The following is a 117609-nucleotide window of genomic DNA, read 5'->3' as shown; positions in this document are numbered from 1 at the left end:
AAAAGTTTTGATAAACGGTTAATTTTGGCGTCAGAACTGCAGAGTTGAGCTACGCTGTTTTTCTGTTTGTGCACCGACCAAACAGTTGGATTTAATTGTTCTCTCTTCCTTGCGTCATCATGACATGGCAAGAAAGTGCCAAATAACAGTTATTAAGGGATATTCCATGAGTATTCAGTGTGTGTGTGTGTGTGTGTGTGTGTGTGTGTGTGTGTGTGTGTGTGTGTGTGTTATTGACATCAGACTGTGGTGGAGCTTCTGTGACTGTCTCGCTGGGGTCATGGAGTCATAAATGCACCTATGAAGTCATGAACACAGATATCTAAAGTTAAAAGTCAGACTGTCAGATGGTGATGTGTCAATGTGTGTGTGTGTGTGTGTTTTGAAACATGAATGATTAAAGTTGTCATCTACCTTTTAATTTGTAAGGTATGTTCTTTGTGTGTGTGTGTTGGTACCGTGCATGTACTACACATGTGCTGGTGTGGTGTAGAAGTGTGTGTGTATGTGTGTGTTTATTTTCCATTAAATCCAATGTCACAGTATTGTTTATGGCAGCTAAATAATCCCCATCGCTTCCACAGCTCCATCAGTATATCAGTCTCATATGCAAATAGAACCTTGTGTTTATATCTGTGTGTGTGTGTGTGTGTGTGTGTGTGTATACAGGGTTAAGCAACTGTAAACAGAGGAAAAGTGTCAGTCAGTGTGTGTGTGTGTCTGCATCTGCCTGTGTGTGTCCTTAACATGTGCATGGTCCTTAAAAAATTTACATATTTTGAAAGAAAAAAAGATGTTGTTCCTTAATGAGAGAGGGCATATGCATCTCATTAGGAAATTATTAGCATAATTACCCAGCATCCTTTGTGATTATGACACGCACACGTGGGTGTGTGTATAAATGTGCGTGCGTGTGTGTGTGTGTTTGTATTGTTGACAGGGAGATCATTTTTCTCAGCCTTTTTATTGTCATCAACAGTCCACCCCCACCTTCTCCGTATGTCTTACCTTTCTCTCACTCACTTTCTCTCACTAATTCCTCTTTTCTTTATTTTCTCTCTTTAACTGTAAAATAACCAACGGTAACAATAAGGAATCATCTTCAAATCCATAGAGGTCTGTTAAACATGTCAAACAGTGTAACGTGCATGTCTTTTCTGTTTCTTACTCGTCTCAACAGCTGATCAGGCAGAAAACAATACGACTCTCCCCTCCAGCCCTCACGATAAGTGCAGTCACCACTTCTGGTTTCCCAGCCAGAGGTTTCAGACTGTCGCAACACCCTGCACTGAGAGTAAACACTGTGGTCATTTGTGTGTATGTGTGGAGAATAACAGCATTCCTGTATGAAAAGCCATTATTGCAGCCCAGTCTAATGCCAGGCCATGGAAACACTGTGTGGGGTGTATACATGCTCATACATATGCGTGCACACACACACACACACAGGCGCCTTTCATATGCATTGGCCCATTATATTTCTCAAATCAAATACTATTTTGGAAAACGCCTTTTTAAAAGTTTGACAAGTGAAAGTCATAGCAGGTTGCCCAGTCGATTTTTGAGGGATTTTCTAAATCTTTTTCTCCATTTCCCACGAGACCCTGTGCAACATGAAATGAAACATCAAACTTAAAAATGAGACCTGTGTTCATCAATCTGTCGTCAGTCTTCAGTTTCAGCAGCAGAGAGAAATAAGCACATTTCTTCCACTCAAACCGTCACAGCCAGCAGACCAGCAACAACATGCAGGATTGTATTTATTTACAATGACAATAAAGGAATCTGATCTGATCTGATCTGATCTGATAATGATATTCAAATGCCCACTCCAGAGCAAAAAGTGAATGATAAATTCCATATAGATGTAAGATTTGTTAAATCCTTCATTATAGAATTATAATTTAGACCAAATATACAAGTTAAATATATAAATGATTTCATTGTTGTGAGCTCTACCCTTCACAGGGAAAAAGAGCTCATCCAAAGTGCTGATATAGGATTAACTTGTTTTTCATGTGATGTAACTCCAGTTTGAAAATCTGGCCTGCTGGTGCTGCAGCCTAATTTTCCCATTTGCTCTGGCAGAAGAGCATATCTCTTGGAAAAGTCTAAACCAGTAATTGTGGAAGTGACCTCATAACTATATGGTGAATTGTGCGGCAGCTTGTTTCTATTTCTGAGCTGCCATTTATTGTCTTCTAGATGGTCACCTCAGACCCAGCAGGCTCAGATATGTCTCTCATTAAGGGGCAATACTTCACAACAGAAATGACAGAAATGACAGAAAAGAGAGAAATACGTGGAAAAGAACATGGTGTACATACAGGTCAGTAATACTGTCAGCTTAGACCCAGCATGCCACTGGAGGTCACGTCATTTTAGCACAGTGACTTGCTAATGTTGCTATTTCAAGTTATACAGTCAATTTAGCACTATAAAACTGCAACTGTTACCCTTGCAGTGTTGGGTAAGTGAAGTTCTGAATGTAATATATTACTACAATTGCCTTCATTTGAGGTTAATAAGTCTCTGCAATGTTACTGTCTGTGCAGAGTAATGCATTACATTACTCGTTGCACTACTTTTATGTTACTTCAACAAATTGAGTCCAACATTGAATCCCATCGAACAGGCGGGTGTGGGAAATGTGGCCTAGGCTCAAGGAAGACCGCTTGCCCAGCGGCTTCTTATTAAGGCAGAATACCCGTGTAAGGGGAGGCCGGTAATGCCTCCTGTTGCACTGGGCTCCGGTCTTCTTGGGGTCTCTGTGAATGCAGCCCTCCAGGCAGGGTACACTGACCACATAATGTTCAAGGACTGTTGGCAAGCATCCTTTGCAATATTACACTTCCACTATAATTAATGAAACTGGCTACACCAGGCATGAGAACAATGGTACATATGCTACTCAGAGATCCACTCTACTAACACACCAGACATCTGTTAATATTTTTTTACGCAAGGTGTACGTGGCCCCTTAGCACTCAAATGAGTCATAAAGTGTCTTTTTTCCATTCAGGATATGACTTAACGATTGATCAAATTGGGCACAGAGCACAGTGGTGCAGTGGTTGGCACTGTTGCCTCACAGCTCCTGGGTTCAGCAGGTTTGTGGTTTGAACCTTGAACCTTTGCATGTTCTCCCGTTCTTGCGTCGGTTTTCTCCAGGTACTCCGGCTTCCTTGGAAAACATGCAGGTTTGGTTAATTGGTGACTCTAAATTTCCCAGAGGTGTGAATGGTTGTCTGTCTGTGTGCCGCCCCCCCCCCCCCCCCCGCAACCCTTAGGGATAAGCAGTACAGACAATGGATAGATGGATTACTAAACTGCTTATTGGTAGTTTGGTTTGAGAGTTTCTAATATTTTTTGTATATTTTTCTTGCATCCTTTGATAACAGCTGACACAAGAGCTTGAAATAGCAGACTGAAAGGTTACACAGTGCTGTGCTGCGTCAAAGCCACAGTCCCAAAATGAAGCTCATCGTTTTGTTCCGCCTATGACCTACAGCCGGTGCACTGCAGGTGAAGCCAACAAAAAGAGACATTCTGAGTGGACTGATTCTGGTCTGGCATCATGACTTGAAATAGTGGTCTCAGTTGAAAAAGCAATTATCCAAAGAGTGCTGCAGAGGGACTAACGATTAGCCAATCAGCACCATAGACGGGACCAGCGCTGTTGGGGTTAGGGATAGACGGCATGTCTTCTCAATCCTTTGCTTTTACTTCACACCGCTCCACTCTTAAACCCAGTATGTTGGCATGGCTACATGTCAGTGTTGACCTAAAATTCTGTTAGATTCAGGCAGATACGGTTTTTCTACTGACTGGGTAGGGAAAATCGAATCCCCCTCCACCACAGAAATAGGTTAGAGTGGAGGGTATTTCAAACTAAAGATGGAAGCCTGTTTTCAGGCTAGGATGGATTGTCATTGTTCGGACTTCGGTGATCTCCTCACTTTTCCTCTAGTGCTTCCATGAGGATGACATTTTTGGTTAAAAGTGAAATAACTAACTGGCCCATGGAATGGATTAATGAAGTTTGTAATAACTTCTGTGAGCTCCACACCTTTCCACTAGCATCACCCACAGGCCGTAGTGGTCTGGCCATGTGGAAACACAGTTAAGATGGAACATGTTTTTAAAATGCACCTGTATTAGAGTTGGATGGAAAACATCTAGGTGTGGACAGCAGACAAGCCACTTTGTTCACAGCCTTGCTCACTACTAACAGCGAGCAAGGCTGTCCCTCATATCCTTCTTTCCTTCCTCCTTTATCAATATATCAGCCACCCTTACTCTCTTTTTATATCACTTTCAGAGGCAGTGTGTGCACATTAAATATTCAGATAGTCAGACGGTCTTGTGCAACAGCGTGGCAACCTCTCCACTAAGAGAGGCAGAGACAGGAAGGAGGGTCATTTCTCTCTGCCACCCCGGGGAGGGGAGTTTCCGGAAGAGCCTGAAGGGCAGGAGAACCCCTCTCTCCCCATGGTTATCACTGAGCGCGTAGGGGGTCGTCACAGGGTGAACTGTGTGCTCTGAATGTCAAAATGCTGTGGAAGTGTGGAAGTGAGTGGAGAGGAAGACAGAAAAGGCCACATGCAGAAAAGAGAGGAGGAGGAGATGTAGCTTAAGTGTTAGAGGAAATCCTCAAATTAGGTTAAGCTCATTTTCCTTTTTTCTGTGTGGGTGTGTGTGAGTTTATTCTGAATCTGATTTGATTGGTTTATAAAATAATGGTAACAGCAGACACACACACAGATGTTGTTTGCCCTGTTGATTTTGCAACACTCCTCCTCCACCTCCTACCAGCTCTCAGTGTTCAACCCTCAGTGTTTCTATGTGTTCTGTGTAAATTCAGTCTTGAAGGGGCTTGAAGTCTAGAGCAGAAAAACCGGCATGACAGTGAGAAAAGAAAAGAGATATGTCTCTCCCTCGCTTTTGTGTAAGTGCACAATGCAGAGGCAGCTCCTTTGAAAACAGCTATTAACATCTCTTAATTATCACCTTAACTTCTCAAAAACAGCTCTTTTCTTTAGCAGAGATGGCTGCCTAACTGTACGTGTCAAAAGCAGTTCTATTATACCTTTGCACAGTGTAGGCAGGCACCATCGTAATGTATCACAGAGAGCTCAGACTATAGCTGTTTTATGGTGGGAAACCAATATTTTAACTTCACAATGGCTGTTTAAGAGTCAACTTGAACACTCCCCCACTTTGCAATCCTGCAAATATCCACAACCACCCACTCCCACAATGTCAGTCCTGACAACCAAGATGGATGGAAAGTAAAACCATCTCACTCTAAAGCAAAAGTAACAAAAAGAAACTCTGTCAGTGTTATGGTAGCAGAGGAGGAGAAACAGAGAAGAGTAAAAGTAGGTGAAAGCTGTGTGCATATGTGAGCGTGTGTGAGTGTGTGAGTGTGTGTGTGTGTGTGTGTAAAACAACATTCCATTCATTCCTGAAGCACTAAACCAGCAGCACCAGAGCACCAGTTACAGCCACACACACACACACACACAGAGCTGAGTCTCTTTATTACGGTGGTTGTTGTAGTCGAAGCTAGTCTCTGTAGTATCAATGGTTTGTGGTGCACAGAACAGTAGAGGAGGGAGTTGCAGGTATAAGTCGGTCAGACAAGTTTTAATTTTGTCTAAGTCTGACCTGAAGAAAAAGGAAATAAGGATAGTGTGATTGTGTTTCACTCCTCTGTCCCTGTCCAAACCGTTGGACCATGACTCAACACTGATTGTCATACTGGGGTTTGCAGGATTCCAGCGTTATCAATCAATTGATAACGCTGGAATTGCTGTGAACTGTTTTGTGTTTGCTAATGCAAACACAAGGAATTGTGTTGTGCTACTGGCCAATGTTAGAATGCTCACAAGCTTACACTCTTTAACATCAGCATGTTAGCTTGCTGGTATTAGCACTGAGCTCAAAGCACAACTATGTCCAAGCAGGCTGCAGCCTCACGGAGCCTCTCGTGTCTTGTTCTGACATAATCTGTCATGATCCGCTTCTATTTCCCCCAAGACTCTAAGAGATTTAAGGACTAAGTTATTTCTGGTCTCACTTCCCACTTCATTATTTCCTGTTTTATTTTTTAGTATTATTCTCGTATTGCTGCTGTTAGTCTTTGTGTTTTTCTGCCCTTGTGATTGTTTGCACCTGTTCTTTGTTAGCCTCGCTTGTTTTCACTCCCCTCACCAGTCTTTCTCTACTTATAGCTGTTCAAATCCTTTGGTCCACATCAGTTTGTCTTAGTTCTTGGGAGGTTTCTTACTTTGTGTTTTGTGCCTGTGTTTTTTGAACCTGTACCTGGAATAATACCTTTGCCTGCCTGCTAGTAAGGTTGTTGTTTTTTTTTTAGATAAAAATCTCTGAAGATTTATGTCAGTCTGTGTTTAAGTCCTTTCCCTGTTCTTGGCTGCCAAAGCCAGTACACAGTACAAACTGACTGAAATATAGACCCAGAAGAAGCCTTTTCTTGGACTGTTGCAAATCTCATTGCCTCTCACCCACACCAACGAACTCCACGCTTGAAAAAAATATCTGCTCAAAAGCAGGATTTCTAAGAGAAACTGTGGATGAGTCATTTCGTTCCCCACCTGAATGTCATTGGTGAAAAGCTCAACCATCAACTGAAACTGCAAACCAGCTCAGTTGACTCCCCTGCATCTTAACATGCACCCCAGCCGGCTTCTCAGTCTGTTCACAACCAGCCTACATTCCATTCATTGATCGGACTCAGGTTTTTGAGTCTGCAGCCCACCTGTCCTGATCTGGTTACAGCCCCAAACCTGTTTCTAGAAACCTACCTGGCCCTGGGAGTTCATCAAAGTGTCCATCAGCACCCCAGACTTAGAAAAGTGTGTGTAAACATCTTGCCAGGTTGTTCTAGAGCCCGTCCTGTTCTCGCTGGGCTACAGCAACCTCCAGACCTACTTCGCTCTTTTGTTCAGCTGGTCCTCAGCGTGCTGGCCACCAACTCAAGCATCGCCTCTGTGGTTCCAAGCACTCTGACTGCCCTCTTGAGCACCACCTCCCTGGTTCTCAGCACTCAGGACACCCCCCAGAGGTTTCCTGCTCGTTTCTGCCCTGCCCTCAGGACATCCGCCCAAGGTCTTTAGCTTCTCTTGTGCCCTGCCCCCCTGGCCTTCCGCCTGGGGCAGTCCTTCTCAAATAGTGGGGCGCGGTGCGATGCCAGGGGGGGCGCGTGTGACCCCGGGGAACATGTTTCTTTTTGCTGTGGCAGTGGCGCTCTCATTGTCAGAGTGTGCGCAGGGAGTATTAGCTCTATGTGTAGGGTTTTGTTGTTGAGCATGCGTACACACAGCAGAGCGGTAGAAATGAAGTGCAGTGAACAAACCCTCAAGAGACACCATGGAAAAAATGTTAACAGGGATGAAAAGAAAGGCGGAGAGAGACGGAGATAATGAGACAAACGAAAGTCTCCCGAAAGCTAAGACGAGGAAATATGACGAAGCATATGTAGCGCTTGGCTTCACTGTGACTACGGTGGGAGACAGTGTGTTTACTGTGTCTAAAAATGTTGGCAGCGGACAGCATGAAGCCAAATAAATTAAGGCGTCACTTAAAGACATTACACCCTAATCACGCTGATAAGCCGATCTATATTTCTTTCTTTTTTCTTTTTGTTGTTTTCTTTAATGTTAATAACGATACAACGTTATGCAGAGGTGTACTTATAACAATTTTATAGACAAATGATACTATTTATAGTCGCGGCGGAGAATGGGGGGGCACGAAATGTTTTCTTCTTCCTGGGGGGGGGGTAACAGAAAATAACTGAGAAGCACTGGCCTGAGGTCTCTGGCTCTGCTCATTTCCAGCCCCCAGGCTGTCCGCCTGAGGTCCCAGACTTCCAGGACATTTACCCCTGTAGCTTCAAGTTCTATTGCACACTCCGCACTTGAGACATTATTAATATTGTGTGTTACATAGTGTTTTAAGAGGTGAGGGAATTATTTGATAACTGTTTCAACTGTAAGTGCAAAATGTGCGAAGAGCTAATTAACATTAACTCCAAAATTAAACCTTTATTGCATTTGCATTTGGTCTGTACTATTGTTCACATTTTCAACTAATGCTAGCAGCTGGCTCATTTATTAACCAAACACCTGGCAGCTGGCAGGTCACGACTGGTAATCAGAAAATTATCAGGAACTTATATACTTATAAATATCGCTGTTTAAAGCTCTGAATGTGGTCCTCCAGGATTCAGGGCTGAGAAGGAGCTCGTCCCACCAGTCTGTGAAGCTAACGTTAGCTTCAGCTGCAACAGTGCAGAGCTGTATAATATATAATGTATAATATAATATCTGATGCTGCTCATGTGGGGATTCTTGAATCCTTAATGTTGAATCCCTGAATCGTTGGGTCTCTCTCTAATTAAAGAGTTTGGCCTAGACCTGCTCTTTATGGAAAGAGTCTTGAGATAACGCTGTTGTGAATTGGCGCTATATAAATAAAGATTGATTGATTGATTGATTGACTGTATAAGAAGGGATCATCACAGTTTTAACTGCTATTAAGGTAAGTTACCAGCTTTTTTCAGCATTATGAGCAGACAACTATGCATCTTTTAACAATAATCTGCAGGGTTATCATACCAATTTGTCTGACATACCAATATGTGGTTCTGGAGTGTGATGGCCCCTGCTTAATCTGTTTGTGTGCTGTATAAATTACTGTGTTTTCCCTTGTTTTTTTGTGGTGCCACAATAAATTGCAGCATTCACCCAGACCTGGAGCACCTGGGCCAAGTGCTGAGCAGGAGAAAAGCTTCTCATGTCGCTCGTCCTCCTCTCCTGCCAGCACCAGCACCTTTTTGTTCTGTTTAGTTTTGGCTTTTTCCTATCCACAACACTGCATCCTCCATCCTGAACACCACTGATGCACTGACAAACACACCTCGCTCCTGCCATCATTTTTCACTTCAGTTGCTTTTGTTACAATAAATACTTTTCCCATTTCTGTCATGGCCTGGTCATGACAGGAGGAAATGTCCTTTGATGTGTGTAAGAGATAAGTTAGTGTATTTGTCACAACACAAACATAAGAATCACTGGTGGAATTAAGTGTTGAATCTGTAGTACACTGGAAGTACGGGGGAAAAAAGCACCAGTCAGTGATGTGAGCCAATATTTTGTCCAGTGCCAGTGGAGACATTTGGTTACTCAGCCCAGAACAAGTCGACCAAAGGCTTTCCTCCATCTACAAAGCAGAGAGAACAGCAAGATGCTCCAAGAAAATCCCCATTGCTTCAGGTCTGGCAGATGGGGTGAGATGAAATGGTCAAAAACAGTGTAGTAATAATTTTGATTATTCTGTCCATGCCATTTTCATATCACTATTAATTACTGTGAGCTCTGTTTTCACCAGTTTATTGTTTCTGCTGTTGTGGGTTTTGCATGAAGCGCTTAGTGATCAGTGTCCTGGAATGTTCCTGTATCTCCTGGTAACTTCTGTTGTGCTTTAACAAGTGGTAATGTTCAATTTGGCTATCAGAAATAATTAATAATTATCAAAGATAATTAATAATTATTAAAATAAATGAACTTTGATTAAAGTCCACCTCGATTGGGGCACCACCTCGAAAAACGAGGAAAAGACAGCCGTTCTAATTGATTTAGTCTCATAAAAATACTAAACTATCAATTTGGAATTATGTTTTATAATTAATTTAATAATTACTACCAAAATTACCACATTGATAGCTAGCTGAAGGATTTTTGGAGTTCTTGACAGTGTAGAGGTTGGCAGTGTCCACAATTGTACAACATTAACGGAGACAGCAAGTATTAAAACATTTATTAAAACAGAGCAAAATTCAGGGACATCATTTGTTATGCATTAAGGACTTGTACTTTGGTTGTAAGTACGGCTGAAGCAGAGTAGGTGTTAAAGACATCTGCTGTTGCAGAAACAAAATCAATCAAACAATCTAACTAAATCTCTATGACTAAACTAAAATAATATGAGTGTAAGAGTGTGTGTGTGTGTGTGTGTGTGTGTGTGATAAGGCTGAGGAATGTGAGATGGGTCCCACAAAGGTGGGGGAGAGAGACCAAATGGTGATGGCCAGACCCCCTGGGGTGTGGGTCAGAGGCAGACAAAGGAAAGCTAAGTGCTGTTAGCTTAGCTTTGTCCCTCAGTGGCCTGTTATAGACTGTGTGTGTGAGAGAGATGAAGGTGCAGGTTAAGACAGGATGGTTAGTTTGTAGGCTAACATCAACTAAACTTAATGGATGCACAGTAATCTGCAACACATCACAATAATCAAACTCAAGGAACATTAAAGCAAGTCAATACATTAACAAGGGTAAACCATGTATGCAGTAATGCTATGCTAATTATGCCCAGTTAGAGTTTGTTACCAGTCCTTAAAAGGGGAGACGAAGTGTCCTTGAGGGTGCTGCTTTCTCAGCTTGTTGCTGGAGGAAAGGTGTGGTTCGTGTCCGTGCTGTGGTTGCAGGCTGGAGGAATCCGGTCGCTCCTTTGCTCCTGTTAGTTAGCAGCTCTGTGCTAACTTGCTGGTGTGCTCCTGTTGTTGGTTCTGGTTATCAGCTGGCAGACTCTGGGTCGTGCCTGCTGGCGCTGATCTGCTTACTTCAGGCAGGACCTTGTGTCGCTACCATGAAGGAGGTGGCTGCTCTGGACAGACCACACTGAGGCAGAGCTTAGCTGAGTTGAGCTGGTCTCTCCTCTTCAGGAAAGATCAGGAGAGCTGGTCTCTCCTCTGCAGGAGGAGAGGGAGCAGGAAAGACCTGGTCTCTCCACTTCAGGAGAGACGATGAGAAAGAGCTGGTCTCTCCACTTCAGGAGAGACGATGAGAAAGAGAGAGTTCAGTGGGGGTGAACTGGTTTTGTGGGCCTGCGGTCGTAAAATCATGTGTCCCCTCCGGCCAATGGTGACTGTGGAGCTGGGCGCGGGGGTGATTTCACACCTATCTGTGAAACTGGGGGGCATTGGGGAAAGGAGCCCAATAGTTTTACAGACAAAGAAACATGCGGTCTTCACTGTATAGTGAAGCCCAACACTTCTTACTTCATACTCTAAACCCTGTGCTCCTCAACAATTTGCTCTGGGAAGGTACAAATGTAAAACTTTCTCCAAAAATGCTAAATGGCTTTAATCGGCAAAAGAGATCCACAAAGAGACATTAATATGAAAATTAGTTTTGGGTGTTAACATTTCACCTGGCTACTGTAAAACGTTTATAGCTTGGTTGTTTTAGCATTGGTTTATGTATCAGCTGTTGCAAAATGTAGCAAAGTGCAATGGAACACACGTACTAAAATGACATAAGCATTTTCAGAATCCTCTACTAAACTTCAGTTGCCTTACATATGACGTAAGTTAACATTGTGAAATAGTCACAGTTTAGTTTAGCCAAAACTACTTGGTTGGATTCAGGAAAATATCATGGATTGTGTTAAAAATAAGTGAATCATTGCACATGCATAATTTAATTTACCTCTTATGTCACTTGAAATAAGATTGTAAATTAAGTTGACTGTTGATTTCACACAGGACATGAGAATACTGTTTCAGCCATCATTTCTCTGTGACCACCTCCTTAAGTGGCCTTCGTCATTCTTTATACTTGTATAAGGTTATATAGGTCACCTGACCTGCTTTGGTCCCTTCATAATTACTAAAGCCACTAGTTAATTCGTAGGGCCAGATTAACCATAGTGCCTGCAGATATAACTGCAATCCACACACAAGTTCGGTCTGTATGTCATTTTACTGTCAGTACACCGTCATCTCTCATCTGTGCTCTCTTTGGCTCTGTGACATATCTTGCACATCCACTGCACAGAGGATTGTTGGTCAGAACAGCCAAAAAGTATGTTGGATTCCATACTGCTAAATGCAACTGGATGTAGTAGGACAGGGGTGCCCACATTTTACGGCTTGCGAGCTACTTGTGAAATGACCAGGTCAAAATGATCTACCTACATTAAAAATGCTTAACATACATTTATTTATATATACTGAGTATACTTTATATATACAATATATGTTGGTGTACACTGCATAACTGCATCTAATGTAACCCTTGGTATTACACAACATAGGTGACAAACAGTGATGTAACCATCAATATTGCCTATCACTATCCCTTCTTTAGTAGATATAGATTGGAAGGCTAACTAGGTCACTTCGCTCGCTGGAGTTTTGCAGTAGCTAGTGCATTTGACCACGCATGTCCCTGCCCGTGACCTGTAGCAGAGAGGAGAATCTCAACAAGCTTCAAAACATTATGAGGGAATATAAATTTGAGTGCATACACAGCATCTGTAGTGCGTCCAAAGTGTGGACTGCAACAAACTGGCAGTGGAAACTTCATCAAAAAGCACTGTAAATTGTAGTAAGTTGACTTTAGGTAAAAAAAAGATTAAAGAAAATTGATTGCCTCAAAAGTAAAGTAGATCAGTTTAAGCACCATAGCACCAAGACCAGTGTAAATAAATAAGTGTGTGTGATCTAACACTAGACTTGTCGATTAAAAGTTGGTAACGGTAAAGTACCAGTGAAATTGTTTCAGAAAACGAACAAACTAAAAAAAGCAAACATAGGGAGAGATGCCGCTCCACTGCCTTCCTGCGCACAGAAGAGGTAGATACCCTGGTGCTTTGTTGTTGGACTTCTGTGCTAGCTGTGGATTGGCCATAACAATCACCATTTTCAAGCATAGGGTGATTCATAAATGTACATGGTACCAGAACACCTTAAGCCAAAGATCTATGATCAACTTTGTTGTCATATCATCGGATCTGTAGCCATATGTCTTGGACACTTGCATGAAGAGGGGAGCAGAGCTGCCAACTGATCAACCAAATGTGTAGTGAGGGTGAAATGGGAACATCTGGTGGATGTGTCCAGGAGGTCTTTCACATCTAGAAGAATTTCTGATGCATCCCAGGGGATGTTGAGGACATGGAATCGTAATGGGCTGTCTTCAAAGCCTCCATTGCAGAGGCAGCTGCAACTGCTAGGAGCTATGTCCAGAGGGTCATTGGTACGAGGCAACCAAAGAACCCGCTGGTGGATGCCGGTGGTGAGGGAGGCCAGGCTCCTTTTTCAGGCCTGGCTGACCCGGGCTCTCCTGAAGTAGCAGACCAGTATCGGAAAGCCAGAATGTTTGCAGCTTCAGTGGTTGCTTAAAGCAAAAAACGACCTCCATACTGATCGTGACCTCAGGGAAGTTCTGGCAAACCCATCGGCTGCTCAGAAAGGGAAAGCAGAGCTTTGCTCAGGCTGTGTTCTGCAGGGGAGGAGAACACTTTAAGGAACTTCTGAACCCGGCCAACATGTTCTCTGTGGAGGAGGCAAAGTCTGAAGACTCGGGGGGGCGGCATCACCCATATCCCTGGCTCTGCGGTAGCAAGGCGCCAGGGGTGGATGGGATTCGCCCTGACATTCTGAAGACATTGCACACTGGGCTGTCTTGGTTGACATGCCTCTTCAGTGTCACGTGGAGGTCGGGAACAGCTCCAGTGGAATGGCAGACCAGAGTAGTGGTCTTCATTTTCAAAAAAGGGGACTGGAGGGTGTGCTCCAGTTATGGGTTATCACACTGCTCAGCCTCCCTGGGAAAGTTTACTCCAGGGGTGCTGGAAATGACCTGCTGGAAAGGACCACGGGGCCTCACCTGGGAATGCCTAGCGATTCCCCAGGAGGAGATGGAAAGCATTGCTTGAGAGAAGGATGTCTCGTGCGCCCTGCTTGAGCTGTTGCCACTGTGACCTGACCCCTGATAAGTGGAAGAAAATGGATGGATGGATGGATGGATGGTACTAAAAGCCACAGAAGGGTTAGGATACAATTGAACTTATAGTCGTAAACAAATAGCCTCAATGTATGCAGGAAAGCCTCACCAGGAAGTTTTCTTCACTTGGTTTAAATTAGTAATACGCAGAGATTAGATTAAAGGCACTAGATTATAAGTAAAGTGATCAATCACTTTTTACAGTGAGAAAAGATTTGTGCACTCTAGGTAAGTGTACAAATACTGACTGCTATCTTTGTCATGTAATTTTGATCACCAGTGCTCTGGCATGAATCACCACATTAATAATCTTCTAACACTGAAACAGGAAAAAGTGTTTGTGTGTGTACAATATGTGTGTGTGTGTTTACAGTGTTTGTGTGAGTGTATGTACAGTATGTTTGTGTATGTACAGTGTGTGTGTGTGTGTGTGTGCGTGCGTGCGTGCGTGTGTTTACAGTATTTGTGTGAGTGTGTGTACAGTATGTTTGTGCATGTATAGTGTGTGTGTGTGTGTGTGTGTGTGTGTGTGTATGTGTAGTATGTGTGCATGCCCATGTAAGTAGGTGCACAGTATGTATGGGGGTGAATTACTGTGTTTGTGCATACACAAATGTGTGTTGGTGGGATGGTAGGAAAGAAACAGGGGGCACACATGGCCTGAACAGTCGGGGATGAGACTCAGACATGGCAGATAAAAATAAAACAGGAAAGAGAGAGAGAGAGAGAGTGCAGAGATGGGCACAAATATATCAAAAAGTATCTTGCTAGAAATTACAAATACTTCCTCATCAAATGTGTCCAAATAAAATGCTAAATATTGATATAAGAAAATGTATACATTTAAAATACAAGTAAGTTGAAAAATATGTTATTAGGGTTAGTTGAATTTGTAATCTGGAAGATTTTCAGTTAAATATAAATGTCTGTTAATTCACTATCTATCACCAAATAAGTTAACACAGTGGTGACTGAGCCTATGGCCCTCTGATTAAAGTTCTTCCATCTCAGTATTATTTGGTATTATGAACTGAGTGCCGAGTCAACGTTCCCAGGAAAAGTCACAAGCATCGGTGCTTCTGCCTACCCACTCTGACATCACTCTGTCAGTGATGATGCTGTTTGGATCTACGTGAGAATGAGGTCCAAAAGCACACCTGCAATAACCCCTTATCGCCATAAATGCCGCCAAAGAGAACGAAATGGAGATCCTACAGATTGCTACTTTAAGTTATTTAATTCAGTTATAAAGTGTCAGGTTGCAGTATAACAGTCAATGAAAGGCTACGTGTTGAAGAGAAAGATAAAAAAGAGTTGGTCCAGACTGCTAGTTACCAGCTACAAGCCAGGCTTAAGCCCTTCTAAAATGAACTACCCACAAGGCCAGTTTGGCATGCCCCGTTTTCAACTGGACATTGTGACTTTAAATTCTTGTTTGCAACATTACAACATTCATGTAATAATGTTGGATTATTTCAACACATTGCCCCAATAAGTCGTTAAAGACTCTCCAGCTGGTCCAGAACATGTTTTTCATGTGGGGATTCTTGAAGTTTGAATTTTGAATTCTTGAATCAGTTGGATCTCACTCTTAATTAAAGAGTTTGGTCTAGACTAAATGGTAAATGGTCTGTATTTGTATAGTTCCTTTCTAGTCCCTTCCACTACTCAAAGTGCTTTTACATCACATCCTCATTCACCCATTCACACATCATTCATAGAGGAGGAATCTAAGCTGGAGGAGACTGTTCTTTCACACACATTCACACACTGAAGCTCCTTCAGGAGCAAGTTGAGGTTCAGTGTTGTGACCATGTCAAACACTTTGACATGCTGACTCACAGGAGCCGGGGATCAATCCATGGTGCAGAGTCTAATTCATTGAGACTTGACTCTAACACAGCAAATATAGATAGATAGATAGATAGATAGATAGATAGATAGATAGATAGATAGATAGATAGATAGATAGATAGATTTAGTCTTCAGCCAATCACAGAGCCGACCTTCTTCATGAGTTTGTTCAGTCTGTTGGTGTCGCTCTGATGCTGCTCCCCCAACAGATCACAGCACAGTACAGGGCGCTGGCTACAACAGACTGGTAGATCTCCAGCATCTTGCTGCACACATTGAAGGATCTGAGCTTCCTCAGGAAGTAGAGGCGACTCATCCCCTTCTTGTACACAGCGTCAGTGTTGGTCCTCCAGTTCAGTCCATTGTCAATGTGGACGCCCAGGTACTTGTACTCCTCCACGGTGGCAATGTTCTCTCCCAGGATGTTCAGGGGCTGTGTAGCTGTCTTCTTCTTCCTGAAGTCGATCACCATCTCCCTGGTCTTGGCCACATTAAGATGCAGGTGATTCCGACCAGACCACTCTACAAAATCACCAACCAGAGCCCTGTACTCCTCCTGTCCACCTCTTATACACCCTACAACTGCCGAGTCATCAGAAAACTTCTGTAAGTGACATGACTCGGAGTTGTATTTAAAATCTGAGGTGTACAAGGTGAACAGAACAGGAGACAGCACAGTTCCCTGTGGAGCTCCTATACCAGGGTTAGGGTATAGTCGGTGATTCAGGAGATGGTGGGAGCGTCCACACTCATCACCTGCAGCTTCTCCCTCAGCAGGAAGGGCTGGATGGTGTTGAATGCACTGGAGAAATCAAAGAATGTGATTCTCACAGTGCACCCAACACCATCCAGATGTGAGAGAGCTCTCTGCAGGAGGTAGACGATAGCATCATCCACACCAAGATAAGGCTGGTAGGCGAACTGCAGAGGGTCCAGTGATGGTCTCACCTGCGGTCTCAGATGGGCCAGGACCAGCCTCTCCAGCACCTTCATCACATGAGAGGTGAGGGCAACTGGTCGGTAGTCATTTGGGTCCGATGGAGATGATTTCTTGGGCACGAGAACCAGGCAGGAGGTCTTCCAAAGCGTTGGCACTTTCTCCTGGTCCAAGCTCAGGTTGAAGAGGCGACACAGGACTGGAGACAGCTGGCTAGCGCAGGTCCTGAGGATCCTGGGGTTGATGCCGTCTGGGCCCGCAGCCTTACAAAGGTGGAGTCTCTCCAGCTGCCTTGTAACCTGGTCGGTGGTCACAGCAATCCGGGGGAGGGCAATTGTCTGTGAAGGGGGGGTTGGGTCTGTGGGGCTCACTGGGGGGGATTGCAGGGGGGAAGGGGGGGCATCATGGGAAGTGAGGGTGAGGAGAGGGGGGCAGCAGGAGACTGTGAACTAAACCTGTTGAAGAAACAGTTCAGCTCGTTTGCCCTCTCCACGCTGCCAGCTGGTGCTCTGTCCTTCAACTTGAAGCCGGTGATCTCCTTCATACCAGCCCACACCTCCTTGTTCTGCTGGAGCTTGGCCTCCAGCTTCCTCCTGTAGGAGTCCCTGCACTCCCTATAAACAAACACTATTTTGAATGTACCATTATCATCCAAGGAGGCTGAGGAAGACACACTGAGCAAAAGAGAGGGACAGAGAGGGGCCATCGCTAACTGTTAAGCTAAAGTAACTACTAACAGATCTGGATAGCTTGTATGGTATTAATCACTAAAAGAAGGACAGAGCTTTGAGTTTGGCTTGATGTGCATCGCTGTCTTGGTTTCATGGTTGTGGCCATCTTGATTTTTTGACAAGGTAGTCCCACCCTAAAGCACACCCTGGTTTCTCATCATTTTTACTCTAAATGGGACTGTCATTTACTAAATGAACATTATGCTGTATTGGACAAAACTTGAAACTAGTGACTGAGACCATAAGCTCATTAGGAAAGTGATTACTGAGGTAATAAATCAAATGAGATGTAGGCTCATTTTCTCATAGGCCTCCATGTAAATATTTATGAAAATCTGTCATTTCAAAAGAATTATTTCATTAATAGAATTACCTCTATTTTTAACACTTTAACACATCTCTGGTCAGTGTTTTCAAACCTAAAGTGGCAAAATTGCCTGGGGATGCAGTTCCCCTAAATGTCACTTACTGATATAGCCATGTAGTTAATGCTAGTTGTTAATGCACCCAATACCTTGAGTTGTACACCATGGTGCTCGCTATTAACAAAGCATTCGCTAAAGCTAGCTAGCATAGCTCCTACTATGGAAAATGCATGTTTATTTAGAGAGAGGGGCGATTGTACCAATGGTATGATGTGACTGCAGCCTTGGAAAGCTCATTCAGGGAGGCGGCTGAGAGGGTGGTTGGAAAAAGAGTTGCAGTGATGAGAGTTTGTAATGAAGCAGTATTATTCTATTATTTAGTGTTTGGATTCTATTATATTTATGTAACTTTTTGCTTTGGCAACATGTTTAACTAAAACCCCATGCCAATAAGACCCAGAGAATATAAATATGAAATACTGGCAAGAGAGAGAGAGTATGCTGTATATAATGTTTATATAGAATTAACTAATCAATAGTATATGTTCATAACGTTGTATACTGTTTGATGCTACTGAGACAATATTGTTACCAAAAGAGAATGGACCTCTACTGCAACATCACATTGAAATAAACTACATGAGTTTATGGTGAACTAGCTTCGCAGTGTTCATTTGTGTGCGTGTCAATGTGACTGAATATGTGTCAGTGTGTCCGTGCACGCCTAAGATCGTTCTTTGGTGGCGACTTGGTGGTCGGGAAGAGGAATGTCATGAATGGTTGCTTAATATTAGCAGCAGTCATCAGTCACGTTTGGTGCACTGAATGTCATATTTTCATGGAAGTTGAGAGGAAGGTGTGAATCACACAGTTGTTTCAAAGAACAAGCAAGACCTTATACAAGTCTGCGCATCTGAAATTTGAAATTTGAATTTTTTTTTATGTTTTGCACATCACTGCATCACTGTGGTGAGGTGTGGTGGTGTGCTACTTTTATTTCTAACATTCAGCTGCCAACAACAGGTGCGATTTTCTGAACATTTTAAGCAATCAGCTAATCAGCTGAAACAACCCAGTCTTACTGAAGTTCATGAAACATTCACCATATTCTAATCTGTGTCCTTAACAATGTCCCTGACAGCTCAACAATACGACGGACTATCGTTAAGGCCATCAATTTGAATTATTTCCTCCTAAATTCAAAAATGTTGTTTGGAGCTCTCCGCAGTCAGTTGACTTCATTCCATTTCGAATTGCTGTCGGTCGGCCATAAGTTGAATCCAAACAACTCTGTATCTTTTGAGAAAAGGCTTTTCATAGCCTGTGACTGTAAAATGTGAAGTTGCTCACTTAATTTTAGAGGATTTATGAAGATTTTTGAAATTAGTGTGTGTGTGTGTGTGTGTGTGTGTGTGTGTGTGTGCGCACGCACATCAAATTTTGTGGCCATATACACAGGATGAAGATGGGGTTATAAAACTGGATTTAACACTTCCCATCCTGCATTTAATCCCTGCAAAAAGGTGTTGGCCTGGAGAATGACATAGATCAGTATGAAGATTCTATCTGGCTCATGCTGTGTAATTCTAATCTTTGAACCTTGACCTCAGTGCATGTTTAAGGCTTATAATTCAGCATCATAAGGAGTTACACACATGGGGCCAACTGTCATAGAGAGCACTTTTTAAAAACTTGCAACTTGCAATTTGACACAAATGAGCATCACAGTTGTAGTTCTGAGTTCAGGGTTGCAAATAGGGTCAAAAGATATATATACTCAATACATCATATATCTAGTATACCCAAAATAGTAACTACACTACATCAAGATGATCTATGTTAAGAAAAATGAAATGTGTTGGTTTATGATATTTAAGTTTGAGGGTGGTTGGGTTGGGTTGCAAAAAGATCCATCTATAGAACATATTGAATATGTAGTACAGTCTATTACTAATAACACTGCATCTAGATGATCTATGTAAGAAAAAATAAACTTGTTGGCTTATGTCAGATATTTAAGATAGTATTCTAGAAAATCTGGTTTGTGTGTGGCTGTTCTCACAGTTTACAAAGTAGGGTTGTAAAAAGATATATCTATTGAATCTATCAAATATCTAGTACAGCCGAATTAGTAATAAAACTGCATCTAGATGATCTATGGTGTGAAACATTTTATTTCTCACCATATCTAGAACAGCCAAATTAGTAATGGTGTGTATTTATATAGCGCCTCTCTTGTCACTTTGACTACTCAAACCACTTTTCCATCACATCCTCATTCACCCATTCACACCTTGTTCATCCAGGAGGACTCTAAACTGGAAGAGACTGTTCTTTCACACACATTCACACTCTGAAGCTGCTTCAGGAGCAAGTTGGGGTTCAGTGTCTTTCCCTTAGAGGAGCCAGGGGGTCAAACCGCCAACCTTCCAATTGATGGACGAGCCACTCTATCTCTGATATCCCCGCCCCTGTGTAATAACAATCCATGTAGATGATCTTTGATTTCATTCAGTAATGTAAATGATATAATAGTATTGTAGTAATAATGAAAGTTTATTAAATATATTAAATTGGTGACTGTTAATTGCTAGTGGGTGTGAGTGCTTGTCTGCCTCTATGTGGTGGCCCTGTGACCAGTCTGCTGGGATTAGCATCTGTGTGTCTTTATGTTAAACCTGGTGCACTAGTTATTTTCTAACAAGCTAGTTGGCCCATTTCCACCAGAAGTCATCAAATAATTGATTGTCTCGGGTTGCTAATGTGGTGTAAAGGAGATGTAGCACACAGGTGGGAGCAGCCCGGTCCCCTCCGGGATTCACTGGGGATCCAGTCCGGGTCTTCAGGGTGTCCTTCGGCGGGCTGCTCACAGCCTCTCACTGGTCTCCTCTCGGCTCCTGTCCTGATATCACTCCGCTGGCATGGTGGAGAAGCGGACCTGATTATTGTGATGGTGGCAGGCAAGCAGGCGGTCGCCTCAGAGGTACACACTTCCGCCACTGCTTCCCATATCCGCGTTTTGCGCCGTCTGGGCTTCTCGAGTCGCTTCACAACTGGACTACCGAGGGCGCCTGTGCTCTTTCCCCTCAACTTAGCAACATCTTCACCGGGATTTATTTCAGACCAAGTCCATATGAGATGCAAGACCACTGGGAAACTCCAGAGCCCGTTCGGTTCAGGCAGCAAAACTTTTTCTCAAAGGACAAAACGGTGAAACGGCCGGACTGTTGCCGCTGCCGCCGCCGCTGCTCCGCGGGACGGTGTGTGTGTGTATGACCGAGCTAACGTTCACACCTTCGCTGTAACGTTGTTGTTTAGTCCGGCGGAGGGCTGTTAGCAGCGTGGCAGCGGTGATTGCTGGGCTCAGGCCGAGGTCTCCGTCCGGCTGCTGTTTTTGTGTCTTCGGTAGCGGTTTGTTTGGAACCCGGTCAGCCTCCACAGTGTGACTGCTGGGCTTGCAGCCCTTTAAATCTTCACGGTCTCTGTTTGCTACTGTCGGTCAAACCTCCCGTCCGCTGCCCGGCTGCTCGGGACCCTTCACCGGGGAGGACAGAGAGGGAGCGGACGCTAGGTGGTGGAGGTGGAAGAGGCCGGAGGAGGTGGCGGTGGCGGCGGCGGCGGTGGCGGTGAGCTTGACGGGGACAAAAGTTCTTCCAAAATAGCAGCCGCTCGGCCCAGTGATGGGGGACTTCGCCTCCCCCGCTGCCGGACCCAACGGCAGTATCTGCATCAACAACAGCATGAACCCGGCTGCCGGGAGCGTGGTGCCCGCCGGGGCGGTGGGCATACCTAAGCACAGCACGGTGGTGGAGAGGCTGAGGCAGCGGATAGAGGGCTGCCGGAGACACCACGTCAACTGCGAGAACAGGTACCAGCAAGCTCACGCCGAGCAACTGGAGATAGAGCGGAGGGAGACGGTCAGTCTGTACCAGCGGAGTCTGGAGCAGCGGGCCAAGAAGTCGGCCGGCGGCGGCGGCAGCAGCAAGCAGCCGCAGAGCAAGCAGCCAGACCCGGACTCTGCCTCCTCCACGGAACAGAGGAATAACACACTCATAGCGGTAAGGATGAGCTCTCAATCACAGGCTAGACTGGCCCGAGACCCCACCTCACCTACACCAACACAGCACACACCCCACATACGCTCTTTGACCCCCCGTGAAACTACACTGCTACTACTACAACCACAAGCAGCACGACTGCTTGTTCACCACTGTGAGAACTTGTTGAGAACACGTTCACTGAGCGATGGCAACTGCTTTGGAAACACACACTTAACTTTTTCAAACCAGAGTGCCAACTATAGGTTTTGTTGACAGTGAAGCCAGCCCCTAGCAGGAGAAGCAGGCTGGGGGGCTCCACTGCTGCAGGATCTGGAGCTGACAAGCCTGACAGCTGATATTTGATCTTAGAGGAGGGCTGAAAGTTTGGAAGCCACTGCTAATTGTCAAGTTAAGGTTTTCATCTCACAAACTTCTTAACTGATTTCTGGAGGCTGGCTGTTTGCATAAAAACAACTTCTCCTTTCTTGTTCTTTGCGTTTGAGTGAAAATCATTCTGCAAGACGGACAGCGTCACTGTTGCAATAGTGCTTCCTTGCTTTCAGCAGTGGCAGTTTATGCTCCTCCAGCCTGTTCTGTGACCTTTGTAACAGACTCAAAATCAACAGCCAGTGCTGCAAAAACCTAATCACAGCTCCCTCCTCACTAATGTGCATGCCATCAGATTGAAAGTTGACTTCGGATGCCTGCAGCAGTAGTAAGTGGGTTGTGAATGAATGTCCTAAAGTTACTAACAGTATAGGACATATGCTGTTCGTAACTTCAGGAGATTCATTCATAATTAACCATGGAACTTCACACAAAGTAATACAATGATCACATGACATTTTATAAAGAGGCTCCATCTTAACCATAAATGGCATGCCCTTGTAGATATAAAACAGCCATGATTAAGGAAATATAAATGCAGTGAGTCAAACTGAATAGATATAAAGTCACAGTGGATTTTATAGGAATGCAACAGTGATTTCTTGTTGATAGGGGGCAGTGGTAACATATGGAGCGTTGTTGAGTTTCTTACGGCTGTCCTTTGAGGATCTTGATTTATTTTTTTTGTTTTATTGACAAGCAGGTCTGCAGATCTTGAACTTTAAATGATCAGATTTTTTACATTTCAAAAAATATGTTCTGATGTCTGGCTCTCGTTGCATGAATGTTGTGTTCCCCATTCACTCCACATCTCCCGCAGGCAAGCTCTGGTTTCCTTTAGAGAAGACCAAAGGATACATGTCGGGAATGTCAACATTGTTGTGGTCCCTTTTATTGCTGCAATGAGCCCAGTTCTTCCTCTTTTGAAATGCGAAATCAGAACGTCTTTAATTTCTGAGACGGCCTCAGTCATTATTTAAGAGCCACACAAGCCTGACCAGCTACAGTCTGTGAGAGCAGCACTGATTTTAATAGTGGAGGACCTCCTAGTGGTCCTTGTGGACATTAAACCGAACCGCCCATTAGATGGCAAGCAATAAATGCTCAGGGAATGCAGGGATGAGTGCTTAAAGACGCAGGCATCCACTCGGCTCCTCTTCCAGCCACTGATGGTGACACCTCAAATGCATACATTCAGTAATTAAATGACAGAGAGCTCGTTGTTAGCACCCTTTATATGTTAGGGAGAAAACTCTGCCATCCCTCCTCTGTTTGTTTTTCCTTAGAAGAACAGAGCTGCAGCTAGATGGCTGTATGTAGTCACTGCAGAAGCTGCATTCTAAGAAAGTCAAGTATGCTGTTAATGTAACTACACATCGCATGCTCAAATACCAACAGGGCCCAAATCTGTAGGGGTTCTGTTGTAGGCTGAAATAATGTTTTGAGAAGGTGTGTTCCAAGGCAGTGTCACCTACACCTAAAAGTACAGGGGCTAATATACTCCTATCACGATTTAGTTGCATATGAAGACTTGGCAATACGAGTCTAAAATGACACAAATGATTCTTTGGCTGTGAAGTATGTGTGCTGTTGGACTGGTTGGTTTCCAGTGTCAATATGGTAATGAAGAATGTCAGGAATGTCTACAGTGTACAAGATGTAAATATATAAAGTATGTGTAAATCAGTGTGTTTCTAAGAGACAGCAGCAGGGCGGTGTTGGACAAATATCCAATTATGGCAGTTTGTAGTTATAAACTGGAAATAATAGACTTGTAGTTCCATGGTCCACACTGACTTGGTGTGATATTCTTGTCATGTGCAGCCCAGTGCACTGTGCTCTGGTCTAATGCTTCTCAGACACACCCACGCCATAGCAGACCAAGCCTGTGATTATGGAAAGTGTGTTTATAGGCTAACTGTTAATGAGAAAGGAAAGAAGACACTGGATCTGTCTTTCCCACCATTTTGTTGCCACCTTTCAAGCACTATAGTAGATGACTAAAAAGACTGACAGCATTAGCTCGAGGTAAAGGTCCCTGGGACGCGATATTCTCAGTAGAATCAATTATAGCCACAAAGTGAGGTTAGAAACAGTCATGGTTGAATATCTTGCTAATATTCACTTTGACAAGATGGACACAGGCCACCTTTCTGCTTTCTCCCAATATTCATGTATCACATTGCACTAACATTGGGATAGTCGAGGATTCATTTATATAACTGCTGTCTTTATACTGTAAACACTCGGAGTTAGTCGTCCACCAGCGACTGAAGTTTGACAGGTGACGTGGTGGTATATGACGTGGTGTCCAACGAAGGGCCCCACTTACAGGCACATTGTAACAGCTGATAATTATAGTTACCTTGTGGACATTGATGGTGTGTTGTTAGCTCCCTGTCCATTACACACACACACACACACACACACACACACACACACCCAAACCTCACACTTATAAAGTGGTCCTCAACAGTGGCTTCCCCATCAACACAAAACTCACACTCAGTCAGTTTTCTGTCACTGTCAGTGGTTATGAATCTAACATAGTCAAGTCATCAATCGCTTTAACGGACCAAATCTACAGCAGGGCAGACATGCACGTGCTCATGTGTGTTTTAAGTACACTTGGTGTGTAAATGGTAATGCATACACCTGTGCAGTCAGCATGTACAGTGCACATGGTCCCAAAGTGTGAGTAGTAGTGATGTTCATGGATATATGCACAGATGTCCACGCAGACCCTTGCAGGCACGGGCAGATAAGTCGTGCAGGCTTTTGTGGCTTCAGGATGTGGACACAGAGAGCAAAGAAGGTGTTATTTATAGTTGTGCGCTAAGGGTTTACAGTGTAGCTTATGCACATAGCAGGCTAACACCATAGCTGACGTGTTCCTGCTCAAAATGTGACGACATGTCAGGGCCATGACAATTACTAGGATACCATGTGGGGACCACAAGAACTGTGCTTGGTCACTTGCTTGCTGCAAGTTTCATTAATGCAGTCCTTTAAAATACGACCGCGTGGTGTTAAATTCAACATTAGTGCACTCATCACTTTTTTTGCACAGGAGAGTGCAGTGCAACAAACAGACCAACGTGAGTTTCAATCGTGACTCTTATGGTTAGTGGTCCAATCTCAGTCATCAGAACTAAGTAACTCGTTCTGTTAGCTGTCATCAGTGTGTGGTGACCGTGGCATTAGAGGCCATTTGGTGTGCTCATTCTCCCAGAATGGCACATGACAACCCACCGGGAACATGTGTGTGTGTGTGTGTGTAAGGTCACTGTATGTGTTGGTGGAGGGAGAATTAGTGATGGCATTAACGGCGTCAACACAACACGGCCCGTCCTCCGGCTGTGCTCCAGTCACGCCTGCTGAGGTCACTGTTGGTGTAGAGGACTGTGTATTCTTCTTGACTTTTTTCTTGACTGTTAAATGTCAGAACAGAATTCTCAGCCTAGAAATAAAAGTTGGAAGTCCATACACTGACACCAGAATCTGCCGTTTTCTATCGCTGAAAAGAGGTCTGCTGTCAAACATTGTGGCTGTATTCAGCATCTTAACATGATGTGACAATGCCTTGGCTATTTATGTGAGGGAGTAGACAAACAACAGATAGATCTGTTGTTTTCACTGTGTCTTTGGAAGAGGGCAGCGGTCTATGTTGAGATCCCGATGCTGTGAAGATCGATCGCGTGACCTCTCGGTTCGGAGAACACACCTGTCACTAAGGGGCCACAGTTTTGCTTAAAACCACATTCTTGACCTGTACTCTCTGACAAAACACCCAGTCAGATCTGATTACCTAATCACCAACCAGTTTACAGCTGTGAGGCCGAGGTGCTCAGTGAGGGGCTCGTTAGTTCAACTGAAACACAGTAGCTCAGGACAGTCTGTCTTCAGCTCTGCTCGCTGCTTGGCATCCACCTCGCTGAGGAATGTCTCACACACGCTCTCTCTCTCTCTCTCACACACACACTCACACACACTCACACACACTCACACACACACACACACACACACACTCACACACTCACACACACACACACACACACACACACACTGTTGTCCTGCTCAACTCTTGGCAGCAGAGGCCAGAGTGTGGGCGGCTGAGTTTTCATGAATCTGAGGCCTTCCCTCGCTGGTCTCTTCCTCCCTCCTCCCTACCACCCTCTTCTCCCAACCTCTGATCAGCACTTCTCTGGTTTCAGCGTTAGCACAGCGCTAATGTAGTGTAGATGGGTCTTGGTGGCTGTAGCATTGTTAATGTCAGCTGGGACTGTTGCCCAGCTGCTATATTTAAACCACTGAGCTGGCATGAGCTGACACTCACCAGTACATGCATACAAACCAAACACGCAGAGCGTGACGCCGACATGGACCCTTTACGTCACAGGCATGCTGTTTTCGAATCACTACGCGCTAATTTTCACTGTTTTTTCATTGACTCTGACTTCTACAATCCCTCCTTTTATTCTTTCACATACACATAATTCATTTTTTTGGCTCTCTGTTTTCCTTCTTCTCACCATGGTCCCTGAATTTTTCTGATTTAAGGGCGGCTGAGACCACATTCCCTTCCACCCACGCTTGTTCACATGTTCAACAGGAATACACACACACACACATTCGGGACAGACCCTTGAATGAGTGAGGGAGCAGTTTCCCTCTGTTTGGGCTGTTGGAGGAACAACAAACATCTGTCCTGTCTAAAGTTTCAGTTCATTAAAGTGAAAGTAAAGATCTTTGGAATAACCACACTTGTAATAAGTAATAGTTAACGATGATCCTTCGACACACTCACCTGCGAAAAAGTCTGAACTTACATAATCCGTGGTGGTCCAACAGGGTTTGACCCTTGGCAGAGGGTCTTGTTCATGTTCAGTCCTCAAATGTTTGCTCAGCTAGTTTAGTGGGCTCTTTCAGTCTTCTCACCTGACAGCTGCGTTGTATTTTCCTGTTAAACACTTAAGTGCCAGTCTGGAATTATTTCAGGGGTTTTAGAGGCATCCATTGGGTTGTTTCAACTCTGTGCTTCATATTTATACGTTTAGTGAAGCCACCATCTTCCACCCCTGTGCACAGAGCAGTGATGTGAGACAGGATGGATGAAGGAGGAGTGAGGTGACATGACGAAGGGTATTCAGACCTGCTCCGACATAGTTCCCCACTTCAGACAACACACCTGCTGAAATGCTACGGAAATGCCACAGAATCAGTTCCACTATTAGCCATGTTCTACTCCTGTCCACTTTCATTCCATGTCAATATATATTCATATGATCTAAACAGTCATTTGTAAATGAACCGTCATTCCCTGTCAGTCTCGGAAGACAGTAGAGAAAGGTAATATTTGGGCAGCGCATGCAGGTAAACTGAGATAATCCTGTTTTCTGTGATGCATGATGGTGAAACGGCTCTGCTGTCATACTGTTGTGCTCTGTGGCTGATGTCGATATGTTACAGTTTTAAAAATCCACTGATGATATATTTTCTGATTTCAACATGTAACATAAACACACATTATGAAGAATACCCCTTAAATGTAGTTATTAGATGCATGGGACATTTAACAATTGAAAAATAACCTCATTATCAGAACCATATTTGATAGACTGTTTGCCATTTCATATGCCAGTACTGATTTGCAATAAACTAAAATTGGCCTTAATATTGGTTTAGATCTATAAAAGATAGTGTAAGATGTAGTCCAGTAACTAAAGTACAAAGCCATCGACTGCCCTGGAAGGACTCATGAGTTGTTTCTGGACGTTGTGTGCTGCTGCTACCTGCTGTCCTTTCGTTTGGGTTGTGTTCTCTAGCTCCTCTGCATACAATAGGCAGCATAGAATTTAAGAAGCATCTGAATGGCAGTTTAGGTTTTTTATCATTGACAGTAACGTGGTGGGATCTCATCTATGTTGCTCTCACCCCTCATGTACTCTCAAACACACACACACACATACACACACACACACACACACACACACTCAGTGGTAAAATATAGATGAGATTGTCATCAGAGATGCTTTGGTCATGTCATCCACTACGTATGTGTGTTAGTGGGCACTTGTGTGTGTGTGAGCTAATGTGCATGTGTCCACTGCATTCCTCAATAAATAATTGTGAAAAATAGACAGAATATATTGTGCATGTAGACATTTGAGGGTTTGTGTCATGGCAAAGAACTATTGTACAGCCAAACAGGTTGACCACCTTCATCCCTTCACTACCTTTGTCTGTATGACTAGTGGGATGAATGGAGGGTAGTGAAGAGTGTGGAATGTATGTATTAATGGATACACACACTTGTGCTGTTTAATGTATGGATGAGGAGAAAGACAACATGAGTACTTCATTACTTCCCACCACTGGCTATACTGATATATACTATATATGTACTATGCTGTAGTTTAATGGGGAAACCAAACATTTTATTATATTATATATTATATTTAATATTTGTGACACGTGACACATTTTCTGCTAAGGCCAAAGCTCTTTTTGTGGTCCATTTTAACAAAACTTCAGCACTTGTCATTGACATGATTTTTTTGTTTTATCTCCCAGTTTTATACACATGGTAAAAGAGCTCTGAGAAAACATCAGCTGCTCTTAAAGGATTCAGCTTCCTGTTGGTACCAGGCAACAGTCCAGTGACCTTCCTGTTACCGGTTTGTCTGTTTTAAGTCAGGCTCAATCAGGATCCATTCAAAAAAAAAAAAACAACCTCCCCCTGAAAAATAATTTTCTAGTACACAATCATACCCTCCTTCTCACATTATTTCTACATCCACCCATCACGCAGTCAGCGATCCCTGCCTGCCTTTCATTTTTCCTCTTTGTTATCTTCCCTTCCTACTTTCCTTTCGATTATTCACACTGCGCTCTACCCCTCCACCCCCTTTGCCCCTTGTCTCCGGTGATCCCTGGTTCAGTCTCAGCTAGCAGGCTTAGCGCTCTAAAGCTCTCTCAGCACAGGTCGGTGGCAGGAGAAATCCTGCACTAAGAGGGAATTACCTACCACACAGACTTCAGCAACACACATGAACACATATACACAGGCTGTTACTGTAAAGACACCACACACATCTACTCAGTCACAGGTAACAGGTCTGCTTGAGCTTCACCTGATGGTCCTTCAAAAGGTTAACCTGCACATGTTTACCTGTATTCATGCATGTCCTGTAATATCTGCCTCTTCCTCCTTTGTTAAATGACATTTGTTGTTCTTTCTAGGGCTGGCCAGACCCCCCGCACCTTCCTATTGAGCCAGCGTCATGAATTTTTTATGAATGTTTGCGTGTGTGTGTGTGTGGCCCTCAGCTGCATCAATAGCCATTAGTGCAGCAGCCAGGGTAATTGTGCCACAGTGGCTGCAGTGCAGGAGGAAGAAAAAACACATTATCTGATAATACTGCAGAGGGCAATACGGAGGAAAAGATGGAGCGAGGACAGAGTGGGGCACAGCAGGACAGTGTGAGGGAGGATATTAACTGTGTGCTCAGACGGTTAGTGACATGGTTGCTATGCTACTGTCTGATAACTGATTTACACCAGGCGATTTCAGACTGGAAGTATTATGGCACTGCAGCAGTGAGACCCACAGATGTGACAGTGATTGTCTGATGACTCCTAATATTGCCTGAAAGCACACCTGGAGTCAACACATGTGGGTAAAAATGGGGCTCTGAGGTGGATGTTGTCAGTGTCCACTGATTTATTTTGTATCTCACAGGCCTTAATGGATCCGCTGGTGGTGATTGTCAAAGATGATCATTCAATGGTTGTTTTGGAACTATTGTTACTACTTTTGCTGTAAGAATGTTGACCACGGTGGTTTATTCTTGGCACTGGAAGCAGTTAAAAAAGAAAAATCTTAAATACGTATTTCACTGCTGAAAACATGTTTTTTTCATAAAACCGGTGTAGCATAGAAAGGTGAAAGTATTTTTGAATATGGTGCTCCACGACAAGAGAAAACAGAGAAAAGGGGCTGTAGTCTTCCCTTTTGCTCAAAAGGTAGAAATCCTGCACCTCTATCTTCACCAGCTTGTGCTGCTGTGGAGGCCTCTTCCTCCTCTGTACTGTATTCATAGAAGTAGTCCCAAATGTCTGATTCCACCATTAAACTATTAAAGTTATTATCTTACAGTGTGCTGACAGGAAATGAGGAAGTATGATCTGTAGTACAACAGCCCTAGAGCCGTTAATGAGTGGGGAGCTCTGGGTGCAGGCAGCATGGAGGAAAGTTAAACATTGTTTATTTGCATATTCTACCCACAATGTAATGATACAAAGCCAGTTGAAAATTAAATTTTCCCCTTAACTCAAGGTCCACGTACTTCCAACTCCCTCTCCACTCTGTGGAGCTGGATGATGGAGCTGCAGTTAAAAAATCTGGAAAAGTGAACTTTGATTTAAGATTTATTTGTCTGGGTTGCTTTGGGTCACGCTGTTGATACAAGATGCCGCCCTCAAATCACACTCAACCTCAGTTCTTTTTGTAGCCTTCTTGTGTAGAGGACACTGGCATAACGAGGAGGTTTCCAGGCTTGTATTTCATAATGGAAGATATGATGCATTGATGAAGACTGTGGTTCCCCAAAGTCATTCTATTGATGGACTTCATTGATAGACATGCCTCCTCCATTTTCCTCCAGGGATGAGAACAGACCATCAACTAACATGGTGGAGGAACATTACTGTAGGCGTGGAGCCAGAATGCTCAAGATTTAAAAAAAATCAATATCCAGTGGTCAGAATGTGATTCACAGTGCAAGGAGACATGAGGTGTGATCTTGTGGAGCTTGATTCTTGAAGTTGTTATGGGGAGAAAAGGTCAAATCTGCAAAAATTGAAACCAGCAGGGGATAGCAAACATCTCACACTCCCTGAAACTAACTACAGTCCATGTCTTATGAAAGGTAGTGCTGCACTGCTTACTGCTAATTACACAAAAGTAAGCATCCTTTCTTTGTGTTCTCTTCAGCTGCACTTGTGCTGGTTGGTGATGAGTTGAGCCTTGTTGGTTGAGCTGAATACTCCGTCAGCAGTCTGCCTGCAGATCACTTCCTGAATGGTTCCTAAAATAGCAGCATCAACGATCACAACCAAGGAAACATGCCAGCTGCTCCTTTCAAAACCACGCTCACTTTCTGCCCTCTCTCCTCAGGCTCGGGTATATCAGGGTTTTACCATAAGCTGTGTTAGTGTTACAGTTTCAGCCAAATTGTGACGCCTTATTTGGTTGAATTGCATTAATGTTACTATTATTCTTAAAATTAGAATATAGTGTGTGAGTGACAGATAGGTATAAGAGGAGCAGTGTTTACCACAGATGCCCAGATCTTGAGCAGATCCCAGACATTTTATTATACCATATACTGTATGTGCCTCACTGCATCACTGATACCTTTTAAACTTCTTCACTTTACACCTTATTTTAGCATAAAAACTTGAAGCAGCTAGTCTTGCCTTGTCCAAAGTGGAAAAATCCTCCTACTAGCACCTCAAATTAGGCTAGATAACACGTTGTTACATTGGTGTACCCAGTACAAAAAGGCAGCCATTAATTAGTGAGCGTTAGAGGTGATAGTTGTCTGATTCTGTTTCCCCTTGTTTCCAGTCTATATGCCAAGTGAAAATAACCTAGCCTTATATTAAAAAAAAAAAAAAAAAAAAAAACAGGCACGAGAAGTGGTATCGATCTTCTCATCCAGCCCCCGGACAGAGAGTGTATAGCATATAGCATACAGCTGAAGTTGTGTATCTTAAGAATGCTGTCGCTGAACATGAATCCAATTTGTCTGCTCTGTTTTCATCTGCATTAAAGCTTGTCCAGACATCAACATGCTTTAAATGCTTTGTCATTAATGCGATGCAGAGAATGTTAACAGACAGCGTTGACTGTTGCGTCCCTGCATTCCTGCCAGAAATAGTCACTATTCTGAACTCGAGAAGCCTGAGATGTTACTGTGTGGTTGAATAATAACAGTTACAATGATATAACACTTATGACCTGGTGGTTTTATGGGTTATCCTGAATGGGAATCAGTATTTGTGTTGCTGCAAACATTTCTTTGTGTCTCTACTTTTTGTTCTTGACACTCTGTAATTCCTCTTCTCCTATTTTTTTCCTTCACCTTTCAGTCTCCCTTTTTCATCCCCTCTCCTCAGCTCAGCCTTTCTGCCTGCCAGCCTCAGCCTCTGCTCTGCGTACCACTCTGTCTCCTGTCTCTCTCTCTCTCTCTGCCTTCCCCTCTCTTCTAGCAATGACTGAAGAGACAAGAGCTGCAGATGTTTCCCCCGCTCTTTGCTGTCAACTCAACAATGCAAAGGATGTATCACTGGAACTCACAAGACGAGGGCAGAGTAGCCAAAATCTCCCTTAAGATTTTGAACAGATTTGGGTCAGGTGTGGAATGATTTTTGTCAAGTTAGCTTTGTGGAGTTTGCAGCTAAAGGTTCAGCTGAAACCCTTTGGTGATAATGCCCTGAAAGTCTTTGCTCTTTGAAAAGTTTGAACACAGGGAAGAGCAGTGATTATGGTCTTTTGAAGCTCTGTAATTGTCACTTTTCTCTTTTCATGAAAATGGCAAGTGTGGGATTCTTGTTTTATTTTGGGCTTGTTGACAGTTAAGGAGCCATGGAGTTTTTTAATGGATACTTAATGACTGCTGCACAAAACATAACAGAGAGAGCCCCTCGAGGATGCTAACTGTCAGCCAACGAAGGTCCCCAGAGAGAAAGAAAAGCCCTACTCTTTGCTATGCGCGTACACTAAATATTTTGGAACATTAACAATGCATTTTCCACACCATTGCTTTTCCAGCTCATTACACCTGTGCACTACGCAAATGGGTCTGGAAAAAACAACAATATGGTCTTAGCAAATGTAAGCTGCACTCTACATGCGGACAGAGACAGAGATATCCTTAAGATGTGCTGGCTGTGGGCATGGACCCAGGGGCTGAGAGGACATCGCCTACCCAGCCAGGGCTCTTCAGACTAAAGAAACAAACTTCTGTGGTTTTAGACATTGTGATGATGAGGAATCACAAGTGTAAGGCAGCGTTAAGAAATTCACTGTTTGGATCCCAACTGATGACGAGGAGGATTTGCTTCTTGTGCTCAGTGTCATAATGATAATGTCATCTTTCTCTAGTATTTCACAATGTAAGCTCCTGCTTGACATACTAACTACATTGTGAATAGATGTTGCGAATGGCATCGACCAACCTTTTTCCATCTCAACAACCCACCAGAGCTCAGAACTAAACTTTGGCCAAGCTGAAGGAAAAAGGATTCAGGAAACTTGAAGCTTGAAGGCTAAAATGTAGATATTAACTGACTGACTGTGGCGAAGGTTAGCAACACAGCCACCTGTTAAGTTCTCTACCCTTTCTTTAATGGCCATGAAGGCAGACATGATATGTTAAACAAGAAATAATCTTCACCATGTTCCTAGACAATGAAGAACTTAATTTATCACAATACAGGTGCAGGGATTAGAAATGAAGAGGCAGAATTCAGAGTCCTTATCGCAGCAGGAAAAAAAGCTGCTCTTCAGTCGGGTAGATTTGGTGGATAAGCATGTGTAGCACCTCCCAGAGGGCAGAGGCTGAAACAGAAGCACACCAGCATCACCTTTCTGTTTCTGTTTAAGAACGCATGGCGGACATCATTGAACACCTGAGCTGCTGTCCTTTGTGAAATTGTTCAAAAGAACATTTGCTATTGTTGAAATGGGTGAAAAAATGATTTGCAGGTATTAATTGATTGGGCCTCCAAAGTGTATTTAGAAAATGTACTTTGAGTTATGGAGAATGAATGGATAGGATGGATTGTTAGATTATAGGTGTAGTGATTATGGTGACGGCCCTTTGCCATAATTGGCTATGATAGTCCTTATAAAAATTTCTCAAGAGACTGAAATACCTATTGGATGAACTAGTACAGCCAGTCATGGTGACCACAGGAGGAATCCAGCTGACCCTGTCTTTCTCTCAGTGTACAGTGTACCCTCCAGTGATTTATCTCAGCATCAATGAGATTGGTTGGCACAACATCATGTGCATGACTCAGTTAATAACCAAAGCTACGACACTCCCATCAGCCTCAGCTGATGAACAATGCCTTCATTAGCAAATGTTAGCATGCTGACAGGCTAACCTAAGATGGCAAAGGTGGTAAACATTATTACCCACTAAACATTGCCACGTTATCGTTATGCCTAAAATAGCAATCTAGAAGATTCATTCTCATCTATAGTGATAAGCCGTAATCGTTTGGGATGTAACAACGTATCCAAATTTCTGATATCATGATTAAAAAATATACCAATGCCATCATGGGGCTGAAATCTACCGCAGTATTAAGTATTACATGCGTACACGCATGAAACTGAAATTCTACAGCACAAATCTTACCTGGAAAGTTTTACACCAGTTGTTGTGTCTCATCTGTAGCATGCAGGTTGTCTTAGTCTGGTTGCAGTGAAAATGGACAATATGGTATTAATATCATCTGAAGTCGGATATGTTTGTGGAAACATTTCAAGCATGCACGTTAATTTAAGATAGCATCACCTGAATGTGCTGAAAAGTGGAATGACACAAAAACCGAGTCTTCCAGTTTCCCCTCAAGTGTTCAGACAGCCTCTCTCTACAGATTCAGACTGTACCATAGTTAGAACTAATGCTGTAACAGTGTTTATCACTGCAGATATCTGACCACACTAGGTCCTAGAGAACATTTAAACATATGGTCATAGTGATGGAATTCCGCTGCAGTGTCAGTTTGTTGCATTTGCCCTGAATGTACCAGCGTGCTCTGCAGTTGTTTAGGTCAGAGGATGATGATGGAGCAACATTTGTGTTATTTGTTTATTCTTACTGACTCTATGTAGTGTTTTAGCGCCTTAAATTGTGCAGTCAGATGGAGCCACTATTGAATATTTATTGTTGAATGTTGTTTTTATTCAAGCCAGCATTTTTCTTTATTCTCTTTTTTTCGGGACATCATGATAATTCTTGTGTCCTGGGCTCTTCATTGTGGTAATATCGTAGTGTGGTTTTTTGTTTTTTCTTTGGATTTACATTTGTGTTTGAAGTTTCATCGTCTGTAGTCATAGATCTTCTCTTTGTTTGTTCAGCCATAATAACCGTTGTCTCGCAGCTCAGCGGAGACCGGAGAAAACGGTATGCCATTTCCGCCTACCCTCTGTAACGGACCAACCACTGCTGGGTGATAAATGACGCTTGTGATTTTTCTGTTGACTTGAGACCCAGTTTATAATACCAAAGCCTTTCATCAGTGGACCACCAGTGATGTGGATTGAAGACAATGCTATTGACCACAATTACTGCTTTGCCAGAAAAGGGAAGGATGATATATCTAGCATTACTGGACAGAAGAAGATGATGCTGGGAGAGAAGAAAGTGTGGGAGGTCATTGAACATGTGTAGAGGTGCTTGTAAAGACGCACATGTACAGGAACTACAGTGTAGAACCCTTGGTGTATGACCTGTACCGTGACACTGTGAAACAGCCTCATCTCTTCTGCTAGGGTAGACTAAATATGCCCATTGACATTCTGTACATCTGGAAAGGTCTCAGCAGCTCTGATAGCTTTGGACCTGAGTGGTGCAGGAACAATGTATGGAGTGTGACCTAACCTTCAGCCTCTGGTGTGTGTGTGACTTTGTAGAGAGTTGATGACAGCATTTGGAGTTGGTGTCAGTGTTTATCTGTAACCAAAGTCATGGAAAAGCCACAAAGAAAGGGAAATGTTCTAGAAAATGGAATGAGACTTGTGGCGTTTGTGAAAATACTTCTTTCTTGAAGAGGGGCAGGTAAAGGAAACAGACCTGGGGATCTAGCAAAGAAATGGCACACAGCCTGAGCTGGCACAGCTGCACGTACGCATGAGCTTCCTATTAGCCCCCCTCCAAGTATCTCTGTCTGTCTCTCTCTCTCTTTCTCTCCCCTGTTTTTGTGGATTGTTCTCCCGTCGTTGTCATAGCGACTGTGATGCAGACAGCCCGAGCAGGCTGCCTGTCTGCTTGGATATGTCAAGTGTGTGTGTGTCTGATAAAACGCCAGAGTGCTCTCGGCTTAGAGAGGAAGTGTTTGGAGAATTATGTAATTTCCTCTTTTTTTAAATGGGAAAAGTTAAGAAGAAGAAAAAGGAAAAAAGCTCCTATCTGTCCATCTGTCTGCAGTGTATCAGGGGAGTATAGTGTCTGTGAAGCCACAGAGTTTGAGGCATGGTTATTTTGGTATGTGTAGGTAGCTCACTGTAGATATTTTGTCTTTTCTGATTTCATACCTTTTTGTAAGTAGGACACACTTTTTAAAACACACTCTGTCAGGCATGTGGGGGGTTGACGCAAGGCTTTTTCCTGTGTGTAAAGTTTCCACTGAAGCTGTGGGCTTAGTGCCAGGAGCCACCCTGTATGGATGGGCGGGGAGTGAGGGGGAGGAAGGGGCAGAAAAGAGGAGGAGAACAGTGGGGTGAGATGGTAGGAGGAAGCAAAAAAGTAGAGGGAGAGGGTGGGATGAACATGATGGGGGATCGAGTGAGTGAGTGAGAGGGAAGGAGTTTTGGCTCAGTGCCAAGTGGGAGGTGTGTGAATCCTTGTGACGCTGCCACTCTCCTGCAGAGAGCCCTGTTATTGGACAACATAAGGGGGCCTATAAATAGATCCCTAATCTGCAAAAGAGAGAGCTAAAAATAGACTTAGAGACACAAACAGACAGAGAAGAGGGAGTCGAGAGAGGTAGTGATGAACAGTTGTAAACGCAGCAAGAAAGTTACAAGTGTGGCAAAATGTTTTTTAAAAAAGGTCCACAAATAAACCTGCCATTTGTGCAAACCCAAAGAAATACATTTATACCAGCCCAGCAACACACTCAGCAAGCTCATGTGACTTTTTAGTTTCCTTAATATTTGATACATTATTCTCATGTGATGGGAAACTGGAATATTGTTCTCGCCTGATTGACATTCTCTTAACAATTCTCTTCTGAATTTCAGTCTAACTAGGGATGGACCAGAATTTTCAAATATTCAATAATTCCTTAAATTATAAAAAATCAAATAGGTTATAGGACTATGTCTTGTTTTAAAAAGTATGTTTTCCTTTGATTTTGCTAGCGTCTGATAGTACGCCCGCGGGGAACAGTAGACTGATCTGGGTGTTGGGAGTAAAGGGGGCACAAACAGTCTCCGATTTTTCGTTGCTTAGGCAGCCTGAGACCCATTTCATCCAGTCGATCTTGCGACTGGACATTAGCTAGAAGAAGCTGGGTTAGCTTAGCTCTGATCCCGGCTCCCTGGCCTCTCCTCCTCTCCTCTGTCCAGGTGAATGGAAGACGTCGTGGGCAGCGATCGACTCCGCTAATGCTACTATCCAAATGCTTAATTCAAACGTGTACAAATGTTACGACCCAGTCTAGGGGAGCTGGGACACAACATAAGAGTGAGAAAAAACCAAACTTTGTCTCCAAATCAAATTTTTGTTCGTAACAACAAATAATATGTGAGCAATAAAGACGAAAAACTGGCTGATAATAAAAACAACACGAGTGAAAAATCTAAAAATGACTTTTGTATTTCATATGTAACTGTGGTCAGCAAGCTCTATTTAATTTCCTATGTGTCTGAAATACAAAACAGAGCTCAAACTTGGCTTCAACCTGTATAAGTGTTTCACAGAGTTCTCATCACCATCCTCCATGTTTGATTCTTTCTTTCCATGTGTGTGTGCTCATAAATAAAGTGAGTGTGTTAAAGCTCTGCACTTTCAGCTATTACACGCCTAAAAAATGAACAGTGTTCCAGTCATTTTTTCTGTCCTTGATTAACAAGCATGGATGGGGTGAAACAGATGTCAGTTTAGTGCTTTTTTGAATTAAAAGCTTGCAAACCGGTTGCTGTCACGCAAGGAGGAGTTTTCTAACATTCGCTGCTTGATAACGTATCTGCGACAACGAGTCAATTAAATGTGTATTGTGATGTCAGGAAGTTCAATGGCTCTGCAAGATGTACTGACATCAACAGAATTCAGTGGAGACTGTAAGGTGAAGAATGATTGGTGAAGCCACAGCCCTTATTTTCAGTGTTCTTAACATGCATCTAATGCTTTAACACAGGAGCATGATGTATTATTAGAGGGCTGTGGCTCAGAAGTAGAGCAGACCGTCCATCAGTCAGAAGGTTGGTGGTTTGATCCCCGGCTCCTCTAAGTTAGCATGTCGAGCCCCAATTTGGTTGAAGTTTGCTTGAAGCTTCAGTGTGTGAAAGAACAGTCTCCTCCAGCTTAGATTCCTCCTGAATGAATGATGTGTGACTAGGTGAATGAGGATGTGATGGAAAAGTGCTTTGAGTGGTTGAAATGACCAGAAATGCGCCGTACAAATTAGGGCTGTGCATTCTAAGCCCAAATACTATTCGATAGTCACAGTGAACTCCGCACACACACACACACACGTCACCTTTGAACTTAAGCCATTTTTTGTGCTTTTATTGCTGAAAAACACTTCACTTGTGGCAGAATTACATGTTTGAATTAGTTTTGATTAAAGCAGACTTTAATTTGATTGCTGCCCGCAACATCTTCCATCCATCCGGACCAAGCGCCGCAGCAGGAGGGGCAATTGTGCCAGGAGAAGAGGAGAGAGAGCTGGGGTAAGAGCTAAGCAATACCAGCTAATACTAATAATAGGCTGCTTGTAGCTAATGTGCGTTTGCAAAGATCGGTTTGATGAAAATGGTCTCAGGCTGCCCAAGCAAGGAAAAAGACCTGGCTTCATCTCAGCGCCCCGGATCAAGCTACTGCTCCCGACAGGCACACTGCCAGGTGCCAGTAAAAACGAAGGAAAATATACTTCTAATTCAAAACCATAGAAACATTTAGATTTTTAAAATAGTTTAATGAATATTTGAATATTTGAAAATCCTGTCCCATCTAATCCAAATACAGACCATTAATCTGAATCTGCAGAGCAACAAAAGTCATCCTATACATGGAGTGGAGTAAAAAGAATTATATTTCACTTTGAGTACAAAGTGTGTGTGTGTTTGTTTGTGAGCTTTGGAGTCTCTTTAAAATGAATCTTCTTTGTTCTGAGAGCTTTTGGAGAAAGGTCATGGAAATGTATTGAATGAATGTATTAGTGTGTTTCTGTATGTTGGTTAGGACTGACTAGTTACACAGAGAGGGAATCTGACAATAATGAGTCTATATTTAAATCTTAGTGTGTGAGCTTGTGCCTGTGTGTTTTAGAAAGTGACTCACCATTTGTATTTGTGCACATACAGTAATCCAACACCCAGCCCAACCCAGTGGATGTTTTCAGCAACAGTCGTTCTCCTCTCTAACTGTCACTGCCCACCAGCTTTGTTCATTCTTACTTATCTTACAGTTATTATTCTCACAGTTGTGTGGCATCTGCTCCTCACACCAAAAGGATTGTGTCTTAGGTCCGTTACAGGCACAGTGAAACCACTTCATTGCTTCCCCCTGATCTCCAGGTCATGTGAGGTCAGCCCAACCTCCATTGTGGCTCCAACACTGGGATCAGTTGCAGTCCACACACAGCCTGCAACTGGCTACACTCTCTAACTAATCGCTTGTGTGTGAAGTCAATTAATTTGTGGTTTGACTGTTCACACATTTAGTTTTATGTTGTTTGAGTGATCTTGCCATTTGTACGCGAGTGGACTTAATTCATCTTTTTTAGCGTCACCATTCATTACATCAAATATATTTTATCTGAGTGCAGAAAACAAAACAAGAAAAGAGAATTAAAACAAAAAAGTTAGGGAAAGCTGTGAGCTGCAGGTCTCAGTGAATTATTTAGCAGCCATTGCTCATCCTAGATTTGGGAATTGTGAATAGGTACACAGTAGGCCCGGTGTTAGCTGGCCTGTCCACAGAGTTTTCCTTGGAGTAACGAGACTAAAGGTCTCAGAACTGAGACATGACAAATGTAAGCTGTGAACCGAATCCAAGACCCAATTCAAGTGTAGAAGATGACCCATGTTACAGTTTAGACCTTTTCTTTCTGTGTGTTAGAGCGTTGGTACCCTTTTTAGACTCATGATTTATACAGTACAGGAGGGACTGGGTATCAAATCCCAATACTTCTATTGTCCCAACCTAAATGTGTCCCTAACATTTTATCAAAAACCTCGGAGTACCCAACAATGGCATTGAATGTCTGGTCTTATCATTATCCTCTCTTAGGATAAGCATTACAGACAATGGATGGATATCATCTTGTTTATTTTGATCAGATTCCTCATTGAAACCAAATTTTGCAACTTAAATTTTATATTAAACTATATAATATATTATATTAACCTATATAGATAGTTATATAGATGGATGGATAGTTTAATATAATCAGACACTATCAAATGAAGGTGTTGAAGAAGTACTGTTTTGGACATTGAATAGATAAAGAACATTTGAAATGACACCAGAACAGGTACATTTGTGTTGTATAAAGATATCTGAAAGGTGATAGAAGGCAAAGACAAGGTTGTGCCAAGATGGCCAGTCCTGCATTTAATTTAGTCAGTGAACCTAGAGAGACGATCACTCTCCCTCTCCATCCTTTTGTTTCCCACCCTCTCTCTCCTCTTCCTCTGTCACTCTGCTTTCCCTCACTGACTGTCATTCCACATTTATGGCCGGCCTGTGATGTGTACCCAAGACAGATGGGGCACGGCAAGATGGCCGCTGTTGCCCTGGCAACACAATGGAGTGCGGGAGGAGAGAGTGAGATTTTTTTTCTTTTGGGTTGGATGTTCAGGTTATCGGGAAGATGCAGAGAATATGTGAGGTGGGCAGCAGGGACACAAAGAGAAGCTGTCAATGCGTCAGTTTTTCTGGGCATCAATACTAAAAGCTCCAAATGTTGATCATCAATATCTTTCTGTATGGATATTTCCTGTCCTGTACTTAGAGGGAGAACAGTCTGTGTTCAGCAGTGACTTGACACAAAAACTAAAACCGAACGTCCAGTGACACTGTGTGTGTGTGTGTGTGTGAGAGAGGGAGAGCATGGGTTGTGGTCTTTTGCTGTCTGTCTTGATGCAGTGCTGGATTAGAGGGGTTATATAATGCGCTCTTAGCTTCAAGCAGCATACGCTAAGAGGATTACCACAAGTCTACTAAAGACACTGGTCCACACACCCACCCACACACACACACACACACACACACACACACACACACACACACACACACACACACACACACACACACAGTGTTTAATTCTACACTAAAATATGGTGTCCACCTGCAGTATGTGTACACACACACACACACACACACACACACACACACACACACACACACACACACACACACACACACTTGTTTGGGTGCACACAAACAACACAGACACAAATAGTGACAGACACACACAGTCACACAGAATACCTCTGACTCCTGTTATATAATCGTGGGCTCCCCGTCTCCTCTCATCTCTTCAGAGGGCAGCAAACTTTGCTTTTTATTCACCAGCCTCAACGACTGATGCATGTGTTTAGTCTTATATGTAAAAGTTTTTCAATACTCTGTGGTCAGAAGAAAAGCACATCCTCCTGCATCACCTGATTGTACTGGGGTGGCCACTGGTAGAACACAAACACAACATGAGGACGAGGGGTGGCTAAAAAAATCGATTCACGTAAGAATTGTGATTCTTCTCTTTTATGATTCAGTTTTCAAAAATTAATTGTTCACAACATTTTTTCCGTCTTAAAGGGAGTCTTTGCCAACTTTCACCTGCCTGTGTATCATTACAGTGTGGGTAGTATATGCAAATGGACAATGTTTAACTTTTCTATGCATTGCCTGCAGCCAGAGCTTCACTCATTCAGCTCTATGTCGGCCATGACAGTGCCGTCACATGGCGTACATTTAATGGCTCTAGGGCTGTTGTTGGATTGAATAACTTATTAAAATAACAGCAACAATTTGATTGTTATTTCAGTTCTTCAAGTAAACAACAGCCCTATGCAGGTAAATGTCCCGAGGATGACGATGTATGATGAGCGGGGAGCTCTGGGAGCAGGCAACAAGTAGCGTGGGTGCTGGGTAGTTAGGCTCTGCTACATTAGCTCTCAGTCAGTAGTCTGTCCAAAGTGGAGCAGCAAGAACTTCTGCAATCCTGTCTTCATCGAAGGCAAGTTTTTGAATGGATTTTGAATTGAATTGTGAGGTAAGGAAAGATTCATCCCCCTAGTGGGTTACTGCTCCTCAAAATGGTGCTCAACAGTGGATTATAGATTAGAATTTTTAATTAGTTTTTATTTTAGTTAACTAAAGTTTTTTTCCACACCTAGTTGTATTGTGAAGTTTGGATTAATTGTGATAAGCTTGGTCACTTGTGGTCTTAAATTTCACAAAGACTTGAAATCCCCCATAGTTTTTAGCCTCTGTGCTGAGTTCTTTATGTTGTATGTCTTCTTGTGTCTTCTTCTGTTTGCATAATTCTGTATTTTCAGGCAGGTGTACTGTAAATATGCTCAGTCCCACCGTTGTTGGGTGTGTCACCATGGCTAGCAGACCCCTGAGTTGGTTTAGTCAGTGATTCTTCTCCCCTTATGCCCCGGTCGTTGGGCAACAGGTTGAGGCGTAAAGTGTGTGTGTGGCACCTTTGCCAACAAGAGTAGTGCCTAATCTTGTGAGTTGACATGAGTGAGTGTGTTGAGTTTCTTGGCATTGTAGCGAGAAATCTACGCAACATGAGCTCTCCTTCTTCACCTTCTTAAAGGAAAAATGTTAAAGGAATTTTAAAGGAAATTTGCTTGTTGGCTTTCTTGCCAAGAGTTAAATGACAAAACTGATCCACTATCATGTTTGTACAGTAGACCTAAGAGACCAGCCAGCAGCTCAGTTTAGCCTATATCCTGGTCTGGGTCAATACTGGAGTCTGATTGGCTGTAGGGTGTCCAGTGAAATGTGATACAGGATACCTACTAAGTAGTTCTAGTGAAACTGTCTGTTGCAGTACTTACACATTTCATCTAGTCAGTGCATTCATTTAGAATTGTGAGCAGAGACACAGGGAAGCTAGCTTATGTCCAACAGTGTAGTCTTTCTGTGCCTCATCCTACGGCATGGTGACTGTAACACACAAGGTGCAGGAAGTACACTTCCCCTCTGAACTTACTGATACATTAGATCACGGAAGTGATTATCTCATCATCCCAGCGGCTGTTCAGTTTACTGCTTCAGCCATTCATCCGTTGGTGAAAACCTAGATACTGATTTTGGAACAGTGATGGCGGGATAGACAGCTACTCTTGTTAAATATACTGTCAAATTATATGTACTGTTGGTCAACTGTATGCAATGTTCTTGACTTTGAATCTTGTTAGCATAATGTAAGCTTTCTGGTTGACAGGGGAGCCAAAGTGTTCTATGAGACTAGACTAGACTAGAAATGCCTCCTGTTTCTAACTTGTATCCAAGGTTCATCCTATTTACTAGAGTAGTGAACAACATGTCCATTTGTATAAGAACTTAACCGAATGGTTATTATCATTCCAGGTATTAAAGCTCAGGTGTTACAGGAGTCATACATGTGTTTTTCATTCCAAAACGCATGAAAATATAAATGAATGTTCTTACTTTTTTTTTTCTTTGCTGCAAGGTGTCCGTTAAAAAGTGATAATGGACACCTACTTAGTAGTTCCAGTGAAACTGTCTGTTCACCACTAAATGAATGCACTGGCTACGTTAAATGAGTAGCAATAGCAACAGGGGCACAGTCAGAGCCTTTGATTACTAGGTTTATATATATATATATATATATAAATTAATAATTTCCTACATTAATGATCACCATTCACAGGAGCAAGCCTTCTGTCAGTGTTTTTGAAAAACTGTTGCCTTGTGAAAAATCCCAGTTAGAATCCTGTAGGGTGAAGTCGGCACAAGTCAGAGCTGCTGCTGCAACACTTCCCCTATTATCAATAAAACTGGCAACACCTGCTGCACTCCACACTCTAGTTGGAAGCAGAAGGGAGATGCTTGCTGGGGCTAATTGCCTTCACTTTTCCAGTGGCGGTGCTGCCTGCTGCTAGCTAGCGATCTCCCTTGAGCCCATTGCCTGTTGTTATGCTAAGCTAAGCTAACCAGCTTCTGGATGTGGCTTCATATCTACTGTACAGACATGAATGGTGTTGATCTTTATAGTGTAAGTGTATTTTACGTTCCGTAGCTGATATGAGCTGTTTTCTACTTGCACATCTTCTCCAACAGTCCATTTTCTGGACTGGGTAAAGAAGATGGCAAGGGGGTCGGAGACAGAAAATGGCTGAGCTAAGAAGGTTGACAGAGAAGTAACACGGGGGGGGGGGGGGTCCTGGAGCTCAGGCTTTTTATAGAGGCATAAAAAGGCACCCTGAAGGAAGGAAGTAATGACTGACCAAGCCCTCCCCCACCTCTGTGTATGTACACACACACACACACACACACACACACACACACACACACACACACACACAGACAGACAGACACGCTCTCCATTTCCTGTAGTAATTGACCCATCTCTCTCTTCTTCCCTTTATCCCCTCAATTAGACTGTCTTCACCCACTCACACACACACACATGCACACAGATACAATTGATGACTATTGTTTGATACCAGATGTGAGGAAGAGAGTCAAAGGCTGAGTGGAAGAAGAGAGAGGGAGGGATTGTGAGTGTGTAGGAGAATAGGTAGAGATTAGAGGGAGGAGAGGGGCGTGCTTAGGGAGGGAGCAGCAGCGCAATCTGATTTGTAAAATCTGAAGCTGAGGGGAGTCTGCAGGACACGAGCTGACGAGGACCCTCACATCAGTGATTTTCATCAAGACTAACTTAAAGCAGGCATCACAGGAAGCACACTAGTGTTTTCCAATAATTTTCTAAACATTTGGTTTGATTGGAAAAAACGCCTTAATAGCTGAAAAAATGCAAAATGGCACATTGCTGCCACCATCTGCTGAACACCTTAGCAAAAAAACTAGTGACAAAACTAGTAAGAATACATGCAATCTAACCGGTCGCATGTTCTGTGTCCTCTATAATCATTAGTGTTTTTACACGGCCGATCACGCACTGCTACATGTTGGCAAATACCTATTTTATACTTGTTTGACTGCATAAGTGTTAAGTAGTGATTTGACAGATATAAGTGCTGTGTAACAAAGAGCTATTGTATTAGCACTGGGGCTGTTAATGAAATCACTTGTTATTCCTGTGCCTCTTGTCACCTATCCACGTACACATGAAAGGTTTATTACACAACAGTTACACACTACTTTGTTCCTGATAGCTTCATCTCTCCCATCTGAACTGTAGAAGTATTAAACAGTTGTTGGTGAAGCTCGGAGACAGCTGCAGCTCTGACACACACCAGGCTGTATGATCAAAGCATCCAGTCACCTCACCTGGCCTCACTTCTGCTGTTCAAAGCATACTGTTTTCCTCTACCACGAGGAGTTCACCAACATTTCAGGTGTGCTCACTTGGTAATCTGGCTACAACATGTCCGATGTCTAACTGTCATGTCTAGCTGCTCTGTCTTGCCCTTCGGACTCACCAAAGCAGTTACCTTGGTGAATACAGTGCTTTCATAGCCAATAGGAAGGTTAACTTCCAAACATAAGTTAGCCAGCTCGTTCTCCGATCCAACATACGAAATCAGCTGCACTGTTGTTGAAAAAGGCCACCAGAGCCAACAGGGTGGACACTGCAGAAGTAATGGGCAGTAATTAGCCACCGTCGCTCTGTGACAAGTAGTGGCACCCTCAGTCAAGGTGGCTGGCTTTGATTTGGTTCAGTTCAAAAGAAAGACTGCTGTGAGTGTAGTTTAAATTGTTAGGGAAGTTTAGAAAGTCTTTTGAAAAAGGAATTTGAATATTTTTGGTTGGGGAGGTTTGGAAATTGCACATTCTTACTGATGAAGAAAAGAATACCATTTGGTTCACACTCAGTTATAACTGCATATGTTATGGTGCAAAACACCCGCTATCACTTTACACATGGCAGCTGAATCTGCTGCACGAGGATTCGATTATTTCAGCCAAACCACCATTACCATCTATGGACCAGAATCGTCACATCCAACCAACACGTATCTAGAGCCGCTTAGGAACAGCATAGAAATGTAACTATCACAGACTCAAGTATATGGGATTGTTACATACCATGTAAAAGTCTGAATAACACGATGACCTTGATCTAATTATTTACAAAAATCCAATTATTGATGTTCTAAATCTGCCAATTCATTATCAAAAAACAAACAAGTGGGGAAAACACTGAACAGCACATACGTTATAACATTAATGACATTAACTGTAAGTCTGTCACGTCATGGTGAAGAAGTTTATTAGCCTGCACACTGCAGCAGGGAGCGTAAACACACTGACCACAAATGCCTTAAAAGATCTTCTTTGTGGAGGTCTGCACTCTGCTGAGTCTGTTTTCTAGTCTTCTTTTAGGTCAAATTAGAATTAAAAATGACAACTAATGAGAACAGGCTGTCTGGAAACTAGTTTACACTCCACATAGACTATCAAACTGAAAAGTGAAATATTCAAGTGCTGAATCAGCAGAAGAATTCACCCAAAACAAAGACATTTAAGTTCCATGATTTGTCATCTGATGCATTCAGGTACTTTTCTTGATGCTTTAGGTCATCTCAGTATTGGTATTGAGATATTCCGGCAGTCATAGTTTTTGCATTGTGACAACACTAACCAGTCATCTTTGGATGATTCCATGTAGACTTCTGTTTCCTACAAGGTGCAGTAGTGGTCAAACACACACCTCCTCTTTCAAGGGCAGGAAAACATCACCCCTGGGTTTGGATGACCTGCAACTGATAAAATGATAAATTCAATCTCATACATGTGTTTCATGTCTTGATGTCAGGGTATTGCTGGATAGGGTCTCCTAGTTTGGTATGTGGAGCTGAAAAAGAAGAAAGGAGGCTTCAGTTTTGTCTTGCTCTTGACAGAATTCATAAATCTTTCCCCTCTGCATTTCCATCCCTTCTTGTGCACTGTCCTTTATCCACTCTGTTAATCAGCATAATGCTAAACTATGTTTCTGTCTCTCACTCCGATGTGCTCTCTGCTGCCCATTGCTGAGAGCGGGGCTTTACTTCAGTGACTTTAACTGGGACAAAACGTTCCTCTATTCCTCTCCTATTGCCTCTCCTCTCTTACTCTCCTCTCAGGGTTTTGTGTTTTCTTTTTATTTCTTGGCTCAAGCTTCTGCTAGTAAGAAAACAAAAGAATAGAAGGGGGAAAGGGTGGTTTGGAGGGTTGAACATCTGTAGTAGGTAACGCTTTCCACTTCTGGCTTCCCTGTCTTGGCTTCTCTCTTTGTGTTGCTCGCCGGTCTGATCCTTTGCTTTCCTTGTCTTTTAATTTCCTCCAGTGGATCGTCATCTCTCCACTCTTCCCAAATTACCTACAACCCTGCTTCTCAGTCTCTGCTGCCCCCCCTCGCCCACCCTCTTTTACCCCCCTCCCCTCTCTCTCTCTCTCTCTTGCTCTGCTCCCAGCCAGCCACAGGAATGTATCTCGAGGAACGCCTGGCGAGACGAACTGGATCAAACGAGTTCAGAGTAGTGCTGGAGCCCGTCTGTCTCTTGCTCTCTCCTAGCTTCAGTCTCTTCGCCTGCTCTCTCCTCATCTTCCGTTGCGCTCCCCCTCCTGATCCACCATCTCCTGTTCCATGTTTTCCCAGTGCCCCCACCCCCACCCCCGGGTCTCCCTCTTTATTCCTTGCTTTCCTGCAAACCCTTTTCTCTCTCGCTGCTCTTTTTCTCCTCAGTACTCCATTTTTTTCACTCTCCAGTCTGCCTCACTTTCCTTCCCCCTTTCTCTCGTCTTTCTCCTCTGTTTCTCTGGCACGATAGAGAGACAAAGAGATCTTTTGAATGCCTTCGCGTGTAGGAGGCAGACCTCAAGGGAGGGGATCGTGTGGATGTTTGCCCTATGTGTGTGTGTGTGTGTGTGTGTGTTAGACTCTGTTTATGTGCACATATTAGAGCCCTTTAGCCCAAAGCTTTAGTTATAAGAGAGGGGAATGCAATTTGATACAAAGACGCACTCACACACCTTCACATCAGACAGCAAGCTGTGTTGTGCTCTCCACCCTGTCTGTCAGTCACTCAGGCAGCATTCGTAATTGGCTTATAATGCCCTTGTTACCATAGAAGGACCCTTTTGCCCCACCCCCCACTTCTGTCTGCTAGCCTGTTTGTTACTCTTCAAAATAGGCCGTCAAGCACGTGGTGGGTTAGTGTGTGTGTGTGTGGGGGGGGAATCAGGTCTCCCCCAGGGGCACTTGCACAGGGATGCACTCCCTTCTTTGTCTGGGGGGCAGTAGAAAGCTAGAAAGCTTGTGTGTGTGTGGGTGTACGCGCATAGACATCATGGTTTTGATCTCTGTTTGCCTGCCAAAGCTTGTGTGTGTGTGTGTGTGTGTCTTTCTAAATGTGTGTGTATGTGCATGTGTACACACAGATAATTAGCGTCTCATTTGTGCATCAGACTGATGACTCCTAACAGCTTCCAAGGTCAAAGATCTTCCTCTCTTGACTTGAGTCCTGCTGACTGCATTAGAGAATAGCTTACTTGCTAGCTGGATGCTAACAGATCATGTATAATACAATGGACAAAACGGGGTTGTTGCATTAGTGTCAGTTTAAACTCTCTGTGTAGCTGAGGAGAACTGCAGAGGTCGTCTGTGGGTTCATCGCCATCAGGGATCCCTTTCACATTACATAGAGCCATTTGATCCATTAATCCGTTGATAAGAAAATATTGTTATTCTCCTTCGTTTACTTCTTTTTCTCAGCTAAAAGTGTTTGTGCTGCAAAACCTGTAAGCCCTACAAACACCAAAATGGGTAGGGGGGTTGCAAATTCCACCCACTACTCAGTTACATACAATGACACTCACTGACCCCAAGGTGGCGCTGTAACAAGTTTACATTTCCACAATCGTCCTAAAAGGTGGAGGCATTCTTTCATCATTTTATTCTGTGAAGTCAGCTGCATCTTTGCTCCACTGGTCTTTTCTAAAAATATCAAAATGTGCAATGTTTTTATTTTCAGTTTTTTTCCAAATCAGATTTTCACCATCTCGTCAGAAACCACTGGACCATTTCATCCCAGAGGTTAGTCAAGGTCATCTACAGACTGCTCTTGCTAGAGGTTGTCAGAGGAGATTTGATATCCCAATCCATTTCAAGCCAATTGTTTTTTTTCTATCAAAATAGCTGCAAATGTAGTCAAGTAAGTATTCACTGAAGGTCATAAGCTACATCAAATGTTTCTGAAAGTAGATTTGTACATGTCAACAAAGCATCAGCATACAGTGATAACCAAGCTGAATTATTTTTAGGAAAACAAACAGTTTTGCTCCTCGACAATTACAAAAGAGACAAAAGCATCCAAATGCTCACAGGCTGCTTGAACCTCGATCATTTCTGCTTCTGGCTGTATTTGTTTTTGTGACTGAGAGCAGAGTTGATGGTATGTGAGTACTAGAAGTTTGCCACTAATATGTTAAGAAAGGATTATAGCAACTATAATACACATCCAGTGGAGTATAGGCTTTTCTGCAACTTGTGTCCACCTTTTGGATTAACCCATGCTGGGCCAGTCATAGCAGCAGCATACGGGACTTTCCTGGTAGTCGCATTGTATTGAAAGCTGATCCGTAAACTGGCATTTCCTCTTTCTTTGTCTCTTTCTCTCTCAATTTCTGTCTGAATGTTTTCATCTGTGTGCTTGCATGTGTGTGTCCAGTGCCTTTTTAAACCACATGCCATTTGAAATAAGGAAGTGGCCTCTCATCTTCTCATTGGCTGCTTTAGTGGGTGGTGGGTGGGTTGGAGTCATTGCGAATGAACAGGGGATAAAAGTCGAGGCAGCTCCTGAGCCGAGGCAGGCTGTGAGTTTCCAGGTGATCTCCCAACGGCACACACAGACATTAGAAAAGCAGTGTGACAGTTTAACAGGGACGAGTGAGCTATGTCTGTGTGGATGAAGAGGAGGAAGGACAGCAGAGATGAAGAAAATGGTGCATAAGAATAGAAAGCAGCAAGATAGCTAGTTTGGATGAAGAGCTTGAGGTAGGATGGCGATATGGGAGAAAAGGAGGTGAAAAAGATGAGAGAAGGAAATAGATGATGCGGGTAGCACAGCAGAGATGGGAAATTAGAGGAAAAGGTTGAGACAGAGGACATGTGGTGCTGGTGGAAAGGAGAGAAAAAACTTACAAAATGAGGGAGGGAGGAGGAGAAATGTGCCTGTCACAGCAGGAATGAACGAGAGGGAGGACAGAATGGAGGGAGCAGGGAGAAGAGGAAAGGTACATGTGACAGGGAGAGGAGCATAGAAGAGAGGGGAGGAGAAGAGCGGCGGATGTCAGCGAGAGAACAATAAGAGGCGTTCATGACACGTCTCCAGGGGTATCAACTCGACGTGTTCCTCCTAATAGAAGCTAAAATAATTAATAACTTCCTCTGTTGCTTTCTTTCTCGCTCACACACACACACACACACACATTGGTGAGTAAACGGCAAGTAAAGATCAAACTGGTTCTCTGGCTGATTCTGTCATTTTCTGTGACTATGTCCTCTCTATCTCACACACACACACACACACACACACACACACACACACACACACACACACACACACACACACACACACACACACAGTGTAGTGAGATGGACAGACGGATACAGAGAGGGGGAGCCCTGTTCTAATGTTCACTCACATGAATAAGTGATGGTGTTAAGAAGTGACAGTCTGGGTGGGAGGACAGTCAGGCAGTGGGGGGTTAAGGGTGTGTGTGTGTGTGTGTGTGTGTGTGTGTGCATGCAGACACACACTCCTACACAGACACACGCACTTATTTTTCGTATGAATGGCCCCCAGAACCAGCACTATGGAACAAAGCCTACCGCTGGTGTTCTTCAGTGTTGGTGGTATCTCCTGTGTGTGTGTGTGTGTGTGCGTGTGCGTGTGTGTGTGTGTTTTCATTGTGTTTCATGTCATGTGTGTGACATGCGGATGTTTATGGCCCGGGGGCATGAGTGAAGAGAGAGCAAGTAGGAGGAGAAAAAGGCAGAACTACAGATAGGGAAGGAGGAAGGGAGGGAGAGGGAGGAGAGGACCAGTGAGAAGGACAGGGTGAGAGGGAGGGTGAGAGAGGGGAGTGTATGTAGTCATTGAGATGTTGAAAGCGAGCCGCAGGCAGTCTGTGTGCTCTCTCTCACTCCCCCACCCCAGCAGCCCTCTCCTTCCCTTTCTCCTCTCTTTGTGAGCCTGAAGAGCAGATAAAAGCCATCGCAGTCTTGAGGAAACGAACGGCCATCACAGCTCTGCTGCAGTCAGCTGCATTGCCTACCTGCCATCTCTTGTCTTTGTAGCATGAGAAAGAGCCTCCAGTGCCACCTTTATGTTAGCGTCCGCTGAACACAGCCGCTGACCGTCTGTATGGGGGCTGTGGAGCTTCGATCGCTCAGTCTTGTGTCACACCATATCCTTCCACTCCTTTGTGTTGGTCACGTAAGCTCCTCTCACACCTGCAGCTGCATCAGAGCATCATTGTACTGTATCGGGATAAGGTAGCACTTTTCTTTGTTAACACATACTGTAGATCTCCTATATGGGTAGAAATTCTGTCTCAAGCCTGTTAGCCCAACGATGTACTGCTCTGGATAGATTAGGCTTCACCATGGGGGGCAGCACAGCTAGAAAATGGCAGAAGCTGGGAAAAAAGCACACCTTAGAAGAAGAGGGTTGTGACTCCTCACATGTACTGTTCAGAACTATACAAATACCTAACACTGCCTGAGGTGCAACGGCAGTATTAATGTGGTTAGTGTGTGGAACTGTCTAATGAGAGCAGGGTACTATGTTGAGATATTTGGCATTTTGTTTTCCAGATCAGATACACACAGCATAGCAACATTTGAGATAACTAGGTATTTCTGTTTATCCTACCCAGAGTAAAATGTTGCTGCTTATGTTATAAATAAATCATCTCCTATTTGGAAATGACTGAATTCTGATCAGTTTCTCCTATTGTCCCTTTAGGAAAAATAAGGAGCAAAAGAATAAATCAATCTAAGACCAATGATTCTGTCTAGAAGAGTAAAAGTAGAAGCAGAGTTCTTTTGCTCTGTTCATTGGGTTTTTTTCCTGAAAAACCTCGTGGGGCAATAAAGGCAAACAAGAGAAAAGGGCTTACATGATTCAGATGCCAATATTGTCTAACTTTGGTATTAGAGACATCCCATGTATGTATGATAAATGGACTGAGGGCAATAACTGAAGGAACACAGAACATTTGTGGACATATAACTGAATGAAGTAGACTATGACACAATGTCATAGTGCACAACACCTTTTATTAGACAGTGATTATGAATAGAATATGTAGGGCGGCGCCAGAAGGTGAGGATAACCTGTTGGTTAGCGCACAATCACTGTTAGTCCCTTCCTCTAGTGCCACCTGCAGGCCTAGCAGGCCACCTGCTCCATAGAGAATGTCTTTGTTAAGAAGCTATTTGAAATGTATTTGTGACAAATCAAGACAGGTTTCCACGTAGATGTTTGACTCTTTTTTGATAGAAGTGAAACTTCTCTGAGAACTGATCAAACACACAGAGGTCACGCTTGAATTTGATCACTGACACACATTTCTTATATTGTGCAGGCTCATTTATAAGCCAATCACATTTTCTTTTGGATCTCATTGTTCTCTCAAAAGCTGATTATTTCAGACAAATAAAGATTAGTGCAGACAGACAGAAAAACAAGCACTTTAAGATGTTGAAGTAGGATCTGGCTGAAGCCAGAGGCAGGCTGTTTCTCAGGAGCTGAATATGTGAAAATGGTCAAATTCTCATACTGATGTTAAATGGAGCTCCAGCTATGGCCAGGAAATCTAGGCTGGACAAAGAGGAAATCTGATTTAGAATTTTTTCTTTTCAGTATTATACAAAAACAAACAAGATACCAAACCATTCGTATTGGCACCATGTTTTTGGCACTAAAAGGGGAACCGAATATTTAGTGTCAATTCTAAGAAGTTGCAAGCATGTTTCTCTGTGTTCCCCACTACATGTTCCTGAGGATGGGTGTAGTTGCTGGTGACTGACGCTGCTTGACTGGAGGTGATAAACTCAGTTTGTGTAATTTTCAGTCTTTGCTATCTTAAGTATTCAGCAGAGCTAACAATTTAAATCAATTCAGTCAATTTCAAAGAGGCTTTATTGGCATGAAGGTTTCAGGAACAATGCTGGTAAAGCATCTTGATATATCAATCATATCAATAATGATATGAACTCATTGTATAACCTGTAACACAATGACAGTAACGCAACATTAAGATTGATATGTATTCATTGTATGCACAGAATATAGAGTATATCCTATGTATGTACATGTGTGTCCAAGTTAACAGTAATGTTATTGATCATATGTAGATTAAAGTCATTAAAGGTTCCCTGTAGCTCCGTGGAGCATTGTGTTTATGTTGTGCCTTTGCATTGCGCTCAATATACATTCATACACACATTTCCAACAGTTGTCAATGTGAAAAGAAATGTGCCAGAAAAAGTAAGGAGGAAAAAGCCTGCAAGCTAGCAAGCGTAGAAGTAAAAATGCAGAATTTGGAATATTTAAAAAATCAGTTTTGCAAATGTTATGTGAGGAAGGGAATGCATTTGATACGTTTGTCAGACATCAAGCACACAAAGAAGGCATTTTTGTGCACAAACACACAATGTTAACAGCTTTTGTTACATTACATGTCTCATCCATCTTGTGGCCAAATGGGGGTTTTAAATAGCCAATAGCCACACCACCACCTCGTCCTTCAAGGAGGCTCATCTGCATTATCTTTTGAAGCCAAAAGTCACGTCATAACAACAGCATTTGGTGTGTGAAGGTAACTGACCTAACCTTGCTATGACAACTTTTCAAAGTGGGTTGTTAATCCCTTTCCATGGGAGTGCTGTTGTTTCTGTGATGTGATAGTATGCTGTCAAGCACTGTGACCTGAGACCCTTGAAAGAAAAGAAAAGGGAGACTATTGAAAGTTTCTTGTTTTTGTAATCGCACTAATGTCTCTGTTTCCCAGCCTTAATTGTAACCTTATCTGTGTTTTACCTTGGAATATTACTGTATGTTTTTCTCCAAGCCATGGTAAAAACATAAGTCTAAGAAGTCTAATCTCCTTAAACTGAAAACAGGCTCCCTGGTTTGAGCCGTCTTGCCGTTCTTACAGCGGGTAGTGTATAGGAAAAAGTAACTAGCTAGCTTGTAACAACATGTAACACAGAACACAGAAAAGCAGAAACCACCCAGCAAATTTTACAACCGCAGCCCGAAGAAGGTATTTCACTTGATTGGTCCCTTGCAGGAAAATGTGTGTTGTTCTGAGCAACTCAAAGGTGTGAATGTGCAAACAATGAATGTATAAATGTGAAGCAGATCAGCACTATGAAGCAGTATATCTTCACTCAACATTCTCTGCCTGAGTAAAGGTTCCTCCACACGAGGAAGCATCAGTGACAGGAATGATTTGAAGTGGTCATGAGTGTAACTTGATTTGAGCGTTGCTCTCCTTTCAGTCCCCCAACAGTGTGTTATATGTGCAAGCTGTGTGTTCTATAGATACTGTTTCCACAGCTCAAGGGTGGCCTTCCTGTCCTGTGGGCATTTGCCCCTTCAGAGATGACAGTGTGTGTTTGTACAGTGTGTGTGATCTGTGTAAGGTTAAGGCTGAATTTTTGTGTTGAGTGTGCACACTTTGAGAGTCTGCCACACTAAAAGTATGTGTAACCCACATCATATTTGCATGTGACGTGTGTGTGTGGCTATATTAGCAGATGTGTTTGGCTGGAAGTCATTTATATGGTAATGATGTCATTTACCTCTGAAATGCATCTTCCTCAACACTGCAAAATAGGGCTTAACCATAGAGAGTGTGTGTGTGTGTGTGTGTGTGTGTGTGTGTGTGTGTGTGTGTGTGCGTGTGTGTGTGTATTTGCCTTTGGATGGATAATGTGGGGGGCACAACACCTGTATGCTTTTGTATCAAGATGACTTGTATCTGCATATGTGTTTGTGCGTGCATGAAGGGGTGTGTGAGAGTGCGTTTGTGTGTATGGGGGGGGGGCATAGTGGTAAGGTTAGCTTATGTTGATAGGAATGAGAAATTACCATGTTTTAGGGAAATGCAGAAGTCATTTGTCCAGAGTGAGTCAAAGCAGCTACACAGCCTATTTATTTCTGATAGGCAGCAGCAGTGTGCACACACATGTACAGCCCTATCACACACACACAAATGCATACACACATCACTGATTTATGTCTGTATCAATGCATGAAAAAAAGATCTAAACAGGCAAGATGCAGTACCAGACTGTCCCTGCAGGAACCACAGATGATGTCATCTCTGTCAGAAACAGCAGCCATCACGTAAACCTGTTTTGTATGCACGTACACACATACACACACTTAACCTGCAGTGGCCCTGGGGAGATAATGAAGACGTGTGTGAGATGTGATGGACACACAGCAGGAAGCGACCCAACGAGCCCCAGAGCAGCACTCACCCTCATTAGAACAGCAGCACGCCTCCATCCACCCTCGTAACTTTTGGTACATGTGTGTATATACTGTATGTATGTATGAGTGTGTTTAGGCTCCCAGCCTCTCTCTGCTGTCCACAGGCCTGGAATAACCACACAGGGCTTGTCGCTTTGGTGATAACTATCATTAACACGCTGATTACAGGTCTGAGCATCTTAAAATAACACATACACACTGGGGCAGTGGATCAATACTTGCATGCTGGGGTAATGATGGGTCTGCCTTCTCTGCACAGCTGAGAGAGATGATGCATAACACAGGATGGGATAGACTAAGGGAGAGGAAAAGAGAGAAGGGGATGGATACAGAAAACGAGTGTGGTAAGGAGGTGAAAAACTACAAATGAAGAGAGATGGAGAAGGATTTTTAGAGGATGGGTGAGGGTCTGATGGATTCGGTATAAAGTACAGTTTACACAAGTGAAGCGAGAGTGACCACACATATATAAAGACAGCACACACAAACACACAGCACATAGTGGTTGTTGCATCTCATGACTCTCATAATATGGGACGAAAGAGTGAGAGAAGGAGGAGAGACGGAGGTAGATACGAAGGTGTATAGTAGAGGTCTTGATAGATTAGCCTTTCTATCTGCAGGCTCCCCTGGTGCTCCTAGAGTCAGAGGGGTGAACAAACACACTCAGAACAATTAGTCCCATTGTTTTACTAACTAAAGGCAGCAAGAATATGAAGAAAAGAGTTCAGCATTGAAAATACTTGTTACCTCAGAGTGTTGAATGTATAGAAGTTATTAGCACAATGTACTTCATTATCATACGCTGATGGCAAGGCAAGTTAATCTGAAGTACTCTTAATAGAATGAAGTAGTAGAATGCCAAAGGCCCTGCACTCCCACAGAGGTATTTTCAGGGACCCTGGCTGGATGGACATCTGCTTTGGCTCATGCTGGGAGGAGCCATACTGCTAACTATGATGTCACCAAACATCATGAACCTATAGGAGAAGGAAAGGAAGGAATCTATGTTGGTCTAAATGGGCCCTGATTAATAATAATAATAATAATACATTTTATTTATAGGCGCCTTTCAAGGCACTTGAAACAGGTGACACAAAGTAACCGAGGCGTCAGGGATCTGTCAGTCAGGCTCAGGCTGTGCACCCGTGTCTAATCAGGCTGAAGTGAAAACACCGGTGTGGGTGGACCGAGGGTGTGTGGAGGCAGTTTAGATGTTGACACATTCACCTGTAAAAAGTCAGAGGTTTCTAGCATCAAGGCAAATGTTTTATTATTTCTTGAGTCTAGTGAAGATGCATCATCAAAAGTGGATGGGATGAGATAATATTTGCATTCAATCTGCTAAGCCTGCCGGCATGCTAATGTTATCCCAACGTAGGATATACCTTCAGTAACAGGTGTGCTGCTTGGTTGGGTAGCACAGATAATCATGTGTACAATGTCAAACTCATGGCAGTCCTGGAATTTAAGCCCATGTTGCAGTTGCAGCTGTTTAAGAATATTGTTGGTGTTTCCACTGTTAGCCTTTTCTGCTCAGCTTCCTACTTAGGCGCTAATCCCCCTCACTTTCCATCACTTGCTAGCAATGTAACAGATGGGAGCTTTACGCTGTTCTTGGGAAGTGGCAGGCTTTATTCCTAACAAAATGTACAATTGCCAGGGATGTGCATTTCAAGCAAAATATAGTCACTGTGAACTATTTGAAGGTTGTTCGAATTGTGTCCCTCATCTCTGCTGCGGGATGCATGGCAGAGCTTGTTCACATTTCACTACATTGTTGTTCTTTTTACTGGTTATCTGTTCACCTGGACCAAGCCTGTCAATGGGAGGAGCAATTGCTTCAGAGGAGAGGAGAGAGAGCCACTCAGTCCCCATGTGCACCTTATGCACTGCCCCATCCATATTCTCCAACTTATTTGGAATGATCATCTTTATAGACACTATAGCTGGTACTGTTGTCATCTCGCTTTATGAAATGTATTCACAGTTTGCCCATTATAAAAGCCATACATTATCTCTGTATGTGTTTGTATACATACTTGAATCTTGCATTTGTTTCCAGAATGCATGCTGATGTTCTGGATTGGACTTTGTTCTTTCCAGGTCTAGCTGAAATGTGTGTTTAGGTTGTGTAAACACACACACACACACACACACACACACACACGCACACACAGAGAATTGCACAGTGGCAAGGCAACAGCAGTCTACTACTGCATGACCTAGTTATACACACAGAAAGAATTAGAGAGGAGAGAGTGAAGGCAGCCGGGATGAGAGAAGTGGAGTCACATTCTTTTATTTAGACAACATCCTGCTGCTGCCTCATTAGGGTGAAATGATCAGGGTAGCTGATCAAGTGATTGGTCAATCCACAGGAAGGTATTTGATCGTTAAAACAAGAAAGGAAGAGGAAGAAGTGGAAGAGTCCTGCAGCCTGGATATATAAGAGGCAGAGGGAGGAGTGAAGAGACGGGTGTCGTGACTCAAGTTAGTGGGATGTGCTCTCGTGTGGCCATCGATCTGCACGACTAAGGACATCTGGAGCACAGAGCACAGAGCACACACACACACACACACACACACACGCACACACACACGCACACACACTGCAGCTCAGTGGGTTCATTTCTCCCAGGAGGGCTCACATGCACACACTTGGCCATTCAGCATGTCTTTTGCTCAACACACACTCATTCACACTGACGCGTGTGTGCAGCCAGTGAGATTCTGGCGTTGCTGCCAAATAGCCATCAGGCACCAGCCCCCCACCCCCCCTTGCTGCCACAGCGATCTGTTACCATAGCAGCGTCTCTTCCTCACTGTAGCTCTTGCTCTCACCCTCTCCTCCCCCTTGGCTTAGAGGCAGCGATGTAGAAAGGGAAAACTGGTGAAAGAGCGGGAAAAAAACAGTCGTTCCTGTTACCGAGCATCCACAAATCTGTGTGTGTGTGTGTGTGTGTGTGTGTGTGTGTGTGCACCAGTCTGCCCTCACGACAGGCTCTGGCAGAGGCAGAAAATGACTGGGTTTTGATGCAGCCAATCGTATGCTTGCCTTCTGGGGCTCATTGCCTGCCTGAGCCAATCAGAGCAGCCCCTGTGAAACACACACAGATATGCTTGTACAGTAGACTCATGCATAGACTGATACTAATGTTACACACAAACATACTTTGTTTTTGGCGTCAGGTGTCTGTCTGACCGTCCCCTGCTAACTGTCCCTGACTGTCTGACCTTTCCTCTGCTCTCTGCTCTCTTTCTCCCTGCGTTTGATGTTGCCCATGTTGAGTTTAGCTGCCTCTCTTATTTTCTCTTTTGTTGTTGTGTCCAGGGAGGACAGGTGTCGGACACAATCTGTCCGTATCTCTCTCTAGCACACACACACACACACACACACACACACACACACAGCTGTCAGGCCCCTCCTAGTGACCATCTGGCCATGAAATCAGGAGCCCCCTCAAAAACTCTTCACTTTCTTTCTTTTCCTGTCCTGTTATGCTGTTCTTCTTACATATCTGCACACAGGACTAAAAGCTTTTGATGAATGAATGACACATTTCATTGTTGAGATATTGACAATATAAGAGGCCTTCCTGCCAAACGGTGATCAACAGCTTCAGGGAAACCACTTGATGTCCTGATCAAGATTTCTGGCCCTATCTCAAACTGAATCATTACTATAGTGCCTGGCAGTGTGGACTTCCAGTCTGATGTTTATTTTCTTACATAAGTTTGAACAGTGCACACTTGGCCCAGGTACATGAATGTTAGCATTAAGAAAATATAGCCTGCACCACAGCTTTCCTGTAATGGTTTCAGAGGTGTTTTTACAGTGTCCCATTATGTTTTGTGTAAAATTCACACAGACAGGAGTCATTTTGGATGGTTTGGAAAGGATTGGACACCCTTCATTCATGTCCGGCATGAGCAAAATATCGGCGGTCAAGCACAACTAGCTGTACTAAAACACTGAATTCTAAATTTGCTTATAAGCTGGCTTGGAGACGGAGTTGCAAGATTTCCCTTGAATGGAGGTGCTTCATTTCTGAGTACAATAAATGTTTCCTCAAAACATGAACAAATCAGTCAATGCAACAGCTTTTGTTGAGACTGGTTTTTGGATGTTTTTTCCCCTGTTTCTCCAATTTGAATATCTGAATGTCTTTGCACTGGTGCGCTCTCATCATCTCATCATCACCAGCGGCTTGTTGTCACCTGGAGCACGTGACACCTACAAGTTTTAAACTTTGTTTATTCTTGTGTGTCCGTATCCTGTTTTGACAAGCGGCTGCATTGTATCCGCCTGTATATAGTGCGAGGAAGGCCCTACAGCAGCTGGTCAGTCTGAAGAGACTGACTGTAACTCTGAGGATCTCTGAACTAGTGATGTGCCAGCGTCAGAAGCTGTTTATTGAACAGAGCTGTTTGCAAAGGTTCACAGTGTAAAGAATATGTGAAGAGGTAAGCCTCAGTCCTAAACACTGAATTAAAAAAGATCCTAATATTGTTGACATGCATGTTGTAAGTGTGAAATAAAATCAAAAGGATATGTAAAGAGCAGCTGTTGCTGTGTACCGACAGGTCATGAAGTTGTTTGTAGAGGTTTCCCCCCCGAAATGAACAGCACAGCAAGCACCTAGTTACCAAAATTCAGTGATGCACAACCAAGTACCACAACGAGTTGTGGAACCTTTGATGCTAAGAGATGCAATAGATCCCAAACTGGCTTCCCACAAAGGAGCAATGCCATTAGTTTGAGAGAGTGATTCTAACTCGAGGTCCCCCTGTGAGCTTTGCATCAGCTTTAAACTGCAAGTTTATGATCCATTGGTGTTTGCTAGGACACAGTGGCACTGTGAAAAGGAAAGCCTCATGTTGTTTAGATTTGGGGGTGTTGAAACAGTGTCCAAGTTAGCCAGTCTAAAGTTGAACAGGACTTTGATGCTTGGTCTTTAATAAACAAGTAAGCAAGCAATCCAAGCAAGAACCAGAAGAGTCATTTGTGACCTAGTGTACTTTAAAGATACTATGAGAGCAATTATTTCTGGAACTTTTTCCATAATAAAATGATGGTCTCTTGTCATTAAATCTTGATATGAAATGCTTTTTCAAAAAGAACCCAGTATATTTGTAGTATCGCTCTTCCTTCATGGGTGGTATGCTGTAGGACTGGAGGGGCTGGACAGTTTCTAGGGGTTGCAGTCTCACTCAGTCAGTGTGCTTTTTTCCCTCTCTCTCTTTTTGTGTCGTGATTACCAGAGAACTAAACCTTGAATCCCAGTTTGACATCAAATCAGGAAGTAGAGGGGGTTTATTCACTCAGATGATTTAATAAAGGTAGCGGGTCAACAGCTGGTGCTGTTTGCTCTGTTATTTCATGTCAGCAATCATTACCAACTGTTTTCCAATCATCAGTGTCTCGTTGTGCATCAGAACTATGTAATTTCACCATCCGATGCAAAAATATCCCACTAATCATCCTCTAGCACTGTCTAGTTTGTCTGTCTCTCCCCCTTTCTCCTTCTCCCTCTCATGTTTGTAGTGTTTTCGTAGCTGCTTGCTGAGCCCATGTTGTTGACTAAGAGAGGGAGGGGGAGGAAGAAGGGATGATGTTAGTGGTGAGAGAGAGAGACGGAGAGAGACGGAGAGAAAATGTGAGTGAAAAAGAGGGGGTGGATCTGTTGATTTACTAAAGACTCAAACAGGACCAGTCTCCCCTCCCACACACCCACTCACACTTCCTCCCTCTCCTCATCTCTCACAACCCCCCCCCCCACCCAGCGTGATGGTACAGCTCCAGAAACAGGAAGGAGCCGCAGCTCTATAAATAGAGAGGAGCTGCACGGCCAGGAACCATACACAAACACTCCCAAATACACACAAAAACACAAATACACACACACAGTCATACAGTGTCCCCTCTCCCCCCCTTCTCTCCCCCTCCCTTCCTCTTCTTGCCCTCGTTCTTACTTACACTTTATCTTGAAAATGTAAACACACGCATGCTCATACGTTGACACATGCAGGGATACACACACACACACACACACACACACACACACACACACACACACACACACACACACACACACACACACACACACAGTCCTTGACTCCCATGATAATAAGTCGTGTGCTAATGGTAATGGTTTGTAAATGTGTCTATGAGCACATTTGGCTCCTTCGTCCAAGCCTTTCTTCTTCTTTTTCTTTCACCTCTTTTGCAAACACACACACTCTCACACATACACAAACACATTAAGGCCTCTCTTATTGAGTCGGGGGGTCGGGGATGGATGGGCGTAGATGTGGAAAAAGTGACGGTTTTCTGTTGCCACCAGGTTTTTATGTCAGGTCAGCTGTTTTGAATTTGCTGATGACATATATTCATACATGTGCTTTCTTTCATCCTGCACACACACACAGCACTTATACTATATATAAGAAAGCAGTGTAATAAACCACAACACAACAGTGCAGATATTCCGACTCAGAGCCCCTGAATAAGAACACCAGTATGTAGTTTAATTTTTATTTTCACGGAAGGATGAAGAAGCTTTATTAACTGCCAACTGCAAAATAAAACTAGATTCATCTGCATTATTCTAAAAGTTAAGGTGTTATTGTTTGGAAGATTAGAAATGTGTGTGTATTCAAATCAGGGGTGTATAGGCCCCCAGTGTACAGGAGGCAGACTGGCAGGCGCTGTCTCTCACACACACACACACACACACACAGGCACACACACAACCCTCTCTGGGACAGCAGCCAAATGGTTCTTTTGTTTGTACCTTCCTCTTGTCACTTGGAGTTTTCTGTTCTTCACTCCCACAGACTCTTTGTTTCGGTGTTCTGTCCATCTACGGCCCAGTGCTCAGGACTCTACTCAGGAAAACTAAAGAGTGCACATCTTCAAAAGCTGGGTTTCAGGCATAAAATACAGGCATAATCACAATGAGGTGAACATGTCAGAGGCCAGGGATTTTGGCTCTTTAAGAAACCCAAAGCCAACACTTGTTTCCAGTTTTTGTGCTAAGCTAAGTTAACTGGCTGGTGGCTCCGCTTTATATTCACCATACTGACATGATAGTCTGATAGACAGTGGTATCAATCTCCTAATCTAACTCTCTTAATGAAATGATATAAGCATACTGTGCCTTTAAGGTCCAGACCTCCAGATCTCTCCAGCTTGGTTCCTTGGTCCTGTTGGGCCTGGACCAAAGTGTAGACTGTTACAGTCGGGGCCTTTCACAAAGAGGCCCTTCTGCTAGGTTTCAGTGACTTGCTCAATGACACTTCAGCTAGATGGGTGCTTGCTAAACCAGAGTCTTCGAGGTGAAGACAGACAGACTCTCTGACGCTCCCTCCTGTTTTTACTCATGATATTCTCTCAAATCCTCCCAGTTCTCTTCTCTGGAATGACTTGAGTAGTAATACAATAGAGGGACACATAGGTGGAGAGATTTTAAAATTAATGTCACACTCTCCAAGATCAAAACAAAGATCAAAACCTCTCACCTTCGGTCATATGTAGAAAAAGTGACATCGTAGCAAACACTGGCTCTTTAGTGGCATCCTTCTCCTGGATTATTAGTCACTGAAGTCTTTTTATAGTCCACTTTTCTATAGAGGATATAGACCAGTAAAGGCTGAGTGCTACTCACCATGTCTGGTCAAAACAAAAACATTCAAATATATTTTCTCATAATGTTTCCAATGATTCTTAGAAACCTGGTCGTTGTTGAGGACAATCTTGTGCTCATATGTTAGATACCCAACAACTTTACAGCAGCATTTTTCTGATAGGTGGCATATGCTATATCCCCCATCAACACACACACACACACATACACACACATTTACTTATTAAAGACCTGTTTGATTTAATTGACTAATTTCACAGTCTAGTGGCCAGACCAGTAATAAACACACATACACGCACATATACTTACATGTGAGGTAAACTATCTCCTACACCAAGGAAACCAGATAAAACCTGGCCAGTTCTGAGTGATATATTGGACGGGTCTGTGCTTCCTGTATCCAGCTACCTGAATGTAGCCACATAATTCATCTTTGTAGCTTCACTAAACATAACTTCGATCCTAAATAAACTAATACATATTTCTTTACAAATGTAGGTAATGACTAATTCCCTTTGTCAGACAAACTCCACATCTTCTCTTTTGGTGGTGAAATTTGAATGACAAATAATGTTGGCTGATTGAGTACATTTAGTGGATTGGTCCTACATCATTGTTAGCTCCTTATGATGCTAGAATCAGGATGCTGATATGAAATGATACTACTGTTTTTGACTGATCAGCCAATAGAGAGACAGGGCGGCTGTGGCTCAGAAGGAGGTCGGTGGTTCCTACAGGTCAGCATGTCCAAGTGTCCTTGGGCAAGACACTGAACCCCAACTTGCTCCTGAAGCAGCTTCAGTGTGTGAAAGAACTGTCTCCTCCAACTTAGAGTCCTCCAGAATGAATGATGTGTGAATGAGGATGTGATGTAAAAGAGCTTTGAGTAGTTGAAATGAGTAGAAAGGTGCCGTACAAATACAGACCATTTACCATTGACATTCTGTAAACCAGATCTTGTTTCAACTTACCGTCTTTGTTATAAAGATCAGCACTCTGCTTCTACTACTGTTTGTGTGTGTGTGTGTCTGTGTGTGTGTGTGTGTGTGTGTGTGTGTGTGTCTGTGTGTGTGTGTGTGTGTGTCTGCATCACATGGCCACATCTGCCCGTTATCAGCAGGACTGTCCCCAGCAGTCTGTATAGAGAAAAGAAGGAAATGATGTGTTGTTGAGGGAGAGAATAGAGAAGAATGGTAAGAAGAAGGGCTGCATAGCATTGAATAAAAAGAAGATGGTATATCTGTGTGACTTTTCGTTAGGTTTACCACACCTTCTGTGACAAATATGTGCGTAACCCTGCAGACAAAAGCTTTCCACTGCTGAGAGACATGTCTGCCAGACACCTCCACATTTGGTTTGTAACATTTAAAAAACAAATTGTAGAAGTGTCTCGACATAGACACGTTCTTCTAATATTGAGACTTTGGTTTGAATTCGATATGATGCTCAACCTTTAAAGAGAGGGAGTAAGTGAGCGAGAGGCGAGGAGGAGGAGGAGGAGGAGGAGGAGGAGGATGCAGTGCACAAAGCACCAGAGCAGCAGGTTGCTATAACAACAGCACCTTAGTGGTTCATCTCTGTCTCTCTTCTCTCCCTCCCTCTCCTTCTCTGATCACCCTCTCATCGTTTGCTCCCTGCTGTCATTTGGTGCGCTGTGCCTTTCCATCAAGCCACCTATCTCCTCCCCCCCCCCCCACCTCTTTTCTCCTTCACCCTCTCTCCTCCTCTTCATCTTCATGTTCTGGTAGCTCCTCCACTCAAAGGAAAACGACCTTCTGCCTGACAGATAAATCCCTTCTTCCTCCTTATCTCTGTGTCTGTCTTACTTTTGTCTCTCTGTATCTTCGTCATTCTCTCTCTCTCTCTCTCTCTCTCTCTCTCTCTCTCTCTCTCTCTCTCTCTCTCTCTCTCTCTCTCTCTCTCCTCTGTCTTTGTCTCTCTCACCCCCCCGTCTGTGTGCGCCAACAGAGGAGCAGTCAGCAGGTGTTTGTGTCAAAGAATACAGAGAAAGACGCAGGAGGGGAAACAAGCAGTGCTCTCTTTCCTTTTCTTTGGTCTTTTACATCCTCTGGTCCTTTTCACTCTGATGATCTTTTCCCTTTGCTCTTACTAAGCACTCCAGTTTGATTAAACTACTTCAAAATTCTTTGTCTCTGACTCTCCAGTTCTTCTTCTTTTTTCGCCTGCCTCTGATTCTTTCTCTCACACATGCACACACTCATTTCTCTCAGTTCATGAATTTTACTGCAGGGATTGTCAAATTAATTAGAATATTTCCAGCTCCAACAGGTATATTACTATAATTCAGAGGTGTAATAAGGGCACTCACTGTGCTAAAAGAAACAAATAATTAAGTATTTTGTTCTGGCTCACAGTTTTGTCATTCATCCTGCTATGTTCCTTTAGGCATGCTGTGACTCATAGAGTACGGAGCAGACAGAACCAAGGTCCATCTTCCTCTTTATGTTGGCATGTATTGTCCTTGTTATTTGTTTCTGTCTCTGTATTCAGGACTTGAGCAAAAAGGTTAAACTGGTAATGGTTTTGAACTGGGGGTGTGTGCGTGTGTGTGTGTGTGTGTGCGTGTGTGTGTGTGTGTGTGTGCGCGCATGTATCTGTGGGAGGGTGTTAGAGTTCACAGCACCTGGATAATTATGGGAGTTTTTATAGGTGGGCTTTGAAAGGCGAGTCTGTTATTATCAACATGAGTCACTGGCATTTAGGGAAAGCCTGTAACACACACACACACACACACACACACACACACGTGCGTGCACACACACATATGCATGCATCCGCAGGCACAAACACACACATGCAGGAGACCTGAATTATTTAGACCCATTGATTGCAGAGCCACACAAACACACACAGCTGATGAGGCCGTGTCGTGACAGTGGTGTGTTTTCTGTGTTTTTCTCAGTTGTTCCTCTAATGGCTACACCAGCACAAGAGTTCAAGTCACACACACTGCAGTTTTCGCTGTCAATACTAATAGTGTTTATCATGCCATACAGATAATTAGGCTGACTGTCAGTCATATCAGAGAACAGAGGGGAAAGCCAACCTGACAGCCCCACCCTACATATACACATACACACGCACATTCACAGACCAGTAGACCAAGAAACTCAAAAAAGGTGTGTTCAGTGTTGTTGTGGGTGTGTTTTTGTGATGTGTTGTGTGTCTGTGTGTGTGTGCCAGCTCGAGTGGGTCCACCTCAGGGTCAGAATACAATCTGAATACATTTTGTCTGTTGTTCCATCTGAATAACAAAGAGCTAAGACACACAGAAATGTATGAGTGGTCCTCCCTGTGCGTGTGTGTGTGTCTTTGACTCTTTCAAATGTGACAGCTGAGAGTCACCGCTTCTCAGCTCCCTTTTCACAGGAGGCTGTTTGAAATGTAGACCTACAGGATACATGTACTGTAAGTGTAACAATCAATGTGCATCTGTGCGACTGTGCTGTTTTATACAGTCTAGGTTTGTGCAAGTGTGTGTGGGTGTGTGTTAAAGGATAGAGGGAATAAAACAAGAGGGAGGTTTGAATATGAGAAGGGTTCATTCAATTACATTATTTCCAGGATATTATCCGGTGTATTTTTTCTACGTGGTCATTACATGGTCTTAGTAAGCACATTGATGCAATTTTTGTTTTAATAATGCCAGATGTTTGCTATATTGAAATATTTCATTTAATTTCACTTCCTTTAAATAGTCAGCTGCATTTGAAAATATTTAAACATTGTTCTCTTTGACAAATCAAATCAAATCAGTTTAGCCGGGAGTGAGTTGCAGAATCTGCAGCTTGAGAATCTTCTTTGGTGGCTTTTGAAGTACAGACTTTATCTGGTGTATGTGTAGAACAAGGAAATGAAACGGTACTAGAAGTATACCATCCTTTCTTAATGCAATTAAGTTGAATGCAAGCCAGTGGTACTGATTTCACCACCAAGATCATCGTTTTGGTGTGAATCCTAAACTTTTCACTTGGATTTGGGTCGGAGCACTAAGTCTGCACCCTGGGAACCTTTCATAAATGAGGTCCCTGCTTCCCATCCGTCATTTTAATAGCATCTACTATTTTTCTGCCAGCTTCATTAGGGTTTGAAATTAGCAGGAGTTAGGAGTAAAATTGAGATTGAGAGTTTATTAAATTGCACAGATATCTTAATTTTCATGCACTTACCTCCCTTTTTTCATCAGTTTAGTTGTTCCACTTTCCCTCATTTACCTGTGCCTACATCACTGCCATCTCCCTCGCTCTCCTCACGGGGACGAAGATTACAGTGTGCCTACGTACATACATGAAATCACCAGCTCTCTCTTCTTGTGACAACCTCCTCAGATATTGGGCCATGTTCTCTGTAATGCTGGTAATGTCTTATGCTAACTAGCCAGTATTTGGAGGTAATAGTATCCAATGTCCTGAATGTAAATAAGACTTTGACACCAGAACAGTTGGCACACCAGAGGATAATCACTGGTTTAAAAAAAATATATTTGTAGTTCAGATGAGGTCTTCTCTGCATTTTCCCTTATTTGATGTCCAACCAAGGCTTTGCTATCCATTGCAACATTTTACTGTGCTGCTGCTGCTGTACAAAACTCCAACTGAGGGATTGTAGAGAGGAAAAGTCAAACTCCTATCCAAACACCACAGATTCACTCTGAAAGTTTGTGCACAGGACGAGTATATTTTCCTTCTGCCATACTTCATATTTTCAGCCAAGCATTGGCAAAAGTTTCATTACTGCATTAACTACCGGCCACGTATCATCAATCCAACAAAAATGTTAGCTAACTGTTAAGCTATCCCCCCAGTGATATTAAAATTCTAAAGACCCTGTTTTACTGTCAGCACTACAGTGTGAGATTTCTGTTTTCACAGGTATCCAGTTGTGAGAGCGTTTTTGAAAGGCATGTTTTTTCTGTGATTGAATAAACCTACTTAGCGTAAATAAAAGGCCAAAATGGAAACAATTCTTTCATTGTAATGATGTGGTCTTACTCTGCTCCTTTCCCCATTTTCTGCCCTATGTCTCACATCTGTCTTGCTGTCTCAGTTTGTGTTTGCTTTGTGTTTGCTGTGCATCCATCTTCTCCTCCTCTTTCCTCTCCTCTCCAGCCCAGGTCTATGATAGTGATTACCTTAACTGCCAGGCAACATTTGTTTGCACCCTGTTGTTATCTCGCCTGTGCCATGACAGAGGCAGGGACACTGTTAAGTTACACGGACTGTGCGGAGGCTGCCTACGGGAAGGCGTGGGGTATTGCTGTAGATTTGGCAGGTCATCCCCCTGCTAGCTGATGCTCATGATGGGGAGAATACTACAGATGGAACAAGGTCTTCTTTTGATCCTTCCTTACCTCCCTCCAGTCCAGCCTGTTGGGACTGCTCATAGAGAGGGTTGTTGGTCTTCTTGTAGCATGGCATCATCTTTTACTTTAGGCTTAAGAAGATGTGCACGCACACACACATCTGTGTGAGAACTCCTTATTATGTCATTATCATTTCAGTTAATCGATTCTGAAAGTACAATTGATTTATCTTGTGATATTTAGATTTTCAGCATACCTCCTTCACTTCCTTGACAGTTGTTGAGGAAGCAGCTATTGCCTTACTGATTTCGTATCTCATGTTTCTTTTTATATTGTTAGCATCCCAGAGATCAGAGTTTTCACATTGCTAACATGTCCTATCTCTGATGCTCCTCCAGCCCTAATCCATGTTCTTTCCCTGTTTGTTCTAGCTCCAGGAGACTGTAAAGAGGAAACTGGACAGTGCACGTTCTCCCCTCAATGGAGAACAGAATGGCATCTGTGATGGAGGCAGCTACTCGCCGACTACCAAACGGGTGCGGAAGGAGGGCTCCAGTGGTTTGGACTCACTAACAGGCCTCCCTAACAACAAGAACAACAATGTACCCCCCATCTCTCCACTGCATCACCAAATGGACATTAAACCCATACTTGGTGGGCCCAACACTTCCACCGGAAACAACACTACAAACAGTAACGGCAACCATGTGGGCCAGGCTCCAGACGAGCTAGGGAAGAACGGAGGCAGCCATCTCCCAGACATGAAGCTGAATGGCTCTCTGGACCTGGAGGACAGCTTTAGCCTCCTCAAAGACCTGAAACAGGAGCCACTGGATGACGGAGGTGGGATGGAGTCCTCTGATCCCCAGTCCCTGTCCAACCAGAACAAACTGTTCTCTGACATCAACCTCAATGACCAAGAGTGGCAAGAGCTGATCGATGAGCTGGCCAACACGGTGCCAGAAGACGACATGCATGACCTCTTCAATGAGGACTTTGAGGACAAGAAAGAGACAGATTTTAGCAGGCCGGCAAATAATCAGACACCAGGACCACAGGAAGCATCTGGGAATACAACGGCACCGGGAGGGGGGGCAGCACCAACAACAGCCCTGCCTCCTCCTCCTCAACCTCCACAAGGAGCCCCACAGGTTCCCATGGGTTCACCACAGGTCAGTGCCATAAAAGGGTCAATAAGATGTCCTATCGTAGTAAACTGTGACTAGCTGAGGGGATTCTGTGATAGACTGATATCTGTCTAAGGCCAAATGACATTTACATAGTACATTGTATGTGTGTAACTCACTTGGAGTACCAATTTAATTCCTGTTTGCTTTTAGTTGTAAGAGACACACATACCATACAAGTTCATAATCCATGTTCTATAATCTGCATGCACACAACAGTTCTTCAGATGAGAGAGTTCTAGGTAATAGTTTGTCACTGAAATATCTTTCAATGACAGCAACTTTGAATTCATCAACTTTCTCAGGAAATCAGATCATTTGAACTGGCTTTACATGGAAATAGATTCCTAATTCCAGTTTTTAGTAATATATTCAGAGATGTGCAGAGCAAGAGACAAACAACTATGAAATGCTTAGGTGCATGGTGTACTGGGCTAATAATATGACTATATAATGTTTTAGCAGTTCGCTGTGAGGTAGAAGGTGATTATCTTACTTTCAGCATAAAGATTGAGACCAGGAGCAGACAGCTAGCCTGGTTCTCTACAAAGGTAAAAAATACACCTACCAACATAACAAAAGCTGTCTGATCAGCAAGCTGTTTCTAATTTGTTTAATACATACCCATACATAGAAATGTAAAAATGAGTTTCAAGTTAATAGGTAGTCACATGCTATTTCCCCACAAAAAGCAGTTTGTCTATCTAGCCAACCATCCATCCAGTGCCTCTGTCCTCAGCTGTGCTGCTGGTTGGCAGGTTTGGCTGGTGATTACAGGCTTTAGTACAGGTCAGGTACAAGATGGTACCAGGTCTTCTGACAACAAGTCTCCGGACGTAACTCCCCCTAAACTCACAAATGTTAATTTTTACTTGGTTGTTTGTGTACCAATTAAACAAGCAAGAGACAGCTTCCATAGGCATATGTCAGAAGTTGAGAGGATGAGAGCCAGGCATGCTGTTCTGCTTGTCTCCAGTCTTTATTCTAAGCTAAGCTCATTCATTTAAGGTAGCTCTTCATGTAAGTTTGTAGTACATGAGTCTCAGTGGGATTTGTTTTGTGTTTGGACTCCTCTGCTCAGGTCCGACCATCATCGTCAGGACCTCAGTTTGCCACCACTGCCAATGGCACGCCGCCTCAGCAACCTTTGCAGCAGTCTCCAGCCGTTGCCATGGCATCAGGTTCCCCATTGCACAACTGCGTGGCTCGCTCCCCACAGACCCCAACCCAGGCTCAGACACAAGCAGTCTCTAGGCCTGGGAATGGATACATGATGAACCCAGGTCCAGGGGTCAGTCAAGGGGGCACAGGACCTGGAGCGGCTGGGGTTGCTCCTGGAGGTCAGTCTGTAGGGCAAGTAACACCTGAACTTTCTCCAGCAGAGCAGCTAAAAGCAATGGCTCAGCAACGTGCTAAACTGCTTCAGCAGAAGCAGCAGCAGCAACAAGCAGCTAACTGGTCCCCTGCAGGCGCTCCAACCAGTCCCTATAACTCTGGTCCGTTTAACCAAGAGAAACCCAACAGCCCCATGATGTACCCACCGCAAGCCTTTAACACATCACAGGGCCCTCTAGTGGCTGGGATGGCCCCCAACAATGGTCCCAAAGCCCCCATGAACAACTACCTCCCTCACAACCACATGGGCATAATGGGCCAGCAACAACCAAACAGCATCACCCAGAATTCCATGTCCAAACAGCAACAACAACAGCAGCAGCAGCAGCAGCAAACGGCAGCCATGTTGTCCTACAACAACACCAAACCGTTGAGTCACTTCAGCGGCAGTGGGGTGGACCACATAGGCCAGAGGATGACTCCACCCATGGGAGGGAACAATCAGGTCAAGAATCCCATGATGCCTCCCTACATGGGTGGTGCAGGGGGCAGTGGCCAGGGTGCGGGACCAGGGCAGACTCAGGGCCCAATTCCGGGACAGACTGCCCACCTGAGTGAGGAGCAGAAGAGGATGCTGCTAATGAAGCAGAAGATACCTTATAGCGCTATGCAGCCTCATGGACAGGTAAGGGAACTCTCTAATGCTCTGCATTACCTTTTCCAATCAGTGCAGCTTGGCAAGCCTGTTTTTATTGCGCTGGTGCAGTTCAAGTGTAGTTGACGCTGTTGCACAAGTCAAGGAGGAAGGTTTCCTTCAACTGTAGTGTGTCTGTAGCTGGAGCTTTAATCTTAGAATCATTCTTCAGATGAAAATGGAAAGCAGTTACTGTTTATATGAGTGCCATGTTATTACAAAACACTCAACCTATGACCCTAGGAGGAGAGCAAAACATCCTTCAGCTTTTGCTTGTCAATCCTGGAGCAGCTGTACATAACACTGGATGTCCACTGAAGGCTTCCTATAAAATACACAAATAAAACTTGGACTCCATTTTTACACACAGAATGGCCAATGGCAAGGATCCAGAAATGAAAATACAAGATTGGTTATTTAGACACTGCTCAGTCTGTCCACTGCAGCTGTAGTGAAATAGTAAGTGTGGCTCACATTGTCCATGGTGGCCTGCAGCTCACTCCGTGTGCATCTCTTCGCTACCTTCCCCAGTGAATCCAGGCTCCTACCCAGCACTGAGCCAGCTTTTCAACCAGCTTGTTCAGCCGCCTGGTGTTTTCAGCTGTCATGCTGCCTCCCCAGCAGACTGCAGCATAAAGCAGTACACTAACCATAACTGACTGGTAGAACATGAGCAACATTTCAATACAGACATCAAAGGACCTGTGCCTCCTGAGGAAAAATAGCTGGCCGTGTCCCTTTCTGTCGAGGGTATCTGTATTCAGGGACCAGTCCAGTTTATTGTCCAGGTGCACACCTAGGTATTTGTAGGATTGCACCACCCCGATGTCCTTTCCTTGCCACAGTGTTGGCGCTGTGACGAAGTGGAAGAGATGGTGGAGGTCTTGCCCTGCTTTAGACTCCTCTTTAGCTCTTGTTGCACTTCCTTACACTTCTCCTTGCTTCCATTCCTAATGGCCTCCTTTTTCTGGTTGAGGTGTGTCTTAATGTCACTGGTGATCCAGGGTTTATTATTGGGAAAACAGCATACAGTCCTTACTGCTATAACTGTGTCCCTACAGAAGTTAATTTAGGCTGTAGTGCAATCAACCAGTCTGTCAACATCTGTCTTGTAAGTTATTGGTATTTTTCTGTGACTCCAGAAAATTCGTTGGCCTCTGGTGTCCTTTTCCTGAATGTGCGGGTGGTTGCAGGCTGCCTCAGTACACTGGGTTTGTAAGCAGACTTCAAAAATGATCTGCCAAGTAATGGAAGATGAGTATGCCTCCTTGGCATTTGCATAAAGCAGTTCAAGTGTCCTGCTTTCCCTTGTGGGTCAGTCTATGTAATGTGTAAAGCCAGTTAGATGGGAGGTGAGACTGACATGATTGAAATCCATGGATGTATAAAGAGAACTGGAAACAACGTTGGAGGCAGGACTCCATTTATTGCTATGAAACTTGTTCAGTGGCACAGGAAGTCAAAAAAGCCCATATTCCAGGGCACAAAAGCACCTGGATCTTCCACATTGCTGGGCCCTTGGAGCATGTGGACCAGCATCTCGCGTCTGCCGAGCAGACTAGCCCTCTGCTATAATGAATGGGAATACAATTCAAATTGTTTAATTGTGTGGCTCTTCTAGACTTCCCAAATGTTACTGGACCGAATGGATCAAATTCTGGATTGGGATTGTGACTCTCAAAAAATATATCAGATATCTGATTTACAGCCGTCACTTTCACAATGTAAGTCTATGGAAAAAAGTTTTTTGGACCCAATGGCATCACCTGATGGACACCATTGTTGTAATACCACGGTTTGGCCACTTTGTGAAATTGGCATCAAAGCCTGGTACACTTCCTGGGGGCTCCTGGGGGCTCCTGGGGTATCTCCTGATATCACAATGAATGCATCAGGGCGCTGGGTCTGTATCTTTGCAACAGCGCTGTAAATAACGTCACACGCAGCTCTAGGCCCAGCTCGTGGTTTAATGTAAACAACTAGTGGCAACGATGTGAGAGAACTCCCTCTGTACATAGTAAGGTCTCAGACTGACTGCCAACAGTTCAACATTCTGATAGCAGATTTTCTCCTTTACAGTGATGTGACCAGGGTTGCACCATCTGTGGTTCACAAACATACTCAGTCCTCCGCCTTTGTTCATTCCACTTGCTCTGGCCTCTCTGTCTGCTTATACAGCAGTGTAGCCAGGTGGATCCACACAGGAGTCAGGGATGCTATCATTCAGCCAGCTTTCGGTCAAACATAAAATGCCCTCACTGTATGTTTGCAGGTTCTTCATAAGTGCCTCTCGCTCTTCACACTCGTTAGAGAGTTGACATTTCCCATGGTAATCGATTGTAAAGCCGGCTTGTATCTCCTTCTCCTAGCTGCTAGCTTAGACTTACACTTAGCACCAGCTCTGCACCTGCAGTACGGCTTCTTCAGCTCAGCTGAGATGGGATGTTTGACTCCTTCTCCAGTCCTTTGTGTATACAACTTTCTTCCAAGCTGTAGTCAACATTGCTGGTCGAAAACACACATGAAAAAATATGGAAAAACACACTTTATACACAATAACCACAAGAGCTACAATGACGTGCTGCCACACGGTACGACTCATCATTCAACTGTTAAAACAGTTGACCGGACAGATAATGGATCGCTGTTTTATAAAATCTTCCATAGGTGCAGCCAGGGAGAGTAAAATGGCGGCAGTTGCCCCAGCAACAAGCCAGAGCTGGGAATAGGCATAGGAAAATGGCCTGTCGAGAGTGTATTGATGCCTCTGCAACACTAGCAGCACTGATAGCCTCCCCCCACTCCTCCTCCCTCAGACGCACAAGCACATGCACTCACACACCACACCAAACACCAAAGCTAAACGGCTCCTTAGCTCATATCCCCAATCTGTCACAGCTGACTGATGGCTGAGATTGGACCACTAAGCCCAGCTAGCTGCTGTCATTACTGAAAGCCCCCCTCCGGCAGTTTGTTTCCAGAGCCCAGCGACTAACACTGCCCGCTCTGCACACTCCAGTGCATCAGCCAGGTGTCAGGTGTCCTTAATAATCCACAGGACGGAGCACATTAAGGGTGTGTGGCTGGACTAGACCTTAACGCACCCACACATGTGAATGCTCACACTTGTATAGTTCTTGTGATGGTGTTGCTTATTATCTGAGGGCCATTGTATTATGGTCAGTAGAGCGTGTGTGTGCCGGTGTCAGTGTTGTCTCCTTCTACCTTTATCTCTCTGTCTCTCTCACTCCAGCTCCCTTGTGTTCATGATATGGCTTCAATCAGTCACCTCCTCCTCCCTTTCGGTGATCTCTGTGTCTTTTGTCCTGCTCCTCCTCCTCCTTCCTCCCCCTCTCCTCCCTCTCTGTCTCCTTCTGCCAGAGACACTCAGCACCAATAAAGGAGCAGATTTATTAATATGGGGCCTTTGTGGCTGCTGCCTGGAGGGCTGTGTGTTTGTGTGCGTAAGTGAGTGAATGCGAGTCTGTGCACATGTATGTTTGTGTGTTTCATAGATTTGTGTGTTTGTGTTTGTGTGTGTGTGTGTGTGTGTGTGTGTGTGTGTTTGTGTGCGTGTGTGTGTGTGTGGGGGGGGGGGGGTAGAAGGGGCAGTGGACAGATTTATTTGAGTGAGCAGAGGAGCATTAGAGACCAGGGTAGAGAGTGGAAAAGGATATGCAGAGAAAAAAACTGACTTAAAGGAGAAGTCAAATGCAGAAAGATAGAGATTTATTGTAGACGGAGGATGGAGCATATTAAAAAGAAAGTTGGAGCCTAAAAAGACAGAAATAAGTGAACAATGCAGACCTGAGCATGAGATATGCAAAATACTCACTGTTCTACATGCAGCCAGCCCAACTGTAATGACTATGTAATTAGCAAGTAAGTAAGTCTATTTTTAGTGAATAGTCCCACAGCTTTCCTATCAACTGTAATCCAACAGACACTACAGTGGGCTGTTTTTTTGCACTAGTTATCATTTATTAGGGTGGAAATTGTTGCAGATGACATCAGTATTCATCAATATGTACAGGATGTCAACAACTAGTGGAAACACCTATAGGGGAAGTCCACCAAATTTTACACACACTAGGGCCTAAGGATATCTCAGCTTCTATTGCATTTATAAAGGGGATTTTAAATCTCTTTTAAATCACCAGCTTTATTGAAGTGTGATACAAAATCTGTGGAGGCTGTTTTGATGGCATTGAATTTTAACACTGAAAGTGAACTAAACTACAAGTACAGTAACACAGGTGGGTCATATTAGATTGAATGCAGTTGGCAATATTTGTCAAGTTTTAATAAGGTCTTGGCAATCAGCTCTTTAATAGTAGAGATTTCAAACTATCTGTAGGCGCACTGGTCAAAAAGCTCCAAAGTCCTTCAGTATGTCAAGGTGAGAAACCCAAGGTATTAAACAGAAACCAAAAAGATGGATCATAAGCAGTGTTGATTGTAATCAATGCCTTGTATTGAATTGTGTTCCCATGGCTAAGCTAGCATATAGTCTAAGTAACCAGGGGCAATAATAGCAACACTTTCACCACTGTATCCTGTCACAGCAGCTAGCACACTGAGATCCTATCTCTCAACAGTGATTCCTCTGTGTTAGCAAACTTGGAAGTAGAAGTAGAAGTGGTTCTGTGTTTAGAGGCCACCTTTTCACACTTTCTGATATCTAACAGTAATAGTGGTAGATATAGTCATAGACAAAGCCTTGGCTGGACAGTAAAACAATGCTAAATCTGTAAATGACTGACAAAGCTTAGCTGTATGATGAAGGACTTATGTTATGTACATACAGTATGTGTGTATGTATATCTGTTGTTGTAGGATAATTTGATAATCTGATATGTTGATGTCCCCTGAGACACCCATGGTAATGGTGTTTGTGTTTGGGCGAAGTGATGCTAGCCGTGTTTATAGTCTTTGTCTGCCTCACTGTATGTGTACATTAGCTTTTGGCTTGTGTGTGTGTGTGGGGGCTAATCCAGTTAGAAGCTGCTTGGGGAAACTTCAGCATTGCTCCTCAAAAGCTCGTTAGTCAAGCTTTAATTGTTGCACCGCCACTTTGCATATTGCCATGACGCTAATTTATTCCTGTTGTCGCAGTTACCGTCGCCACGGTGGTGGATGTCTCATTGGAAGCAGCAAATGGGGGAGCAAAGTCGCATGCATGAGGCTGGGGAAGATGTTTGTGTGAATGTCACTGTATGTGGGAGAGAGAGAGAGAGAGAAAGAGACGGGGAGAGAGAGAGAGAGAAAGAAAGGGGCAGAATGATTGGGAGATGGGTGTGGCTTGTTGAACAAGCATGCATGCAGCAGCATAAAGCCAGCAGCGCAGGGGCGGGTCTCTGGGGTTATCTGACTGATGATTGGATTAGAGTGGATTGACAGGTGTTGGCCTCAGCCTCATGCATATGCATGTGGAAGTGTGTGTGCTCGTGCGTGTTGGAGATCACGGTGTCACACACCAACGGACCCACACACACATGGAGCTGACACTGGTGGTAATAGCCGAGTGAGTCACGAGCCCTCTCACATCTGTACACACATGTACACCCCCCTTCTCTGTACCTTCTCCTTTCCAGAGGTAAAGTCTAAAGTCCCTCTCATCAGTGACTCTCCTTTTTTTCATCCAATTCTCCATCCTCTTCTCCAAGAACCCTGACCTCCCCTAACCCTAACACACACACACACACACACAGCCAGTTTCTCGTAGGGTGTCACACACACTGAAAATTCAAAATTCAAAATTCATCGTGTGAAATCTGCAATAAGCTGTGCTTTGTACTCCAGTGAGGGATGTTTGGATCATGAATGTATTGCAGTGGATCCCAAAGTGGGTGCTGCAGCACCTTGGCGTGCCTTAAGTGCAGGCCAAGGGTTCTGCTCAATTGATTAATTTCCACTGTTTTAATGATTTAATTTCCACCAATATTTTTGGATCTTGAAAAACTAAAGCGTTGTGAAGAAAAGAAAACCATTTAGCATACTGAATTTTTATTCATTGTTTATTTGAGGTACAGTATTCATCAGAGGATCAGCACAGGAACAAGCCTAAACCTGCTGCCATCTTTTGTGAAAATAGGCCTATATTCTTTCACTGAAAACTGGAAATTGATACATATTTTACAACAGACATTTATGGTGTCATCTATGCAGGAATATGTCATGCACTGCGTGCTCAGTTTTCCAGTAAATCAGTAAATGAGCCTTGAATTGTTTTTGTTCTCTTTGTTGGCGCAAAACGTTTGTGCTGAATGGAAAATCCAAAGAATTTTATGGTATGCCTTAATGTAAAAAATGAATATCCAATAGCTAAGAATTCACCAGACTTTTATACTCCCAAATATCAAATTCTGTATCGGCCTCAAAAGTCAGACCACTGTGTGGCTCACCGGTAAAGGATGGAGGGATGAGGGTGAAATTTCCTCCATCTATACCCATGAGCATAAGATATTATCATTTTATCTCCTGCTCACTCTCTCACCCCTCACACACTCGCTGAGTCACACACAAGTAAATACTGCTCTCCCTCTCTCGCTCTTCCATCTGTCTGTGCCCTCACATTTTTTCTCCTCTCCTCTCCTCTCCTCCCCTTTCCCATCTTCTTCCTCCTCTGCTAATGTATTGAGATAAGAGTGGGCACATAAGTGTGTGTTTTGAGGGAGAGAGAGAGAGAGAGAGAGAGAGAGAGAGAGAGAGAGAGAGAGAGAGAGAGACAGAGAGAGAGAGAGAGAGAGAGAGAGAGAGAGAGAGAGTTGCAACAGTGGGAGGGAAAACAATTCCCAGGTTCCCCTAAGTCCCCTCCCCACCCCACAACACACACACATGCCCCACCAAAGCTGTTTGGTTCACTCCAACAGCGCCAAAGCAAACACACTGAGACAGACCATCTCCACCCATTGGACGCGCCCTGGGGGTGTGAATACAGGCTGGAGAGGAAATATCAATACCAAAACCAACAGGCTGCCTGTTCAGAGGAATGTCACTGTATGGTGTATGTGAGAGATTATTACCTGTGTGTGCGTGCGTGTGTGTATGTAATAAAGCCCCCTCCAATATTAACCCCTGCTGTATTGACCTGCAGGTCTGTGTGGGTCACAACACTGTGTGTCTGCAGGCACATCATCCGTCAGTCTATGTGACTTTAAGTACATCTGCATATGTAGAAGAGAAACCATAGCTGTGTGTGTGTGTGTGTGTGTGTGTGTGTGTGTGTGTGTGTGTGTGTGTGTGTGTGTGTGTGTGTGTGTGTGTGTGTGTGTGTGTGTGTGTGTGTGTGTGTGTGTGTGTGTGTGTGTGTGTGTGTGTGTGTGTGTGTGTGTGTGTGTGTGTGTGTGTTTTGATCATTCTTATGCTGTGTCTGTGGGCCAAAGGGAGGGAGGAAGGGAGATGCAGTTAGAGGGCTGCATACTAAACAGAATGCTGTCACCCTGCCAGCACCTCATACACACACACACACACACACACACAGAAACAAAAATGCATGCTTGGTTGCTCTACCTCCTATACACACTCTCACAAACAGTCCACACACAGACATGCGCGCGCACACACTCTTTCTCTTCATGCCAGCTCAAACTTTAGCTGGCTTGCTCGGCTGCTGGTTGCCATGGCAACCATTGCCCACAGCACCTTGCAGCCCAAATCAATGGCAGTTCCAAGACGAGGGTAGGCAGGGGTAGTGCGTGCGTGCGTGCGTGCGTGCGTGCGTGCGTGCGTGCGTGCGTGCGTGCGTGCGTGCGTGCGAGACAGCCTGTCTCTGTCCAAATGTTCCAGGCTACAAGCAGGTTGTTCTTGTGTATAGTTTAGTGACAAATATGGCATAAGGCTGGACTGCAGATTGCATTAACAGCGCACTATCAGTGTTGTAAAGATTGGATGTGAGCCTGGAATAAACAGAATACATTTCTTTGGACATGTTAAGGGAGATGGGAGGAAAAACAGTTGGCTGTTGGAAAGAATATGAGATCAGGCCATTAGATTACAGTAACGATGCGTTTGCCCCAACTTGCTAATCACCTTGTTTGTGTGGATGGCTCTTAACGTGGCCACGGCAAGTCACACACACACACACACACACACACACACACACACACACACAAAGACAAACATGAGAGACAACGACACAGATGTGACCCCGCCCTCAGACTCGCCCTATCTTCCCCATCTGCTCAGTCCAGTGCTAACACACACGTTACCGCTTACAATGAACACGCTCACCACTGTTTAGTGACATGCTCCAGCAGATACACACACACACACACGAAACAAAGGCAGTCAGTCTCGTAAAGTCATACGGTTCAGCTGCGTGTGCCTTTCTGAGGCTCTGCATTCACATGCCAGCCCTTCCTCTCAGCCACCTCACCCCACCTCACCCTTCCCACACGTCTATCACTCTTCCTCCTCATCAGTCGTCTGTGTGGGCTGAAAGATGGAGAGAGAGAATGGAGAAGGAAAAACCGAAATAGAGAAGGCAGACGGAGGGGGTGCGGGACAGAGGGAGGTGTAGTAAGGCTCTTTGAGGATTAGGATGAGAATTTTGACTCTGTCTTACAGACGAGAGGATGTGGTGGTGGTGGTGGAGGGTGTAGATTGACTCCTAGGAGCAATTTACCTCAAACACTCCGACACAACTAATCCGCTCTTAAAGGAGCCTAATCCAACAGTCTTGTACCTGATACTGAGAAAAGAGAAAAAAGAGAGTGGCAGAGGGAGGACAGGAAAACTGAGAGAGAAACAGAGAGGGTGTGGGAGAGCGTACAGGCAGAGAACTGTGTAAATACTCCAAACAAAATCAAATTTCCCACAAACAGACATGCAATGGTACATTTGTGCTCCAAAAGCAATGCCACATCATGAGTCAGATTTCTCCCAACAGCTTTTCTACATTGTCAGTCATGGTAGTCCTTTGAGCTGCTTCACTCTGCTTTACTTCTTGTTTTGAGATGCTTTGCCACCAAACTTGACTCAGAAGACCTTCTGGTTGTCGTTACCATTGACAGCAGTCTTAATGGTGCAGTGAATGCACTGCCGTTTCCTTGCAGCACTGCAGGCATCCTCTAAGACGTCGTCCTCCTTCCTGCTGTACTCTCTCTGTACTGGGGCAGGGAGTGACTGAAAGTCTCTCTCTATGAAGGCTCCCCGTCCCCAGTATGCTAGCAGTTGGTCTACTGTAACTGGGGACCCAAAGGCTAACACACTAGCAAGCCTAGCCTAGCCTTGCTCAGTTGCTAACAGGGAAATTAGTTTGGTCGAGTTTATACAAGAGATGTCCAGGATTTATGGCTCTCGTCCATGTCTTTTTTGATACTCCAGCAGAGGAGCTTAAATAAAAGTGAATGGTGCTATTAAGCTACCTTAACTTCCACCATTTTGGACTTTCCAGCCTCCCTCAGTTACTCATGCATCAAAGATCACAAAAGTTTAAACGTGATGTCTTACTAATGACACATTGTGTTTTTTAAGGGAGAGAAGAGAGAGAGAGGTGGATGATTCAATGGTGAAAGAGAAGGAATGAATGAGCTGAATAGCATGGAGGAACTGAGTCTTATGTTAGGAGGGCAGTATGGCATGGCGGAGTGGGCTGCAGTGGAAAAAAGACAACTGGATGAGAATATGAGCTAGACCTAGACCAGCTCATGGACCGAAGGCTCTTTCCCAGACAGAGAAGGTACATGGTAGAGAGAGATGGAAACTGATCACATGGTGCTCGTATAAGAGAGCAGAAAAAGAGCAACGTGGAGACAAGTGAAAGTAACCCATATACCACTGAAGAGGCCCAGCAATGGAGGCAGAGAGCACGGGGGATGGAGTGGTGAGGAGGAAATGGAGCTCTGAGGCAGCAGGCCGTGGACACACACACAGTCGGAGAAAACACACCTCAATGTGTGCATGTGTCTGTCTGCTCTTCCCACTGATTTGTTTCATGGTGTAGAAGTGACTCTGTTTCTAGTGTCTTTTTGTTGGACTTCTCTGCCCTCCCCTCCACTTCTCTATCCTCTCTCCTCCATGTGTTAACCCACATCCACCCATGCTTTGTTCCCGCACTCCATCTCCTGTGTGCTGTGTATTTAAAAAAAAAAAATGCAGCCAAAAAGACATGAACCCCAGGAAAGTGATAGATGGTTGTACAAAGCTGCCTCAGAGCTTCATCTCTGTCCTTTTCCCCCGTCTTTATTCCCACACTCCCTACCTCCCTCTCCTCTCTCCCACTGACACTGTGGCACAAACACGTCTGCACACACACACTGTCTGTATAGTTTGATTAATTGTTTGGGTCTACAGCTATGCACGTGTTAGGGCCACTGGAGTGTTTGCTACAATGATTTCAGATACTTCAGATGCTAACAATCGTGGTGGTTGGTTAAATGGATGATCTACATTTGCACATTAAAAAATTTTTCATTTTGCTGCAGTTTGTCACACTTTGGCTTAACGCAGTTTTCGTTCAGTCCAAACACAGTTGGCAGTACGCAATATAGTTCGACTCAGTCGACGAGAGCAGCACCTACAGATCAAGTTCATCAGCAGAAAATCTAAGAAAGTAACATTTACAGATGTGCAGGCTGGTCTCCTTCTGAGTCGCTGGTGAAGTCTGGGATTTACTGTCTCGGCTCGAAATTCGGTTCCCTGCTCTATTTGCAACCATTATCACTAATGTAACATGTCCAGCTTCAAGATGAGACTCACCTGTTCCCAGTATGATCGCAGTTTTCTTATCTGAATGGGTCACATGAGGTAAGATCAACTCAAAATGTCCCCCTGAGGGAACATAAGACTACTACAATAGTACTGCAAACATTGTAGTTTAGGTTGAAAAGCATGTATAGCTAGGCTAATGTGTTAGTATACTCTGTCCTTGCAATGTGACTTCATTATTGTATGGTATTCATTGTGTGTGTTTGTTTTAGCTGCACCGCCAGTTGTTCGTCAGCCTTATATCATTATTTCTCATGCTTCCCAACATCCCACACACACACACAGAGTGACATTGAATCTGTTTTCCGGTAAAGCTAATTCCAGGACACATTCACACACACTCTCTCACACACACACACACACACACACACACACACACACACACACACACACACACACACACACACACACACACACACACACACACACACACACACACACACACACACACACAGCTAGCCAAAGATACTTCACTTTAGAGTTTTAATTTGACAGCACTGAGCATCAGTCTCACATGGTCCATGTCACTCTGTACTGCTCTTTGCTTCAGCAAAAGCCAACTGCTTGATATGCGTGTGTGTTTAAGTGTGTGTGTGTTTAACTGTGTGTGTGTTTAATGTGGTGTAAGATGCTATTTTTGTCCTGTGCTTGTTTCAGGTTTGTGAGTTTGCAGTATCTGTGCCTACATCTACTCTGTGTAACTTTGTACTATAGATGTTACTGTAAGCGCAGAACCTTTACCCCCTTTACTAGCTCCGGTTTATTTCATATGCATCTGTAAACAGTAACACACAGTCGACCCTCCACCAAAGCTCTGACACTTGTGACTTGGACAGCAGTTTCACAACATCTGTTTTTTGAGGCCTGTGAAACCACGTTAGTGGATAAAAGAGCCAACAGGTACCAGGTAGAATCAGCATTATGACGCTCGTGTTGCAGTGTTGCCTGTGCAGCTCAGGAGTTCTACCTCTTCATTGACACTTTATCACTATAAATCATTTTTCCTTACTTTACATCATTTGTGCACACATTGAGCAGATGAAGCTGGTTGAAGCTGGTTGAAGTTGGTTGAAGCTGTGTTGAGATGTGTAGACAGCTTTGACTGGTTGCAGATACACAGTCACAATGCACTTGTAGTTGGGAGGAGTAGAGAGCCTGTGCTCTGTGCTGTCGCCTGGTAGAGGAAGGATCTCTCACCTTCCCCATTTCTGACCGTCCCTCATCGACCATCATTGTGTTGAAGGTAAGCACTGAAGCACATTGTCATTCTCCTTAAACCACCCTTTCACCCTTTGCCACACCTTTCCTGTTCTCTTTTTCTCCTTATCTCTCTCCCTCATTCCCCCCACCCTCCACCCACTCTCCCTTATTGTAGTTTTTGTGCAAGAAGGCAGAAAATCTGCTTACCCTACTCACAGGGATGTTTGCCAGTCTCACACAAAGTTCAAAATGCTTGGGAAAGCACAGCGTTACCTGCATCAACAACAGCAAATCTGTGTGTATATGCTGTATGTGTGTGTATATTCGCTGTGACTGTGTGTGTGTGTGTGTGTGTGTGTAGTAAACAATACCTGTACATGTTTTGGTGTGTTTGTGTCTGTGTTTATGAGGACATGCCTCCTCTGTCTTGAGAGCAAACACCTTCATGTGGGAACAAGACAGACTATTACCCCTTTTAAGTGAAGATCACAATTGTTAATTGACAGTTCAGTTCAGTTAATTTCCATTTGGACCACAGCACAGAGCATGCTGATACCTAAGCTAGTGCTACGTCATCTCACGTGCTTCTTTCATTCTGTAGTTCAGTAAAATTGAGAACAAGTCTAGCTGTCATGCTGGGTTGTAATGCAAAATAACACAAAAGAGCAAAAGATCTTCAGACACAGTGTGATTATGTAAGAAAAGTTTTCTTTGGTTCACATGAGGGCAGCACCGTGGTGCAGTGGTTAGCACTGTTGTCACAGCAAGAAGGTTCCAGGTTCGAACCAGCTGGCCGGCAGAAATGCAGTTTGCACTTTGAACCTGGAGCCTCTCCATGTGACGTCTGCATGTTCCCCCTGTGCTTACGTGCCTTCTCTCCGGTCCAAAGAGATGCAGGTTAGGTTAATTGGTGACTCTCATTAGTGCCCGTAGGTGTGAATTTGAGCGTGAATGCCTCTATGTGTTGGTCCATGGTGTACCCTGCTTCTTGGCCAATGTAAGCTGGGATGGGATCCAGTCCATCTACGGCCCTTAAAGATAAGCAGGATACACGAAGAATGGATGGTTCAAATGATTTACATCAGTGTCTTTTGGTCAAAGTGATGCATCAGGCAGTAACTATAATTAGTACAAGTTGATAACAGGAATATAAGATGATAAAATGGTGCACGGATAAGTCACAACAGACAAACAGCAGACTTTACCTCCTAAAATGATATCAGTGTGTGGAATTGTAAATCCTCTCCGCAGTGGAGATTGCATTCTGTCATTGTTAGCAGTTGGAATCCTGCCATCAGCGTAGTGATGACGGCAAGGACCCGGACAGCTCCCATGTCCCTGGTGGTCCCAGCACCAGCGCCTCGGACAGCAGCTGTTACACACACCATGTTATCAATGGTTCACCTGAGCTGAACAGGAGCAGGAGGTGTCGTACAGACTGTCGGCCAGTAGCATTGAACCTTTATCACGGCTGAACATCTTGTCATTTTTGGTTCTCAGTCGCCTTGTTTCAGAGAGAATGAGTCACATTAACCTGAGCTGTAAAAAAACAAAAATCACAATTACAATATGAGACTATATCAGCCAAAGAAAGATGCATGTCACTCTCCTGCTTCTTAAAATCGGCTCATTGGCAGTGTTTTGTTTCCATTGTAATGATTCTCCACTGACATAATGAACATGGCCAGCATGTGATGCAGTGTAATCATGTGGTGGATTCCTGCTTAGGTGTAAAAAAGCAGTTATGATCACAATGTAAACTGTCTCTGAGCATGTGTGTGAGAGTGTCTGTGTCTGGAGAGACTCTGAGAGTATGATGGGGAAAGGGGGGCCCACTCATTGCAACCCACACAGGAAGAATGCATAGATTTATGTTAAGGTACTTCTACCACAGTGCATGTATTGGAGGAAGGCTTTTGAATATCCAGCCCCTAACCAGCCATCATGTAGAAAGCTTCATTTCAGTCTTGCTGGTTACGTAGTGATGATGTCTGGTGAGTTTCAGAGAGAAGGAGACCAGAGCTCCCCCTCTGGTTGACAGCAGAGAAGCAGTTAGAAGTAGTTTTAAATCCAGAGATGCTAAATACCTGCATTACATCCTTTAATACATGTACGGTTATGCAGGCTAATCCACAGTAGAACTCTGTACTGTTGGAGAGCCTGGTCCTGTCAGCAGCAGGTTATAGAATACACATCATGCTGACAGTATCATTCACAAGACTATTTCTTGGCATTAGAGGTTGTATCTTTCTGTTTTGAGGGAGACCGTACACACACACACACACACACACACACACACACACACACACACACACACACACACACACACACAGAGAAAGAGCAGTGGGCTACCATCAGTCTTCAGTAACAGTTTGACACCTGGGCTCTTCTCTGACTGCTATTTTGCATCACTCACAAGGATATTTTGGTCTCTTTTTGGACACCTCATAGGACACACAAACATGCACGCACACTCTTCCATGCATAAATCACTATGTCATCCTTCAAGAGCTGAAATAGAAATGTTGCAGTAGTATCTCCTGACCAGGCGTCACATGGTTGGAGGACACACACTCAATAATACAGAAACACCAAATGTGATTTGACATCATTTAGCTTCACATCTCCTGTAGTGCATATGGACCAGTAACCTCAGTGCATTAAAAAACTAAGGAACCTTCTCCATGTATCCTTACCGAGTCCCCTGAGGATGAGCCAGTCCACTGTGGCCATTCATCAACTCACAGGAGCATTAGGCTGTTTCAGGTGGAGGGTTTAAAGGAGCCAGCTAGGAGACACACCTGCCTGCCACAGTGATTTAATTCCACTGCAGGAATTTCTCCCAGAATGTCTGAACTTTTTCAAGAATTAGTTGTGGCCACAGTTCTTGCCTGTTAATAGATAAAGGTCGGTGGGACAGTGGTAGTAGTTTGATTGGTCACAGTCCATGAAGGTGGAGTTGGTGGTGCTAAGCATCAACAGCTGTAGGAGAAGCAAAGCATAATAGCAAAATAAAAACGCATTGAGGTCGGGTATAACCTGCAGACCTGCACACCTCTACATCTTCATTGTCCTGCTGATTGTTGGATGTAGATGGAATAAAATAAATCATTCCTCTGTGTGTGTGTGTGTGTGTGTGTGTGTGTGTGTGTGTGTGTGTGTGTGTGTGTGTGTGTGTGTGTGTGTGTGTGTGTGTGTGTGTGTGTGTGTGTGTGTGTGTGTGTGTGTGTGTGTGTGTGTGTGTGTGTGTGTGTGTGTGTGTGTGTGTGTGTGTCCGACAGTTAGTCTAGAGTCACTGCTCCCCGGACCAATGGTTTGCCACTAACACATCTATTTGTTTTCCTACTCCATTTCACCTTGACATGGACGGCGGGCATGGGTTTATGACGTTTGTGTGTGTGTGTGTGTGTGTGTGTGCTCTTGAAAAGGCAAGCTGGTACATGTTTCTCACTCTCCTGTGGAAAGCAATCTCTCAGGTACAGCTCATAAATCAAGGTGAGGAATTGAAATGGGGATGAAAATTTTGTGTGTGTGACTGAGTGAGTATGTGACTCCCTCACCAAGCTTATACCTGTCCTTAATGGGGGTCTGAGTATCTCCTCGGATTTCGTATTTGCTTTGCTTGACGTGATCATGGTCTCTGCCTCTTTGTCAGTGGCATGACTGATCCCTTGCATTCCCTCCTGCATGGTCTTCTCCTCACGGTGGGATTAGACTCACTGCCCCACTGAAAATGAACAGCGATTTAGGAAACTAATGAGCTGTAATGGACAATGTGCCATCAGAGCAACAGTAATGCTGTCACTCAAAAGGCAAACTCCTCCCATTCGCTTCCTGTGTGTGTGTGTGTGTGTGTGTGTGTGTGTGTGTGTGTGTGTGTGTGTGTGTGTGTGTGTGTGTGTGTGTGTGTGTGTGTGTGTGTGTGTGTGTGTGTGTGTGTGTGTGTGTGTGTGTGTGTGTGTGTGTGTGTGTGTGTGTCAATGAGGTGACCTGCCTGCTTCATCTGTTCTCTGTCTCAAATTGCCTGTTTTTCTATCTGAAATACAAAGTCACCAGGACAAGAGAGACAGTCTGAGGTGAGCAGACATTCAGTGACGTAAAACTCTGTCTAGATTAGACTAGACTAGATAAAACATGGACCACATGTGCGTCCACTGTCTGCACAAGGCGGCTCTCAATGCTACTCAACTGTTGAGCGGTCAGATGGGCAGAAAATGGAAGTTTGACTGGATTTCAGGCCATGTGGGAGAAACAACTTTACTTCAGGCTGTTGCTCTAGGTGTGATTGCTACCAGCACAGTTAGATTTTCTGAGTGTGCTGGAGCTGCTCACAGTTGAAAGACTTTTTTTGGCATTAAAAGACGAGCACAAACCAAAATAAGTAATAATAGAAACGTTTGTCTGTCTTATTGTAGTAAGTGAAGTAAAATTTTAAGTGTGATTCCAAGTGACATTCCAAAGTTTGACTTCTCGCAAACCGTATTAGATTTTGTTCATATAAGATGGAAAAGTATGTTGTATTTTTTTTCTATATTTATTAAGACCTATGCTATGACTGTTAGTATGTAGCACATAGTTTAAAATAACTATGTTGTGGCTCAAGGTGTGGCTAAAAGGTAGAGCGTAGAGCGGGTCTATCCCTGGTGGGTCATCTGCCAATCGGTATTGATCCCTGGCTCCTCAGACACACCACAGATGTGTTGCCATCAACGATATACTTAGTACTCCAGCTTGATTCAGGCTGTTTAGAATTGACCAGTGAAGTGTGGACAACTGTGTATTCTTGGTATTGTGGTGTATTCCATGAATGTTTGGATGTTGCGACTGAAGCCTTGAAGCCTGCAAACCGACCTGTCTCACATCTTCCAGCCCACCTGTGTTCTCTCTGTCCTCTTTCTGTAACACACAAAGACATGCACACCGTTTTTAGTGTATTCCTTCTACTCCATATTGTCTGCTCTCTATGGGTTATGTCCTTTGTGGCAAATCTTTTTGTTGCAAGAGCTGAATGGAAAGTCATTCCCTAACATGGCTTGTCCTGCTGGAAATGTTGGCTCATACCCCTGTTGGGTTTTCCTATTTTTTTCTTTGCTGGAGTTTTCTTCAGACAGCGGTGCTTATCCTGAAGGATGCTTGTGTATGGTGTGTCTGCTTTAATACAATGTAAGCCCCCTGTCTCACCATTGTCGAGGAGTCTTAGGAATGCTTCTTATCCAAATGCTACACCACTGAGCTGATTAGGGAGGAAGTCTGTGCGTGTGTACGTGTGTACATTCGTATGTTTGTGTGAACACTTGTTTGTATCTCCTTTTACATCATGTTAGCTTTGTGTGTCTGTGTCTGTGTCTGTGTCTGTGTCTGTGTCTGTGTGTGTGTGTGTGTGTGTGTGTGTGTGTGTGTGTGTGTGTGTGTGTGTGTGTGTGTGTGTGTGTGTGTGTGTGTGTGTGTGTGTGTGTGTGTGTGTGTGTGTGTGTGTGTGTGTGTGTGTGTGTGTGTGTGTGTCTTTAGAGGCTCCTCAAGAGCTGCCTCTCTCATGTGGCTTCTCTGGTATGTTTGGTATTTCACAAAGCCTCAGATCCTCCTCTCCTCAAAGGGGGTGTGAGTGTGTGTGTGTGTGTGTGTGTGTGTGTGTTGATGCTGGCTAACACGCGTTCGCGCACACTCGTGGATCTTTTCTCTGCCTCCTATTCTTGTGTTGAGGGGGGTGGGGTTGTAAGGGAGTGTGCATGACACTGTGATTAACACACACACACACACACACACATGCTGTCGCTCTGTCGCTCCAAGTTCTTTTCCTTGTTAGCTTGCATGGTAGGGATTTCTTGGTTGGCTGGAGAGGCAGCGATTGTGTGTTTATATGCACATATGCTGTGTGTGTGTGTGTGTGTGTGTGTGTGTGTGTAAGGGTGTGAGTGTGTGTCTAAGGAGACCAGGATGTAATTAGACACAATGGCAGTAGCTAATGGAACAGCTGCCTCTTTGTAAATGTTGCTTGCTGCTGCCGTGTGGATGAACACACACACACACACACACACACACACACACACACACTCTCTGTGACCCACCAGTCGCTCAGGGCGTCTCACTGCTTTTTTCTGTGATTTTTCTGTCTTTCTTTCTTTTTTTTCCCGTCTCTCTTTCTCCCTCCTCCTGCTGTCTTCTCACCTTTCTTTCACCTTTCTTGTGCAGCCCTTTTTCCCCTAGCTTGTTTCTTAACTTTTCGCCTTGCCTATTGCATTCTCTGATCTCACACACAAAGAACTCTTTCAAGCTCCCTGCCTTTTTTCCTCTTCTTTGCCTCTCTACTGCTCTCTCCTTCCATTCCTTTTCCTCTGCCTGTCTCTCTTTCTTTGTATATGCTCTGTTCCTTTGTGTAGCACTATGTCTCTATCGCTGCCTCACTTTTCCCTCTCCCTTCTTTCCTTCCTCCCTCCCTGCCCTTTTCTTGGCTATCAGACCATTTTTCCAGCAATGAGACTCACCACCCCTCCCCCTTTCTATCCTCTCCCTCCATACCCTCCCTCCCTCCTCCTCATCCTCCTCTTGTGGCAGAGCTCCTATCAGAGAAATGATAACACTACGTCACTCTGTAATCTGGCAAAGGAGAGCTGCAGCAGCACACACACACACACACACTCACACACACGCACACACTGAGCTCTTGACTCTCTCCATCGCTGCCATAGCAATGACCAAATCTGTCTAGTTTTCCATCTATCATTACTCTCTCCCTCCCTTTTCACCCTGTCCACCCTTCAGCCTAGAGACCTTGATGTGTGCGTCTGTGTCAGATAGTCACAACAGTTGCCTGCGACGTCATGCAGCTGTAAAATCTCCATAGTAACACGACCTTGCCCATTGCAGCCCTCAATCTCGCCCATGCCTCCATCTTTCATCTCTCCTTCTTTCTGTCTGGCTCTCCTTTGACGGGCAGCTTACTGGTCCAGTTGATAAGGAAGTAAATCTCTCTGTGACCTCGGTGTGGGCGGGCTCTGCTGTCGCTCTGCACGGGAGAGAAAGTGAGAGAGGGAGGGAGATAGAAGGGGTGGGGCTGTTTGTCTGCATGCAACAAGAGGTCACTAATACTCCCAGTCGAGCACATTCTCCCCGTCATACCTTCAGCGAACCTTTAATCACCCCCCCCTCTGTTTGTGTGTGTGCCAGTGGAGAGTAACTACCAGGAAGGAGTGTGCTGAGAAATGACTTTAACTGAGCCCAGCTTTGATCAGGATGTTCTGCTGTTGCTGATTGTTTGTGAATACTTGCCACTGCCATATCACCCCACTCTGGAATGGCACAAACAGTTCTTGCTGAGACTGCGAGAACCCCCCCCCAGTTCTCTGACTTGATCTCTCCCTCTCATTCTGTCTTCTCATCCTTTCCTTCCTTCTTTTACTTATTCACACACACCATACTCTGTGCTGGAAGTGAGTTAACACCTGTCTCTGTCATCTTTCTGCCAGCTTGCCACGCTCAGTCAGGGTGTTTTAACTAAAGGGTGGGCTCTTATTTTGTGGGTCAGTAATTAGAATGTTGTACTCACTAAGTTAGTTGAGATGTGGGAGCCATCAAAGGTTTTAAAGGAATAATTCAACATTTCGGGGAATGGACACAGTTCAAATATTTTGAATCTGTTTAAGTCTAATTATTTGATGACAGTCAGTCTGGAAAGTCATTCTCTGTTTTCCTGAATCGGCAAGGAGTATCACACACACACACAAACACACACACACATACATGCATACTTGTTCAAAGAAACACGAACAAATAAAGGTCATGTGTAACTCTCCTCAGCACACCTCCAGCAGCTGTTCTGATATGAGCAAACATTCACCTGGTGGGTGACGCACCCCATGCTGTGTGTGGTCATGTGAGACACAAGTCTGAAGAGAGCATACACACACACACACACACACACACAAAGCAACAACACTGTGGAAACCACTCCATCAGTTCATCAGTTGTGTGTGTGTTGGTAATGGGGAGTACAGTACAGTTTCCTCTACTTCCTCCCTCTCGTCTCCCCTTCTCTCTCTTCCATTTTATTTCCTGCACCTCTTTTCCCTCACTTTCGCAACATCCATCCTCCCCTCCTCTCCTTCCTTCCCCCACTAACCTCTCCTCTCCTTCCTTCCCCCACTAACCTCTCCTCTCCCTCCCTCCCTCCCTTTGCAGAAGGTCAGGGATATAAGGACGAGCAGAGAATCACATGATAGAGTACTCAACTTCCACATTTACCAGCAAGTCAGTCAGAGGAAACTACAGCATTGTTTCCTTTTAATTGTTTCCTAATTAATCTAAAACTCTCATTGATATTCTGTTCGCTCAAGTTCAGTGGGTTTTTTGCATTTATTTTGGTTCCTGTGTAACATAGGAAATCATCATCACCGTCTCTGCATATCTCCCACCTCTGGTGCCTCTCTTTCTGTCCTCCTCCTCCTCCTCCGGCAGCAGCAGCAGAGGGAAGCAGTATTATTCTTCTCTGGAATGTCGCATTGGTCTAAATTTAGAGCCTTAGTTTCCGTTCCTCCTTCTCCTGCTCTCCTACCCTCCTGCTCCTCCTTTTCTCCCTTCTTGCAGATGAGACTGAAATAGCCGGTGTTGTGTCTTGAGACTCACCTGGGAATACGGGTGCTAAATGCTCCCGTCACTCTCTACGTCCCTTCAGCTCAGAAAACTGGACATTGACCTTGTCACATTCTCATGATTGCAGCCTCTTAATACCTCAGAGCATGTTTTCCAAAACTAAGTCAAATTTGGTTTAAGCCTAACATTTGGCGATCAAACCAAATAGTGAATGCTCTGTATTTGTACAGCGCCTTTCTGGTCATTTCGACCATCGAGCGCTTTTCCATCACATCCTCATTCACCCACTCACACATCATTCATTCAGGAGGAATCTAAGTTGGAGGAGACTGTTCTTTCATACTCACTCACTCACTGAAGCCATGCTTGGGGTTCAGTGTCTTGCCCAAGTCGACCTTCCAATTGATGGACGACCGACTCTTCCTTTGAGCCACAGTCGCCCCAAACACGTGTGAACACTGGGCTCTAATTTATAAGATAGCCATCGAAGCTGTGTCCTGTAAGCATAAATGTATATTAGATGTTGGCAATGTCAGCGTCTGACAGAAGAGTGATTTGTTCTTGCCTCTTCTCTCATAATTTCATTTCTTATCAATTTGCGACATGTAACGCCTCCCAAACTAGCAAGTTGTTCTTTTTACATATCTGTTCATGTACAGGTTAAACAAACAGGATGAAGAAGGACATTTTAGAGGTTTCGGCCTGTGCATTTATTTTGACTTTGGACTGAGCTAAGCTAGCTGTTTCCCCCTGCTTTCTGTCTTTATGCTAAGCTGTGCTAAATAATGGCAGTTTAATGTCCGTTCTTGACCCAGGAAACAGCCTGTTATTGTGCTAATTAGGTCAAAGTTACACTGGAAACATCTAGCAAATCAGAACTCTACCTTTAATGTCAATCATATATATCCATTACTCAAACAGCTTCTGCTTTGGTCTGAGCATTTGGAAAGGGTTATTAAGATAAAACAGAAAGGGGAACACAGATTTGTCATCAGCCATTAACAGTTCTTGTACCTGTCTTTGTTTCCTCTATAATGTGTGTGGTACATGTGGACCCTAGGTTTTCTGGCTCTAATTGTGTTTTTCTCTATACTATGTTGTGTGTACATGTGTGTATTTCAATGTGTGTGTGTGTGTGTGAATGTGTTCGTGTTTGTACATGTGTAATCATTTATCAATACAGCCCCTCTCATGTAACTATTACCACTGATTCATGCTTCACTCCTAATGGTCAAATCATTAACATTATTTAGACCACAGGCTGTTTGTGGATGTGAGAGTGTGCATGTCTCTCCCTCCTTGTTAGTCCATAGACGGATGTGTTTGTGTGCTTATGTTATATGGGTGTGTGTGCTGATGCACGTATTTCTGACTGTCCTCGGGCCGCTCTAAGTATTGATTTCCATATGGTCAATGAGGAAGGCAAACGATGTTACAATATGCCTCTCTCGCCCACGCCCAATCAATCTCAGCAGCGACGGCACAAATGGCCCTCTCTGGTCTCTGACAGGACTTGATGCATTAGCCCACCTCGGCGGCCATTAGCCAGCACTAATGAACACCTCCAGGCTGGAAAGACATTGTCACTGGTGAGGATTAGCAGATAGGTAAGCTTATTTTATCACTGTAGCCAACAAAAAGTTCCTGCAGCGATGAAGAGGATCTACAAATATTCACCAACAGCAACAAGCTCAAATAAACATCCATGAACTTAAACACACAATGTCAAACACATACACAAGTGTCACTAACCAACCTGTCACAGGTTTTCTAGATGGAAGAGCTGCGTTGATTGAGAAATCACATACACACACACACACAAACATACAGAAAGAGATGTGGAATATATTTGTATTGTACATTTGTGTATTTGTTCAGTAATCTGGAATATCTGCTCTGGTTAAAGACACATCCAGTTTTGCCACAGGATGGAGGGAAGGGCAGAGAATGAGAGGCAGGGAGAAGAGAAATGAGATGCGTGGATTTCCCCTCTTCCGTCCATAGCGTGTTCTTCTCCTCCTCTGTCTCCTTAGGCTCAGAGAGGAGGAGCAGAGAAACAGAGGCAGTGAATGAGTGTGAGAGAAGGAGAGAGAGATATGGAGAGAAAGAGACAGAGAGAAAGGAAGAGAGAGAGAGAGAGAGAGAGAGACGTTATGGTGCACTGGTGGCATTACCTTCAATGCTGCTCCCTGTAGATTTCCCTATCACTCACTAACACCAGTACAGCACAGTTAAACACTTACACACTCAGTGAGTCATTCACTGCACTCTTTTACCCCCCATCCCCCTCCCCCCCTCTCTCTCTCTTCCCCTAACTGTTTGAGGTCTAAATCCCTCCATACTCAGCGACTTAACCCCTCTCTTTCATTTCGCCCCCTTCACTCGCGCTTGGATCTGCCAGTAACCATTAGCTGTGTGTGTGAATGTGTGTGTATGCGATCAGTGAATTAATGCTTTGCCGAGCGCCACGTTCCCGGCACGTGGCGTGCCTCACTGCTAGAGTAAAACGCAAGAACTGCAAATGAGATCTCAGCCCAGCAGAAACACACACACACACACACAGGCATCCTCTTTAACATTCATCCTGCCCTGTCTCTCTTAAACACACACACACACACGCTCAAACATGAAGCTGTATGAATGTTACATGAACCTGTCAGCAGACACACACACACACACAACCAGTTGTGTAGAAACATGCTGTACATTTGCACTAATTGGAATCACAGTAAAAGATCCTGGAGGGACCCAGGATTTTAGCACGAGAGCCTGTGTGTGTTCACAGAGTGAAGACTATCATATGGACTCATTAACGTTACCACGCAGCTGTCTGATAAACTCTCTTATTACAATAATATGACAACTGAACAACTTTTCTCTTGTTTCTTTTCCAATGTCTTTTCATGCTACAACTGCAAAATGTTTTTGTTAAGTATGAATGAAGCAGAGGGCACAAAAACCCAGGCACTTTACGGAGGCCATTCAAAGCAATATTCAAGAAGTTGAGCAGTAATACTCAGTATTTTTGTTGGGAGTTTCATATTGCCTTTTCAAAACCAGAAATACAAGAGGCAAAGTGTGGTGGTGTGGTTACCCACAGAAGTAACTTAGGTTAACGTTAACATTACTACTAGAGTCAGCATGTTATGTTGCTTACAGGCTACATTAGAAAATCCCTGTTCAGGAGTGAGACACCACAGTGTGGAGGACAGACTGAGAGAGAACTACATATACCAGAGAACATTACAAGTTTGCCTGGGATGGCTTACCAGTCTCAGCTTTGTATTGTTTGTCCAAGTAACCTATTCTGTATTTTAAGATTAAAGATCTTGATGGCGTTATGTTATAATAACGTCATGTATTAGGTTATCAAAAACATAATTAATGGTGATTTTCATACAACTAAGCTGGAAATATTAAAAAGTCAGCCAGAGACTTGGGTTTCCGACAAGATGATGAAGGTAATGTTAGTTAGCTAACATTTGCTAGCTATAGCTGATACATCCTGCTAGCAACAGTTGTCTTTTCAGTGACGACATTAGCACTTATGTCTACAAATCAGAAGCCACATTTAGTCTACTTTGGTCTGAGGTCAAGCACCCTTTGCTTTAAAAAAAGACCTTAGAGTGGTAAACCTGCCGCCTGAACTATCGGCTACCAAAGAAGTATTATTTCTGCACCAGTATGTGCAGTGGTGAGAGTCTAATGAGGCTTTTAATTGTTTAGTTAATGCTAAATAGTTGATGCTGAAGCTGCTCGGTGGATTGATCACAGATGTCACATGTTCATCTCCGGGGTTTGCTCTTCGCTCTCTCTCTCTCTCTCTCTCACTTGATGTAGTGCTTTCAGAAAACTTCAGACCCACATCACTGCCATCTCCTCTCCCCTGCCATCCGTCTCCTCCATCGCTCCGTCTCTCTTTTCCTCCTCTACTGCCCTCCCCTCCATCTTCCCCTCCTTCATTCCCTCCCACCCAGGCCATCAGGGTAGTGTGAATCCTTTGGTAAATGTCTGTTGCCTTGCAGAGCTTGTCAGTAAAGCCAGAGCTAATTAGTGGAATCACAGAATAATTAGTTTTTCTTCTTGTCGTTTAATTCCCTCCTCCCCCATCTCCCCATCCCTCTCCTTCCACCTCATCTAAGTTTTTCTGCTGTCAACAGTCAACACCGTCACTGAGCTATAGGAAACTTGTGCGTTCCTCTACATTCAATCACTATTTAAATATCTCACTTTCTCTGCATCCCTCTGTGAATCTCTTGATGCGTCTTTCTCCCTCTCCTCTCTCGGTCTCTTCCTACATCTCTCAGTGCCTGCTTCCTCTCTACATTTGTCTCCTCTCTCCCCATGGAGTGTTTTCCCACCCACACCTTTTTCTCTATTGAGGTTTCTCTTGCCATTGTTGACTTAAGCACATGGTCGAGCTTGTTTTCTCACTCTCTGCCTTCCTCCCACTCTGCTTCCATTCCTTTTCTCTCTCTCTCTCTCTCTCTCTCTCTCTCTCCCCCTCCCTCTCCCTCTCTTTGCAGCTCACTCTTGTTTGTCCCCATAGACAGTGTTTGTTTACACATCTATTCCTCCCTCTGGGTTGGTCAAGAGAACACTCTTTCAAAAATGATTTCCCTTATATATCTTCCTCCTCTTCCTCCTCTCTTCATCACCTGAAGGTGACTGCTTGCTCCCTTCCTTTACCTACAGTTCTCCTTCCATCCCTCCTGGTCTCGTTCCTCCACCCACCCTTCACGTGGTGCTCTCCCTCCCTCTTAACCACTGTTTGATTGCTCATGTTTTGTAGAAATGATAAGGCGGTGGGAGGAAGGGTGTCTGGTCACAGCCGAGGTAATTGGCTCTTTGCTCAGTATTGTGTGGAGAGCACTCCTGTTTAGTCTGGCTTAGCAGCCTCACTACCAGAGCCCCACAACGTTGTGTCAGCCAGTGAACGTCTGCCATTTTCCACACAGATAGACATTCAGGGAAGTCAAACGTCAGCAGAAATGTTCTTTGATGAGCAACTCTGCATCTTCAGCTCATGCTTTGCTCCCACCACTTTTAAATACATTAAATACATTGTAGACACAAATATTGCAAACTGTTTTTCATTTCCATTTCATTCTTTTATGAAAATTTTTAAAGCTGCATCGATCAGTAACAACGGTGGATCAAGTGTCTATGTGTAATGTAAAAGGGTTGCAGGTAGTGAGGAATCTGCCGCTCCTCTCACCTTGACAGTGCATTAGCATTCAGCCCTCTATAGCTTGTAGTTTTGGCTTTACGACCCACAGGTTTACTGTTTTTAGCTCACACTCATAACCTTCGTGTCCAGCAGCAAGCAGAATATACCAGCTGTCCGCTACCTGCCCAGCCTCAAACAAAGGAGACAACTAGCTGGTGAACATAATGGCCCATTTAACAGCTAAAGCTGGAGCTGTTTGTCTGGATTTGATGGAGAGAGAAAAAACACAGGCAAAAAGAGGTGATGTTTAGACTGACATTCTCCAGGTGACCAGACATGAGTCCAAAGTCATGCTAATGTCTGATCTAGGGATGTCCATTTCAAGCCAAGATACTATTCAATAGTCACAGGGAACTATCCGTATGAAATAGTTCACCTGGCACGCACACACACACACACACACACACACACACACACACACACACACACACACACACACACACACACACACACACACACACACACACCACTGCTTCTAGATGCAGCAGGTAACTCCTTCAAACTTTGCCACATTGTTGTTTTTATTATTGGCCTATTTGTCACTTGTATTGCTGAAACATGTGTTACTTGTGGCAGAATTACACGTTGGACATAAGCGTTTGGATCAAAGCAGACGTTAATTTGATCACTTCCTGCGACATCTTCCGTCCACCCGGACCATCAGCAGGAGGTATGATCATCCCGGGAGGAGAGGAGAGAGAGGCAGGATAAGAGCTAAGAGAACCCAGCTAAGGCTGCTTCTAGCTAATGTCCGGTAACAAATATCAGCAGGATGATCCTGGGCTGCCTAAGCAATAAAAAATCAGAGACTGTTAGTGCCCACATCTAACAGAGACCTGGCTTCATCTCAGCGCCCCGGATCAAACTACTGCTCCCAACAGGCGTACTGCCAGGCGCCAGTAAAAACAAAGGAAAATATACTAAACAATAAATTAGTTGATTTTTTAATGATTTAACAAATATTCAAAAATCATGACCCCTCCCTAGTCTGATCAATGACTCTGTTTCAATCAACTGTTTGCTAACACGTTGGCCAGAACAAACTTATCAGTTGTCATTAGCAGCTTGTGATTCAAAATCAGCGTCACAATTAACATTATCATCAGCATTATACATTTCAGTGTAGAAAGAGTTTATCTAAATGCTGTTTCAGAAATATTTCTCACTACTGGTCTGCATGGGTCCACGTGGTTCCTGGTAACGAAGACAAGGAACCAAGTCCAGATACTGATAAGGAGGAACCAAGAGGATTAAAGTGGGCTTGATTTTGGATCGGTTCCAGTTATCCTTGGGACTATCTCATACCGCTAGTGGATGTCTGTGGGAACCTTTCAGATCGACTCCCCTTTACATTTCTAAATGTATATTTGGGTATGTTTTTGATACAATCCAGCAGTAGATAATGAATATCAAACCCATAAGTTGTACCCCCCCCAGTGGCGGTACAGTAATTAAAATGAAGTTTGAATTATAGTAAATAGGGTCATAGAGTTGGGTGGAAGCCTGCAGTTTATTTCAACGAGCCTTTGCAAAACTTCAAAGATGATGCGAACAAGTTAAAGGCAGAATGAGGTTGCAGTTTAATGCTGGTTGCAGTTAAACACAACATTTAAAGCTGGTCCCTCCTCTCCTGCTCAGCCTCATGGATTGGATGCTTAGATGCATGCTTATGATCTGGCTGTTTTTATAGAGTCCCGTCCTCACGTCTTGCACACTGTTCTTGGCTGGGGTTTGCATTAAGTGTGATACTACGAGGCTAATGCTGTTGATTTCAGTGCGTTTGCAAAAGACACCCATTCTCTTTTAAACACTCTTGCTTACTGAACCAGGTTTGTTCTTGATAAGACAAACCAACTGTGGAGATGTGCTGGCATGATGGATACCAGCTGTAAAGATTATTGAAATTATATATCATCTCTCAACATCTTGTGGCACTCACACACCTACAGACACAAACACACCATCACAGCCCTTTTGTTCAGTCCACCACTCCACACCTCTCTCCGTCCATCTGTTCTGCTGAGTTGTGTGATCAAGAGAGGGTCCATACATCACCTCTCCACCTCCCGTGGGACAATGCAGTGGAGGAGGGGAGGAAAGGAATCATGGAGATTGGCCTAGTGCTCTCTCTCTCTCGCTCGCTCACTCACTCACTCACTCACTCACACACACACACACGCACGCACAAACCCCCACACCACCAGCAGCAGCTGTTAGCAATGACGGCAAATTGTTTTTCCTGCGCCTATTTGTGGTACACTCGTGATTGGAAGGCCCTCTCTCTCTGGTGTGTGTGTGCAAGCACCGTTACCGTGTGTGTGTGTGTGTGTGTGTGTGTGTGTGTTAGACAGGGTTGGATTAGTGTTTTAGCTACATTAGGAAGAGACTGAGACCGACACTTAGTTTAATGGAATTTCCATTTTCTACTTTTCGAGAACATGGTGTTATCTGACGACTGATTGACACACACTCGTCAAGAGTCACACAGACAGGGAGAGAGTGAGCGATGGAGGGCCACAAGGAGAGAGTGAGAAACAGGAAAGAAATGGATGGGAACAGAGTGTGTGATTGATAGAGGGTGGGGTATTGTGAAACAAGCAGAGAGAAAGAGACAGACAGAGAAGAAATAGAGAATTTAGAGAAAGACACAGTAATGCACCAAATGTGAGAGGGAGGCAGGGAGAGGGGGAGATGAGTAGAATGGAATAATGTGATAAAGCAGCTGAGGAATGGAGGTTCTTCTACACTCTGACGCTTTTAGTCTCATTTCTACTTTTTACGGCAGATTTCATCATATTACCAAAGGCCATTTTGGCTCTATTGTGGATAATCGGCTGCTGTGGAATTGTTGCAGATGCTGGCTTAGATAATGCTCTCTCTCTCTCTCTGTCTCTCTCTGTCTCTCTCTCTCTCTCTCTCTCTCTACATATATATATGTGTGGCTCCATACACACACACAAGGAGGGCTACAGCAGAGGTAAAAGAGGAGAGAGATTAATGGATCCAAAGATGGGCAGAGTTGGGGGCGATTGAGATAACTGAATGTGTGAGACAAAAGGCAGTAAGGACAGGTTGGGTACTGTAGATAGTGTCTGTGAGCATGGTCAGACTGATTTGTAAATGTTTGCTTCTAATACAATAAGTGGGTTGGAAAATTGGATTTATTCATCATATCCCCTCTCCAGAGCAAATAAGCCAGCCAGAATTCTGAAGCTGGTGTATTCCTGGAGGCCAACTGCACTTTCAAACAGCGACCACAGGTCACTGGTGCTGATCTCTCTTTGGATTAGAAGAAGCAAGCTGCAACAGTTAGTCAATTCATCAATTAGTCCATTGAAATTAATCTGCAAATCTTTTGGTGTTTGATGATTTGTTTTAGTTTGATGTGTCCAGATTCTCAATTTAGAGAACCTGCTGCTTTTCTTGTTACATAATAATACATTGAATATTTGAGTTTTTCATTGTTGGACAAGACCTTTGATGGTATCACCTTGGGCTCTAGGAATGTGTGAATATCTTCTGCTGTTTTCTGACATTTTATACGTCAAATTAATTTACTAATTTGAAAGAATACGCAGAAAAAGTGGAAATAATGTTGATAATGATTCATTGTGTCACTGTTTTTTTTAAGAAAAAATATTTGCTGGTTTACTTCTATGATATTAACTATAATATATTATTAATTTATTTGGATTTTGGACTGTTGGTTAGACAAACAATTTGAAGGACAGCGATGCCGTCCTGTTAATAGATCAGACAATATTAATCGTTATTCGTCAGTTAATTTAGTCAGTTATTTTTGAGGTCCTTCTTTTTAAGAAACGATTAATCAGTAAAGCAAGAAAATATTGAATCGATTGTAAAATAATTAGTACTTGAATCCCTGATCAGTTGCAGAGCACCAACTGCTCAAAGTGATGATATATTTTGAGATGTAGTCGAAATAATTTAGTGTAAGTACAAGTGCATGTCTGTTTGTGATAGTGGCCACCATTCCAACAAATCTAACAGAACCAAAGACAGTACAGTGTGTGTGTGTGTGTACAGGAGGAATAGGGAAGGGAAAGGAGGGGGGAGTCTATTGCCCTGAGACTACGGCAGAGAGAGAAAAAGAGAGAGAGCAGAAGAGTGATAGCCTTACAGCAGCACCTAATGGCTTCTCTGGAGAGAGGGAGGGAGGGAGAGGAGGAGAAGGCATAATTAGGGGGCCATGACAGAGACAGAGATAGATCTAGAGAGGTAGATGGAGGGAGAGACAAAGAGAGGTGGAGGTTACACAGCCGTTCTGTAAAGATGGAGTCAAAAAACAGGATGAGAGCGGCTGAGGCACAGACGGATGCAGACCTTAAGTGAGCAACAGAGAGAATAAAGATGGATGAGAGTGGATGTAAAAAAACAAACGTGAATCAGGTAGAAAAACATATGAAAGCGGGGGTGAAGTGAGGAGGAGGAGGAGGAGGAGGAGGAGGGGAGAGCACTGCTGGGCAAAGGAGGCAGGCGAGGAGAGGAGCGATCTGCCCTCAGGTGAACAAAGACAGAAGGAAGAAGGAGAAGATGGATGAGATGGATGGAAGCAAGGGCTGGACTGAGAACAACGGAGGGAGGGTGGTGTGCGGTAGAGGAGTGGCTAGATGGAGGGATGTGAAAAGAGCAAAAATAAGGGAGAGAGAGAGAGAGATGGTAAAGGGGTAACTGAGGAGGAGGTTGTTCACAGAGACAGAAGATGGCTGGTTGGATTCAAAGGCAGTTTACGGTCACAATAGGAGGGAGGGAGGCAAACAGAGATGGAGGATGGATGGATGTGTGGAAGGTGTCTTTACCTCCGTTAACAGCCATGTTGTAGCCCTCATCGTAGCTGCGAATAATTCAGACCCTGGATAGGATAGGATTTGAACTATCGCTGGGAAGACACCTGAATGTGATAGCCTTATACACACACACACACACACACACACACACACACACACACACACACACACACACACACACACACACACACACACACACACACACACACACACACACACACACACACACACAGAACAGACTCCCCACATCTGATTTCCTCTCTCTGTGAATTACTGCTTCTAGCCACGAGCATTTTTATATTAGCTCCAGTACACATATAGCCTACAGCATGGTGCAGGTACACACAATAGTGATGAGAAGAAAGGGAAGAGAAGAGAAAGAGCAGTCCCCCTGCTGTGGGTTTGAGCTGTCACTCACTTGTACCATTCTCAGCCACCATGATTACATTACACACAATCACATCATATCTCTCTCTCACACACACACGCTATCCTCTTGTTTTAAAATACACACATGTACATCGCTCACTCTCCATGGCCTCTCTGCCATACGTGCACGTGTGTCTTTAAGGTCTCCATGGCAACCGTTTCCAGGGTGATTTACTACAGCACCTGGTCCCTCTCAGGGTGGTACACTCGTCTCCTTGCCACACTCACTCCTGGCCACCAGTGATCTCATCCCTTCGCTGGGCTCTCACCCCTCCTCCGCCTCCTCCTCCTCCTCGCCTGTCGTTACGGACATGATTTACTCCTGTTCTATGTCCAGTTGCTGCTCCTCATATTCCTCCATCTGTGGCCATTTATCCACCAAACTGAGCGTTCACTACTGAGAGCAATGTAAATATTAGCATGTAATTACTTAATTCATCAAGTTGTCGATCAAGTAACAATTGAAAATACTCTTTCTGTTTCCACTTTCTCAGTTGTCTGATATGTTATAGATGAAATGATGAATCAAAAGGGTGATGCACACATTAATTAATAATGAATAAGTGTTAGATCCAGCCTAAGTAAGTGGTTAGTAAAACAGGAGACAGATAGTCTCATTAAAGAACATTCGTGGTACAACATGCAACAGCTCTGTGAGGGTCCACTCAGACACAGCTGATGCTAACATCAGCTTGCTAACGCGCTGATGTTCTAATGATGGTGTGCTGTTTACCATGATCCCCATCTTAGTTTTGAGTGTTAGCCTGCTGAACACAGAGCAGCTGAGGCTGATGGTAAGGTCGGTAGTTGTGCAGGTAGATAAATATTGGCCCAATGTAAGTTTTGTCCTTATGAGCTGAAATGAAAAGGAAAATATGAACGTGTTTTGAGCACATCTGAACTAAAATAAATGACAGTCCATCCAATAGAATAGTGATTATTAGTTCTCAAAACCACAAATGTCAACCTCCCAGTGGTGTTTCGTTTTGTAAGGATTCTTCTGTTTTAGATATTTCAGTTGAGAACGACTGACCACCACTACCTTTCTTTAGTTGTGCTGCTGTGCGGTCTATAGTGACTGTAGACTTCTGAGATTATGTTTAGACACACGATATGCACACACTGCACATCTTGTCTGCAGTAGAATCTAGAAAAAAATCCATGTTTTGCCTTGTGGATGAGCCTGGGTGGAGCTCTAGTGACGTCAGCATGTAGAAACCAACACAACTGAATGTGTAGGTTGAGAAACCTCATCAGTCAAGGCAGTTACAGGCTATTATATCCCATTAGGGGAATAGTGAATTACAGTTGATACGTTCTCTGTGATATGTATGTGTTTCAGACATTCCTACATGCACAGAATGGTCACAGCGAATTAGCTTTGGCTCTGATGAGTGTCATTAGCCTACAGAGTGCTATTAAATGCTTACTCTATCTGTAATGATAAAGACAAACAGAAAAAATGTTGTTGTTGCTTGTGTTGTGTATTTTAAAGAATGTCATGCCACATGATTGGAAGCATGCACGAAGCGACAACCAGCTCTGCGGTCTGTGGGTGGCTTCCTGAGTGCAGACAAATCCCTTGGTTAAGCACAGTTCCTCCAAACAGCATCATGCTGCAGGGATTCATTTACTTAAATTGATCCACTCCTGCATGCCTACATGCATTTCACAGCATCTCTGCACAGCACTGCGTTGGTTCAGTTATGGTTAAAGCATGATCCCAGAAAACCTGTTAAAGTATAAGTGTTAACCCACAACCCATTGTTTGAGTCTGTGAGAAGTTTGCCAAAGGTAAAGGATTGTACCCATTACAATTATTGTACCCGTGTGTGTGTGTTTGTGTTTGTGTTTGTGTGTGTGTGTGTGTGTGTGTGTGTGTGTGTGTGTGTGTGTGTGTGTGTGTGTGTGTGTGTGTGTGTGTGTGTGTGTGTGTGTGTGTGTGTGTGTGTGTGTGTGTGTGTGTGTGTGTGTGTGTGTGTGTGTGTGGATTCAGAAGAGTCAGAAATAGGCCAGTTAGGGTTTAGAGCAGAGATGTGTTAAGAGATTAAACAGACCTCTGGGGGGGCAAGATTCCTCTCCAGCAGTACAAATATAACTCTCCTCAGGGGGAAACTGTGTGTGTGTGTGTGTGTGTGTGTGTGTGTGTGTGTGTGTGTGTGTGTGTGTGTGTGTGTGTGTGTGTGTGTGTGTGTGTGTGTGTGTGTGTGTGTGTGTGTGTGTGTGTGTGTGTGTGTGTGTGTGTGTGTGTGTGTGTGTGTGTGTGTGTGTTTTAAGAGGTGGGGTTACAGTAGGTGGGTGGAAGTGCTCAACACAACTGGTGGCTCAGAATCAAACTGGTGGCTTCATAACTCCACCTGTCCGTGTGTGTGTGTGTGTGTGTGTGTGTGTCTGTGTGTGTGTGTCTGTGTGTGTCTGTGTGTGTGTGTTTCAAACTGATGTCTTCTTTACCTTTGGTGCTGTGGGGATAGTTTAATACTGTGAAGTCTGGCTCCACCATCTGCTCGGGGTTAGTGTGCACATGTAGTTATGGCTGTGGCAGGTGCTGCACAATACTAATGTTTTAAGCATGCACACTAATACACAACACATGTTTGTTTTTTCTTCATTATAAATACTTTAGCCCTCAACTTCACGTCTACCATGTTAAGCAGAGTGAAACTGAAAACACGTGCTGACATGTGCTATCCTATCTGAGCACTGAAGATGGGAACAGACTAAAAGAAGAAGGACTATCAACTGCCCTTTTCACATTATAGCCAAGCAAACACACTTTGCAGTCAGATTTCTGTCACAAACAAGCCAGAGTAGATGATAATAGATTTCAGGTGACAAACTTGAAAATATTCAATATAGCTGTGATCTGAGGCTGAAATGAGAGGCAAGGCTACTGTAAAAAAAAAAAATCCCTGTAAAATGATCTAAATAGTCTCCTCCATCTTTGATTCCTCCTGAATGAATGATGTGTGAATGGCTGAATGAGGATGTGATGGAAAAGTGCTTTGAGTGGTGGAAAGGACTAGAAAGGTGCTGGACAAATACAGAGCATTCACCATCTTACACAGCGCCCTGATCATCCGTGTAGGGCATCAAGTAGTGGCTACGTTTCCTCTACCCTGTCAGTGATTAACATACAAGGGGGGGCAGGTTGAGGACACCTGACTGTGGCTCCTGATGGTGCACAGATGCACCATCAGATGTTGCTAGCTGGAAATTCTGGAAATGATAGACAAGCTCAAATCTCTTAGTAGTCAGTGGAGTACACCTTGTCTAAGAACATGCACATTTTAATTATTGTGTTGTACCTCATGGTCACATATTCAGCCTTTCTACTTGATGTGTGTGATGCTCAGTTTCCCCAGCATGATAACTGCATTTAGCATTGCTCTTGTGTTTTGAGCTGCTTTTGAGAGTTTTAATCCAAATGCCAATAAGACATTCACATTTGTTAACGCTCTCCATGTCATTGTGTGTTCCAGGTACTATACATAGGTCAGTGGCACCACACAGTATTGAGCCTATTGCTAACACAGCAGTAACTGTGGGGCTGCTCAATAGTGTTCAATCGGTTGCGTGTCATCAACAGTAAATACTGTGTACTGTAGAGGTACATTGCCAGAGATAACTATGACAGCCTTTCTGTTCGCCTTTCTGGTCATCCTACATGCATGAATTGTTGTATTCAGGTGGGGCCCTTGAGAATGCAGAATGCAGAAGTTCCACTCCAACAGCCAGACACTTCCTGTGAGGCACCCAGTCTTACTACTGCCAGGCTGTCTTTGCAAGGGCCAGCACGTTGGTGCGGTGGATAGCACTGTTGCCTCACAGCAAGAAGGTTCGAGGTTCGGATTTATTTGGCCAGCAGGTTTGTAGTTTGACCCTGGGGCCTTTCTGTATGGAGTCTGCATGTCCACGTACTTGCGTGGGTTCTCCCAGGTACTGGTTGTCTGTCTCTATGTGTCGGCCCGGTGATTGACTTGTGACCAGTCCATTGTAGCCCACCTCTCGCCCAAAGTCCAGCCTCCCAGCAACCCTTGAGGATAAGCGGTATAGAAAATGGATGGATAGATGGATGGATATCTTTGACAGCTTTTTGATTTGACCCTGCTGTCTAAGATGTGCAGAAAAATGCAAGGTCAAGCAGTTTGAAGCTCAAGGACATTCAGACATTGAGAAGCACTGGCTGTGAAAGAGCTCAAACGTGTGACTTGGAGCTTGCCACGCTAACGAGAGACACCGCTTTAACACACTCCTTGCATCTGCACCACCACCATCACCTGCTGTGATGTCCACCGCCACTGCTGCAGCATCTGCTGCTGCTGTGGCCCTGCTGCAGCATCTGCTGCTGATCCAAGAGCAGAACCAGAGAATAATACAGACACATATATTTCATATTCACTTCCTCAGTTTGAGTGCAGCTATAGTCTGCAGAGAGTCTAATGAGGCATCTCCTCCTCCACCCAGCCCTCCTCCCCCTGCTCCTGCTCTCCTGTCCTTCACTGGTCCTGCTCTCCTCTCCATCACTGTTCCTCCTCTCCTTTCCTTCTCTTATCCTGTTCTCTTCTTCACTGCTCCTCTTCTCCTCTTCTTCACTGATGCTGCTCTCCTGTTCCCCACACTCCCCCCTCTCTTCTTCTCTGTCACAAGTGGGTGGCAGATGTGTAGAGGTCACATACACCCAGCACTCTGCTGCCAGGCGCTGCTGCTCTGATGTCTGTGTGTGTGTGTGTCTGTGTGTGTGTGTGTGTGTGTGTGTGTGTGTGTGTGTGTGTCTGTGTCTGTGTCTGTGTGTGTGTGTGTGTGTGTTTTATAGCCTTTATTGTCACTGCCATGTGGTCACCATGGGAGCACACACTGGTCATACTTTGGTCCTCTGTATCTACTGGATCTTTCCTGCTACAAATGGACCTATCTGCATCTTCCAGCAACTGTTGCTGCTCCTCTGTTCCTCCTGCAGGAAGCCTCCAAGTCTTGTTAGCCACGACCCTTTTCTGTTGAACAGCACAGAGATTGGGGACTGACTCAGGCAGGTCCAAAGTACCAGACTGAAGCATCTGGGGGGCAGGCAGGCAGAGACACAGACAGAGAGAGCTGGATGGACGGGGCTGAAGGAGATCACAGACAGACTGCCCATCCTCTTTGTTACATTATTCAACAGCACTCATGGGTTAGGATGAAGAGGATAGAGAGAATGGAGGATGGACCGATGATAGAGAAAGAATAACGGAGTGTGTTTATGTGTGTACTGCATGTGAGACTCGCTCAGGACTGCCCGGCGTGGTGGATGGTGACCAGACGCGGTGGCCTAACCACTCCTCTGTGCGCCATCTGCTCCTCGCCTCAGCAACTGTTGCCAGGGTACCTGCTCTCCTCTCCTCCCTTCAATCCCACCTTTTACTCCTCCCATTGGCTCTTCATCTCCTCATTTCCAACTGTCTTTCTACTCTCTTTCTCCTTTTCTTATTCTTACTCTGCTCTCATGCCTTTTGTCTTTCCTCACACATGTTCTTTTCTTGTCTTTCAACTAATTTCATTTCATTTTTTCATTCTAAAGAGGATACCACCTTTCATTTCAGTAAGCTTTATTGGCGTGACATTCAATTCATTGCAAATTAGCAATGCTTCAGCAAAGAACTAATAACACTGAAATACTACTGATATAGTTCATTTGTTAGCTCTGTGTTCATCCTTTCCCTCATGAGCTTTTCTCTTTCGCATGTCTTTATTTGACTTAACAGTGTCTACATACTTGGAGTCACTTCTTCACTGCTACAGAGTAACTTCTCCCCTGCATCACACAGACAAATGCACACACCACCTCCACCAAAATGTTTAATTCTGAAACTGTTCCTATCCTCCTTCCTTTGAAATCCATCCGTCTTCCGCTTCCTTCTTGCAGTTGTGTGGACATGACTCAGGGCACTGAGAGAGAGAGAGAAAAAAGAAGAGTGGAGACAGGAGTTTGATGGTGGGGTGTTTGGAGAGAAGGAAAAAAGAGGCAGAGTGAGTGGGGGAAAGGGAGAGATCGTAGATCAGAACCGCCATGATTGAGCCATCTGCTAAGCAGAGGCCACTGAGACTCGAACACACACACACACACACACACACACACACACACACACACATACATGCTTAAAGATCACCACTGCCACCCATTGGTCCTTTCCTGACACTACGCCTCTCCCTCCCCTCTCTGCTCGTCTTACATGGGCTGTGTTCAGAATGGCATACTAACATACTGCATACTACCTACTCAGACAGTGTGGACTGCATACTGCCCACTACATGAACGATTAAGTATACCAATTCCAGTAGACTGTTTACACTAAAGTATGCTTAAGCAATACATCTTCTCTGCAGGGTCCTGAGTAGCTCCTGCTTCATGTTCACTCAACAATAGCGATGCACGAATTGCAGTTATGTCTGCGGACCGGGTGGGTCAGGTCACAAAGATTTACATTCTGATCTTCTGCGGATGGGTTGCGGTGGTTGAAAAAACACATAGAACAATAATTGGGAAGATAAATACAATACAAATAGTAAGAGCGTCTCCACCTTATGAGAATTGCTGTGCGCATTTACGAACAAAGCACAGCAGTTTAACTTCATCAATTATTTAAATCTCCAGACACGCAGACAAGATCGATCAGGATCTGATCACTGTGATAGAACCGTCTCCCTCAAGGTCTGCCATTGGACAGTCTGAAGAGACACAATGCATTTTGGGGAGGTTCAGTATGACTCACAGCACATGCTTTGAAATTCTTGATAATCTAGTATACATCCAGGAATTTCTCACCTACACAAAATCACGTCCCGTCACATGACTAGTACGTTAGTATGCCATTCACAGCACAGCCATTGTCTGACCGTGCTGCTACCACCTGGCAGGACCCTGCCATCCGGAGAAGAGACACGTAGCTCTGACATCGATCTGGCTGGCTGGCTGGTGAGCCAGTCTTCAGCAGCAGATTCTTTTTGCTCCACAGGGTTTGTGTGCTCAAATATATGAGGTTTTTTCTCCACCTAACTCCTGTCTGAAAGCAGCGCAGCCTCAGTATGGATTATGAGGCTTTGGCTGTTTCAAAACATACTGAGTATAGCGATGTGTTACAGAGTCTTGCCAATGCTACGATGTGCTACTGTAATCCTGCTTTTGCTGGTTCATTCTTGCCCTGCAGTTAAATGTGATTTGTTGTACACTGTTTGTTGCTCTGTGTGGCTGTGGTTGGCTGTGTGTTGCACACACTACATCATTCTTTCTTCTCCTCTCAGGCCTTTCCCCTCTGTGTCAGTGGGCCTAAACACATCCACTCGTTCAGCTGTTTAACTTAAATAGATTTATAAACACTCCCCTCTCATTGGCCAGAGCAGGCCATTTCATCCTATTAGAGATTAGCATGTGACTGAGTGGAGGAGAAAGTGCTCTTTATATGTTAATGAGAAAATAATGTATGCCACGAGGACCAACCAATGCCCTGCTGGGAGGATTTGGGGTGGCCTGACCAACTGATTTTGGAGGCTCTCCTGTCTTTATCTTGTTTCTCACTCTCATTCACAGACACCTGGACTGTGTCTTTGTGAGCTCTGACACAGCAGAGTGGCTGACTTAAGTTTTAGGCATAACGCAGACTGTGCAAAGGTGTCACTGGAGATGCCAACAACGCTGTGGGTGTATTGAACGTGCATTCACTTGTGATAGAGAGCAGCAACAATGGCACCACAGAGGAGGTTTCAATCATTTGAAATGGCTTTGTTTGATGCAGAAAGGCTCTTTTTAGTACCCTTTTAGCAGTAGAAACATCAATATAGAAAACACTTATTTGCCGTCTTGTCAAATTAAATGAAAAAATCAAGACCACTCACATATCTATATGGTAAATATCAGTTAGCTTAGCTGAGCACAAAGCTTACACTCGCTAACTAACATGATTTTATCTCACTTATTCAATCCATACAAAAACTGCAGGGGAACAATGACAATTTACCGTTTTATGGGTGGTTATGTAAAACTATTTCTCATCTGGGAGCAGTTGCCAGGCAACTAGGGGAGATTCCAGGAAGTTGTTGATATGACAAGATATAATGAGTTACTGAGGAAGCTTTAGAGGTGCTGGTAGGTGGATTTTATTACCTTTGGACAGAGCTAGGCTATGCGTTTCCCCTATTTTCAGTCTTTGTGCTACGCTAACTGGCTGCCGGCTGTAGCCTTATGTTCACCAGACGGATGAGCAATTTCGAGAACTCCTTACTTGATTGATAAGTCACTGACCGATTTCTTAGCAGACCCTTTGACCAGATGTTTCCTCCTCTCTGTCTGTTCAGGAACAAGGTGTAGTGGGAATGTCACGCCCACCGGGTGCCATCCCGCCTCCTCACCCTGCCGGGGGCGTGGCCTCAGGGGTGGGACCCAACCAAGGGTCAGGTCCCCCTCCAGGGTATGTGGGCAACCAGCAGCAGGCGGCCATGATGAAACAGATGATGGCAATGGAGCAGGAGAAGAGGGTGCAGATGCACATGATGGAGCAGCAGAAGCAGCAGCTCTTCAGAGAGCAGAGACAACAGCAGCAACAGCAACTACTGGCTGAACAGGTGAGTGCAGGTGTTTCTGTTAGTCACTGCACACATCGTGTGAGGTTAGTGTGATGGTGTGGTGATAAAACAAGTGGCCAGGTCTATATGATGGATCTGTCATACGCTAAATTCTAATTTGTACGTACATTCCAGTTTATGTGTCTGTGTCTACTGCTCTAACAGGAGCAGCTCATCCTCTCCTTATCCTCACTGTTGTCTGGTTGCATGTATAATTACCCTCAGCCAGCCCCTTCTTCACTACTTCCTTTTCATCTCTGAGATGTGTGTGCATGTGTATGTGTGTGTTTTTGCCACATGCCGCCTGCTGTGATAATGTGGTGTTTTCTTTTTATTTCTCTCTCTGTGAACGAATCAAGTGTTAAAGAGTTCGGAGCTCTGAAGTCACCACCCACCATGTTGGTTTTAATTGGATCTGCAAAAACACACACTGGCTCACAAATATGTGTGTGAGAGGAAGCACATCCTGTCAGGGTTTAGTGTATGTTGTTAACTGGATATCATACCTCCATGTAAATGAGCAACACCTCTGCTTTCTAGGCACACACTCAGCAGCTGCTTTTTATGCTGCATGGATCCACGGACTGTCTGTTGGGACACAGAGCTACCCTACAGCCCTACAGAGCTGTCTGTAGGCTCTGAGCTCTGATCAGTTTTACTGTTAGCTATTCTTATCTGATTAGGAGATCAGATCATTAGGAGACACTGCACACCAATCTAACCCTGTAAACACACACCTCTCTCACTTCTTCGAAACTTAACATCTTTCTTATTTCTTCTATACCAAATATTTGTCTAGCCATACTTTAGCAAACATCTATCTGTGCTATTCCAAATATCTGTCCCTACTGTATCAAACTGTCTTTACTGTCCTTAACATCTGTCTCCACTGTACGAAACATCTGTCTGTCCATACTATACCAAACATCTGTCTCTACTGGACAAAATGTCTTCCTCTACAGTACCAAACTTCTGTCTCATCAAGCTTTCTGTGTGGAGTTTCATGTTCTCTCTGTGTACTGTCCAAAGACATGCAGGTTAGGTTAATTGATGATTCTAAATTGCCCATGTGAGTGTGAGTGCTTGTCTGTCTCTATGTGTCAGCCCTGCGATTGACTGGTGACCAGTCCAGGGTGTCCCCCCGCCTCTCACTTAGCTGGGATTGGCTCCAGCCGCCCCACGACCCTTAAGGGTTAGCGGTATAGACAATAGATGGATGCTTTGTTTAACTGTTTGTAATCAGACCTGTTTCTGTGTGGCCCTTTTCTTGTCTGTATCCCATAATAATTCCATCGTGTAACATATTTCTAGCCTACTCTTAACACGCGTGTGTGTGTGTGTGTGTGTGTGTGTGTGTGTGTGTGTGTGCGCTTGCATCCAGCTCCAACAGCAACAGCATCTCCCCCGACAGATGGGCCAGGGCCAGAGGAATCCATACCCCCAACTCAATCAGTATCAAGGTGAGACACATAACCGCATGCACTCACTTCATCAGTGCAACAATACACACAATACATCCAATAGATTTTCTAATAAACGAGCCAAGACCTGACCTAAGAGCTTCAGCATCTCATTAATGACCACATTAGTAAATTAATTTATGGTAAATCAGTTTGTAGATGGTTACACGAAAATGACTTGTGATCACACATGCACACTTGGTCTGCAGCAGGTATTGTATACATACCACAGATTTCACAGTTCACCGCCATATTCAGAGGTCCATACTCACAGACTCATAAGAAAATGCCTGCAAACAGCTGCACTGGCTGAACATCACCCTGAAACACAACCTTATCCTCTCTGTCCATCTCTGTCAGGTACATCAGTTGGTACTCCGATGCTCTGTAGCCTCTCTCCCCCCTCTTACTCTCGCTCTTTTCCATTTGGAGAGCTCATCAAGCTTTTTGAAATCAGAGATTACAGAGTGTGTCTCAACCTCGCCTGTCTTACACTGACCACACATAGGATCTGTCTGTGCTGCTATCTGACAACTCACAATGTCTTTGTAGGGCCAGATAACATTCTAGATAACATATACCCCCCCCCCATTTCATATCCACTTGGCTTTATTGCCATGCCGTTAAAACATGTCGCTTTGTTCTAATCAAACTCTCCCCCTCTTTTCTCTCTCCTGTCTCTCTCTCCCCTCTCTCTATCTCTCTCCTGTCTCTCTCTAGCTCTATACTCCCTCTTACTCTTTCTCTCTCTCTGTAAAAAAAAAATAGAATATTCCTGCTCTGCCTGTTACCACGGCAACTTGTCTGTCCTAGATCCCCCAGAGTTCCGGTGAAGTCAGAGAGATGGATGAGAGGAGAGAAATGGGAGAGGGGGAGAGCAAGGGGAGGCTGGCAACAAGAGGAATAGATAGATTGTCTTGTAGGTAGAAGGAGAGGTTGGAAAAAGAAGAGAGGGAGGGAGAAATGAGTGAGAGGATGATGGAGAGATGAAGAAAAATACAGAGGCAGGAGGAGAGTCAAGCCGAAAGCCATTTATAGCCATCAGAGTGTCTGTCTGCAAGTCTAGGAGATAATGTGGAGGGGAAGGGGGGGTTCAACATGGAACTCCGGCGTAGAAATATACCTGTTAGAACAGCCACCCTGCTACAGGTCACTGTGTGTGCCGGTGTCAGCCGTAATCAGAACATAATCATACTCCCTCTACTTATTTGTATTTACAAGAAGTGATGAGTGGAAGTGAAGTTCCGACTGTGTTCACTCCCTGCTTACTTACAAGAACGAAGAGTGTGATTCTCCTCATTCTGAATTCTCCGTCATGGTCCAGGCTGAGCTGTGAGGTGAGGGATTAGTGGAATGATGTCAGAAGTGGGTTTATTAGAGGAGCCATTTCCACACTAGCAGACCTCCTTGGCTCTGCCACAACCGAGCCTCTAAGGGAAGTGAGGTGCTGGCGCTTTAGTGTGAAGTTTTATTTTAGTTCGGTTGGATTTGAACTGAACTGGGAGGGAAGCATTTGTTTCCAGAGTAAACAGGTTGTGACGTAGCACCCTCAGCACTGACTTATTAGATCAGACTTACGTGCCATGTGGTGATTTAAGTAGATCTAGTATACAGGTTCCAAAGTTTGTCCACGAAGGTCTAGCTCCTTTGTGCTTTCTGTCTCCATGTGCCTCTCTGATTCTTTCCCAACTCAGCCGTGTCAGTTCTCTGGGTTTAACTCTGATTATCCTTTCCTAGGTCCTCCTCAGGATCTGGCATCCAGGAGCCAGGCTCTCCAGAACATTCGGGCAGCACGTCTCCTACAACAGCAGCAGCAGAACCAGCAGCAGATGGTCCAGATGAGTTCTGTTCAGGGTCAGGGGGGGGCAGTGGGACCCCAAACTGACATGGGCTTACCCTACGGCAACCAGGGCTCCAACCAGGGTTCCCTGTATGGGCTTAACCCCTCCATGAGCCAAATGATCCACCAGCAGCAGCACCAGAGCCAAAGTGTCCAAGCCTCCATGGGTCTTCCACCGCAGCACAACCCTGCTGGAGGACCGCCTCGGCAGACAGGTACAGGTCCTGGAGTTGGAGGTATGCCCGGAGGCCCCGGAGGTGGTGGAGCTGGAGGGTATGGAGGACAGGGGATGTTAATGAACTCCATGGCCCAGCAGCCCCTCAAAGGCCCTGCCAAAGCCCAAGCACAGAGACTGCAAAGCATGCTGGGAGCAGCAGGAGGAGGCGGGGGAATGGCAGCGGGCAGCTGGCCGCAGCAGCAGGGACAGAGTCTGCAGGCCATCGGGGCAGGTGTTGGAAGGACTACAGGAGGGGGGGGAGGGGACATGGTGGGGTTCAGCTCCACCCAGGGCTATGGATTGCAGCCGGGTCAACCTCCACGCATGGCCAAGCAACACTTCCAGGGCCCAGGCCCAGGGATGAGCCAGGCGATGGACCCTAGAGTGGGCAACCCAGCTGCTGGCATGGGTGGCCCAATGATGGGCCCCCACATGGGCAGTCAGCCCAGGACCAACCAGCCGCGGCCCATGGTCATGAACCAGGGGATGAACCAGGGGGTGATGGGCCAGGGGATGAGTGGGATGGGAGGGTTTGCGCCGGGCCCTGGGGGACCTGGAATAGGGACGGGGGGAGGAGGAGGTGGACCCTATGGACCGGGTGGAGTCGGGGTCGGAGGTCAGCCACCGGGCTACCAGAGGACAGCCAATCAGGACATGACATCATATGGATATGGGGGCGGGCCCTCAGGGGGAGCAGCCTTCGGATTGGGTGATGGCTCAGGGGCGGAGCTGGACTCAAGCGATGGTTGGATGGAGGAGTTTTTCCCAAGCCAATAGCTAATGGGGAGACTGGTGATGAATTTTTACTGGATGAATTAGACATTAAAGCAGGACAAACGTAGAAACCCGGGAAAGCAAAACAAAAATGAGCTGATGGGGACTGGCATGTTTTTGTTCTGTAAAACGTGCAAGGTTATAAGCGAGTTCTTGTGTTATGTTTTGTGCGTATGTGAGTGTGAGATGGAGAGAGCGATCATTATGTCTTGTGCATATTAATGAAAAACCAATATAGAGATTAAGATGTGTGTTTCATTAGTTTCCCTTTCTTCTCCACCAAATGATTTTTTCTCATGTTCCAGTGTTTGAAAGCAAGCCTCGTTTACAAAGCGGCAGGGCTTTGAGCCCAAGCTTCAGCAGGGGCTGATTTAACACTGCAGACTGATGGAGGGGAAGGAAGACTTGTTCTCAAGACAGCAATTTATTTGTGTTTGTGTGTTTGTGCCACCCAGCTCAGTGCTTCAGATCTCACAACTCTGAGGAACTGAAGGGAGTAGAAAGCACTCTCAGCGCTCCTATTTTCTCCCTTAGATTTGTGCCCCTCATTCTCTGCGCGCACGCACACACGCACACACACATACGCACACATACACACACATACACACACACACACACACACATACACGCACACATACACGTACACACACATACACACACATACACACATACACACACACATACACACATACACACACACATACACATACACACACACACATATACACATACACACACACACACACATACACACACACATACACACACACACACATACACGCACGCACATGCACACACACGCACGCACACACACACACACACACATACACATGCACACACACACACATGCACACACACACACACACACACACACACACACACACACACACACACACACACAAATCTGTCTCCCTGGCGCTCTCTCACTTTGTTCTCTTCAGTTGATCTCTCTCTCTCTCTCTCTCTCTCTCTCTCTCTCTCTCTCTCTCTCTCTCTCTCTCTCTCTCTCTCTCGTCCTCCCTCCCTGTCTCCTCCTGTCTTTCCCACCCTCTCTCCAGAGACTCATTCCTCGGTCACAACACTCCTCTCTCTGTTTAAATTGTGAACATCACAATAGAACAAATGATGTTCCCGTATTGTGCCACAGAAGCGCACTCTGCCCTCTAGTGCTTTTGTTAGGCAACCGACCTGGGTGGCGTTTTTTGGGGGGTTTAATTTCCTGTGCGTGGCTTGGGATGACAGGTATGCATGTAGAGGAAGACAAAGAGAGTGAAAAGCAGAGAAAGAGTAAAGAATAGGCAGCTAAAGCAAGCACTTGACTCATGTACACACAGACACACACACACACACACACACATATAGAAACCATCAAATAGACGAGCATCAGCCCGGGAGGATGAGCAGATGTGTGAGAGGCAGCTAACAGAGCTCATGTTACATGAAACCTACTGCCTGTGTGACACAGACCACATCACATGCATCAGGCTGACTCACAGCAGAAAGATCGCTGGGCACCGAATGTATTCAAGCACCACAAGTGGCTTCTTCTTTTTAAGGAAAAAAAAACCCCACCTACATTGTTTTGTTTGTTGCTTTGTTTTTTCTGTAACAATGATGCTGGTTGTGTCTTTGATAATTAAATGGAAAAAAGAGTTTTAATTAGCCCTCTTCTAGTTTGTTGTCTTTTGAAAATCTGTTTGTCCTCCCGTCGCAGTACAGCCTTCTCTTTTATTGTGACACAGTTAGTTGTCAATCACCA

At 44.2% G+C, this 117609-nt stretch overlaps 1 protein-coding gene across 1 annotated transcript; it reads left to right on the top strand.

Moving 5' to 3' along the window:
- Positions 1–20677: 20677 nt before the first annotated feature.
- Positions 20678–116480, top strand: maml3 (mastermind-like transcriptional coactivator 3). Its single transcript, XM_070827631.1, has 6 exons — positions 20678–21756; positions 69220–69960; positions 71057–71995; positions 111293–111559; positions 112941–113019; positions 114757–116480. Exons 1-6 carry the CDS (start codon positions 21379–21381, stop codon positions 115851–115853), a joined length of 3501 nt encoding a protein of 1166 aa, XP_070683732.1. The 5' UTR covers positions 20678–21378; the 3' UTR covers positions 115854–116480.
- The last annotated feature ends 1129 nt before the right edge of the window (positions 116481–117609 follow it).

The sequence above is a fragment of the Pempheris klunzingeri genome, chromosome 3, assembly GCF_042242105.1.
Source record: "Pempheris klunzingeri isolate RE-2024b chromosome 3, fPemKlu1.hap1, whole genome shotgun sequence".
NCBI lineage: Eukaryota > Metazoa > Chordata > Actinopteri > Acropomatiformes > Pempheridae > Pempheris > Pempheris klunzingeri.
This window is presented reverse-complemented; position numbering and strand designations above follow the sequence as displayed.

Coding starts and splice junctions, on each gene's coding strand:
- maml3 (XM_070827631.1), top strand. CDS start 21,379: ATGGGGGACTTCGCCTCCCCCGCTGCCGGACCCAACGGCAGTATCTGC. Junction 21,757..69,219: donor GGAATAACACACTCATAGCG/GTAAGGATGAGC, acceptor TGTTTGTTCTAG/CTCCAGGAGACTGTAAAGAG. Junction 111,560..112,940: donor AGCAACTACTGGCTGAACAG/GTGAGTGCAGGT, acceptor GCTTGCATCCAG/CTCCAACAGCAACAGCATCT.